Raw genomic sequence first — 102,051 nt, 5'->3', positions numbered from 1 at the left:
TAAGTGGACCTGTACAGTTGACCCTTGAACAACACAGGTTTGAACATCACAGGTCCACTTATACATGGATTTTTTTCAATAGTAAATACTACAGTACTACACAAGCAGTTGGTTGAGTCCTATGATGTGGAACTGCAGATGTAGAGGAACCACGTATACGGAGAGCCAGTTATAAGTTATACCTGGATTTTCAACTGCACTGAGGGTTGGTGCCCTTAACCCCTGCAATGTTCAAGGTCAAGTGTACTTGGTTGATGTGACTTATACATCTCTTCTTTTTTAATTAAAAAAAAATATTTTTTTTGGTTTTTTTTTTGGCTACATTGGGTCTTTGTTACTGCACGTGGGCTTTCTCTAGTTGCGGCAAGCAGGGGCTACTCTTTGTTGTGGTGAGTCGGCTTCTCATTGCGATGGCTTCTCTTGCTGTGCAGCACAGGCTCTAGGCGCACGAGCTTTAGTAGTTGCAGCACATGGGCTCAGTAGTTGAGGCACGTGGGCCCTAGAACACGTGGGCTCAGTAGTTGCGGCTGGGCTGCGGGCTCTGGGGCATGTGGGCTTCAGTAGTTGTGGCACTCGGGCTCAGTAGTTGTGGCTTGGGGGCTCTAGAGTGCAGGCTCAGTAGTTGTCGTGCACGGGCTTAGTTGCTTCACGGCATGTGGGATCTTCCCAGACCAGGGATCGAACCCATGTCCCCTGCATTGGCAGGCAGATTCTTAACCACTGTGCAACCAAGGAAGTCCCCATACATCTCTTTAAATCTATAGTCTTCCACACCTTCTTTCCTCTTGCCTTTTATGGGTTGAAAGAATAGGGTCATTTAAACTGTAGAATTTCCCACTCTCTGGATTTTGCTGATTGCATTCATTTTGTGCCACTTAAGCCCTGTATTTTCTGTAAACTGGTCCTTACATCTAGAAGCTTAATCAAATTAAGGCTCAATTTTTTTGGTATGTATACTTCTTTGTTAATGCTGGGAACCTCCTGTTGAACCTCATCAGGAGGTGCATACTAAGTCTGGATCTTTCTTTGTGATGAAAAGATCAATCCAGAGGTTTAGGTGTTGCCAGCCTGATCTATCCATTATCAAGCACCCTTATCAGCCCTTCACGTCTTGGTTTTAGCAGCCATTAATGATCATTTACTAGATCCTTTATTTTCATTAGGGCTCCAAAATGATGATTATCTAATTCTACCATTCATTCTATGTTTATTAGCAGGAATACTTCTATAAAGAAGACCTTTTTCTCATCTATATATTGGTTACCCCAAGATACAGTTTAGAAAGGTAAGGTAAATTATAGATTCTTTCCCTACCAGTTTTCAGAATAATGAGTTGGTTACCTATCCTCCAAAGTGACTGATGAGGGTTTTTAAAAATATAATTATAAATTTAACAGAGAAAGCCCCTTTAAGTTAGCTCTCTTGTAGTCTTTGGCCCTAGTAATCTTTGATAACTTCATTGTTGTCTGGTACAACGCAATGTCTCAGACTCATCTTGCACATTTCCTGCCCCAGACCTGGTTCCTTTTAGTGAGGAATGGTATTTCAAGACCCGAATCTGGGTAATAAGGTTGGTCATTATTTCATGGCATTTTCAGTGGATGGAGCTATGAAACATATTTTTAAAGAGAATAATACATCAAGAGTTAATGATTTTTCAATTTATTTGAAACAGGATTATAGGGTTTTTGTTTAACTTTGTCATTGATTTTATATTTGTATCTCTTTTATCATACACTGAAAATTTTGATTCCCAATGACATTAATATAATTATTTATTTGCAATATATATATATATGAAAACAGATACACAGATTCCTGTGTTGCTCATTTTTTCCTTAGGATACGCTCCACCAGGGATGTGGAGTCACATCACCATATTTAGAGGCATAAGAAATAAACTCTCTCTGTGGGGGTCAATCACCACCTTGCTTGCTTCACTTTGCTTCTTTGCTGGGATTACTTTTTCCCCCATTTTGATTTAATTTTAATTGTGTGACTGCATGTAATGATACTTACATAATTCTAAAGTTGAAACTGAAAACTGCTACATTTGGAGAGGTCTAGCTTAGCTTCCATCTCTAGCCTCTTCACCTTATTGCCACCCTCCCCCTAAAGATAAACATTTTTATTGGTTTTCAGTTTATCTATCTTCTCTATATGTCCCTCCCTCACTCACTCCCTTCTTTCCTCCCTTTTTAAGAAAAATATAAGCACATTTTTGTGTGTGTATGTATTTATATTCATATTACCCTGCCTTTTCTTGGATGAAATAACTGCATACCACACACACTGTTCTTCACCTTGCTTTTTTTAACTTAGCAATATATCCTGGAGGTCACTGCCAGAGTATATAGAAGCAATCTTCCTTACTCCTTTTAACAGCTCCATAAAACTCCATTGTGTGAGTGTACCCTAGTTTGTTCAACTATTCCCCAGTTGATGGACACTGGGTTGTTTCTGGTCTTGCTATAATAAGATAGTGTTGCACTGAAAAGTCGTGTGTACATACAATTTTGTGTTTTTGCCATAGTATTATTGGGATAGATCCCTAGAAGTAGGATTGCTGGATTAAACGCTAAATACATATATATGTCCTAGATAATGCCAAATTCTCCTCCACAGAGAAATACCATTTGCCCTTCCCACCAGAGGTACATGACAGTGCTTCTTTCCTCACAGCCTCAGTAACAGAATACATCGTCATACTTGGATTTCTACCAATTTCATAGGAAAGAAAATAGTCTCAGTATGATTTAATTTGTATCTCTTTTAATGTGAGTGAGATTGCCCATATTTTCACATATATATAAAGGCCTTTGTGTGTTGTTTTGTTTTGTTTGTTTCTTTGTTTGGCTGTGCCACTCAGCTGCAGGGTCTTAGTTCCCCAACCAGGGATTGAGCCCGCACCCGCAGCAGTGAAAGCAAGGAGTTCTATCCACTGGACCACCAGGGAATTCCCATATAAGGGCCTTTGTGTTTCTTTTACTGTGAATTGTTGGCTCATATGTCCTGACCATTTTCTATAACTTTTATGTGATACAAAATTTCTTTTTAAAATTTTTATGTAGTTAAATTTGTCAGTGATTTTTTTGTTCTGGACTCTGAGTCAAAGTTTTCCCCACTTCCAGGCTATAGAGGAATTTATCAGTTCCCCCACCCCAGTGCTTTTATGGTTTCATTATTATTTTATCTTTGATCCATTTGGAATATTTTGTAGTATGTGGTGAAAGGACTAGATCCGATTTTTTTTCATATAGCCATTCAGTTGTCCCAACTCTACTTTTTAAAATGTTTATCTCTCCCCAATATATTTGAGATACTCCTTTATCATATGCATACTGCATTCCCATTTTCAAATAGATCTATTGCTATATTATAATAGACTGTTACATTTTCAAATAGATCTATTGCTGTTCTACTGGTTTGTCTAACTGATCATGTGCCAATATGATGTGTTGAGAGGTGAGGAGACATCCTTGCCTTGCCCTGTTCCTGATCCTAGTGGGAAAGCTTTTAGTTTCTCACCATTAAGTATGATGTTAACACAACATTGTAAATTAACTATACTCCAATGAAAATGAAAAAAAAAGTATGATGTTAGCTTTGGGTTTTGAGATAGATGTTTTCTATCAAGTTGAGGAAGTTCTCCTCTATTTTTTACTTTGTTGAGAGTTTTTATCATGAATGGATGTTGGATTTTATCAAACACTTTTTTTTGTATTTATTGATATGGTTATATGATTTTTCTTCTTTAGCCTGTTGATGTGATGGATTATATTAATTGATTTTTCAAATGTTGAACTAGCCTTGCATGACTTGGTTGTTGTGTATAATTCTTTCTATACATTGTTGGATTCAATTTGCTAATAATTTGTTGAGGACTTTGCATCTATGTTTACGAGACATACTGGTCTGTAGTTTTTTTGTAATGTCTTTGTCTGGTTATATTATTAGGGTAATGTTGGGCTCATAGAATGAGCTAGAAAGTGTTCCCTCTGCTTCTATCTCTTGGATGAGATTATAGAGAATTAGTATAATTTCTTCCATAAATGTTTGGTAAAATTTACCGGTGAACCAAGCTGGACAATATTGCCAGTTTTTTTTCTCTTATTGCCAGTTTTTTTTTAAATAAATAAATTTATTTATTTTTGGCTGTGTTGGGTCTTTGTTGCAGGGCACGGGCTTTTTATTGTGGTGGCATCTCTCGTTGTGGAGCACGGGCTGTAGGCGTGTGGGTTTCAGTAGTTGTGGCACACGGGCTTAGTTGCTCTGCAACATGTGGGATCTTCCCGGACCAGGGATCAAAGCCGTATCCCCTGCATTGGCAGGCGGATTCTCAACCACTGCACCACCAGGGAAGCCCTATTGGTCTTTTTCTAAAAGCAGGTTATTAGTAGGGTGGCAGAACAAGAAACAAGAGAGCAAAGGATAGAAGGCAAATTTACTGTTTCACAGGTGGCTGGGCTCTCTCTGGTATTAAGGAGGGGAATTTGTATGCAATTTAACTGCAAAAAAAACCCAAAACAAACAAACCACAAAACCTATTTCTGGCACATAGGTAATGGGAATTTTCACCAGTTGGATGCAAATATAACTGCTGAGATGTCCTCGTCTACATATAATAGTCACCAGTAAAGTAATCTTCGGAAAAAATTATAGTATATTAACCTTTTAAATTAATGTTCCTCTCTTCTTTTTAAAAGGAATAATTATAAGACATGAATTTTAATGTCTGGAATATCAAAGAGATGCTCAGTATTCCCTCAGGCTCTGGGTAAGTTTTCTGGTTATATACTCTGATACTTAAAAGGATCTTATAGTTGCACTGATTTCATAGAAACAGGCTCCCCTTCCTATTAGTTTATAGTAATAGGGTTACCCGATATAGCTTCTTCCCTTTCTCTTCCCCTCTCTTGTCACCACTGCACCCTCCCATATTTGTCTTTTTCCTTTTGCCTATTTTCTGATTATAAAAGCAGTATCAATGGCTATGTGTGTTAATTGAGTAATGACTCTGTCCAGCACTGGACCTAGAGGGACTATAAGAGTTAGACATGGTCCAACATCTGGAAACTCTCACCTCATTTGGAGCAATTGCTATTGAAACAGCAAGGATCAAACTCAAGACAATGTTCAGATAAGTGTTCAATTGTGTAGTACAACTTGTAGGCACCATGAAATCAAGAACCACTCCAACTGTTGACAGGGCTCATTGAGATACTGCCCCCACTACTACTCCACTGAGGTACTTAGATGGGTGTCCACTAGCCATGCAGTAGGCCTGCCATTGCTAACTTGGTGGGCGTACCCCAGAAGTAGTATATATTAAGGGATTTCCAATTGTTTTGGTATGCTTTTATCATTGGATAGTTTATTTTCTTCCTAACACCTTCCTAAAGACAGCAGAAAACCTAAAACGTTGTTGTTGTTGTTTTTCTTAAAAAGAAAAAAAGAGCTTACAGTTGATACAGAATAGGGGGAAAAAAATCTATGCTTAATTCCAGATCGTAGCTTTAAGATGTAAATCCTACAGGACTTCTGTAGGCTTACAGAGCTGTTTCTTTTCCAGCCCAGCTAATTATTCTCTTTGACCTAAGAGGGGAGACACAGAGAGCTATTTAGCTATTTTGAGCAGTGATTATGCAAACCGTATTATATGTGTGCAGCCTATTACCTTAGCTAAACTTAGAAAATGATTCTATGAGTCAAAATAATTTCTCTGTTCTGAGCAAGTAGGGTTTCTTTTTGTCTTGTATTAATAAATAATGATTCGTTTAGCTTAGAATATGTACTTATAGGCTATCTATTTTAAATCTAATATTTGGAAAAGGAATGATCTGCATGTGCATGTTTTAATGAAAAGCATGTTTTCTTGGGTTACACAACAGCATTAAGTAACACAAATTGTTACTGAGGTGTCTTTCAAGTAAAAACTTGAAGACTATATGTTTTATTTGTCTGTGCACTTATGTGCTGTCTCTGTAGTAGGCTTAGTACACTGTGTTCAAGTGTGATTGTATCATTATCAATATCATTATCCCCTTCATATGTGAGATTTAGACTGGCATAGGTATCCATGGGAAGCAAGTTGGAAGTCCACAGCTGGAAGTATTTAGAACAAGCAAGGATACGACACTAAAAGTGTGAAAGGGAATAACACAATGTTTAATGGATCTTTCTGTATGCAAACCTGAGTTGATCATATTCTTCAGTCTGGATGAGGCCTATTTTAGTCTGCTTGGGCTGCCATAACAGAGTACAATAAACTGGATGGCTTAAACAACAGAAATTTATTTTCTCACAGTTCTAGAGATTTAAAGTCCTAGAACCCTATGCCAGCATGATGGGTTTTGGGTGAGGACTCCCTTCTTGGCTTACAGACAGCTGCCTTTTTCTGTGTCCTCACATGGTGAGAGAGAAAGAATGAGGGCAAGCTCTTTGGTGTCTTTTCTTAAAACGACACTAATCCTCTCATGAGGGTCCCACTCTCCTCACCTCATCGAACCCTAATTACCTTCTAAAGGCCCCACTTCCAAAAACTGTCAAAATAGAGCTTAGGGCTTCAACACATGAATTTTTGGGAGGACACAAACATTCAGTCCATATCTAGGTCTATCTTGTGTTTGTTGTATTATAGCTCCTTCTCTCCCTCCAGTCCTGCTCCTTTCCTTCCCTATAGACACACAATCTAGGAGAGTTAATATGTATCCTTCCAATTAACCTTCTACATACTCAGTTACATACTTGTTTGGTGTGTATGATATAGCCTTATAAATTACATTAATGTATGAGAGAGTTTATTAAATTTTTACTTTTTCTGCACTCAAAAATTATATTTTTGAGACTTATCCATATGGTTTATGTAAATCTAGCTTATTGCTTCTGACTACTGCATCAGTTATACACATAAGCCATATTTTATTTTTAATCTATTCCCTTAGTGATGAACCAATTCAACCTTTTATTTTTGTGTGTGTTTTTTTTTTTTTTTTTTGCGGTACTCGGGCCTCTCACCGTTGCGGCCTCTCCCGCCGCGGAGCACAGGCTCCGGACGCGCAGGCCCAGCGGCCATGGCTCACGGGCCCAGCCGCTCCGCGGCACGTGGGCTCTTCCCGGACCGGGGCACAACCCGTGTCCCCTGCATCGGCAGGCGGACTCTCAACCACTGCGCCACCAGGGAAGCCCTCAACCTTTTAAAAGATAATGTTCTCTTAATCCCTAAAGGTTTTGTGAACTTTGATATCCAAAATGGTGTTATAGTCCATAATGTTACAGTACAAGGAATAATCATGTTAGTCCTTAATGTTTGAAATTCCATCTGATTGTTCCCAGGTTGTTGTAATCGAAATGTCTGGCATTCAAAATTTCCTTGTTTCTTTACAGGTAGTACTGGCAGTGTGCAGGGGACTAGGAGGTCAAAAAAACCTAGCATTCTGCCCAGAATATTCTAAAATAGTTTTGAATTATGGTTTCATTTGCCCAATTGATGTACTTGTATTTTCTTGCTTAATTTCAGGGCTACTAAGTCATCTAACTGGAATAATAATCAGACTGATTACTCTAGTCTCAGTGATTCCCAGTTCCTTTTTGGATCCCAGTTCTGTCCAGAAAGTTCAGAGACCCCGTCAACACCCTTGGACTTTGGTGTCCACTTGAGACATCCAAAAGAGTCGCAACAGAATTCTCTGGATGTAAGTCTGAATCCCAGAATTTCTCTGCACATGTTTCACAGTCATTATGGACATAAACTGTAAAGAAGACTTATTCTGCTGAGTTCTATTTTAGAGTTGTACATCTCTAAGAATTACTGTCCTAAATAGATTTGTGCTTGATTGGTGACTCATTTGACTTGGTATTGTTAAATGGAAAACATATTTATATTTGCATTTTCTTCCATTACTAAAACAATATATTAGAATAGTGCAAGTACTTTGACTACTCCTAGGGAGTGCCAAATATTGCATGACACTTAACTCCTTGAAGAAGGAGATGAGGATATTGAGGCCTAAGCTGATGAATAAGGGCCAGAATGAGGAACAGAATCTCTTGATTTTTTGAGACTAGCCTACCTTATTTTGTGAGTCAGAAATATTTTTATATATTTACTTATTTTGATGTAGAACCAGATTTAACTTTATACACAGACTTAACTGCATCATATAGGGACTTAATTAATAAGATTAGGTCGATACTTTAAGTTAGTAAGGTATGAGCTGAGATAAATATTTTAGTACAAAAATTGGTACCCAGTGATATGAAGGAGTAAATGTACTGCCTGAATGTTCCAGAGTAAGTTTTGCCTCAGAATGCAGGAAATGGCTCACCATATGCCTGCATCACATGTCAAATTTATCAACAAGTCTAGTTCATCAGCAACTAAGCAACAGCAATTTGAGTTAAACTTATTAATATAAAAACTTTAACATATCATCTCAAGACAGCATAATTTTCTGTTGCTGCCTTTAAATTTATGCAATTGATTTTAAGCCATTTTAGCTGACATTTTAAATACCTCTGGTCTGATAAGGCAGAAATTATATTAGTAAAAAGAGTTGCTTTGTTTTAATATAATTTTCTGGTACATATGAAATTAAAAGGAAATACTACATGCTATATTGTATTTTATGGTTTGCACTTAAGTGTGACTCTGCTTTGTATAGAAAATAGTGCATGCTATAAATATTTTTGTGTGAAATGCTATAATTTTTTTTTCCATTGAACAGAGTGAACCTAGTATTTTCATAAAGTACCAAACAAAACCCCAGCTGTTTGGAAGAGATACAAAAGATGGAGGCTTATTTCCTCTTCCTTTGCCAGTTGGAAAATCAAAAGGCCTCTTGGAACAGTTTGAGGAGAAAAAGAAAAGTGCAAAAGACAAATGTGACAGGTACACAAACCTTTCAAGTGGATGAGACAGCTCCTCTCTTCTGAGCGAAACAGAAAATGGAATGTCAGTAGTCGAAAAATTCAGTTTCAGTATGATAGCATTCTTGCCTTTACAGCTCATCTAATAATTACTCTTTATTTGCTTTCTTGTCACTGTGACTTATGGCTGCCACAGTTTTGGCCTCTCTGAATATTAAGCTAAAGAACTTCTCAGAGAAATGCAATATTCAAGTAATGTTATATTTATCCTGCCTAAAATTCTTCCCTTTAATTTTTTTTTTCAGATCATCAGAATTAGGAAATCAGTTAACATTTGTTTTAGGGTCAAAAATATAGCACATGAATTCTTAAGTCATAGTTCAGGCTGATTTTCTCACTTTGAAATGGTATTTTTAAAGATATACCCTAGGGCTTCCCTGGTGGCGCAGTGGTTGAGAATCTGCCTTCCGATGCAGGGGACACAGGTTCGTGCCCTGGTCCAGGAAGATCCCGCATGCCGCGAAGCGGCTGGGCCTGTGAGCCATGGCCACTGAGCCTGCGCGTCCAAAGCCTGTGCTCCGCAACGGGAGAGGCCACAAGAGTGAGAGGCCTGCATACTGCCAAAAAAAAAAAAAAAGATATACCCTAAATTTTATACATATTCTTATTTGCTACATATATATGTGTGTGTATATATATAAGCAAATATTAGGGCTACTATATTAATTTGTAAATGAATAAGTGGCAGTCACTGAGGAAATTAACTTGTTCATTTCTTGGTAGTGAGTTATTAACAGGACATCTTTAGGTATCATAGAAATCATAACACCCAAGCAGAAATATACTTTATTATTTCTGTAACAGTAAAGATGTATCACTTAGCATCACCACTAGTACTTTCATGTTGAAAGAGCCAGAATTTCTTTTAAAATTCTAGATTAGGAATTCTTTAAAATTAGGAATTCTTTAAAAGATTAGGTATCTTTTCCACTGTATACTTACATTCCTTTAGTGAGAAAAGCAAAATGCTCTATACGAAGTGTTTGATTCTGCTGATAAATAAACATTTCCCAGCTGCTGACAGACTTCTTTCCCCTAGGAATCTAAGGTCTGGGACTCATAACAATGGTAGTGTACTGAAGATGATCAGGCTCCTCTCATCTTACTGCTTCAGATAAATTAGTCTTAATTTTTTTGTTCTCTGGGCTTTTGGATTACATTTTGTTTGATCAAGATTTCTGTAGCTAAGGCACTTCCCTGGTGGTCCAGTGGCTAAGACACCATGCTCCCAATGCAGGGGGCCCAGGTTTGATCCCTGGTAGGGGAACTAGATCCCACATGCCACAACTAAAAAAAAAAAGATCCAGCATACCACAACTAAGACCCAGTGCAGCCAAACAAATAAACAAAAAAATAGGATTTCTGTAGCTAAAAAAACCCTTTTTTTGAAACATTGTCCTTCTTCATATTTCCTTCCTCCCTCCCTCTCTCCCTCCCTTCCTTTCTTTATTTCATTTTTCATTTCCTTCTTTTTTTTGTAGTGAAATGAGTTTCTTTTTTTTTTTTGGCCGTGTGGCTTGTGGGATCTTTTTTTTGTGTGTGTGTGGTACGCGGGCCTCTCACTGTTGTGGCCTCTCCCGTTGCGGAGCACAGGCTCCGGACGCGCAGGCTCAGCGGCCATGGCTCACGGGCCTAGCTGCTCCGCGGCATGTGGGATCTTCCCAGACCGGGGCACGAACCTGTGTCCCCTGCATCGGCAGGCGGACTCTCAACCACTGCGCCACCAGGGAAGCCCGGCTTGTGGGATCTTACTTCCCAGACCAGGGATTGAACCCAGGCCCTCGGCAGTGAGAGCATGGAGTCCTAACCACTGGACCACCAGGGAATTCCCAGAAATGAGTTTCTGTTAATGATTATTTACAAGATGGCTGGCAAAAAAAAATAGTATTTATATAGAGAGAACAGATGATAAGGACACTGAAGAATCTCTTCTCTATTTAAAAAATTTCAAGCTTACAATATTGATTTAAATGCTAAGCAGAAAATCATAATTTTAATAAATTCTGGCAAAAACAAACCCCAAGGGCTTCCCTGGTGGCGCAGTGGTTGAGAGTCCGCCTGCCGATGCAGGGGACACGCGTTCGTGCCCCGGTCCAGGAAGATCCCACATGCCGCGAAGCGGCTGGGCCCGTGAGCCATGGCCGCTGAGCCTGCGCGTCCGGAGCCTGTGCTCCGCAACGGGAGAGGCCACAGCAGTGAGAGGCCCGCGTACCGCAAAAAAAAACCAAAAAAAACACAAGATTTTAGATTCCTTGTTTTCTGTCAATAAGTGCTTATCAGAAATGTGGTGCGGAATAAGAAATTTTTAAATGAGAAAGAGAAAGCATACCGCTGTAAATTTGGAAGCAAGAAAATGATAAGGCATGGTACAGAGTTCAAACATAAAGAGATGCTACAAATCAATAAGACATGGATTTACATATTGTGTTTTGAAAGTACATGTTTTCCCAAATGTATAGAAAGGGCATATGAGGTTAACATATCTCAAAAGAAGCCTTAATCATTCAGATTGCATTTGTTATGACTCAAATAAAAACCCACCTCAAACTAGCCTAGACAAAAAGGAGGATATATTAGCTCTCTTAACCAATCTGGGAAGGACAGGGAATGAAATGAAATCAGAATCTGTCTCTTTTCTGTGCTTCTCTCTCCATCTATACTTCATTCTCTCCTACTAGAGACCAGCTTTCTATTAACGCAGAAAAAGAGACTCTCATCCCTTAGTTACAATTTGAAAATCCTAGTGAAAGCTTCTGATGGGCTTGTTTATTAGGTTGTGGGGGGGGTGAGGGGAGGGGGCTGTGACTGGAAGTCCTCACCAGAATCACTTTGTGGATGCAGAAAGAAGCAATTCCCCATTAGAGCTGGGTGCTGGGCACACCAGACAATGGATATATCCATTACACAGATTCTTATTTTTTAATCAGTCATATTTGAGAAAACAGATCAGTTTCATAACCAATGAATAACCTAAGGACCACAAGTAGATTATAAAATGAACCATGGGGACTTCTCTGGTGACGCAGTGGTTAAGAATCCGCCTGCCAATGCAGGGGACACGGGTTCGAGCCCTGGTCCGGGAAGATCCCACATGCCATGGAGCAACTAAGCCCATGCACTGCAACTACTGAGCCTGCACTCTAGAGCCCGTGAGTCACAACTACTGAGCCTGCATGCCACAACTACTGAAGCCCACATGCCTAGAGTCCGTGCTCCTCAACAAGAGAAGCCACTGCAATGAGAAACCCGCCTACCACAAGGAAGAGCAGCCCCCACTCGCTGCAACTAGAGAAAGCCCACATGCAGCAACAAACACCCAAAGCAGCCAAAAATAAATAAATATTTTTTTAAAAAAGAAAACATATGGATGGCAAATAAATACGTGAAAAGTTTCTCAACACCATTAGCCATTTTGGAAATAAAACTTGAAATCATAATGAGATATTACTGCTTATCTGTTAGCGTGGCTAAAATTAAAACAAACAAAAACTGACAATACCAAGTGCCAAGCAAGGATATAGACCAAATGGAAATCTTGCTGGTGGAAATGCAAAATGATACAGCCCCTTTGGAAAAGTTTGACAGTTTCTTATAAAATTAAACATAATTCACTATATGGCTCTCAGTTCTACTCCTAGGTATTTATCCTGGATAAATGAAAATTTATGTTTACACAGAAGCCTATGCAATAACATTTATAGTAGCCTTGTTCATAATCACCAAAAACTGGGCACAACCCAAATGTCCTTCTATGTATGAATGGATAAACAAACAATGGTATGTCCATATGATGGAATACTACTCAGCAATGAAAAGGAATAAACTATTGCTATACAACAACGTGGCTGAATCTCAAAAGCACTATGCTAAGCGAAAGAAATCACAAAGGTTACATACTCTATGATTCCATTTAAATGACATTCTGAGAAAAGCAAAACTATAGGGATGGGTATCAGATCAGTGATTACCAAGGGTTATGGGTGTGGGCTGGACTTTACCACAAAGAGACAGCATGAAGGATTTTTTTTGGATACTGTCTTATATCCTGGTTGTGATGGTGGTTACATGAATCCTAATTTTGTGTTAAAACTCATAGAACTGTGTATACACACACACACATACAAATTAATTTCATATGTTAATTTAAATTTTTTAAAGTGTTAAAAATTATTAAAAGATATTGGGTGGTTCATTTTATTAGTTAGGATTATGTTCAGCTGCATTGACATATATACACTCACTCTCATTATAATAATAGAAGTTTTTAAAAGATGTTTATTTTTCTTTAATGCAAAAATCATCCTGAAGTGTGTGGTCCAGGGCTAGAATGATGGCTCCATGGACCTCAAGGATCTGGCTCCTTCCAGCAGTGTGGCCTGCCATCCCTAAAATATGACCACCCCTGTCCCTGCCATCCTCACAGTGCTTGGAGGCTGCTGCAATTCCAGCTGTTACATCAGAGTTCCAGACAGCTGATGGATGAGCAAAGGAAGAAGGGTATCTTCCCATCCCTTTAGGATTCTTTATTTTTTATTTATTTTTTAATATTTTATTTTATTTTATATTTATTTTAATTCTTTATTTTATATTTATTTTTTATTTTATTTTTATTTTATATTTATTTATTTTATATTTATTATATATAATTCTTTATTTTATATTTATTTTTTATTCTTTATTCTTTATTTTTCCTTGGCCACACCATGTAGCTTGCAGGATCTCAGTTCCCCGACCAGGGATTGAACCCAGGCCCACGGCAGTGAAAGCACAGAGTCCTAACTGGACTGCCAGGGAATTCCCTAGGATTCTTCTTGGAAGTTGCATGCAACCCTTTTGCTTATATCTCACAGTGGCTAAAATTTACTCACATGCCCACACCTAGATGCAAGGGAGTCTGGGAATGTCATCTATCTGAGTGGCAGTGCATGGAGGGTGAGGATCAGGAATCTAATTTCCAAGGAAGAAAATGAGGCCAATTTAAGTTTCTGCCACAGTCGTACAATTGCCAACAACTACCTGCCATGGACAACTTCCCAAACAAAGTCTCAAAATTAGTCCAGGGCAGATTCTGCTGCCCACTACCCCCTGCCCAGAGTGCACTAGATCCTTCCCTGCATTGTAGTCAGTGTAGTCCTGGACACTTTTCTTTTTTTTTTTTTTTTTTTGATGTGGTCCCTTTTTAAGATCTTTATTGAATTTGTCACAGAATTGTTTCTGTTTTATGTTTTTTGGTGATTGTTTTATTGCTTTTTGGCTGCGAGGCATGTGGGATCTTAGCTCCCCGACCAGGGATCGAACCTGCACCCACTGCACTGGAAGGCGAAGTCTTAACCACTGGACCACCAGGGAAGTCCCGAGTCCTGGACAATTTTATCAGTCCCATGGCGCTCCATCTTTCTACTACTATTGCCACAACGACCAGAAAAGAGAGCTCACAGTCTTTTTCTCCTGACTCCCAATCTGGCAAGGCATGTGTGAGGAGAGAGCTCAGGGTTCAGGAAAAGCTCAGAAAGCAAGCCTCTGGCACCCTCAGCCTCAAGAGGAGGAAAGAGACTCTGCTCCTCCCCGAGATCCCTAACCTGAGGAACTCCTCAAACAGGAAAGAGGGTCAGATGCAGAACAAACTAAAATAAAGACTCTAGACTTTTCACTCTCAGTATAAATTTGTAGATTCTGTAGTAGAGGTTTCATCCAATGCTTTGGGAGCCCTGAGGACAGGCTTCCAGCTCTGACTGGGGGCGTCAGGAAAGACTCCATCCAAGGGAGCACATCTAAACTGAGTGGGAGTTTTGGGCAGAGATCTTGGGTCTGTCAGATTTTCAAGTCTGCCTCTGAATCAACTTACTCTGTGAGCCACCACTAACACTGTTTTATGTAACTCTGCTCTATTTTTGAGTATTTTTTTCTTTCTTTTTAAATTTATTTATTTAATTTATTTATTATTTTTGGCTGTGTTGGGTCTTTGTTGCTGCGCGTGGGCTTTCTCTAGTTGCGGCGAGCAGGGGCTACTCTTTGTTGCGATGCACAGGCTTCTCATTGCAGTGGCTTCTCTTGTTGTGGAGCATGGGCTCTAGGCGCACAGGCTTCAGTAGTTGTGGCTTGTGGGCTCTAGAGTGCAGGCTCAGTAGTTGTGGTGCACGAGCTTAGTTGCTCTGCTGCATGTGGGATCTTCCCGGACCAGGGCTCGAACCCATGTCCCCTGCATTGGCATGCGGATTCTTAAACATTGCACCACCAGGGAAGCCCTATTTTTGTGTATTTTCAAAAATAAAAATGGGATTGTTTCCTATGGACTATTTTTCAATCTGTTTTTTAAATTTAATAATATTTAATGATTATATTTGTTTCATCTACAAAATCATTTCTGTGGTTGCATTGTACTCCATTATACAGACCATTTAGGGGGTTATGTGTTTTTGTTTGTTTGTTTGTTTTGTGTGTGTGTGTGGTACGCGGGCCTCTCACTGTTGTGGCCTCTCCCATTGCAGAGCACAGACTCCGGACGCGCAGGCTCCGGACACACAGGCCCAGCGACTGTGGCTCACGGGCCTAGCCGCTCCGTGGCATGTGGGATCTTACCAGACCAGGGCATGAACCCATGTCCCCTGCATCGGCAGGCGGACTCTCAAGCACTGCGCCACCAGGGAAGCCCGGGGGTTATGTTTTAAATGTTTAATACAGCATGAGACATGCCAAGAATACACAATGAGATAATGATAATCTTTTCAACAAATGATACTGGGAAAACTGGGTCCTTATGCAAAAGAATGGAAAAGGACCCTTATCTTATACCATACACAAAAGTCAACTCAAAATGGATTAAAGACTTAAACATGAGACTTGAAACCGTAGAACACCTAGAAGAAAACATAGGGAAAAAGCTTCTTGACGTTGGTCCTGGCAATGATGTCTTGGATATGACACCAAAAGCACAGGCAACAAAAGGAAAAATAGACAAGTGGGATTACATCAAACTACAGGCGTCCCTCAGTATCCAAAGGAGATTGGTTCCAGGAGACGCTACATATACCAAAATCCACTGATGCTCAAGTCCCATAGTCAGCCCTCTATATCTTCAAGTTTTGAATCCACAAACTCAACCAACTGCAGATGGAAATTTCTGTCCATGGTTGGATGAATCTGCACATGCAAAACCCTCGAACACAAAGGGCGAACTATATTTATTGAAAAAAATCTGCATATAAGTGGACCCGTGAATATCAAACCTATGTTGTTTAAGGGTCAACTGTAAAAAGTTTCTGCACAGCAAACGAAACAAAATGAAAAGGCAGACTTGCCTGGTGGCGCAGTGATTAAGAATCTGCCTGCCAATGCAGGGGACACAGGTTTGATCCCTGGTCTGGGAAGATCCCACATGCTGTGGAGCAACTAAGCCCGTGTGCCACAACTACTGAGCCTGTGCTCTAGAGCGCACGAGCCACAACTACTGAGCCCACGTGCCACAACTACTGAAGCCCACACACCTAGAGCCCGTGCTCTGCAACAAGAGAAGCCACCACAGTGAGAAGCCTATGCACCTCAATGAACAGTAGCCCTGGCTCACCGCAACTAGAGAAAGCCCACATGCAGCAATGAAGACCCAATGCAGCCAAAAGAAAAAAAGAAAAAAAAGAAAATGAAAAGGCAACCCATGGGATAGAAAATACTTGCAAACCATATATCTGATAAAGGGTTAATATAAAACATATAAGGAACACCTACAACCCAATAGCAAAAACAAACAAACAAAAACAAAAACACAAAATATCCAGATTAAAAGACATGCAAAGGAATTGAATAGACAGTTCTCCAAAGAAGACATACTAATGGCCATCAGGTATATGAAAAGTGCTCAACTTTGCTAATTATCAGGGAAATGCTTATCAAAACCATAATTAGATATCATCTCACACCTGTCAGAATGGCTATCATTAAAAAAATTAATAACAGGGGCTTCACTGGTGGCGCAGTGGTTGAGAGTCTGCCTGCCGATGCAGGGGACACGGGTTCGTGCCCTGGTCTGGGAAGATCCCACATGCCGCGGAGCGGCTGGGCCCGTGAGCCATGGCCGCTGAGCCTGCGCGTCTGGAGCCTGTGCTCCACAACGGGAGAGGCCACAACAGTGAGAGGCCCATGTACTGCAAAAAAAAAAAAAATTAATAACAAATGCTGGCAAGTATATGGAGAAAAGGGAACTCTTGTACACTGTTGGTGTGAGTGGAAATTGGTGCAACCATTTTATTTTTTCTAATTTAAAAGAAAAAAAATTTTTTTGGCCATACTGTGTGGCTTACAGGACCTCAGTTCCCCGACCAGGGATCAAACCTGCATCCTTGGCAGTGAAAGCGCGGAGTCCTAACCACTGGACTGCCAGGGAATTCCTTGGTGCTGCCACTTTAGAAAACAGTATGGAGGTTCCACAAAAAATTATAAATAGAACTACCATATGATCCAGTAATTCCACTTCTAAGTATATACTCAAAGGAATTGAAATCAGGATCTTGAAGAGATATCTGCACTCTCATGTCCATCGCAGCATTATTTACAATAGCCAAGACATGGAAATAACCTAAATATCTATCAGTGGATGAATGGAAAAGAAAATGTGGTATGTACATACAATGAAATATTCTTCAGCCTTAAAAAGGAAGGAAATCCTTCCAGTTGTGACAACATGAATGAACCTGGAGGACATTATGCTAAATGAAATAAGCCAGACATAGAAGGACAAATACTAACTATATGATACCACTTATATGAGGAGTGTAAAATAATCAAACTCACAGGAGCAGAGAGTAGAATGGTGGTTGTTGGTGGGGCAGTTGTGGGGGAAACAGGCAGAATTAGTCAAAGGGTACAAAGTTTCAGTTTATACAAGATGAATAAATCCTAGAGACCTGTACAGCATAGTGCCTATACTTGACAATGCTCTGTTGTATACTTTAAAATTTGGTAAGAGGGTAGATCTTTTTTAAGTGTTCTTATCCCTACTACTAATAAATAAAGAGGGTGGAAGGAAACTTTTGGAGGTGATGGATATATTTATGGCATAGATTGTGGAGATGGTTTCACAGTTGTATACTTATCTCCAAACTTGTATACATTAAATATCTACAGCTTTTTGTGTGTTAATCATACCTCAATAAAGTAATTAAAAAAAACCCCAACTTGAGTACTGACCACTCAGAACAGATGATGACTACAAGCAATTGGCACAGCTATGTCCTTGTACAAGACTGGAAGTTCTTTTTGTTCAAAATTTCTAAAGCATTGCTCCACTGTCTTATAGCTCTCTGTGTGCTTTTAAGAGGTCTGCTGCCATTCTGATTCCTGATCCTGTGTATGTCACTTGCTTTTTTATTTCTGGAAATTTTTAGGATCTTCTAATTATCCTTAGAGTTTGGAAATTTTACAGCAATGTGGTTTGATGTGGCTTGTCATAGCCCTGGGCATTGGGGAATTACTTTTGACCTACAACTTGTGTCTTTCGGTTTTGGGAATTTTTCTTTATTATATCATTGAAAACCTCCTTTTCACTCTTCTTTTTTCATGGATCTGCAATTTTGGGCATGCACTGAATCTCCTGCATTGATCCTCTAATTTTTTTTTTTACTACCTACTTATTTTTCATCTCTTTGTCTTTTGCTCTATTTTCCATCATATTTCCATACTGTATCTTCTAGTTATTCTATTTGTTTAATTTCTGCTATTTTTAATTTTTAAGTTCCCTTTCTTAGTCTCTGCTTTTATACTTTAATAGCATTCTGTTCTCATCCTTAATTTTTTCATTTTAATATTTTTATTGTTTTCAGGTAATGTCTTAATCTTATTCATAAAACCATAAGGTTTGTAGATTTCCAAATGGTTCTATCAAATTCTTCTTTTAAAGTCAGTCTTTTGGACAATCCTGCAGCCTGTGGAATGAAAACCACATTCACAGAAAGATAGACAAAATGAAAAGGCAGAGGACTATGTACCAGATGAAGGAACAAGATAAAACTCCAGAAAAACAACTAAATGAAGTGGAGATAGGCAACCTTCCAGAAAAAGAATTCAGAATAACGATGAAGTGAAGGTGATCCAGGACCTCAGGAAAAGAATGGAGGCAAGGACCGAGAAGATGGAAGAAACGTTTAACAAAGACCTAGAAGAATTAAAGAACAAACACCTAGAAGAATTAAAGAACAAACAAACAGAGATGAACAATACAATAACTGAAATGAAAAATACACTAGAAGGAATCAATAGCAGAATAACTGAGGCAGAAGAATGGATAAGTGACCTGGAAGACAGAATGGGTGGAATTCACTGCCATGAAACAGGATAAAGAAAAAAGAATGAAAAGAAAGAAAACAGCCTAAAAGACCTCTGGGACAACATTAAGTGCACCAACATTCACATTATAGGGGTCCCAGGAGAAGAAGAGAGAGAGAAAGGACCCGAGAAAATATTTGAAGAGATTATGGTCGAAAACTTCCCTAACATGGGAAAGGAAATAGCCACCCAAGTCCAGGAAGTGCAGAGAGTCCCAGGCAAGATAAACCCAAGGAGAAACATGCTAAGGCACATAGTAATCAAATTGACAAAAATTAAAGACAAAGAAAAATTATTAAAAGCAACAGGGAAAAAAAGACAAATAACATACAAGGGAACTCCCATAAGGTTAACAGCTGATTTCTCAGCAGAAACTCTACAAGCCAGAAGGGAGTGGCATGATATATTTAAAATGATGAAAGGGAAGAACCTACAACCAAGATTACTCTACCTGGCAAGGATCTCATTCACATTTGATGGAGAAATCAAAAGCTTTACAGACAAGCAAAAGCTAAGAGAATTCAGCACTACCAAACCAGATCTACAACAAATGCTAAAGGAACTTCTCTAAGTGGGAAACACAAGAGAATAAAAGGACCTACAAAAACAAACACAAAACAATTAAGAAAATGGTAATAGGAACATACATATCGATAACTACCCTAAACGTGAATGGATTAAATGCTCCAACCAAAAGACACAGGCTTGCTGAATGGATACAAAAACAAGACCCACATATATGCTGTCTACAAGAGACCCACTTCAGACCTAGGGACACATACAGACTGGAAGCGAGGGGATGGAAAAAGATATTCCATGCAAATGGAAATCAAAAGAAAGCTGGAGTAGCAATACTCATATCAGATAAAATAGACTTTAAAATAAAGAATGTTACAAGAGACAAGGAAGGATACTACATAATGATGAGGGAATCGATCCAAGAAAAAGATATAACAATTATAAATATATATGCACCCAACATAGGAGCACCTCAATACACAAGGCAACTGCTAACAGCTATAAAAGAGGAAATTGACAGTAACACAATAATAGTGGGGCACTTTAACACCTCACTTACACCAATGGACAGGTCATCCAGACAGAAAATTAATAAGGAAACACAAGCTTTAAATGACACAATACCAGATAAATTTAATTGATATTTATAGGACATTCCATCCAAAAACAGCAGATTACACTTTCTTCTCAAGTGCACGTGGAACATTCTCCAGAATAGATCACATCTTGGGTCACAAATCAAGCCTCGGTAAATTTAAGAAAATTGAAATCATATCAAGCATCTTTTCTGACCACAACGCTATGAGCTTAGAAATAAATTACAGGGAAAAAAACGTAAAAAACACAAACACATGGAGGCTGAACAATACATTATTAAATAACCAAGAGATCACTGAAAAAATCAAAGAGGAAATCAAAAAATACCTAGAGACAAATGACAATGAAAACACAATGATCCAAAACCTATGGGATGCAGCAAAATCAGTTCTAAGAAGGAAGTTTATAGCAATACAATCCTACCTCAAGAAACAAGAGGGACTTCCCTGGTAGCGCAGTGGTTAAGAATCCACCTGCCAATGCAGGGGACATGGGTTCCAGCCCTGGTCCAGGAAGATCCCACATGCTGCGGAGCAACTAAGTCCGTGTGCCACAATTACTGAGCCTGAGCTCTAGAGCCTGCAAGCCACAACTACTGAGCCCACGTGCCACAGCTACTGAAGCCTGTGCACCTAGAGCCCGTGCTCCACAACAAGAAAAGCCACTGCAATGAGAAGCCCGTGTACCACAACGAAGAGTAGCCCCCATCTGCCACAACTAGAGAAAGCCCATGTACAGCAATGAAGACCCAAAGCAGCCAAAAATAAATAAATAAATAAATTTTAAAAAAGAAACAAGAAAAATCTCAAATAAACAATCTAACCTTACACCTAAAGGAGCTAGAGAAAGAAGAACAAACAAAACCCAAAGTTAGTAGAAGGAAAGCAATCATAAAGATCAGAGCAGAAATAAATGAAATAGAAACAAAGAAAACAATAACAAAGACTCAATAAAACTAAAAGCTGGTTCTTTGAGAAGATAAACAAAATTGGTAAACGTTTAGCCAGACTCATCAAAAAAAAAAGAGGGAGAGGACTCAAATCAATAAAATCAGAAATAAAAAAGAAGTTACGATGGACACTACAGAAATACAAAGCATCATAAGAGACTACTACAAGCAACTCTACGCCAATAAAATGGACAACCTGGAAGAAATGGACAAATTCTTAGAAAGGTATAACCTTCCAAGACTGAACCAGGAAGAAATAGAAAATATGAACAGACCAATCACAAGTAATGAAATTGAAACTGTGATTAAAAATCTTCCAACAAACAAAAGTTCAGGACCAGATGGCTTCACAGGTGAATTCTATCAAACATTTAAAGAAGAGCTAACACCCATCCTCCTCAAACTCCTCCAAAAAATTGCAGAGGAAGGAACACTCCCAAACTCATTCTACAAGGCCACCATCACCCTGATACCAAAGCCAAAGATACTACAAAAAAAGGAAATTATTGACAAATATCACTGATGAATATAGATGCAAAAATCCTCAACAAAATACTAGCAAACAGAATCCAACAACACATTAAAAGGATCAGGGGCTTCCCTGGTGGCGCAGTGGTTGAGAGTCCGCCTGCCGATGCAGGGGACATGGGTTCGTGCCCCGGTCTGGGAAGATCCCACGTGCCGTGGAGCGGCAGGGCCCGTGAGCCATGGCCACTGAGCCTGTGCGTCCGGAGCCTGTGCTCCGCAACGGGAGAGGCCACAACAGTGAGAGGCCCCCGTACCGCAAAAAAAAAAAAAAAAAAAAAAAAAAATCAGTTTGGGCTTCCCTGGTGGTGCAGTGGTTGAGAGTCCGCTTGCCGATGCAGGGGACACGGGTTCGTGCCCCGGTCCGGGAAGATCCCACATGCCGCGGAGAGACTAGACTAGGCCCGTGAGCCATGGCCACTGAGCCTGCGCGTCCGGAGCCTGTGCTCTGCAACGGGAGAGGCCACAACAGTGAGAGGCCTGCGTACCGCAAAAAAAAAAAAAAAAAAAAAAAAAAAAGTAAAAAGGATCATACACCATGATCAAGTAGGATTTATCCCAGGGATGCAAGGATTCTTTAGTATACGCAAATCAATCAATGTAATATACCATATTAACAAATTGAAGAATAAAAACCATATGATCATCTCAATAGATGCAGAAAAAGCTTTTGACAAAATTCAACACCCATTTATGAGAAGAACTCTCCAGAAAGTGGGCACAGAGGGTACCTACCTCAACATAATAAAGGCCATATACGACAAACCCACAGCAAACATCATTCTGAATGGTGAAAAACTGAAAGCATTTCCTCTAAGATCAGGAACAAGACAAGGATGTCCACTCTCGCCACTATTATTCAACATAGTTTTGGAAGTCCTAGCCACGGCAATCAGAGAAGAAAAAGAAATAACAAGAATACAAATTGGAAAAGAAGTAAAACTGTCACTCTTTGCATATGACATGATACTATACATAGATTTAAAAAATTAAAAAATAAAGTCAGTCATTTGGAGCATCCATAAGACTTTGGTATGAAGAGTTGTCCTATTGGGGTTCAAAAATTGATATTTGCATTTGTATAGATTAAAGAAACAAAAATCTGTAAAAATTTTTAATGACGACCCTTGTCTGATTTTTTTCAAAAGAGGGATATTTGGGCTTCCCTGGTGGCGCAGTGGTTGAGAGTCCGCCTGCCGATGCAGGGGACACGGGTTCGTGCCCCGGTCCAGGAAGATCCCACATGCCGCGGAGCGGCTGGGCCCGTGAGCCATGACCGCTGAGCCTGTGCGTCCGGAGCCTGTGCTCCGCAACAGGAAAGGCCACAGCAGTGAGAGGCCCGCGTAGTGTACCGCAAAAAAAAAAAAAAAAAAAAAAAAAGAGGGATATTTATTTGAGGAATAATTGTGAAAATTTCTTTTTCATTAGAAATTAATATTGTTCCCAGAACTGTCTCTATATTATCTCATTCTTACTGTCAAAATAATAGTCATTATATTAAGATGTATCCAGGAATTTGGGGCTATCAGAAAGAAGTCACTATCCTCTGAAGCCATGTTTGCCATAAAAATGAAAGCTGGTCTGTTCTACTGTAGTAACCACTTGAATTGCTAAAATGCAACCTCATTTAAGATCCATGTAGAGTAAATTTTAAAAAACAAAAAAGTGTTTTGCTTTGGAAATGATCAGGAAAAGTCAGTGTTCTCCTTTTTTCCATCTGGGCACTAAGGTTTCTCAGAGTTGAGTCTTCAACTCTGATCAAGCACCATTTTGATGCTGCACTAGGTAGAGTCCAGCCATGTTCATGGAATCAATTCTGTTACATAATGTTTCAATATTTCGCAAAGATTTACTTTCTTTTTTCTCTCCTATTTTAGTGAGACTCTATACAATTTCATTTCCCATATCCAAGAAAGCATTAACAGGGTAAGTATGCCACATTTCAAGGCATTAGAACATCTTGCATTTTAAGAAGTTTAATAATTATATTGTATTGACTTCTGTTCGTGTAGAATAGCAATATTTTAACTACCCTTTTTTATCATTAAATGACAGTTCACCAAGTTAATAAAATAAGGCAACAGTCTGTGAATTATTTCCTAATTTTTGATTTCTTAAGTTACAGACATCTGTGGAAAAATTTGAGGAACATCTCAGTTCCAGAAGCCAATCTATTTTGGATTCTTTGGAAACTGTGGCCAAGACATGTGAGTGTCTAGAGTTTGAGGTTATCAGCAGGGGGCACTGGTGAGCAGTGAATGTGAACTTTCTGACCCTAGCCAGATTTCTGCCAGTGGTGAGGTTCCATACAGTGTTTCAGATGAGAGAATGGGTACATAAGATTAGCCCTGAAGAGATGTGGAGCTGAACTAGGTAGTGGGCTCCACCTCTATATGGGATTGCCCTGGTCCCTCTATGCCTTTTCGGAAGCATCAATCCTCCACCCAGTAACCCTGCTGCCTCAGGACAGATAGTTCTACCAGGTTTCTCATCTCACTGCCTGAAGTGAATCAAGGGCATCCCTGGTTCTCAAATGAATTGCTGGCTGTGTTGTCTATAAAGGCTCCCTTGCTCCCTTAGGACTTAGAAATAAAGACAGTGCTCCTTTAGGTGTTAGAAATACTCTAGTCACCTACTGTTCTTCTTGCGTCCTTCATTTCAATGAGAGCTGTTTTGTAGTGAATCACAGCATCTTTCTCAATTTCAGTTACAGTCTGTGGTTTGTAAAGTCCTCTGCTCTGCCAATTAGTGATTTACATTTAGGTGAAACCATGGTTCAGGCCCTTATTTAACCATTACACAGGTCTCCTTAGGTGAACACTTCCCTGGAACCAACAGCTTCTCAGCTAAACAGCAAGATGATGACTGCATCTGCACTTGTTTGCATTTGTCTGTGTGTTTATTTTTTATTTTAAACAAATTGAAGTCAACTTATTCAAATGCCATGGGATGGATTGCTCATGATTTACAAAAATTAATGCCTTTGTGTAACTTAGAAATTAATCCCCATCTGTCTACAAAGAAGCACTGTACTGTCTGCTGGCTTCCAACCTGAATATCCCACACACAGGGCAACTGCGCATCTGCTTGGAAACCAGTTCTGGAAGCCTAGGACTGTTACCCTCACAAGAAGAAGCAAGACAAAGAGCAGAAGGAAAAGGGATGCTTTCTTTGTTTCACATGATAAAATAACTCATTTTAAGTGTGCAAGGAAAGCACTCTCTTTACTTGTTATGTTTAAAACTGGGTGAAGTACAAAAAGGAGAACTGCAGCAAATGTGTGGCATTTAAGGCCCAGAATAGGGAATGGAAGTGCTCAAGGCCCCAACACAGGATGAAGACAGAGAGAGGAGTAGAACTGAGTCTGGCTTATAGTAGGCATGGGGATCCTGATCCTTCACCCCTGACGGTTTCTTAACTTTCAGAGCTTAAGACTCAAGAGAGCCACATTGATAAGGCAAACAGTAACAAACACTGTGGCACTACATTAATTAAAAGCCAGGTTGTTCTTAAAAATAGGCACGAGGAGCCTGTCCAGAATCATTCCCTTTCTTGGTAGGTAGTGATCAGGAGCAGGAAGTTAGTCATTGAGAGAGGAACCAGGCAAATCCCCTGTCATATAGCTAGGCCCAGTCCAGCTAGCCTAGAGCACTGAACTTGCCAGTCAGTGCATTCTGCAGGCTTTCAGTATGCACTCACTGTGCTTGTAAGGGAAGGGGGAAGATACTATGTGAAAGCACTGTCTTGGGTTATTATGTCATTCATACCTTCACAGAATGAGGTCATGAAATCTTTCCCCAGTCACATTCTGCCTGTACAACGAGAAGGATCACTCAGGGCCATCTAATCTAACTCTTCTTCTTCAGCTGAGGACACCAAGGACCAGAGTAATAGAATAAATTACCAAGGCCATCCACATCTCACTTTATCTTGGGTTTAGGTGGGGTAATTAGTAGAAAGCAGTACTTTCACCTAATACATATAAGTTCTATTGAAAAATATGGTCATTAGGAGAATAAAAAGGAGGGGCCACTATCAAAATCAGAGAATGAGTCTTTTGGAAAATAGATAACTCCATACGTCAAAATTAATTCCATATGAATCAATATATTGTGTGGTGATTAAATCATTAAAAGAACTGTAAGAAGCATGAGCAACATTTTTATAATTTTAGAATGAGAAATGCCTTTCTGAGCAAGGCACATATAATTGTTGAGCAGAATGAGGTCCATTTATATGAACCATGTTGGAATGGAAATATTTATTGTTAAATGAAAACAGCAAGGTGCTGCTTATGTGCACATAGTTTGCTCCAGGACACATCTTGTGGAGGAGTGAGATCAGTCAGTGAAAATTGGGAAGGGTATCCTGAGAAAAAGGGGGACTAAGCAAACTCCTCTTGTACATGGAGGCTTCCAGACCCTTTCTCAGGCAGCTTTCATTAGCACATCAGGGAGAGCAAAACTAGAGTTAAAGGAAAATCACTGGCCATCAGTGGAAAAGCATCAGAATATGACCTCATCTCAATGGAGCCCTTGTCAAATCACTAAAATAGAAATAAACAAAATCATCTTCGAGGACAGAGACAAAGTGGCGGCGAGCAGGAGGACCTTGAGCTCACCTCCTCTCAAGAGCACACCAGAATCACAACTACTGAACAACCATCGATAAAAAAAGACTGGAATCTACCAAAAAAAGACATAAAGAAGAAACCACGAGATGGTAGGAGTGGCGCACTCACAATATAATCAAATCCCATACCACCCGGGTGGGTGACCCACAAACTGGAGGGTAATTATATCACAGAAGTTCTCTCACAGGAGTGAGAGCTCCAAGCCCTGCACCAGGCTCCCCAGCCTAGGGGTCTGGTATGGGGAGGAAGAGCCCCCAGAGCATTTGGCTTTGAAGGACAGCAGGACTTGATTGCAGGAGCGCCACAGGACTGGGGAAAACAGAGACTCCACGCTTCAAGGGTGTGCACAAGGTCCTGCACGCACTGGGGTCCCAGGGCAAAAGCAGTGACTCCACAGAAGTCGGGGCCAGACCTGCTGGTCTTGGAGGGTCTCCTGGGGAGGCAGAGGGCGGGGGTGGCTATGGCTCTCTCTGGGGTCATAAAAGCTGGTGGTGGACATAGCAGGGATGTGAACTCTGTTTGGAGGCAGACATTTTGCGGCCATGGCACCAAGACCTGGCCCCACTCAACAGCCTGTAAGCTCCAGTGCTGGGACGCCTCAGGCAAAACAAAATCATCTTTTTTCTAAAAAATACTAATTAATGAATTTATTTTGGCTGCCCCGGGTCTTAGTTGTGGCAGGCCTGATCTTTAATTGTGGCACGCAGGCTCTTAGTTGCGGCATGCATGCAGGAACTAGTTCCCTGACCAGGGATCGAAACTGGGTCCCCTGCATTGGGAGTGCGGAGTCCTACCCACTGGACCACCAGGGAAGTCCCTAAACAAAATCATCTTCACAAGAAAATAGAGATATTGGCAGTGCGCTCGGCAGTCCCTCAGATCTGTCTCTTACTTCAACAGTGTTTGGATGGAACAGACGCAGGGATGCCCCTTGCTCCAAACTCTGACCAACCCCCATCCTTTTTTCCAGTCACACCCTTCGCAATCAGCCACTCAGCTATCCTCGGCCACCGAGACCAGCCAACACCATTTTTTGAGCTTAACTCCTTATTACCCATCAACCATGAGCTTCCGGATTCGTCAGAATTATTCCACCAAGGTGGAGGCTACCGTCAACTGCCTGGTCAACATGCATCTACAGGCCTCTTACACCTACCTCTCTCTGGTAGTGATGATGTGGCTCTGGAGGGCATGGGCCACTTTTTCTGTGAATTGGCTGAGGAGAATCGTGAGGGCGCCGAGTGTCTCTTGAAAATGCAAAACCAGCACAGCGGCCGAAGCTATCTCAAGATGAGTGGGGTAAAACCCAGGACGCTATGGAAGCCGCCATGCTCAGGGAGAAGAACCTGAACCAGGTCCTTGTGGACCTGCACACCCTGGGTTCTGCCCGCACAGACCCTCACCTCTGTGACTTCCGGGAGAGCGGCTTTCTGGAGGAGCAGGTGAAACTCATCATCAAGATGGCGACCACCTGACTAATCGCCCCACGCTGGCTGGTCCCCAGGCTGGGCTAGGCCAGTATCTCTTCGAAAGGCTCACCTTCAAGCATGACTAAGAGCCCCCAGAGCCCAGCGGCCTCTGAGGGCCCCTCTGGTGTCAGAGCTTCTGCCTGAAGCCCCTCTCTGCAGCCACTAGGCAGCTTTTTTTTTTTTTTTTTTTTTTTTGCGGAACGCGGGCCTCTCACTGTTGTGGCCTCTCCCGTTCCGGACGCGCAGGCTCAGCAGCCATGGCTCCCGGACCAGGGCACGAACCCGTGTCCCTTGCATCAGCAGGCGGACTCTCAACCACTGCGCCACCAGGGAAGCCCACTAGGCAGCTTTTTAACCACCCTGGACCCCTCTCCCAAGCCTTGGACTAAATAGAAACAATAAAGCTTTTTGCAGAAAAAAAAAAAAAAGAAAGGAAGGAAGGGAGGGAGAAAGAAACTAGAGATATTGTTCAGAATATGGAAGTGGATTTTAAATGGCATTTTTTTTTTTTTTTTTTTTTTTTGCGGTACGCGGGCCTCTCACTGTTGTGGCCTCTCCCGTTGCAGAGCACAGGCTCCGGACGCGCAGGCTCAGCGGCCATGGCTCACGGGGCCTAGCTGCTCCGCGGCATGTGGGATCTTCCCGGACCGGGGCACGAACCCGTGTCCCCTGCATCGGCAGGCGGACTCTCAACCACTGCGCCACCAGGGAAGCCCCTAAATGGCATTTTTATTAAAAAGCTAAATATCTGTTTATAGACAAAGCAGAAATGAAATGAGTCTCCTTCTAGAGAAGACACACACGCACACACACACACGCACGCTTGCACGTGCACACACACACAGGATCTATAACCTAAACGTGGATATGCACACGTATTGATACAAAATTCCAGAAACTGCTCATAACGTTAAATCTAGGAAGCGGGACCAAAGTCTTCATGGGAGAGATTCGATCATTTTTCATTGTATGCCTGTTTATACTGTTATAGTTTTGTTTTGTTTTTGGCTGCGCCATGCAGCATGCAGGATCTTAGATTCCCCACCAGGAATCGAATCTGTGCCCCCTGCATTGAGAGCGCAGAGTCTTAACCACTGGACCGCCAGGGAAGTCCCTATACTGTTATAGTTTTTAAAAGAAAAAAATTCAGTAGACTTTGGAAGTAATACCTCAATACAAAAGCTCTTTAAAGGAGAAGACCCTGAACATATGTTTCCCAAGGACAAAGAAAAAAATATGTGGGACCACAGACTGATGCTTACTGAGTACTGAATCTAGAATTGAACACTTTGCTTGCCTTCCTCATTTTCTGTTCCTAAGAAACATTGATATTTAGGAACTCAACTAGGGTAGGATAATTACATTTGCTTTCTACTACAAATATCAACATGGATGTCTGGAAAAATATTTCACTAATTGAGTTTAGGGGCAGGAATCCAGTACTTGAAATATAAGTAAACAGTCTTTTTCTAATTGGTTGACACATGGAATTTAACTTGTGTTGAGTAATAGAAAATTTGCTTTCTAAAAAAATTCTTACATTTTTTATTGTGGTAAAATACACATAACATAAAATTTATCACATTTTACTTTTTTTCCCCCAAGACCACACTGGCTTGTCTATTCCTAGTCATCACAGGCTCTTATTTGCCTCAGAATTTTTGCACTTGCTGTTTCCTCTAGCTGAATAACCTCTCCCTAATCTTTGCAGGGCTAGCTGCTCCTTATCTTTCTGGTTTCACCTTACATGACTCTTATCTCTGATGACCTTATCTAAAGTAGGTGCCCTCACCCTCTTATTTTTATTATATTTCCTATCAGAGCACTTATCACAATTTTCATTTATTAATGTGCACATTTGTTTACTTGTTATTTTTTTCTTCTTCAAGACTGCAAAGTTCATGTAAGTAGTTTTGTTCAAGATTGTTTCCATGCACCTAGCACAGTGTCTGATAATAAACTTTCAGATAAAACTGTAAATCTCCAATTAATATGTTCAAACACATTGGGGAGTCTTTCTGTTTCACTTTTTCATTAGAGATGTCCTGCCTGGAGCTCAGCCTCCAGCTCCAGATTGGGCAGGCTATGCTTTATGTCCTCTTCTTAGGACTTCACCATCATTCTGAGGATCCTTTTTTTTTTTTTCTCCCATTCCTGAGGAATGGAAGCAGGAGTATTGTAAACCAAGGGAACGGCATGTTCAAAGCCAGTGGTGGGGCTTCCCTGGTAGCGCAGTGGTTGAGAGTCCGCCTGCCGATGCAGGGGACACGGGTTCGTGCCCGGTCCGGGAAGATCCCACATGCCGCGGAGCGGCTGGGCCCGTGAGCCATGGCCGCTGAGCCTGCGCGTCCGGAGCCTGTGCTCCGCAACGGGAGAGGCCACAACAGTGAGAGGCCCGCGTACTGCAAAAAAAAAAAAAAAAAAGCCAGTGGTGGAAGAGAGATTGCCTAGGCAGAGCTCAGAGATGCAGAGGATAGTGAGTTAAAGGGAAGTGAGCCTGGGTCTTGTTAGCCAATTTATTGAAAGATCTGGACTTCATCCAGTGGCCTGTGGGGTACCATTGAAAGTTCCAGTGACCGTTTCAGAGGAGGCACGATCATATCTACATTCTAGAAAGATCACTCTGATGACAGGGCCAAGAAGGCTGGCCAAAGAGGACGTTGGTGCCATCATCTGGGCAGCAGGTTTCAGAGTCCCCAGCAGGTGCTAAGGTTGAGTCTGCTTTGGCCAGGATGTTCTCAGGGAGGGAGGGAAGAAGAGACAGTGGAGGAACCACCCTGTTCTTGCTTTCTTTCCTCACCAGGGCTGATCTGGATGGTTAGAGTTCTGGGTGTTGGCAGAGCAGGCTCTGGTAGCCCGTGCCGGGTTCCAGCTTCTCCCTCTCCACGACTGTGGCCTGGGCAGGGTGGGGCATACCATAGTCTTCATGTGGTGAATTGTCATTGTTTTGTATTTAGTGCAAGAGACCACGAAGGCCCAGAGTGATCTGGTGTTGGAAACAGTGTGGGACAAATGCAACATGGAACAGGCCATCCTTGAGCTGCAAAAGAGATTTGAAGGTGTAAGTGTAGACCCTGACCCCTTTCCTCAAGTGTGTTTATGGCTTTGTTACTAAGACCTAGAGAGACACCTTTAAAATTGCAAATTTCAGCCAAGAACAGAGGCCACCACAGGCCCCTTGGTAATAGGCCAGGGTAGGGGCCAGCTTCCTTTCCCAAGGTTCTCTGGCATGATGTGGACCCTAGGGACCCTGCTCCAGAGTGTAGCCATGTATCCCCTGTAGAGTACCCAGCAAGGGACAAGGTTTTGATCTGCTGGCCCATCCTTTGTTTTGTTCACACATTATATTGTGCATTCTGAGTTGCACTGTCCGTAACTCCCTTCTTTCTCACTGCCTTTCTTTAGAGACAAGCAGAGTTTATAGAAATGAAGTCCGACCTGAAGCACCTTGAAGTTTTAGTTGCTCGGCAGAGTAAGGACTTCCAGCAGCTGTGTGAGCAGCTAGGCCAGCTGAATATGCCCAGTGTCCTAGCAGAGCTAAATCAATTGATCTCTGTCCCTCGGATACCCAGACATGTGAAGGACAGTGCTTCTCAGACTTCACCACCTCTGGCCCAGAGCCTCAGTTTCACCAGGCAGGAGAAATATGCCTCTGAGGAACCAGTTATGTGGCAGGCCCAGGCCCTCCCTGCTGCATGCAATCTTAGTGTGGGCTCCTTGAGGCCTGGGGAGTCTGGTGTCTGGGGTGAGGGAGCAAAGAGTAGTGCTCTCCAAGAAGAGGCTGTGCCACTGGCAGTTGGAACTGGCAAAAGAAACAGGCAAATCAAGGACAAGGCAGTGCAGGGTAACTGCCAGAATTGTGCTATTACTAAAACAGGCTCTGAGAACCATGGCTCTGGCATCCTGGGCCACAAGATTCCTGAAGACAGGGAGCTGGTTTCCCAAGGAGCTTCGCGGCTTATATCCCTGGATTTAAACAACTTTGCAACCAGCATTAAGAACACCTTCCAAAAATGTCAAGCCAAAGGCATGTTTTCATGTAACCCTTGTGAACAAAGGTTGGTGACTGAACAGAAAGGCAGAACTGTAGAAAGAGGGGGGAAAGGCAAGAAGCAGCATCCCAGGAAAGCCCTCAGAAGCAGGCTCCTAGCCAGGAAGCAAGAACAAACCCCAAGCAAACCCTGTGCTTCCAAGTCTAAGTATCCTCACTCTCCAGTTTCCATCCCACAAAGGCCCCCCCAGGGGCGGCAGGAACCCCTCGCTCAGCCCCTGCATCTTCAGGGCCCCAGGAGCCCCACAAAACCAGTCTGCTCTGCTCTGAGAGGAACAGTCATGCCCAGTAAGACAGCAAGGGCAGTGCAAGGGAATCTCTTGCAGTACAGTGGGCATGCTTCCCAAGACAACAACCTGCTTTCTCACAGTTCCCAGGGGGACCAACAGATGAGCTGGTTCAGTGACCTCAACGTCAGAAAAGAGACCCCTCAGTGCAAGGAGCCAGAGAAGAGTATACTCTATGACCTGGGTTTTGATAGCAGTGATGAAGGCTTCTGACCAGCCCATAGTGAATTCAGCTGATGGTTTATTGGTCTCAGCTGGAAAGACAAATCACAGAACACTTTGGGCTGGCTAACAGCAGAAAGTTCCCAAAGGCCTGCCTGGAACCCTCAGGGTCAGAGGCTATGCTTTGGAAGGGGTGGTGGTGGCTAGGGAGCAGATCCGGCATTCTGGGTACCAGGTGCTGCCCATGACAGAGCATAGGGATAAATACACCCTTATTTAGGGGAATGAAATGTGTGCAGAGGTGGTGATGAGAGCTGGGGCAGCAGCCTGGGTGTGGGGCATAAGGAGGAGGGTGTTGTGTTTGGTAGAAGGAGGGCTGCCTTCCATATGGAATATCCAGTAGCAGAAGGGCTCTCACAAAACTGTTGGTGTGGCAGCATGTCTCCCAAACACAACATTTTTGGTCTTCAAACATTTCCTTCACATGACCAACATCTTTCTGGGCCTCAGGATTTTTTTTTTAATTATTATTTTTATCCAGTTTTGCTGCGCGAGCATCTGCATTTTTTGGTCAGTGGAAATATTATAGGGCACACACAAAGTCAGACTTCCTGTGAACAGAGAAATATAAAGCCACCAAGGAAAGAGAGGTGACATGCGCCGAACAAATGCCGGGAACCACACTCTTCACAGGCACACGGTTCCATTTTTCTTTCTAGCCGTTTTCCCCTGTCCTGTTTTCAACCACTCTTTTAAAGCTAATGAGAGCGGCTGTGGGCCCTGTATCATTTCTGGAGAGCAGTGCGCTTATATGAGACTTTGGCTTTCCAATTATATCTTGTTGAAGTTTTTGAATTTTTGCAATATATATGTACTTCTTTTGTAATACAAAAAAATCAAAAAATAAAGATAAAACTTTTAAGGTGCGTACCATCTTTTTATTCCTTACGCTTCTCATAAGATGATTTTGAATAAACCACACCCTACTCAAACTGATTTTTCTTTTCTTTTTTTAAAATTTTATTTATTTACTTTTGGCTGCGTTGGGTCTTCGTTGCAGTGCACGGGCTTCTCATTGCGGTGGCTTATCTAGGCACGCGGGCTTCAGTAGTTGTGGCTCGTGGGCTCAGTAGTTGTGGCTTGTGGGCTCTAGAGCACAGGCTCAGTAGTTGTGGCTCACGGGCTGAGTTGCTCCATGGCATGTGGGATCTTCCCGGACCAGGGCTCGAACCCGTGTCCCCTGCATTGGCAGGCAGATTCTTAACTACTGCGTCACCAGGGAAGCCCTGATTTTTCTTTTTTTTATGAAAGTAAAAATCCTCGTGGATGGACAGCTTCCAGAATCTGCCTATTATCAAGCCAGTACAGGGTTGAAAATGGAGCTTTTTTTATTTGGCCGTGCCACACAGCTTGCAGGGGATCTTAGTTCCCTGGCCAGGGATTGAAACTGGGCCATGGCAGTGAAAGTGCTGAGTCCTACCCACTGGACTGCCAGGGAATTCCTGAAAATGGGGCTTCTGAGTGGGCCGTTATAGAAAGTAATGGTTCCTGATTTCTCATTTTTTTATTCTTTATTTTCAGGGTTATGTATCCCACAAAAATCTGGGAGAGTTTAATTTGCCTGTGACACCTTTGGCAGGGCTACCAGGAACCAGCCTAAGGTGCTTTCACTCTCATTTCCAGACCAAGGGCGTCCTGCTATCTACAGCCACAGGCAATGGCAGCAGCCTTCTCTCTTCAAGGCCTAGGAAGTACAGACTTGGGCTCTGCCTTAGGGTGCCCTGGCCTCTACTCTCCCTGTGGGTCTCACTGGATATCTGTTCACCCTGCCCTCTGCCAGCCTCCACTGCCTTCCCTGCTGGTTTTCTCTGCCTGTGCAAGGATGGCACGGGAGGAAGCAGCCCAGCCCTTCCCAAACTGACTACAGGTGGCTGTGGAGCAGTTAGCATGAGGCTTGTAGATCAGAGGGGTCTGTATTTGGAAATGTTTTATTACTCTAAGTTGAAAGGTTTAGTCATTTTACTTCACAGTTGAGACCCTGTTGAGAGAACTCCACCAGTATTTATGACTGTGGCCTTCTCATTGAAGGGTCTTGTCCAACTTTGAAATGCCAAAGCAGGACCCTCTGTTCTTTGATTCTGCTGTGAGTTATGAAATCCTGTATTTCTTCAAAAGTATTTCATTTTGCTTAAAGTCAAAGATCAGAGTGACTCAGAGCTGGGTGTTTTTGTAGAATGAGCAGTAAATTTTTTGCCTAACAAGGCTGGGTTAATTAAAATTATGCTGCCTGTCTCTGGCAATCATCGGAAAGGATATTCTGTTTCTTATTTTATTCCTAAGGCTTTTTTTTTTTTTTTTAACTATTGTGTTCCTGCCAAATTTGGTGAGCATGACACAGCCCAGGCACGTCCCTGGGGCACGCAACATTTTTGGCTCTTCGGATGCTGATAGAGATGTATGTAGCCACACGGGTGAATGTGGTGGGAGGTCTACCGGCCTAGGGCCCACCTAGGGGTTCCTCCCTCTATACAACTCCAGCTACAGTCCGAGGATGGAAGTGAAGTCACTTGCAGCACCTAATTGTCTTGACATTCAAGTATCAATTTAAATGTCACCTACAGAGAGGCCTTTTCCTGACCTCTCCTCTTCTGAAGGGGCTCACCCTACTCACTGCACATTCCCTTACCCTGTTTTAATTTCTCTCATACAGTTCCATCTGAAATGATATATTAAATCAGTATTTTTGTGTTTGCCCACATTGCACAGTAGAATATAAACTCCAGAAGCAAGAGCAGCATCTGCCTTGTCCCTCCTGCATCCTCAGCATCCAGGAGAGTGTCTGGCACTAGTAGACAATTGATAAATACTTACTGAGAGCAGGTATTTCTTGCTTATCTTTCAAACAGCTCCTGGCAGCCTGTCCTGAAAGTTGGGTCTCTCTGGTATTCCTTTGCAACTTCCCTTCTTTGTCTCAGACGTTTCAAAGGGGTCCTGATGACGGATCTCCTATAAGATGCCCATTCCTCTCTCCCAGGCCAGCTCCCACCCAAAGTGCCCAGAAAACAAGACTTTTTGCCCTCAAAAAAGATAGTGGTTTCCTACAAGAGCTGAACGTAGTTCTGCGATTGTTTTTCATGCCAGGCCTTAGGCCAAAACTCTTCATCAAATCAGGCATTTTCCAGCTGACCTAGCACGGAAAGTCCTCCCCACTAGGGCTGGAATCCACTGTCAAACAGATTTCCTGAGTAAAACTTTGTTCCCTCTAAATATTTAGCTGGAATCTAAAATATTAATGTTCTCCCACATACTCCAGGGAGAAAGCAAATTACCAGAGCCTCAGATTGTCTCTAGATGACAGCCTTTCCAAAAGCTACCCATAACCAGGTGCAGTGGCCTCCCTGGCTTGCCTAGTTCACTGGCCTTCACTGCCATGTTAAACGTCTTGTGCCTCAGTTAGAGGGAGGAGGGAGATTGGCCTCTTTTGCAAATCCTTTTCATCAATTTCTTTGATCATTAATAGCTCACAACTCCTCCAGTGGCAGGATGGTGTTGCTGCCCTATCAGCACATTCCTGAGTGCAAAGGTGAGGGGCAAAGGTCCCCCAGGTTATCTGTCTCCCTCCTCCTTGTCTCCTGACCCCCTTGGAGTCTTCCCTGGGATTGGAAGTGCAGGGTCCAGGAGAATGCAAAGGAGCCAGGGCAGGTGGGCCAGGAGGTGCCTCCCCCATTCCCCTGGTGAGGGGAGCAGGAGGTAGGGGGAGGGAACCCTAAGACTCAGAGATGAGAAGGTAGGCTTTCATGCCTGATTGTGCTGGCTGGAGCTACACAGAGGCAGGCACTTACTGACCACAAGTGCCCCCAGAGCTTACCTGGCAAGAATCCAGACTCCAGTCTAGACCTGTGTTGCTAGACAGGAATGTGGGGAACATTGCAATCCAGATGGGGCTGAGAATAGGGTCACTGTTTCCAGCCCTTGGCCACCCTTGAATTGTCTTTTTTTTTTTTTTTGCCACACTGCATGGCATGTGGGATGTTAGTTCCCTGACCAGGGATCAAACCTGCGCCCTCTGCAGTAGAAGCTTGGAGTCCCAACCACTGGACCACTGGGGAAGTCCCTTGAATTGTCCTCTTGAAAGAACTGTTGCTGTACTCTCAGGCCTCAGCTGTGGTCTCTGCTCCTTGCTGGAACTTCACTCGGCATTCACTCATCTCTCCTTTTTCCTGTCCCTTCTCCCCACCCACCCCACCTTTCCCTCCAGACCCCCAGCCTCTCCTAGCTTTACAGACCAGCTCCTACCTTAAGTATTGTTACAAGTCTACCAGTATGCAGACAGAGCTGGTTTCTAGTGACTTTGGCATTGACCCGGCAGCACGTAGCCAGGGGACCTGGAAACCCCTCCTTATAGAACTGGATGGGCCCAGCTTCTCACATGCCTTGTGCTGTAGCTTGAACTGGCAGTTGGTGACTAGCAGGTTCCAAAGCTCCTATTTATTCTTGAAGCTGCCTTGTTTCTATTTTGATTCTGCTAATCCAAATTGCAGTTTGGTGTTTCCACGGAAACAATTCAGGGATTGTTTGGCTTTCCAAGATGAACTGTGGGGGAGAGAACCGAATGACGTAAAACATTTTTAGTTTCTCAAATATCAATGTCTCCCCAATAACTCTTTGGTCCCAAGTTTATTAAAATGTTCTAGGCAAAAAATGTTCCAGGCTCCTTTTATTCCTCCAGCTAAATCCCTAGAGACTAACTCCCCAAACCCCTGCTCCGTGCAGAGGAGCACACATCTGCCCACCACCCTGAAGCAGGTGACAAAGGCAGGAAAGTGTCCTTTGGGCACCTTGGGGAGCCAGGGATGCAGAGACAAGAGTAGGTGTCACCAGGGAAATGGCCACATGGCCACCCCAGCTACTCTGGGACTGGCATGCCAGAGGCTCAGGGCTCACCTGCTTTACTAAATAGCTGTGCTTCTACAGTGAGGAAAAGCTCCTCATTTAAGGATTCCAGGATGAATTAGCCCTTTTGGTAAATCTAAATTTTCACATAAAGGCTTTGCTAAAACAGAGGTATATTTGTCTATCCAGCCAGGGAAAACCTGACCCCTCCCTCCTACCCCACCCCTACCCCAGGCTCTGCCCTCATTCCCAAGGGCCACAGTCTCTGCTGCAGGCAGAAGAAAAATCCTCTCATTTCAGTCTTGCAGGGTTAGGGCTAGATGCGCATTCCCAGCACTGAGTGCTGAGAAACAGCTCTGTGAGACCCAGAGTTTCTGGCCCTGAGGGTCCAGCACCCTCAGGGAAAGGCGAGCCCCTTGTCAGGGTCCTGCTGAGCACCCCCTTGCAAGCCCTGGACCTGCACCAGTTCCTGCAAACTGTGAAGGTCACCTCTGGGCAGGTTTCTGGTGAGGGATGCCCATGGTTGGTTGGTGAAGATGAGGGTTTTAAAAAACAACTATAATTTCTTTTTTCTACAGAAGTGATACATGTCCACTGCAGATAAATTTTAAAATACAGACAAGAAAAAGACCTAAACCCTCCTTGTTCCTCCATAACAGTTCTCTGCATGTGTGCTCATACACACATTTCACAAACTTGGGATCAACTGCATTTAAAAAAAAATAAATACATCTTAAATTTTGCAATAAATTCAGATTTACGGGAAAGTTGCAAAGACAGTAAGTTCAAATATATCCTTCACCCAGCTTCTCTTAAAGTTAACATCTTGCATAACTGTGGCGTACTTGTCAAAACTAAGAAACTAATAACCATATTAGTAACTAAACTTGAGCCTGTATTTAGATTTGATCCGTTTTTCCATTAATGTTCTCTCTCTGTTCCAGGACACAATCCAGGACAACGCACTGCATTTAGTCTTTGTGTCTCCTCAGTGTCCGCTGCTCTGTGACAGATTTTGAGTCTTTCCTTGCTTTTAATGACCTTGACAGTCTTGAGTCCTGGCCAGGTATCCTGTAGAATATGCCCCAAACTGGGTTCATCTGATGTTTGTCTCATGATTAGATTGGGGCTGGGAGGTTTTGGTAGGAATACCATGGAAATGAAGCACCCTTCTCATCGTATCCTGTCAGGGGTGGGTGACGTGCACAGGACAGCATGGGTGGTGCTCATCTTCATCACTTGGTTAAGTGGTGTCTGCCAGGCTTCTCCATGTAATCTACTATCTTTCCCTTTCCCAGCCCTATTCCTTGGAAGTGAGTCACTAAGTTCAGCTCACCCTCAAGGGGTGGTGACAGGCAGGGGTTGGGGGAGATGAGGATTTAGCCCCACATCCTCTGTGGGAGAGTATCCACATCAAGGCATATTATTTGGAACTCACTGTTGGGAGACCTGGTTTTCTGAATATCAAGTAGCCTAACAACTCTCCCTCCAGATGGCCCCATTCCCCGTGGAGTGGGGCAGGCAAGAAGCTGTGAGCATTTCTTCTTATTTGCTCCTGTCTCTCCTATTCAGGGAATAGAAAGTGAACCCCAATTCCATAATCTGTGATGTTTATTATCTGCTGCAGGGCATGAGTGTACGGTGGCTTGGAAGGAGCCTCTGGTTAGCCCGTCCTGCCCTCTATCCCCCAGCGGAGGCCTGTCCCATGAAGTGGCTGGAGGCTAGTTCTCAGGGTCAGGCAAGTGCCCAGTCTCACACAGCTACGGAGTAGATGCAAGGTCTCTACCTAGGGGCCCAGAGGAATCTCCAGGCCTGTAGTAAAGGGGTGATGCCAGCTCTGCAGCCTGCCCTATGCTGGGTCACTAGCCTAAAATATGGACTGGTGTGGGGGGGGTCCTCGGCCCCTGGGACTTCCTCCCAGCTCCTTGGTTTGAGTTTTGGGTCTTACAACAGCTTTGCACCAGACTCCTTACCCCCATACTCCCCTATGCCTAGGAGGCGGGCACTTCCCTGAGACTCAGCTTCTGGGAGGCATGATATCTTGCCCAACAGCTTATTGGGTTTCCTGAAAGAACATCATGGTTTTGAGAGATCTGTCCAAATAATTTCTGATGATGTCCTTTCTCTCAAGCCGTGGTGGAGGGTTGGCTCCAGCCCAGGAAACCTAATAAGGGATGCTACCAGCCCCGCCGACACAAGTAGGAGGCCTTTGCAGAGGGCTTTGAGCTGGGCAGGGGAAAGGATGGAGGGATTGAGGGTCTGGACATGAAGAGGGCATGAGGCCCGTGCGGGGGACAGGCAGCCTTGTGTGCAAAGTGCGCAAATGTGGCAGAGGGCCTGGGGCCAAGGTCCATCTTGATGCCAGTTCCTCCATACAGGCTGAGCTGGCCTGGGATGGGCTGGTCCCAGGGGTACAGAAAGCCCATGCTGGTTGTGGCCCCCGTACTTTTTCAGGGATCCATGGAAAAGAACATGAAGACACAGAGCAGAGGCCCAAGACCTGCACCTGCCTTGGGTTCTGGGTATATTGAACATCAATCAAAAAAACAGTCAAGATGTTAAATAAAAAAGGTGAAAAAAAAAGAAACACTTCAAAGCAACAGAATTAAACAAACAAACAAACAAACTGGGCTCTCAGCTCAAAAAGGGACACAACTGGAAGTTAAAAAGGTTGGGGTAATTCAGATTCTTCCAAGCCTCTGAAGAATGTGGGCCCTGATAACAACTGTGACTGCCCTGCACAGACGCCCTAACATCAGACTCCTGCTGTAAAGAATCAAAGCTGAAGTCAACTGTCCTTACTCAATTTGGTATTTAAAAGGTCAGTAAATTGTAGTCCTCTTCCAAGTCCAGAACAGTCTCCACGATACTGTGATCATAGAAAGCCTGCCTGAGGCCACCAGGGTCTGCATCCGAGGCTTCCTGAGGGCTCTCGTCCACCAGCAGGGCCCAGGCTTCCTCCTTGAAGGGCAAATCTTCACAGCAACCACACACACGGTTCAACTCGCTTTCAAATTCTAGTTTTCCAGTCACTTCTTCAATAGTTTGGATGCCTGTATGGTCTTAAAAATAAAAACATTCAGCATTACAATTCCAGTGAGAGATTTCTTAAGACACTTCAGGCACAAGTTAAAAACCACAAACGGGCGGCCATCTCCAGGGACTCTGCAAAGCCGGTGTTCCTACCCCCGGGGCTGGCAGGCTGCCACATTCTAACATGGGCTTGGTGCCCCCCTTCCTAGCTCAGGTATTTATTGAGCCCCAACCATCTCCTTGGTTTCCAAGGAGGGTTTAAGTGGGAGGATACAGAGATGCATGTGTTTGTTCCGGCTCTCAAGAAACTACTCCCTGACCTGCGGGCAGAAGACACAGTGTGAGAAAAATGGGATCTTTTGGGTAACCAAAATGCTGCCTGCTGGGACTTCCCTGGCGGTCCAGTGGTTAAGACTCTGAGCTTCCAGTTCAGGGAGCATGGGTTTGATCCCTGATCGCGGAACTAAGATCCCACATGCTGTGCGGCGTGGCCAAAAAATGAGGGAAAAAAAGCTAAAAATAAAAGTTAAAAAAAAAAATAGTCCACACACAGAATACACAGATGTGTGTGTAGAAAAAGTATCTGACAGGATATACAGCACTGTATTAACAGTGGCTGCCTTTGTGGTGGATGGTGGAATTATAGGGGAGTTTTTGGCTTCTAAATTTTCTTCTCATCTTGTATTAATGCCCCCCCAGCTGGGCTACTCTCCTCTACCCCTACCCCCATCTCTGCCTATGTCCTGTTTCCTTCACATCTAAGCTCATCCACCAACAGGGGCTGCTGTCCCTGGCCTCCAAAGATTCACTCTAACTGTACATTTATGAAATGACTTGACTGATGTGTAACTCTCCCAGGTTATCAGCTCCATGAAGGCTCTCTGCTGTGAGCAAAACAAATCTAACAAGCCAATGGAAAAGAGAGAAGAATTTTTTTTTTTTATAAGATGCTTGCTGATTCAGGGGCCTGTGTGAAGAACCTATCCTTCTAGGGAAAGGATGGACCAGCTCTCTGTACTCACCGATCATGTCAGGCAAATCCTTTGTGATCTCTTGGCTAGAACTGCTGAGTGGCATGTTTGACTCAACCTTCAAATCTTTCTCCATATCTTTCCTGCAGCCCCCAGGTAAAAAGAAAAAGGTGGGGGATTAGATCCTCTTTCAAGAAAATATTGGAGGGGAATTCAGTGTTAGATAATCTTAAAGACAAACACTGGTACTTTAAATTGTCATTTATGCTGTGATTAGAGGATGACTGGGAACCACTGAATCAGTGAAGTTGACTAAAAGCATCATAATGCCCATTAATGTTTGTGAATACGAGCACAAATATTTGTAGAACTGAAATGATTAAATGGCTTCTTCAGTCTCTGACTACAGAGCAACCAAGATGGCAGGACCTTGAAGTTTCAGCCCATATGGTCCTCCTTGCTTCAAATCAAGGTGCCTAGGATGAGGCAGTTTGCAGCTACCTGGGAGAAGAAAAGGTCTAGGGAAGACCTTATCCCAGGGAAAGCCTAAAAAGCTCTGGGGTGAGGAAGGGGAGCAGAAGCAAGGATGGAGTCAGGGCCCAGCCATCGATCCGCCTCCCCCCAGCGTGGGGAAAAAAACACTGGAATTAAGATGTGTGTTTCTGCAGTACAAAAAATAAGATTACTTGTAAAATTAGGTTCTTTAACATTCACTACCCCTTTTGGTACTGCAGAGTGGTTTCCATGACTGGTTATACATCCAAGACCCCTCACCCCCTCAAAACACACACACACACACACACACACACACACACACACACACACACACACACACACACACACACACACACTGGTTTCCATGACTGGTTATACATCCAAGACCCCTCACCCCCTCAAAACACACACACACACACACACACACACACACACACACACACACACTGGTTTCCATGACTGGTTATACATCCAAGACCCCTCACCCCCTCAAAAAACACACACACACACACACACACACACACACACACACACACACACACACACACACACACACACACACACACACTGGTTTCCATGACTGGTTATACATCCAAGACCCCTCACCCCCTCAAAACACACACACACACACACACACACACACACACACACACACACTGGTTTCCATGACTGGTTATACATCCAAGACCCCTCACCCCCTCAAAACACACACACACACACACACACACACACACACACTGGTTTCCATGACTGGTTAGACATCCAAGACCCCTCATGCCCTCAAACCACACACACACACACACACACTGGTTTCCATGACTGGTTAGACATCCAAGACCCCTCACCCCCTCAAAACACACACACACACACACACACACACACACACACTGGTTTCCATGACTGGTTAGACATCCAAGACCCCTCATCCCCTCAAACCACACACACACACACACACACACACACACACACACACTGGTTTCCATGACTGGTTAGACATCCAAGACCCCTCACCCCCTCAAACCACACACACACACACACACATACACACACACACACTGGTTTCCATGACTGGTTAGACATCCAAGACCCCTCACCCCCTCAAACCACACACACACACACACACACACACACACACTGGCTTCCATGACTGGTTAGACATCCAAGACCCCTCACCCCCTCAAACCACACACACACACACACACACACACACACACACACACTGGCTTCCATGACTGGTTAGACATCCAAGACCCCTCACCCCCTCAAACCACACATACACACACATTCTGAAGAATGTTTACAAACTTCCCAAATAAAGTCTTAGAGCTCCAGAGGGGAGGCAAGAGTAGTGTTATGGACTCAATTTAGGATTTTCAACAATTTTTTCAGATATGAGATACCCCTAATTATAGCTATTAAACTATTCAGATTGGAATCACCTTAGACTGTCTTCTCTCCAGTTCTCCCCATCTCCTGCCGCTCTCCAAAACTGTCTTTCAGGTGCCAAAATGGAGGAATGCATCGATATGTTTTCCTTGCTGGTCAGAGGTTTTCTTTTGGGGCATAGAGCGCGTGTCTTTGCACTCACGGGTTCGTAGTTTGGTGCAATGGCAGGGCTCTCATTCCCAGGAGCAAACGGGACAGGAGAGAAAAGAGCCGCAGAGGAGCAGGCTGCCAGCGGGTGCCTCCTGCAGAGGAGCCTGTGCATGGGGAAGGGGAAGGAAAGCGGCGCAGCGTCCAGCTCCAGACTCTGCATGCCTGAGCACTCCCGGGAATGACTGACTCCTTCAAAGGCCCGGTCAATGGCTGCAGTCAGCTCCTTTCTGCATCTTCTCAGTTTTTCAGACATCTCCCCTAAAAGCGACCATGTCTTTATTATACAATACACTGGAAATGCACACAGCAACGTGAAAATAATGTTACAGATGAGGTTGTAAACCACCCCCAAATGGAGTATTTGCCACAATTTCCTTAAGTTTGATCCACGCCATGGGTCGGAGAGCAGGGAAACCCACACTCCCGGCGCTTTTTTCTCTGTGGGGTCAGGTGAGGCCCGCGGTTCTCCGGGAGGGAGGAACCGGCGATGGAGACGGAACCATCCCCCCCCCTCCGGCTCCGGGCCCCTCATCCCAGCCCGCAGCCCCTTCGGTCGCAGGCTCCGGCCCGGCCCCACCCAGTGGCCAGCCCCCGAGCGGAGACCCACAGCCGGGTCCTCACCGAGCAGCCGGCGCTCCCGCACTACCGCCCCTACCAACGGTCGTCCCGCACGCCCTCATCGATCCGTCGCGTATGCCCGCGACTGACAGGCCCAACCCCCACGGCTCAGGTTAAAGGTCAGACAAGAAAAGCCCGGATGACCTTGTTCTTTGAACCAACGCAAAGGGAAACAAGGGCCCCACCCACGGAGGGGAAAGAGGTCTCAGGCCTCCCCGCGACAAAGACAACGGCCCTGGGAGTGCGGCCCGGGCAGGCCTAAGGAGGCCAGACCGCCGAAAGAAAATCGGCTGGAGGGGCGGGGATCTCACTTCTAACCGAAATCAGCGAGAACAGGAGCTCTTTCCAAGCCCAGGAAGGTTCCCATTCTTGAGCCAACAGGGAGAGAAACTACTAGACGTGACCCAGTACCCAGTGGTTTAGTGTACCAACTTCCAAGTGATATCTAATAAAAGTGCCAGAGGGGTATCCAACTGTCTCAGTTCATCAAGGATGCTGGGGGACATAACAGAACTGCTAGGTTCCACAGGAGACGGAGGGGCAGGAAACCCCAACACCAAGCATCTTCATTTCATTAGGGAGGAGAAAGCTGGATATTCCAAGATGACACAAAGGGAAACAGAAATGGGCTTTGGTGGCTAATTTTTAGGGTATTATAAACCCATCTCACTGCACAGCAAGGGAGAAGGGGATGACATCATTTACTCGAGGCTTCATTTACTGTGGGCAGACTACTGGGGGGAACAGTAATCATCACCAGAATCAAAAATCCAGGAATTCAGGGCAGCCTGTGGCAGGTCTTCATGGCCACACCAAACTCAATGAACAGTGTGTTCCTCTCCGTTCTCTGGAATCCATCAGACATACTGCATTATGTGCCCCCATCCCAACCCCTACTTTGCAGCTCCACAGGTTTTACAGAAATTTCTCACCACCTGTATAAAAAGAAAACTAATTCAGCCTCCTAACATAACCTTTTTTTTTTTTTTCTCATAAAAGAATTTCCTCATCCGGTTTTTAGACGGAACACTAGCAAGTCTTCAGTGTCAAAGGTGTTCTCCTGAGGGATTGCACCGGTGCTGGGGTGCAGGGTCACTGAGGCACCATCAGTTGGTGTCCATGCTGCAAGTCTCATCATCCCCCATGCCTTGCTGTAAGCTGCCTGGTCTCGTCCCTCCATCAGAGGATCCAGGAAAACTGAGTGAAGTCGTCTTATACAACTCATCATCTCGCCGCTGGTAAAACAGCACATAAGCTGCTTTCGTCTAAAACACAAGAGGGGCAACATCCATTCACGGGTTGGAAAAATCACCCATTTCCCCCCCAGCTTTTCTCTGTTCAGAACACACTACTCTCAGGGATCCGCCGTCTTGCCCTGTGCAGCCACACACTGAAGTGACTGTGAAAACCCTTCTACCTGAGGCTGGCTCATGCTGACCCTCCCCAGGGAGTGGGGAAAGGCAGGGGCCTTGTGACAGACCCCGAGGAGAGTTGAGCATCTCATTTAGGAAGGGTCCCAGAAGGAATAGCAGCCAACTCTTTCTCCACCACACCTTGCTTCCACTGTCCCAGCAGGATGACTAAATAACCAACTAGCCCAGAAGACTCTTCCCAGCTCTAATCCCTAAAGGTAAGAGTAGGAACCAGGCATTAGGGCCTACTCACCACTATTTGATCCTCGGAGGCCAGGGACACACTGCTATCATCAAAGTAATACCACTTCCCGTTCAGTTTGTTCTTTGCGTACGCAGTGTCTGCCAAAGCAAGAGAATACTCTAGCCGGTCACCAAGAGAGCTAATCTGGCTAGCTCATTACAGTGGCACTCAACAGCAACACAATTCCAAAACATGAAACAAACAGAGTCTGAAATTAAAAGTAATTTATAGCTTGTGTCCTACCAACCAAAAGATAACTCATCCTTTTAAAAAAGACCTGTTCCTAGGGAGGGTGGGAGGGAAGAGATATGGGGATATATATGTATATGTATAGCCGATTCACTTTGTTATAAAGCAGAAACTAACACAACACCATTGTAAAGCAATTATACTCCAATAAAGATGTTAAAAAAAAAATCTGTTCCTTCTCAAAAAGGCACTAAAAGAGTAAAAATGGAGCGACCAAGGCTTTAAACTGTAATTTTGGAAAACTAATCCAAAAAATAGAGGAATCCAGTGTCAATCTTCAGGATGGCTAAAAGCAATAACCCAGAGTCAGGGGACCATTAAAAGGAGCTGATACTTTAAGATTTAAACAAAACAACAGTTCTCAGAAACATGCCAAGTCCAACTCCCCCACTTCATCCAGGCGGATGGTTGGCTACTACTGCCTCTCACCGCCTCTGGAGCCTGTGGGGTAACCCCAAAGAGGGACACACTGGGTGTTTGGGTTTGCAAAGCTGGGATGGGAACAAGAAAACTTAAATATATCTGCCTTTGAAATTGTGAGTCAAGAATCTGTGGCTGGATAACAATTCCTCACACCGGGCCAAGCATTTCCCCACACTGGGCAAGCATTTCCCACAGCCAACACTTCCGGTTTTGATATTACACTATTTCGAAGCAGGATGTGTTTACAACAGGAATCCCAGCAGCAATACCCAATTCCTGCTCCACCCAGACTCTCAGAAACAACAGAATCTGATGGAGATCTGGTTTCCAGTCTCAACCTGCTGTGTGGCTTTGGCAAGCTGTTTTTTTTTTTTTTTTTTCTTAAGCTGTTTAACCATTACTCACTGAAGTGCCTACTGCACCAAGTGGTGGTGAAGGACATGGGACAGTGACAGAGAAGGTGCCAAGGGCGTGTCCCCGCTGTCCATGCTTGGCATAACAACAGCAATGGTGGTTCTCAATCTTGGCATTCCAACTGTGGACCCAATGTGGACCTGCACATAACCAGCCTAACCTGGATGAGGAAACTGAAGCCTAACCTGGATGAGGAAACTGAAGCATAAAGAGGCTAAGTAACCTGCCCCTAGCAGTGTTTATATGCTAGAATGGAAGTTAAAAATGAATACGTGTGTCCAGTATGCATGAATATAGATAGTGAAATTACTTTGGGGAGAAAAAAGTTAGAGAAGAGTAAGTGCTGCAGGATACGATATGATCAGAGATTGCTAATAGCCACTCCAGTAGAGCCCCAATTTTCAAACAGGCACAATTTTTATCTCCCATCCTCTCCTACAGCTAGATGGTAGCCCTGTGACCAAGTGATAGCCAATGAGATGTATGTAGAGGAGTTGAGGGGGACTTCTGGGAGATCTGCTTAAAAGGGAAGGTCATGCCCTTTTTTCCTCTTCTTCTAATGGCCTGAAATGTAGACCTGAGGGCTGGAGACTGAGCAGCCATCTAAAGGCAAGAGGTGATATGGTAAGAGCAGAGAGGCAGGAGAACAGACTGTTGGGCCAACAGAAAAAGCTTACCAGTATAGAAGAGAAGACTGGGGTTTAGGGCAGTTCCATAATCCACTGTAAGTGTAAATGGAACTGACACCTCCCATGGTGTCATCTCTTGGGGTCCTGACACTGGGTGCAGTGGCAGTTATCATGGTGCAGATGCAATAGAAGAGAGATGAGGAAACCCAGCTCCTCACTTCAACATCACTAACACCTTTCCATAAACAAGTAACAAAATAAACTAGTACAAGTATAAAAGTGAAGGTAAACCTACACATTATAGAAATTTTGGAAAATAAAGTAGAACAAAGAAAAAATAGTAAAATTAACATTTTGGTCTCTCTCCTCCTAGGCTTTCCCCCCTCCTATCATAGCTTCTCTGTCTTTTGTTTCAATGTAGTTGTGATACTACTTTCTGTAATGATGCAATTTTGTGTAGCTGTTTTCCCTTAACATACCATGGGTATTTCCCCATGTTATTATTAATTTTATTTTGCAATGACTGCGTACTCTTCCATGAAATCGATGGACAGAAGTGCCAACGGTTGATCACCAATGCTAATATTAATTTTCCACTCTTATAAATAATACTAATTTTTCACTATTATAAGTAGGTGAATATCTTTGCACATGAAGCTTTTCCCCAAAGTCAAGTAATTTCCTTAGGTTTCCCAGAGGTGGATTATTGCATTAAAGAATATGAACCACCATCCTACCACAAAAATTGAAGGGCAGCAATATGGAAAAAGCCCGCAACCTGAGGCCCGTGGAGCTGTGTAAGTTAAGTGCTTAGGGCAATGCCTGGCACACAGGGAGAGGCTGGTGAAAGGTGACTGGCCATGGGCATGTCAACATCTCAGAAGGAAGCAGATACCAGTACTTACAGTGGCCAACCCCCATGGCTCCATAATGATTGGACACGGCAATGAGGTCGTACACATAAGGCCTTGCTGACAGGTCACAGACAAACTCAGACATGTTCAGAGCTCTGAGCACAGAAAACAAAAATAACCCTTCAATACATTAAACTCAGAGAAAGAAGTCAGAGCAACCCAGCAACCCCTTTCATGCAACAGGCTATAACACAGGGAGGCCCTCAGAAACTAAGTGCAGAAGGAACGAATGAACAGTCCAGACAGAAGGGGTCCTGGGGTCTTGTTCTGACCACTGACGTGTTCAGACTGGAAAAGAGAAGCCTTACCCGAGACCAAATGTCAAAGAAGGGCTCTGGGCACAGACACAAGGGCTGCAGCAACTTTGTAAAAATGGCTTTTACTATCAGATTTACAACTAGTGCCATAAAAATTTAAGCTAAATACCAAAATAGGCCCCCAAAAGCTTTTTTCCCTAATGTTTTATTTTGAAAATTTCAAACATACAGAAAAAAGAATTTTACAACAAACATGTATATACCCGCCACCTAGGTCCTCCTGTTGACATGTCTATCTTCATGTAACTATCTACCCATCCCCCATCCCCCAAAAAGCATTTTTAAATCTGCACATTGTCGGGGGACTCCTACCTTGTTGACTGACTTGCCTGTGTCACTTATACTCTGTACCCTGGGACCTAAGAGGACACTAGTAGACAGCCAGTCCCAGTCCCTGCCCCAGGGACAGGACTGTGGTGGATCTGCACCCCCAAAAATCCAACTCTCCCCAGCAGATTACTCTCTGGTTCCTTGTGCCCCTGCATTAATGAGGTACAGCATGTCCCTGTGCTGCCCTACTGAGCCTGGGCTCCCAGAGACCAATGACAGATGGGAAGACCAGTTCAGTTAGGCTGCGTAAGGGACTCGAGAGAGGAAGTGCTTCTACTGGAGAGTCCTTTCCCTACAGACACGGAGGGGAAGTGAGCCAAAGTCTAACTTCTCAGAGCCTAGCAACACACACACCTTAACGCAGAAAAGTCTTTGGCAGCAAAACACTCTGCCAATCAGTGCCCAGATTGTCTGCCTGTTTTTTAATTTTCCCAAAAATAACACTGCAGCCCAGGGACCCACCTGACTGGGAATTCCACAACTGTATCAAGCTTGTCCCTCCAGTATCTATTGTAGGAGAAACGTTTGAGGTGGACCACCAGAATCTTCGGCAAGGACCACAGGTCAAATTTCTTTGTGGCCTGTTGATGCTTCTTACAGTTGGGACAGTACCTGAAAAGAGAAACCTCCACTTAGTGGGGAGGCAGGGGGCCAGTGCCACCTGGGCTCTCAAGCATGGAGGCAATCCCATAACATCCTTTCTTGTACTCAGCATGACTGCTTCAGGGCAGGGAGGTCTCTAAGCCACCTTCCAAAAGAGGGTGATGGCTTTCCTAGTCTGAAAAACACAATTCACACAGAAAAACCTGTGTTGTAGGGTCAGCCATGTAAAAAAGTGACAAGTCCAAATACAAAGGGTTTTTGTGTACACAGATGGACCCAGCAGATCTCAGAGTCCCAGGGTACCTGGGTGCCCCTGCCCAGAGGTGGGAGCTGCATACCAGGGGTCATGCTCCCCAAGGGTCTCCATGGTAGTGAAGAGCTCGATGCAGTCTCTCAGGGCCACTGCTGTCTTCTTTTTCTTCTGAGGCTGCAACATGCTGACGTGCTTCTCGTAGGTCTGTGAGGAACAAAGTGCTGAGGTCTGCTGAGGAAACAAAATCTTACCAGGCTCAGCGACAGCCTCACGAGCTCTCACGCCTGGAATATAATGTACTTTCTGGAGCCTCTGAACATGTAATGACAAAATCTTTAAGTGCTTTTCATTCTCGGTCTAAAACATACCTTGCTAAACTCCTGGGGAACTGGTGAGAGAGACCCACCCGAAGAAGAAACCAGCACATACCCCTGACCAAGAATGCCGAGTGACCTACCTCAGATTCCTGCTCATCGTAATAACGGCTCCGGGTCTCACTATCCCAATCGATGGCTAGTGTGGATCGAGCTGTGGAGGAGGACCAAAGTGTCACTCACTACTGAATGGCCAGCAACAGTAGAGGCTCCTCAGGTGACAAGAGTGAGAAGGACCACACTCAGGCTATGCCATCAACACCCGCTCACCCATCAACAGCCACTGCCAAGAGTAATGCTCTGCCTTGAGCCAGCCAACTCTGAATCCCTGGGCCCCCAAATCCTTTGGCAAAGATTTCCTCAATGCTACAGACACACTTTAAAGGCACTAACTACATAGAATTCTGAAAGGGCACAGGTCAAGATGGAGTAACAGTGGCCAGATTTCTCCTCTTGCCTTAAACGACAAGAAAAACTGACAAAATAGAGGAAATAACTGTTTTCAGACACTGAATATTAGGCAGAGCAAGAGTGAGATCCCTGAGAGAAGGCAAAAAATAAGGTGATGCCTACATGGCCCCAGCTTATCGCCTGGAGGCATTTTCCAGGCCATAGCGTGAGGGGGCAGGGGAGGAGAACAAAAGACTGAGTTGAGGAGTCAAAGACCGGTGTCCAAAATGGGGCTAGGGACTTCCCCTGGTGTCGCAGTGGTTAAGAATCTGCCTGCCAATGCAGGGGACACGGGTTCAAGCCCTGGTCCGGGAAGATCCCACATGCTGTGGAGCTACTAAGCCTGTGTGCCACAACTACTGAGCCTGCGCTCTAGGGCCTGTGAGCCACAACTACTGGAGGCCATGCTCCGCAACAAGAGAAGCCACCGCAATGAGAAGCCCACACACCACAACGAAGAGTAGCCCCTGTTCGCTGCAACTAGAGAAAGCCCGCGCACAGCAATGAAGACCCAAAGCAGCCAAAAATAAATAAATTCAAATAAATAAAGTAAAAAAAAAAGAAGGGGGCTAGAATTTGCAAGGCATTACACTAAAGACAAGAAGCCGCACAGAGGGAATGGAGCTGCAAAAAGACAAGAAAGATCCAAAACCATCTCAATAAAGCTGTTTAAAAAACTATTTTTAGGTAATTATTTAAAAAGGGAAGCAAGCTAGCAAACTAGAGGACATCTAGCAAATCTCTTCTCCAATGAAGGAAGCAAAAAGACACAAGAGATGCTTTTGCAGCTCCCCTCCCGACCCAGGGTAGGCATCTTCACTATCCACATGTTGCTTTTCACGCACAACACACATCCCGTGTGGATGCCCCTTCCCATCCGTACAGCAGTCTCCATTACAGGCTCCAGGTAACAGCCTGTGAAATCCGTAACCATTCTCTAGATGGGTCACACTTCATGAGTATTCTCATGGAACAAAAGAAATATGCATTTATTCTCATAAGTTTGGGGAAATGCTGCCACCTAGGAGGGCTACAAGAAGTGTTATCAACCCGAACAGAAGTCCTGAAGGATGGTGGGAGTGGAGGGAGAGCTCGTCTCCTTCTGAAGTCATCAAGGACGGAAGAGAAAAGCCTGACAAGAAGGCCAAGGGAAAGTGCGGAGGGGTGTCATGTCTCTGAAACAGTCTTTAGGGAGCTTTAAGCCAAGAATCACACAAGTGTCTGTTCCTGGAGCCATACTATGAGATGATGAAAGCTCAGTGCAGTCAGTGAGTGCTAAGTGCAAGGATTTTCCAGTAGATCCTAAGTCCCCAAAAGCCCAGTCTGAAAGGTCAGAGAAAGTGCTTACAGTTGAGTTTAAGCAGTTTCCCATCAGCTGCAAGTGAATTTAGGTCGGCTGTACCATAGGAGTTCACAAGGCAGAAGGTAAAAAGCTTTTTTGGGCAGGGCCGGCCTTTGAGCTTTTTTTGGGTGGTCTCGCCATGGTCACTTCCCAGCTCATCCTCCCCACTGTCCTCTGTTTCTGAAAGCTGCTCTCTGACTTCTTCCTGATGCTCCATTTCTTCTTCGTCTTCTCCTAGCATACAAATGAAAAATAACATGTATGTAATTTGCCACCATTTCAATGCTGCAATTTTTATTTCATACCTAACTGTGGTGCTTCCTTCCAGATTCAGTCCTGTGTGTGTGAAACTACATCTACCCCTTTGCATCTACAAGGCACTTAAATTCACATGCGACACCCCCACAACCTGGTAAGCAGGCAAGTGGGCACAGCTATTCCACGATGAGGACGCAGAGGCCCAGAGAGGTTCAAGGAGTCACCAGAAGGTAAAAGTGAGTCAGCAGTCCTGCCAGCCCTAAATCTGGGGCCCTCACCACTTGGTACTTTACTGGGCTTCATCCCACATAGTCTGACTCTTTCAACTTGATCATTAGGCACAGAGAGTAAAGGACCAAAATTAAACCCATAATCAATACTCAAGAAGACCGGCTGGTAAGAAACAATTTAAAAGTAAAACTTTAAATATGATAATGAACACAAATACTAAGTAAAGGTCTTCAGTTCCTCCACAAGAAACATGATGACTGTCCCTTCAACAAGTATTTACTGCATGTCTCTCAGGTGCAGGCACCATGATGGGCCCCAAGGAACACAGCACACAGGATCCTCCCCTCCTTTTTTCTCTTTATTCATCTGAGATTGCCGGGTTTCAAGAGTTTGAAGGGGGGGAGTTCCCTGGCGGTCCAGTGGTTAGGACTCAGCGCTTTCACTGCCATGGACGTGGCTTCAATCCCTGGTTGGGGAACTAAGATCCTGCAAGCCGCGCAGCCAGGGGGAAAAAAAAAAGTTTTAAGAGGCATTCTAGGGACTTCCCTGGTGGCACAGTGGTTAAGAATCCGCCTGCCAATGCAGGGGACACGGGTTTGATCCCTGGTCTGGGAAGATCCCACATGCCATGGAGCAACTAAGCCTGTGCGCCACAGCTACCGAGCCTGTGTGCCACAACTACTGAAGCCCGTGTGCCTAGAGCCCATGCTCCTCAACAAGAGAAGCCACTGCAATGAGAAGCCTGTGCACCACAACAAAGAGTAGCCCCCGGGCTTCCCTGGTGGCGCAGTGGTTGAGAGTCCACCTGCCGATGCAGGAGACACGGGTTCGTGCCCCGGTCCGGGAAGATCCCACATGCCGCGGAGCGGCTGGGCCCGTGAGCCATGGCCGCTGAGCCTGCGCGTCCAGGGCCTGTGCTCCGCAGCGGGAGAAGCCACAACAGTGAGAGGCCCGCGTACCACAAAAAAAAAAAAAAAAAAAAAAGAGTAGCCCCTGCTCGCCGCAACTAGAGAAAACCTGCGTGCAGCAGCAAAGACCCAATGCAGCCAAAAATAAAAAAATAAATAAATAAAATTTATATTAAAAAAAGAAATTTAAAGAGGCATTCTAGAGACATATGGTGATGAGTAAATTTCCCAGGTGTTTCAAGAGAACTGGTTGGTATATGTGGCTGCAATAAAAAAATCCATGATCATGCTCATCATAATTTTTGTTGTTGGGCAGTCAAAGGGGAAAGTTAAGGTATCAAATAAGTAATTTCAACAAAGATGGGGGCAACTCCAAAAGGTGATGTAAAAGTAACAGGGGAAGAGAATTCCCTGGCAGTCCAGTGGTGAGGACTTGGTGCTTCCACTGCCGGGGCCCCAGGTTCAATATCTGGTCAGGGAACTAAGATCCCACAAGGTGCATGGCGCAGTCAAAAAAAAAAAAAGTAACGGGGGAAGAAAAGATTCAAAATATGAAGTTTATATGTTTGGGGAAATAGCAATAGAAATGGAAACTGAGGAAAGGAAGACGTATATTCTACATAAGAATCCTCTTTCAGGGACTTCACTGGTGGCATAGTGGTTAAGAATCCACCTGCCAATGCAAGGGACACAGGTTTGATCCCTGGTCCGGGAAGACCCCACGTCACGGAGCAACTAAGCTCATGCGCCACAACTACTAATCCTGCGCTCTAGAGCCTGTGCTCCACAATAAGAGAAGCCACCGCGATGAAAAGCATGCATATTGCAACGAAGAGTAGCACCCGCTCGCTGCAACTAGAGAAAGCCCATGCACAGCAACGAAGACCCAATGCAGCCAAAAAATAAGTTAAAAAAAAAATCCTCTTTCAAAGACTGCGTCTCAGGAGTTCTCATGAGGAAGGACAAGCTGGGCCCAGGACAATGCAACACGGTTTCCTGTCAGGCCACAGGATCATCACAGCCATGGATGACAGTGTGACATGAGTCCCCATGAGCAGGACTCTGAAACAGCCAGTGTGCATGAGACTGCCAGCCTCAGCTCTCACAGAGGTTCCTTTCTCAAATAGCTCACTTCACTCCTGAAGCAGTGGCACAGCCCCTTTTACGCCCAGGTAAGCCTGCTCTGCTCTCAGACTGGCAAGTGAAACATTGTCCTGCCCAAGACACTCAGAGAATCAGCAGGAGACAGCCACCACAGGCCTAACAAGGAGCCATGGCAGTAAAGAGGTTAGAATTATCTTAACATTAAACACGATTTGAAGTCTACGCACCAAGGCTCACTTATGGAATTCAAAAGAAGGCAGTGAGAACAAGAGACTGAACAAGAGACTGACAGATGGAATGTCTAAGAAACTAGGCTAATTGTAACAAGAGCAAATACTGACTTGATGCTGTTATTAACTGAGCATCTATTATGTGCCAGATACTCTAACCACACTATCTCATTAAACAGTAACCTCAACTCTGTGAAGCCGTTATCATCATCCCATTTTGCAGATGGGTAAACCAAGGTTAAGAGAGATGAAGTGACTTTTTGAGGTCTGCCCTACACCTCAAGCTGGGAATCACCGTGCCTCAACTTCCAGAGCACTAAGAACCCATGGGTCACCCAAGGTCTGCTCAGAGACTACCACTATAGCTCCAACATGTCTGCTTGTGGGACCTGTGCACAAAATACACTCCTGCTCATCCCTTGTGGGAGGAGAACATGATATTCTGGGCAAGAACAGGAGTACGACTATAATAAATACTCAACCTAAAATACCAACAATTTGGAATATCCCTTCAGGACAGAGCCTTCTGGTCATTATTATTATTATTTTTTTGCAGTACGCGGGCCTCTCACTGTTGTGGCCTCTCCCGTTGCGGAGCACAGGCTCTGGACGTGCAGGCTCAGCGGCCATGGCTCACGGGCCTAGCCGCTCCGTGGCATGTGGGATCTTCCCGGACCGGGGCACGAACCTGTGTCCCCTGCATCGGCAGGCGGACTCTCAACCACTGCGCCACCAGGGAAGCCCCTGGTCATTATTTTTAATGTCAATTCTCACTTTCCAGGACCAGGCATGTCTTGCAGAAATCTGGGCATTTGAATTTTCAACTGAGAATATATATTCAGCTATTCACAAAGCATAGGAACTGGAGGACATTGGTTTTATAGGAATAAAGCCACCTAGTCAGTCACGCAGGCCCCCAAAAGAAGGACGACAGCCACAGTGCAGGTCAGACACAGCTCCACGGTCACAAATGAGCTTGTGAGCACTAGGGCACAGAAGGATGGTGAGGGCTCTGGGTTTCTTGCAACAAGTCTATCCTACTGCTTTTCCAACTGTGGCTCGTCACTCCCACATCAGGAGCTGCCCAGAGCCAGCTACCACCTGTGGCTTCCTGGGTAGAAAGAAAGGCCCAAGAGAACCTGTCTCTGCCTTCTGACTGGCTGGGCAGGACATCTGTCCTCCCCAGGGGCGGCTGCTGACCATGGTGATGGGTAAGGGCCAAGACAAAAGCTCTACAGACACAAGCCAGCTTGTGAAGGCAGCCAAGTGTACTCAGCAATCCCAACAGGTCAGAATCAAATCCTGACTCTGCTACATGACCCTGGGCAAGTCACTCAGTCCTATTATGCTTAGTCTCCCTGAGGTGAAACCCAGCCTCCACGCCTAAGATTACACGAGGTGTCAAAGTTGGACAATGGGCTCTGGCAGAGTGAAGTGGTGCAGACAGGGCTTCCAGGTCTGCTCTCTAGGCAGAGCCCCCAACCCCGCCTCAGAGCCTCCCTCACCCATGTATACAACACCTTTGGAAGAAGAGGGAAGTCGGGAGGGATTTGGTCAGTCACAGCCCCACAGCGTGGCGTACGCTCACCTTCACAGCTGCCCCTGGAGCCATTGCAGGCCCCCAGCTCCAAGGGCGAGCTGCCAGACTCATCAGGCAAAGGTTGTTTTATATAGCGGCTTGAAAAGAAGAAAGAAAGAAATTGTTTGTTAGTTGTAGCCTTTACCTGTTTTGCTCCACTACTCAGCGTGAAGTAGTTCTTAATTTATATATTCAGCTATTCACAAAGCAATTTATGTAAATAAGAGGGCCTTAAAATTCATGTGATGGCTTAACACTTCAAGAAATTGAGAGGAACCTATGAGATAAGAAGTTTAACTACCAGGGCACTGAAAACTCTGAGAAAGTCTGTTTCAAATCTTTGATAAACATTGCGTGGCACCATCATTTAAAAAAATATTTCCCAGTAATGTTAATTATCAGGTTCAGAATGATAGTGGAGTAGTTCAGAAATTACATTCAAATACAAAATGCCATCAAAGCACTATACTCCCTCAAGCAGGTGACTGACAGGTGTGAAGACATGATTCCAGGGACTCGAAGAGGCTTAGGTGTTCACTGTCATGGTGCTTCAGATGTGCCAGATGTTCTGTCCCAATAGAACCTGCCCTGGCCCTCCCAGGGGCCAACACAACTACATTTCTAACAGAAGTGAGCACACGGGGTCAACACTGGCACTCTGCAGGGGGCAGTCACTCTTACTGGGCCTATCTTATTTTAGATAACAAGCAAATCACATTCCTACCACCAACCTGATACGCTCACAAACGGCCTGGTACAAAGACTCGAGGGTGAGCTTGTGCTTGGGGACAGAAACCAGCAGTGGCTGCCCATATAGCACTGCCCCAGTGGAAGTGCTCGACGGCCTGGATTTCCTTTCCCTGAAGTACACTGGAAGCGTGACACATTCAGAGCCGTCTGTGGAGGTGCTGCAGACCTCATACCTGTGTCAATCACACAAGAAAGCATCTTCAGCGGCAGGTCTCTGTGAGAGATGGAGATCTGAGCTGCAGCTACATGGTGGCCAGGACTACAGTTACTAGGACAGAGCACACTTCAGTACAAAAGGTGGATAAACCATTTCCAAGACGATGCTAGAGGATGGGTCAGGAATCCCAAAGAGGGTCAACTGTTAACACAAGGTGAACCTACACAACCCAGGACCTGGGGCTAATGTGATCCTCCTTCCCCCAACCATGGCCTCAGACTCTGTGGTCCTTCAACTGGGACTCAACACAGATGACACCTGTCATCCAGACCATCACTTCAGACACAAAGGCACACAGGGGGACCCAGCCACCAAGTTCACCTTTTGTCACCCATCAAGGAGCTTAACTTTTAGAAAAAGGCATTCTCAATGCCCTGCCCTTTAGTAAAACCAAATACTGTACAGCGACGTATACCTAGAATATAAGCCAAAGACTTTATTTCAAATGAGGAAGCAAATTTATAAAACTGTTTGCCATCTTTCTTCAAAAACACTGAAGTAAAAGAATCATATTTAATTTTTTTTTAAATCAGAGATAACCAAAGAAACTGCTAAATACAAATCAATGATTTTGAAAAATGTGTCTTACTTAGTGAATACATGGGATTGAGGAGATTTATAGATGTTTTATCCTGGAATAGATGTTACCAAAATTGCTGGCAACCAACTGTAGTCTTTCCCTCTTCCTACAGGGGGAGACACAAACTTACTGATTCAATTTTTGAAAACTATAAACACAAACACACACACATACACACACACACCTCTCCCCACATGCCTGGCAAACAGTCCTGACTATAGTATATGCAGGAGGAGTTCAAAGAAAAACTCACAAAAACATCCAAGGTATGCTCTAGCGTAAGGACCCTGGTGTCCAGCATAATGGTCAAGAACCAAGCCTTGGAGTGAGGTTGGCCCAGGTTCCAGATCCATCATTGCCACTTTCTGGCTGCTGTAACCAGGCCAAGTGCCTTAATTTCTAAGTCTGTTTATCCAGCGGACAATGGGATCACTCACCTTCCAGTGTAGTGGTGAGGATTAAGTAACTCAGTAGCACAGTACATCACATGCTCAAAAAGTATTAGATGCTACAACTGTGTTTTCATAAGACAATTATCAATTCATCATAAAACAATTTGCTTTCCAACTGGCTGGCCCTCCAGCCCTCTGAAGAATCATCCGTTGGTGGTTTGCCAACCTCCCGACAAGGTGATGTCCCAGGTCTTCTCAGCGCAGGTATGTGCAAACACTAGTTTCCAGAACTGAGGGAGACTGTGTTAAGGTCTTGGGGTAAGAAGTGGACAGTCCCAGTCCTGTGCCCCAGCATGAGCCTTGGCACCCTCCATTAGTAAAGTAAGGGAACATGGCTGCGAGTGGGGAGGCAGCCTATGCAAGTGTGAACAGAACTAGGATCTTGGGTGTGGTTAAGAATTCTTCCTTTTAGAGTGACCTAGAAGTCAAGGGCCACAAAAATGTAAAGGGAAGGAAATGCCTCCTTTGTGTACTACATTCCTCAGCCAAAACCAAAAACCAAAACAAAATCCTAAAAAACTTTCTCGGCAGAGGCAAGTTTCTGGCTGAGAGGGAATGAGGGAGGGACAACATGGTTGTGCTCCACACGCAAGCCTCCCTGAGCAAGTGGCTGCTGGGGGCTCAGGCAAGCTCACACTCCACCCCCCCACCCCACCCCCACTTGGAAGAGGGACACACACACAATCACACAATCACACAAAGCAGCCTTGAAGCAAGAGGATTTGGGAGGAGCTGAGGAGACGAGCTGCAGTTGGAGTGTACTGTCCCCACAGGGATGAGAAAACCGAGTCTCAGAGCTTGCAGATGTTAGTGCCGGAAAAGGCTGCTTAAATCAACCTTCCCTGTCATCTGGGATGGCACCTGCCTGAGAAGCCACTACCTGTGGCTGGGAGAAAGGACGAGACCCTCCGTGTACTGCGTCCCTTCTCCTGTCTTCCCATGGCCCCTCACAAAGCTGTGACTCTTCTTGAGAAAAGCATTTCTGACAGCAGGACCATCTGCAGAACCACTGAACAGGCCTTCTTAACAGGTAGCAACTGTTGACAAAAGCCTTGTTCATGCGGAGGAGAGCTATCTGGAATGTCTAGCTCTGAAGTGCCAGTAGGCGCTTAGCACTGATGGCTACCCCAAATTCCCTGAGCATCCATCTCTTGCACCCAGGGGTTGGGGCAAATCCACATGAGCACCAACTGCCAGATCTTCTGCTCTGCAGACACTGACAGACACTGGCAAAGCCTCTAGAATGTTTCCTTTGACCCTGCAGCAGAAACCACTGAGTACTCACACGAAAATGTCATCCCGAGGCATGATGTGGTTTAAACCTTCATCCATTTGGAAAATTTTGTGGAACCGGTGATTATACACATCTGTGACCACCATCTAAGAATCAATAGTAAGAGAAAGATTACAGGATGGATAAGAGTACACCCACCACATGCCGCAACTAAAGATCCCACATGCCGCAACTAAAAAGATGCTGCATGCCGCAACGAAGATCCCACGTGCTGCAATTAAGACCCGGCACAGCCAAATAAATAAATAAATATTTTTTAAAAAAGAGTACACCTACTTTAACCCAGGCACAAATGAAAAAATATGTGCTGCCCCCTGTGAGATCACGATGCAACCAGCCCCAGAGCTCAGGGGCCAAGGGCCAAAAGAGAGCAGCATGGCTGTCACCACCAGAAAACATGCTATATCTGTCCCAAGGTTTACGACAGGATTTGCCCTCCAGTGGCAGGAATGGTGGGGAGTGAGTGCTGACCAGAGACCAGCAGTCATCCAGAATCCTCTGGGGTGTTCCCTGGGGCCGGAATTCCCCAAGCCATCCTCAGCACATAGCAGAAAAGACCAAACCCCAACCACCAAGACCTATCACCTGAAACCAGCAGGGGTGCAAGGAGAGTGGGGAGGAGAAGGGCACTGACCAGGACTGGGACAAGGGAGGGGCTGCGGGCATCCAGGAGGATGGATCCTCGTGCAGCAAGAGGTCTTCACTTTCCCCACCTTCACACAGGGCCAGGCTCAGCAGAAAGGCCAGCGTGAGCAATTGTTTTTATTTTTCTATTTTATTTTTATTTTTTAATATATATATTTATTTATTTATTGGCTGCGTTGGGTCTTCCTTGCTGCGTGTGGGCTTTCTCTAGTTACGGCGAGCGGGGGCTACTCTTCGTTGTGCTGCGCGTGCTTCTCTTGTTACGGAGCACCGGCTCTAGGTGTGGGCTTCAGTAGTGGCACGTGGACTCTGTAGTTGTGGCTCGCCAGCTCTGGAGCGCAGGCTCAAGTAGTTGTGGCACACAGGCTTAGTTGCTCCACGGCATGTGGGCTCTTCCTGGACCAGGGATTGAATCCGTGTCCCCTGCATTGGCAGGTGGGTTCTTTTTTTTTTTTTGCGGTACGCGGGCCTCTCACTGTTGTGGCCTCTCCCGTTGCGGAGCACAGGCTCCGGACACGCAGGCTCAGCAGCCATGGCTCACGGGCCCAGCCGCTCCGCGGCATGTGGGATCTTCCTGGACTGGGGCACGAACCCGCATCCCCTGCATCGGCAGGCGGACTCTCAATCACTGCGCCACCAGGGAAGCCCTGGCAGGTGTATTCTTAACCACTGTGCCACCAGGGAAGTCCCAGCAATTGTTTTTGTTGTTTGTTTGTTTTGTTGTTGTTGTTGTTTTTTGCGGTACGCGGGCCTCTCACCGCTGCGGCCTCTCCCGTTGCGGAGCACAGGCCCCAGACGCGCAGACTCAGCGGCCATGGCTCAAGGGCCCAGCCGTTCCGTGGCATGTGGGATCCCCCCGGACCGGGGCACGAACCCGCGTCCCCTGCATCGGCAGGCGGACTCCCAACCACTGTGCCACCAGGGAAGCCGCCAGCAATTGTTTTTAAATAAAGATTTCTATCAAGTCACTCCACAGACTTACAGAGTTTGGGACAGGAAAGAACTTCCCACTTCTCGCATTACAGATGAAGTCAGGTAGGAAGGGGAGGCAAAGCGAGAGCAAATCCCCAGTCCTGGCCCTCTGACCATAGCTAGTGTATCCTCAATGGAGGAAAGACAGTGCTCCCAGGGCTGGAAGGGACAGTTTCAGGCACAGTGTGCAAAATGAACAAGGGCCAGGAGGTCTGAGGCATCCAGATATAATCACGTGTGTGCTGGCCGATAAGACCTACCCCACAAAAGTGGCTACAAGGTTGAAACTTAACTCCAAAGGACTATGAACTGCCCCCAATAGGCTTAGTGCCACTGAACACCTCGCCTTACGTTTTCCGCAGCAATGCCAGACAGCCTGGAGAGAGCCTCACACAGGTCAGACACGGCCCCCATCAGCGGCACAGTCACACGGTACTGCAAAGGAGAGATGGGAGGCGTGACAAGGGTGCTCTGGAAAGGGCGGGAGATGAGTTGGGAGGAGCAGGCATCATGGAGGGCAGAGGTGTCCCACCAGAAACAGTGTGTGGTGAGGTCAGGGCCCAGATGAGTGGCCAGCAGAGCAAATAGGCAAGGCTTCTGCATCAACACCTGCCTCTCTATTCAGGTAGCACCACAGAAGCTGGACCACCTCTTTCCCTCCTACATATTGCTTTATTTTTTTCTTAACTTTTTAGAGTCATTCACTACTTCCTTTAAAGAAATGTTACAATTATACAAACTGCCAACAGTCCTTGTCATAAAGCCAGAAGCAGCATGCAGTGAGCCATCAGCAGGGCTGGACACTAAGACCGGCCTGTCACACCTTTCATTTGGCCTTTTGTTCTGGCCAGGCTCTCCTAGCTGATTTAGGGGTGAACATAACCAAGGGAAGTACTGTTTCTAGTCCCCTAACATTCAGATTCAAGGATCTCTTAGCAGATCAGCCAGGTTCCTTTAGTCAAATGAATGGAGCATAGGGGAAAAGGTGACAGAGAAGCCCAGAGAACCTTCACAATATGCCTGAATGACATGGGATTACACAAAGGTCTGAGGGAGGACAAGGGCACACACTCAAGGCAAGTGCCAAGGGGTTTCAGAGGCAGCTGATGGAGCTGCTGCTGCAACAGATGGAAGCAGCCCCACTCTGGGTCTGGAGGCCACTCACAACAAGGGGGACCATGAGGGTGCCGAGTTCTCTTACCTGGGTAGGTCTGCAGCGAGGGTCAGCGGGAACCAGGAAGATCTCCATAACTCGATCTTTCTTCAAGGGCAGTGGGAGAGTTAGATAGCAAAATGGGTCAAAGGTCACAGAAACCTTAGCACATTCTGGGCAAACCAAGGTAGATTTGAAGAGGCCATGGAACGTGTCCACAATCACAGAGTCATTCCTCAACCTATGATTCTCCCAGGCTTCCTTTGCCACCACCTGGAAGAAAGCAAAGGATATAAGACATTCTCAACATCCCCCAGTTCTTAGCCTCTGCATCCAGAATGATTCACAGCAAAATCTGAAATAGACTGTGAGGCCGTCTGTGCAGCCAAGAACTTGGTCCAGGCCAGTGAGGGCCAGGACCGCTCTTAGCATACCAAACTCATTCCACATGCCAGCTCCATGCCCAATCCTACACTTAACCAAGTGCTGATGCAGGATCTACGGGACAGAGACGAACTGAGAGCACTGTGGACACATGGACCTGACCGGAGAAGGACTCCTCCTATAGGGCTTCCAATGATCCAAAGTCCCTTCAGTGAGCTTTTAATTTATGCTATAGTTCAGCTAGCTCATGGTTTTTCCTTTAAGATGTGAATGCTACTTTGAAGTATTCATATTGCTCATCCCAATGTGATAGGTAGCTTAAATACTAAATTCCCTCTTCATAGATCTAAAAATCAAGGCAAAAAAATGTAAGTACCCTAATAACATTAATAACAAACTATTTCAATCATCATAGATGGATTTTAATAATCCCAAGGGCCCACACTACAGGCACTTTACAGTTTTCAGGGTGCCCTAGTCTCTGGTTCACCAATGTAATTATATTAAACAAACTGACTCTAACTTGAAGAAGCCCAAGAGGGAGCATCAGGGGTAACTAGAGTTAGCCCCTTTGTAACGTGCAGTACATTTCCATATTAGACCTCACGTCCACATCACAAACAACAGTGAGAGGCAACCAGAGCCCTGGCACCAATATTCCAAGACCAGAAGAATGCCCTTGCACCTCCCAGTAGGAGGCAGCTTCTCTGGAATACTTTTCTTCAAAAGTCTTCAATATCATACCGCATCTGGCCGCCCATTGGCATCCTTCAGCTCCAGGTACGGTTTTTTCTTCACTCGGTTCAGATCTTCGTGCAATCCGTCTAGAAGAAAGGCTAACAGCTCCTGAGAGTCTTGCTGTTGGTAGCCAGAAAACTGAGGGGCAAAACGTCCCACCTGAGTCTACAACAAAAGCAACCACATCAGAAGGCAGAAGTTATAAAGAACCAGTGAAGTCAGATAGGAAATTGTCATCAAAAATAACTTTGGGCTTCCCTGGTGGCACAGTGGTTAAGAATCCGCCTGCCAATGCAGAAGACAGGGGTTTGAGCCCTGGTCCGGGAAGATCCCACATGCCGCTGAGCAACTAAGCCCGTGCGCCACAACTCCTGAGCCTGTGCTCTAGAGCCTGAGAGCCACAACTACTGAGCCCATGTGCCACAACTACTGAAGCCCGTGCGCCTAGAGCCCATGCTCTGCAACAAGAGAAGCCACAGCAATAAGCCCGCACACCACAACGAAGAGTAGCCCCCGCTCACCACTAGAGAAAGCCCACGTGCAGCAACGAAGACTCGACACAGCCAAAAATAAATTAAATAAATAAATAAATTTATTTTATAAATAAATAAATAAATAAATTTGCAGTCTGCTGGTACCGTAAGGGAGAACACCCTTGCTCCAGTAGCCTGATTAACTCCTCAAGGGCCTAAAGGTCAGCAGTTCCTACCAGAGAGAAGAGGGCTAAGATCTGAAATCCAGGACAACTACAGACTTGGAACCTGGGCCACTCCCCTAAGAGAGGAGTAAAGAGTGACTCCCTCAGTAGCCACATCTCCTAAGTACAGACACGAATCCCTCTCCAACCACCTTCTTTGGTTCAGAGTCTCCCTAAGAAGTTTACAAATGGTACCTGCATCAGCCAGAGGAATCCTCCTAGCCCTAAATAAGAGCACTGTACATAAGAGCCCTCCTAGCCCTATATAAGTGTCTGCCTTGTATTGCTCTACACTACTGATCCTCAGAGTGCAGTGCCCAACTTGTGGCATTAGCATCATCTGAGAGCTTGACAGAAATGCACCTTCTCAGGCCCCACCCTAGACCTTCAGAAACAGAAACTCTGGGAATAGTAATTTGCATATACTTCCCAGGGATTAATGTGACCATGGGAATGAAAAGAATTTGTTTTCAATTTCAATAAACAATTTAAGATTTTAATTTTCTCATTGAGCTTAGGTGCTATATTTTTTTTCCTCTGTGAATCAGATGCTTCATGAAGGCTCCTTGAACCAAACAGGATTTCCAGATTTCAACACATGGAGGCAAGGCACTTCCCCCTCAGCAGCGAAAAACATTCAGGGCAATGGAAGGTTGAGGTGCTTCAAGTGCCCAGTGCAGTTCACCCATCTTCCCATCTTCTTAGCTGAGGGACCCAAGTGAGAACTGCCCCTCACACCAACATCCGACAATGTCAGCCCAATTCCTAACTTCAGGGACCCAACTCAAACCACAGTTGCTATACGTTCCAGTCTCAGAGAACCTGGGAGCACTTTTCAGATGATACTGGAAATTAGACTGAATTTTTATGGTCTGGCTTAGAGTGTCAACCATTTAAAGAATGCCACTGTAGGGACTTCCCTGATGGTCCAGTGGTTAAGACTTCACCTTCCAACGTAGGGGGTGTGGGTTCAATCCTGGTCAGGGAGCTAAGATCCCACATGCCTCACAGCCAAAAAACCAAAACATAAAACAGAATATTGTAACAAATTCAGTAGACTTTAAACATGGTCCACATCAAAAAAACTTAGAAAGAAAAAAAAAGAATGCCGCTGTAGAATACAGCATTCTGAACAAGCAGCTTACAATACAAATGATTATCTGAAGTATCCTCGGCCCAGAGGTGGGGGCTGAGTCACTTAAGTGTGTGCTAAATGACTGAACAGAAAAGAAGGACCTGATCACGTAGTGCTTTTAGTCTCGGAGCCCATCTTAATCCCAAAATGCAGTAAAGGAATGCTTCATTACAACACGAAACCACTCTCCCCAAAATAGGAAAAAGGAAGTATATATGTCAACCTACTTTGAACATGCGAGGTGCCACATGAGCATCCCTTCCAGACCACATCTGCTTAATGAGCTCTGCATAGGCCTCTGCAATTTCCCCTTTCATTCCCAGAGGGTTGTCCCTGTTGATTTCAGCCTCATACTCATCTTTGAGAAAGTAGTCGGTCAGTGGTGCAGTGTTGCTTAAGCACTGAAAGAGAATACGATCACAGCTTACAAAACTTCTGGAAAGCACACAGAGACACAAGATAAACCCAGTTCTAAACGACCAGTGAGGGTCACGCCAACAAAATGAAGTGCTCAGCAGATTCTCTGAAGGGCTCATAACAGTAAGGCACAGCCTCCTAGAGGCTGATGGCCACATTGTGACTAGCCTCCCAGGGACACTGTTTTGGAGGGAGCTCAGCCTAAGAACTGTTTCTGAGACAAGCTCTCTGAAGGCAAAGGCTGTATATCCCAAATGCCTGACACACAGCAATTTTCAATTCAGTGGAAGAAAATAATTTTAAGATGATATTTTTTTTTTATTGGAAGTGACTGCGACATTCCACTATTTCATGAGAAGACAAAATATAAGTAAGCCGAAGGCAAAATGTTTTACTAGAGCCAAAACACTATGGGAGGGGAAAATCAGGATAATTAGAGAAAACAATAAATAATATTGTACCTGTGTATATTAATTTTAACTCCTTAAATTAAAAAATGAAGGTGGGTATTGGATTTTATCAAATGAGTTTCCCTACATCTATAGAGATGATCACATGGTTTTCTCCTTCATTCTGTTACTATGTTAAAAGACTGATTAATTTTTCAGGTGTTAAACCAACTTGGTTTTCCTAGCACAAACCACACCTACTTGTTATGTGTTACCACTTTTATTTAGATATCATTGATTTTGATTTGCTAAAATTTTATCTACATTATTTGTGTCTACAGTTATGAGATACGATAGTCTAAAATTTTTGTTTTTAGAAATTCCTTGTCATATTTTGGTATCAGAGCATCCTGCCTTGTAAAATGATTTGGGGTGCTGAAAGAAGATAGGCATGATTGGTATGTCTGCCTTAAATCTTTGAATACATTCACCAATTCACAAGAATTTTCTCTTTAACCACTGGACAACCAATCAGTCATGCCATATAATAAAGCCCCAATAAAAATTCTGGACACCAAAACTCAGGTGAGTTTTCATACCTGGCAATGCTCCATGCCTACTGTTACACATCAATGCCAGGAAAGTAAAGCATCCTGACTCCACTGGAAGAGGGCAACAGAAGCTCTGCACTGAGAACCCTCCTAGACTCTGCCCTACTCCCTTCTTAACCTTGCCTAATTTTAAATCTGTATCCTTTCCCTGTAACATACCATAACTGTGAGTATAATTTCTTTTAAGTGAGTCTACAAGTCTTTCTAGCAAATTAACAAAACTGAGGGTGGTCTTAGGGAGCCCCAAACTTGCAGCTGGTGTCAGAAGTGAAGGCAGTACTAAGGACTGTGCCCTCCTAACTTTGCAGTTGGACCCAAACTCCAGCCCATGCCCAAAACAGTACCATCACATAGTATGTGCCCCCAAAATATTTGATGGATGAATAAATGAGGTTTCAAAGGGAGGATTTTAGGATTTTCTCCAAGCAGGGGCATGAGGTGAGACAGCTCAATGGTGAAAAGATGGTCAACTTCAAGCAGGAATAATTTGCCTTAGTACCAGCTGCTGTGAGTTCTCATCCTATTAGAGATCAACCAGGCAAGTATTCCAGTACTCTCTGAGATCATTCCCTAATGGTCAACAAAATTCAACATACTTTCACTGTAAAACCAAACCTATAACTGATTAAGAAGACATTTTGAGGCCAGGAACCCTGATGAGGCCATTCTGTACTACCCAGTGGGACGTGCCTTGGCAGGGATCCCTGAAGTACTAACAAAGGGTCGTTAGGGACCCCTGGGAGAGGATCCTCCCAACACCTTAGAGGCCACACCTACTTGAGCCTCAAGGAGTGTGAAGACACAGTGTTACTGAGATGGCAGCTCTGCCCTCTACCTGCAAGGCCGAGTTCATGAAGCAGGTGTTTCCCAGGTTTCCAAGTCCACAGAGCCCAGGTTGTACATGAGTTGATGGAGACTCCTGACAATTATACGAAGCAGAGAAGCCAGATCCACTGGAAAACATAACCCACATCAGCAATAAAAGTGAGTGCTGCTCACATGCCCTCAGGATGCCTTTTGGGGCTCCGCTGGGGCCTCTAGAATTCTCACTTGATAATAACCCCGTGAGACAAGGTCTCTTTACTCCCCTCCCCAGCCCTCCAGCACCCCCAACTCCCTGCCTTGATTTGACATGATAATGGGTGGTGAGCACATCCTTAAGGGAAGAAATGCTGTTTGAATCCTCTGCTCTCAGGCTTTGGCAAATGCTAATTTTGTATCCCTCCAGAAGGCTAACTGCCAGGTGACTTCGGGGAAGAACACTGGTTACCAAGATCAAAGCTTGCACCTGCCACCACCCACCAGGCCACACTCAGTCTTGACTGTGCCTGAGTGTGCATGCACTCTCTCTCTCGCCTGACCTTCCTCTTCCACCCTTTCCGTGCTATATGGCAGGTGCTCCTGAAACACTCGGAGAAAGGATCACAGCCATGCAGAGGGGAAACAGGCAGGATCTTCCCACAGCCAACAATCATCCCCGCATAGCTATTCTGCCAGACAACCAGCCCATTCCTTCACAGACAAATGCATTGACCCCCATGACCACCAACTGACAGGCTGTGAGGAAAACACCAGCTCGCAGGAAGAAAAGCAATGTACATCAGAACTAGGAGGCACAATTTACTGTGGGTATGAAATGGAGCAAGACACCACATGCAGCATGTTCCCATGGGGAGCCCTAATCCCACTATGCTTAGTGTAGCAGCAGAGGAGCTGTCCAGGTACGGCCTGGGAAAGGACTCAGAGGGAAGGGAAGCAAAGTGAAAGGACCTGCTCTTACCCCCTGCTGACACCGGAACTGTGCATCCCAGAGGTGTTAGTGCTATCACCATTTGAAATGGGAGAGGCAGATACTGAGGAATAGGGACTTGCTGATGATGTTGGAGAGGTAGTAAAATTTCTGCTAGGCGCAGTGCTTGATCTGGGAGAGAGAAGCAGAAACAATGCTACTGACATTTTGCAAAAAGCAAGCCCTATTTAATGCCTTAAGTCTCTTCTCAAGAAATAAATGTTCTCCATATTCAGTTATTTAACATTAATTGCAAAAAGCCCATTTTCATGCTAATTTTATTTAAGTGAGAGTAAAGAAATTAACTGAGCTTTCTGTCTCATTCATCCACATGGTCATGTATATGAATCTTTCAGTAGGATAAAACACAAGGTTGATCTTCAGGGCATCCTGGTTTGATTTACAAATGATAAGCTTCCCTAAATTTTAAGAGGTACCAGTGAAAAGACAAAGAAAAATGGTAATAAGAGATGAATTTCCCCCAAAGTACTTGACCCAGATTAAACAGGTGGCTATAACAGAATAGGAAAATGGCAATTTAGTTTCACTGTGCTATTTGACGAAATTCCTTTTGTTTCCTTAAATTTACCAAATGTGAATAACCTCTGTTTCAAACTCATGTTTCAATATTTTTCATAGCACCTCATTTTAGATTTATTCCTACTTTCAGACTAATTAATTCAAGGGCTAATTGCCCCAAATCTTAAATTGATATCAAATGGGACTTCCCTGTCGGTCCAGTGGTTAAGACCCCGCGCTTCCACTGCAGGGGGCACGGGTTCGATCCCTGGTTGGAGAACTAGGATCCCACATGCCGCATGGTGCGGCTCACCCCCCAAAAAAACTGACATCAATTTTATCAAATTTTCTACTAAAATTCATATAGGCCCATGCAGAAGAAAGTGAGTTGTCTGCATTGTTTCAAATATGTACAACTGTGATTTTCCTTCTAGATTTGGGGTTATTTTTATTTGTTTTTGTTTTTGTTTTTTTGCGGTATGCGGGCCTCTCACTGTTGTGGCCTCTCCCGTTGCGGAGTACAGGCTCCGGATGCGCAGGCTCAGCGGCCATGGCTCACGGGCCCAGCCGCTCCGCGGCATATGGGATCCTCCCGGACCGGGGCACGAACCCGTATCCCCTGCATCGGCAGGCGGACTCTCAACCACTGCGCCACCAGGGAGGCCCTGGGGTTATTTTTAGAATAGAGAAAATAAATAAGATGCATTGTCCCTGCAGAGTGCCCAACCTCATGTGATCTGATGTCAACCAGGGTTCCCCTTGAGAAGACAGTGGGACGTGGCAACAAAGATGAGTGATCCTGTACCCACACTGTAGGCAGATGTCAGGGAACTATCCAGGGGCCTAAATGGGTGTCAGGAACTGAGTTCTGCTTCACATTCTGTGGTCACAGCAAGGGAGGGGGAAAGAGGGCTCCCCAGCCTCTCACCCACCCATAAGGAAACGCACCTTCTCCAATCCTGAAGAGCATCTGCTTCACTGAGCCTCATCTTAGCTGCAAAGGAGTCCAAGAACTCAGGCAGCTCCTTAAGTGAGGCTTGTCAGAGCCAAGGGCACTCTCTTCTGCCACACAGGTGACTTAAACATACACTTGAGGCCTGTCCACTGTGATGCCGGTATGCCCAGCCTCCTATGCAGGCAGGAAAGTCACTACCCAAGACTGGTATGATATGGCAGACTCAGTTATCTCAGGTCTGGAGATACTACAAGATAGCGAAATTAAATTTCTGACATAAAGAACCTCAAGGCACATGGCTTAACACTCCCCTTTTTAGTAACTGTTCACTGGTAACTTATTTATTATTATTTTTTTGTGTGTGGTACGCGGGCCTCTCACTGTTGTGGCCTCTCCCGTTGCGGAGCACAGGCTCCGGATGCGCAGGCTCAGCGGCCATGGCTCACGGGCCCAGCCGCTCCGCGGCATGTGGGATCCTCCCAGACCGGGGCACGAACCCGTGTCCCCTGCATCGGCAGGCGGACTCTCAACCACTGCGCCACCAGGGAAGCCCTGGTAACTTATTTTATTCCCTGAACTTAAAAGGGCAAAAATCCATATAAAGCCACTACAAATATCCAAGACGTATCAACTTCTTGAACAGACAACATTCTGGTTGAAATGAAAGAAAACAGGGAATTCCCTGTGGTCCAGTGGTTAGGACTCTGCACCTTCACTGCCAAGGGCGTGGGTTTGATCCCTGGTCAGCAAATTGGGATCCTGCAGGCCGCATGGAGTAGCCAAAAAAATAATTTAAAAAAACAAAAAAAAGAAAAAAAAAATTTTTTTTGACATTCGTTTAAAATGTTCTAGAAAATACTGCCAGTAGTTTACAGAGTAAATTCGGTCAAAAATCCAACAGTGATTACATAAGGATATTTTTTATATGCTTGAAAACTTATATAATACAAAGTTTTTGTTTGTTTTTTTACTCTACCTTTGACAGACAAATCAAAAAGCAAGACCTCTGTGCAGAAGTGACTTGTATCTGAGAAACGCTTGGGCATTGGTCACTTGTCACCAGACAACTTCAGAGCACACCCTAGGGCACTGCAAGCCAGGAAGTAGGCAACGGTAGGAAACACCTGACATGAAGCAAGACCTCATTCTCAAACATGACCAAGTCTCATGCAACAAACTTTCTGAAGACAGAGGCTACATCTCCAAATAAGGATCCCTCTGCTCCTAAAAGATACTCTGGTTAAGCCTCTGGTCTCCTGGCACCTTTCTACTGAGATATTTCCTGATCCTAGGCATGTCCGGTCATTATCATCACAACAAAAAAGATGTATGGCTGAGGCTCTGTAACATATTCATGCCTGCCCTCCTTGCTCCATTGCTCTCTGTTTGCCTCTCAGATGTTCTCCAGGCCAAATGCCACTCTGAGGATGAGTCTACTCTTTAAGCCCACCCTCTGACCTCAGGTATTCAGAGGCCAGCATCTGGCATTATCATTAAGACAACAATCAACTCTTAGGCAGAATCCTCACTGCCTTCACAACATCCTAAGCTGTGATCTCTCCCTCCACCAACAGTGTTAACCCTCATATGCATGCAACTCATATCTCTATTTCAGAAACACTGGCTTCTTCCAGCTCTGGGCAAGCAGCCTTTAAAGGGGACCGCGGTGTAGAGCTAACCAGGCCTTATAGACATCAGGCAAGTAAAGTTAGAGAGAATTAAAGAGTTAGAGAGGGGCTTCCCTGGTGGCTCAGTGGTTGAAAATCCGCCTGCCAATGCAGGGGACGCAGGTTCCAGCCCTGGTCCAGGAAGATCTCACATGCCATGGAGCAACTAAACCCGTGCGCCACAACTACTGAGCCTGAGCTCTAGAGCTCGCGTGCCACAACTACTGAAGCCTGCGTGCCTAGAGCCCGTGCTCCACAACAAGAGAAGCCACCGCAATGCGAAGCCGGTGCACCACAACAAAGAGTAGCCCCTGCACCGCAACAAAGAGTAGCCCCCACTCACCACAACTAGAGAAAGCCTGTCTGCAACAACGAAGACCCAACGAAGCCAAAATTAAATAAATAAAGTTATTTTTAAAAAAAATAAAGAGTTCGACAAACAGAAAAAATGAGGTCAGATCTATAGAGAACCTTGGAAGCACTAATACAGAGGTTGGAGCAATCCACAGGAAGGAAAAAACCATCTGAAAATGCTCAGAGTTTACCAGGTGGCTCTCACTAGTGAATAAAGGAGCTGAATGAAAACAATTTCATTATGCTGTTCTCCTGTCAGGATATATGTAAAATTGATTCTGCAAGTGGGTTAAAAAATAAAAAAGGATTAAGCCAATCATTGTCTTTCCCTGGATGACATACTCACTTGATGTACTTTCCCATTCCCTCAATTTTATCCTGTGTCATCTCTGACAGACAACATACTACTGAACAGGGCTAGTTTAAAAAAAAAAAAAGGCTGATTTGAGAGCTTCTCCTTTTAATGAGTTGAACCCATCTACAGTTATTCTAATTACTGTTATAGCTGGACTTAATTCAATCTCCCTTGTTTTCTAATAATCATACTTTTCAGTTTTTTCCCTTCTTTCTTGCCTTCCACCTGAGTTTCCCTTATTTTATTTTATTCATTTATTTTATTTTTAATTTTTTTATTTATTTGCTTTTATTTTTGGCTGTGTTGGGTCTTTGTTGCAGCACGGAAGGAAAACCACATTCACAGACAGACAAAATGAAAAGCCAGAGAACTTTGTACCAGATGAAGGAACAAGATAAAACCGTAGAAAAACAACTAAATGAAGTGGAGCTAGGCAACCTTCCAGAAAAAGAATTCAGAATAATGATAGTGAAGATGATCCAGGACCTTGGAAAAAGAACGGAGGCAAAGATCGAGAAGATGCAAGAAATATTTAAGAAAGACCTAGAAGGATTAAAGAATGAACAAAGATGAACATTACAATAACTGAAATGAAAAATACACTAGAAGGAATCAACAGCAGAATAACTAAGGCAGAAGAACGGATAAGTGACCTGGAAGACAGAATGGTGGAATTCACTGCCACGGAACAGAATAAAGAAAAAAGAATGAAAAGAAATGAAGACAGCCTAAGAGACCTCTAGGACAACATTAAATGCAACAACATTCGCATTATAGGGGTCCAGGAAGGAGAAGAGAGAGAGAGAAAGAACCAGAGAAAATATTTGAAGAGATTATAGTCTAAACCTTCCCTAACATGGGAAAGGAAATAGCCACCCAAGTCCAGGAAGTGCAGAGAGTCCCAGGCAGGATAAACCCAAGGAGAAACACACCAAGACACATAGTAATCAAATTGACAAAAATTAAAGACAAAGAAAAATTACTGAAAGCAACAAGGGAAAAATGACAAATAACATACAAGGGAACTCCCATAAGGTTAACAGCTGATTTCTCAGCAGAAACTCTACAAGCCAGAAGGGAATGGCATGATATATTTAAAGCAATGAAAAGGAAGAACCTACAACCAAGATTACTCTACCCGGCAAGGATCTCATTCAGATTCAATGGAGAAATCAAAAGCTTTACAGACAAGCAAAAGCTAAGAGAATTCAGCACCACCAAACCAGCTCTACAACAAATGCTAAAGGAACTTCCCTAAGTGGGAAACACAAGAGAAGAAAAGGACCTACAAAAAGAAGCCCGTAACAATTAAGAAAATGGTAAGGGGCTTTCCTGGTGGCACAGTGGTTAAGAATCCGCCTGCCAATGCAGGGGACATAGGTTCGAGCCCTGGTCCGGGAAGATCCCACATCCTGTGGAGCACCTGGGCCTGTGTGCCACAACTACTGAGCCTGTGCTCTAGAGCCCGCAAGTCACAACTACTGAGCCAATGAGCCACAACTACTGAGCCCGTGAGCCACAACTACTGAGCCCACAAACCACAACTACTGAGCCCACACACCTAGAGCCCATGCTTCGCAACGAAGAGTAGTCCCTGCTTGCCGCAACTAGAGAAAGCCCGTGTGCCGCAACGAAGACCCAAAGTAGCCAAAAATAAATAAATTAAATAAATAAAATATCATTTAAAAAAAAAAGAAAGAAAATGGTAATAGGAACATACATATCAATAATTACCTTAAATGTGAATGGATTAAATGCTCCAACCAAAAGACACAGGCTTGCTGAATGGATATAAAAACAAGACCCATATATATGCTGTCTGCAAGAGACCCACTTCAGACCTAGGGACACATACAGACTGAAAGCGAGGGGATGGAAAAAGATATTCCATGCAAATGTAAATCAAAAGAGAGCTGGAGTAGCAATACTCATATCAGATAAAATCGACTTTAAAATAAAGAATGTTACAAGAGACAAGGAAGGACACTACATAATTATCAAGGGATCAATCCAAGAAGAAGATATAACAATTATAAATATATATGCACCCAACATAGGAGCAATTCAATACATAAGGCAACTGCTAACAGCTATGAAAGACGAAATCGACAGTAACACAGTAATAGTGGGGGACTTTAACACCTCACTTACACCAATGGACAGATCACTGAGACATAAAATTAATAAGGAAACACAAGCTTTAAATGACACAATAGACCAGATAGATTTAATTGATATTTATAGGACATTCCATCCAAAAACAGCAGATTACACTTCTTTTTTTTAAATTTCTTTAAGGCTAAGTTTTGTGTTTTTTTAAAATAAATTTATTTATTTATTTATTTTTAGCTGTGTTGGGTTCTTCATTGCTCTGCATGTGCGTTCTCTAGTTGCAGTGAGTGGGGGCTTCTCATTGCGGGGGCTTCTTCTCTTGTTGCGGAGCATGGGCTCCAGGCACGCATGCTTCAGTAGTTGTGGCACACGGGCTCAGTAGCTGTGACTCTCAAGCTCTAGAGCACAGGCTCAATAGCTGTGGTACACTGGTTTACTTGCTCCGCGGCATGTGGGATTTTCCCGGACCAGAGCTCAAACCAGTGTCCCCTGCATTGGCAGGTGGATTCTTAACCACTGCGCCACCAGGGAAGTCCTACACTTTCTTCTCAAGTGTGCACAGAACATTCTCCAGGATAGATCATATATTGGGTCACAAAGCAAGCCTCAGTGAATTTAAGAAAATTGAAATCATATCAAGCATCTTTTCCGACCACACCACTATGAGCTTAGAAACAAATTACAGGGAAAAAAACATAAAAAACACGAAGACATGGAGGCTAAACAATACATTACTAAATAACCAAGAGATCACTGAAGAAATCAAAGAGGAAATCAAAAAATACCTAGAGACAAATGACAATGAAAACACGACGATCCAAAACCTATGGGATGCAGCAAAAGCAGTTCTAAGAGGGAAGTTTATAGCAATACAAGCCCACCTCAAGAAACAAGAAAAATCTCAAATAAACAATCTAAACTTACACCTAAAGGAACTAGAGAAAGAAGAACAAACAAAACCCAAAGTTAGCAGAACGAAAGAAATCATAAAGATCAGAGCAGAAATAAATGAAATAGGAACAAAGAAAACAAGAGCAAAGATCAATAAAACTAAAAGCTGGTTCTTTGAAAAGATAAACAAAACTGAAAAACCTTTAGCCAGACTCATTAAGAAAAAGAGGGAGAGCACTCAAATCAATAAAATTAAAAATGAAAAAGGAGGGCTTCCCTGGTGGCGCAGTGGTTGGGGGTCCGCCTGCCGATGCAGGGGACGCGGGTTCGTGCCCCGGTCTGGGAAGATCCCGCATGCCGCGGAGCGGCTGGGCCCGTGAGCCATGGCTGTTGAGCCTGTGCGTCCGGAGCCTGTGCTCCGCAACGGGAGAGGCCACAACAGTGAGAGGCCCATGTAACGCAAAAAAAAAAAAAAAAAAAAAAAAAAAAAAAAAATGAAAAAGGAGAAGTTACAACGGACACCGCAGAAATACAAAGCATCCTAACAGACTACTACAAGCAACTCCATGCCAATAAAATGGACAACCTGAAAGAAATGGACAAATTCTTAGAAAGGTATAACCTTCCAAGACAGGACCAGGAAGAAATAGAAAATATGGACAGACCAATCACAAGTAATGAAATTATAACTGTGATTAACTATCTTCCAGCAAACAAAAGTTCAGGACCAGATGGTTTCACAGGTGAATTCTATCAAACATTTAAAGAAGAGCTAACACCCATCCTTCTCAAACTTCCAAAAAATTGCAGAGGAAGGAACACTCTCAAACCCATTCTATGAGGTCACCATCACCCTGATACCAAAACCAGACAAAGATACTACAAAAAAAGAAAATTACAGACCAGTATCACTGATGAATATAGATGCAAAAATCCTCAACAACACATTAGCAAACAGAATCCAACAACACATTAGCAAACAGAATCCAACAACACATTAAAAGGATCATATAGCATGATCAAGTAGGATTTATCCCAGGGATGCAAGGATTCTTCAGTATACGCAAATCAATTAATGTGATACACCATATTAACAAATTGAAGAATAAAAACCATATAATCATCTCAACAGATGCAGAAAAAGCTTTTGACAAAATTCAGCAACGATTTATGATAAAAACTCTCCAGAGGGACTTCCCTGGTGGGGCAGTGGTTAAGAGTCCGCCTGCTGATGCAGGGGACACGGGTTCGTGCCCCGATCCGGGAGGATCCCACATGCCGCAGAGCGGCTGGGCCCATGAGCCATGGCCGCTGAGCCTGCGCATCCGGAGCCTGTGCTCCGCAACGGGAGGGGCCACAACAGTGAAAGGCCCACGTACCACGAAAAAAAAAAAAAAAAAAAAAAAACTCTCCAGAAAGTGGGCACAGAGGGAACCTACCTCAACATCATAAAGGCCATATACAACAAACCCACAGCAAACATCATTCTCAATGGTGAAAAAACTGAAAGCATTTCCTCTAAGATCAGGAAAAAAACAAGGATGTCCACTCTCGCCACTATTATTCAACACAGTTTTGGAAGTCCTAGCCACAGCGATCAGAGAAGAAAAAGAAATAAAAGGAATACAAACTGGAAAAGAAGAAGTAAAACTGTCACTGTTTGCAGATGACATGATACTATACATAGAGAATCCTAAAGATGCCACCAGAGAAATACTAGAGCTAACCAATGAATTTGGTAAAGTTGCAGGATACAAAATTAATGCACAGAAATCTCTTGCATTCCTATACACTAACAACAAAAGATCAGAAAGAGAAATTAAGGAAACAATCCCATTCACATTGCAACAAAAAGAATAAAATACCTAGGAATAAACCTACCTAAGGAGGTAAAAGACCTGTACTCAGAAAACAAGAAGACACTCATGAAAGAAGTCAAAGATGACACAAACAGATGGAGAGATATACCATGTTCTTGGACTGGAAGAATCAATATTGTGAAAATGACTATACTACCCAAAGCAATCTACAGATTCAATGTGATCCCTATCAAATTACCAGTGGCATTTTTTTACAGAACTAGAACAAAAAATATTAAAATTTGTATGGAGACACAAAAGACCCCGAATAGCCAAAGCAGTCTTGAGGGAAAAAAACGGAGCTGAAGGATCAGACTTCCTGACTTCAGACGATACTACAAAGCTACAGTAATCAAGACAATATGGTACTGGCACAAAAATGGAAATATACATCAATGGGACAGCATAGAAAGCCCAGAGATAAACCCACGCACCTATGGTCAACTAATCTATGACAAAGTAGGCAAGGATATACAATGGAGAAAAGACAGTCTCTTCAATAAGTGGTGCTGGGAAAACTGGACAGCTACATGTAAAAGAATGAAATTGAACACTCCCTAACACCATACACAAAAATAAACTCAAAATGGATTAGAGACCTAAATGTAAGACCGGACACTATAAAACCCTCAGAGGAAAACATAGGAAGAATACCCTTTGACATAAATCACAGCAAGATCTTTTCTGATCCACCTCCTAGAGTAATGGAAATAAAAACAAAAATAAACAAATGGGACCTAATGAAACTTAAAAGCTTTTGCACAGCAAAGGAAACTACAAACATGACGAAAAGACAACCCTCAGAATGGGAGAAAATATTTACAAATGAATCAACCGACAAAGGATTAATCTCCAAAATATATAACAGTTCATGCAGCTCAACATTAAAAAAGCAAACAACCCAATCCAAAAATGGTCAGAAGACCTAAATAGACATTTCTCCAAAGAAGACTTATAGATGGCCAAGAAGCACATGAAAAGCTGTTCAACATCACTAATTATTAGAGAAATGCAAGTCAAAACTACAATGAGGTATCGCCTCACACAAGTCAGAATGGGCATCATCAGAAAACCTACAAACAACAAATGCTGGAGAGGGTGTGGAGAAAAGGGAACCCTCTTGCTCTGTTGGTGGGAAAGTAAATTGATACAGCCACTATGGAGAACAGTACGGAGGTTCTTTAAAAAACTAAAAATAGAATTACCATATGACCCAGCAATCCCACTACTGGGCAAATACCCAGAGAAAGCCATAATTTAAAAAGACACACGCATGGGCTTCCCTGGTGGCGCAGTGGTTAAGAATCCACCTGCCAATGCAGGGAACACAGGTTCAAGCCCTGTTCCGCGAAGATTCCACATGCCACGGAGCAACTAAGCCCATGCGCCACAGCTACTGAGCCTGCGTTCTAGAGCCCTCAAGCCACAACTATGGAGCCCGAGTACCACAACTACTGAAGCCCGCACGCCTAGAGCCTGTGCTCTGCAACAAGAGAAGCCACCCAATGAGAAGCCTGCGCACCGCAAGGAAGGGTAGCTCCTGCTCACCACAACTAGAGAAAAGCCCGCACGCAGCAACAAACACCCAATGCAGCCAAAAATAAAAATAAAAATGAATAAATAAATAAGTAAGACACATGCACCCCAATGTTCACTGCAGCACTATTTACAATACCCAGGTCATGGAAGCAACCTAAATGCCCATCGACAGACGAATGGATAAAGAAGATGTGGTACATATATACAATGGAATATTACCCAGCCATAAAAAGGAACGAAATTGGGTCATTTGTAGAGACGTGCATGGATCTAGAGACTGTCATAAAGAGTGAAGTAAATCAGAAAGAGAAAAACAAGTATCATATATTAACGCATATATGTGGAAACTTGAAAAATGATATAAATGAACTGGTATGCAGGGCAGAAATAGACACACAGATGTAGAGAACAAACGTAAGAACACCAAGGGGGGAAAGTGGTGGGGGTGGTGGTGGTGGGGTGGGATGAACTGGGAGATTGGGATTGACATGTATACGCTAATATGTATAAAATGGATAACTAATAAGAACCTGCTATATAAAAAAATAAATTAAAAAAATTTTTTTTAAAAAGGTTTGGTTTTTTTTCCCTTTCACCTCCCCATGGCTATTCTTCTGTTCTTCTTTAGTTTACAAATCCCAAGTTTTAGTTAGAGCCCTTCCAACTGCTAAAAGGCACTTCCCAGCCTCCTTTGAAGCCAGGTGTGGTCATATAATCGGCCAGAGATGTAAAGGCAGATCTTGTATGTGATTTCTGGGAAATTTCTTTAAAAGGAAGGGGCATGTCCTTCTTCCCGATTCCTCCTCAGCTACTTGAATGCAGGTATGATTGGTTCAGCTCCAGCGGTCATCATGGACCGAGTCGACCACCTTTAAAGTTGAAGCCACGCACAGTAGAGCAACATGACAAAACAGCTGGATTTCTAATAACAGCAGCATTGAACTGCCCACCTCAGAAATTCTTTTTGGAAAGATATAACCATCTACATTACTCGACATGCTAATTTTCAGGTCTTTCTTCATTGCCACCAGGGCTTTCCTAATCAATACACCATGTTATATAAAAGATGTAAATTCTACTTTTGTATTTCTGGTAGTTACTCCACTAACTTACTAGGATCTATAACTGTTTTTATTTTTCCCCATCAATTACTTCAACTTATTAACTACATTTCCCTGCAAAAGTAGTTCAGGACATTCTCATCTCTCTTTACTGCTTCCTGTCTCCTCACCTGTCTTCCATGTTGGGATTACCCAGTATTTACTTCTGGATTGTTATTGATAAAGGCTGCTTTCTTTTTCTTTTAATTTATTTATTTATTTATTTATTTTTGGCTGTGTTGGGTCTTTGTTGCTGTGCACAAGCTTTCTTTTTAGTTGTGGTGAGTGGGGGCTACTCTTCGTTGCAGTGTGCGGGCCTCTCACTGTCGTGGCTTCTCGTTGTGAAGCACAGGCTCTAGGCACGCAGGCTTCAGTAGCTGTGGCATGTGGGCTCAGTAGTTGTGGCTTGCGGGCTCTAGAGCTCAGGCTCATTAGTTGTAGCGCACGGGCTTAGTTGCTCCATGGCATGTGGGATCTTCCCAGGCCAGGGCTCGAACCCATGTCCCTTGCATTGGCAGGCAGATTCTTAACCACTGCGCCACCAGGGAAGCCCCTAAAGGCTGCTTTCTTAAACTTTTCTTCTTACTATTACTAAACATTTTTTTAAACTTTTTATTGAAGTATATTACATAGAGAAATATATACATTATGAGAGTACAAAAATCAAGACATTCCTGGGAATTCCCTGGTGGTCCAGTGGTTAGGACTTGGCAATTTCATAGCCATGGCCTGGGTTCAATCCCTGGTTGGGGAACTAAAATCCCAAGAGGCATGGCACAGCCAAAAAAAAAATCAAGACATTCTCACCAAGCGAATATCCCTATATAACCAGTACCCTCAGACCAAAAAACAGGACAGCACCACCCCCCAGGTGTCTTCCTCATGCTCCCTGCAGTCATGATTCTTCCCTAAGCTAACCTCCATCAAGACCTGGACACCCATAGATCAGTTTTGCCAATTCTTAAGCTTTATATCAAGGGACTCAAACAGTATGCCACGTTTTGTGTCTGGCTTCTCATTCACATGGTTTATGAGATTCAATGTTGCTGTGGCTGGAGAGAATTCTATTGTGTGCATACACCACAATTTATCTATCCATTCTATTTTTGGTGGACATTTGGGTTAGCTCCAGTTTGTGACTATGACAAGCTGTGCTGTCGTGAACATCTTTGAATGTATCTTTAAGTGAATGTGAGATGTATTTCTGTATGCCTAAGAGTGGATTGCTGGGTTGTAGAATATGCACACAATTCGTCATTTAGTACTTGTTGTTAAACCTTCTAAAGTCACTATACCAGTTTATATGCCCCATCAGCAGGGTCCAACACATCTACAACACTTGACACTATCTGTCTTTTTCATGTAACCATTCTGGGGGATGTGCAGAAGCACTGCATTATGGTTTTAATTTGCCATTTCTGGATGACTGCTGAAGTTGAGCACCTCTCCATATGCTCGCTAGCCACAAGGTAGCCTCTTTTTTTTTTTTTTTAATTTTATTTATTTTTGGCTGTGTTGGGTCTTTGTTGCTGCGCGTGGGCTTTCTCTGGTTGTGGAGAGTGGGGGCTACCCTTTGTTGCAGTGTGCAGCCTTCTCATTGCGATGGCTTCTCTTTTTGCAGAGCATGGGCTCTAGGTACACGGGCTTCAGTAGTTATGGCATGAGGGCTCAGTAGTTGTGGCTTGCTGGCTCTAGAGTGCAGGCTCAGTAGTTGTGGCGCACAGGCTCAGCTGCTCCGCGGCATGTGGGATCTTCCCGGACCAGGGCTCAAACCCATGTCCCCTGCACTGGCTGGCAGATTCTTAACCACTGTGCCACCAGGGAAGTCTGGTAGCCTCTTTCTTAAAGTGACTGTTATAGGTTTTCTTGCCCTTTTTTCTAGAAGGGGTGTCTGACTTTTTCTTACTGACATTAAGGGGTTTCTTTGAAATTCTGGATATAAACAATCTGTCAGACATACGTATTGCAAATACCTTTCTCACTCTGTGGCTTGCCTTTTCACTCTTTTAGAACAGTCCTGAATTTAAAAGTCATCCACTCGGGCTTCCCTGGTAGCACAGTGGTTGAGAATCCACCTGCCAATGCAGGGGACACGGGTTGGAGCCCTTGTCCAGGAAGATCCCACATGCCGCAGAGCAACTAAGCCCATGAGCCACAACTACTGCAGCCCGCGCACCTAGAGCCCTTGCTCCGCAACAAGAGAAGCCACTGCAATGAGAAGCCTGTGCACCACAATGAAGAGTAGCCCCTGCTCACCACTAGAGAGAAGCCCGCACACTGCAACGAAGACCCAATGCATCCAAAAATAAAAATAAATAAATTTATTTTTTTAAAAAAAACCTTAAGAAAAAAAAAGTTATCCACTCTATCCACGTCCCCCTCTATGGTTTGTGGTGCTGTGTCTTGTGTAAAAAATCTTTGCTTACTCCAAAGTCATAAAGTCCTTGCTTTTCTGGTCAACAGAACACTTCACTAGTTGTATACTCTCTCTTGCACCTTCTGGATTTTACTGGCTGCTCCTGGACGCTAACACTACTTCCCCCAAGAGGTTTTCAAAGAGGAGCTCTGTGTAGAAAACTTTCTAAAGTCATCTATGCCAGAGAAAATTATCTTTACATTCAGATAACAGTTTAGTAGGTTTTAAAATTCTAGTTTTAAAGTTATCTGCCTTTGGGACTTCCTTGGTGGTCCAGTGAGTAAGACTCCGCACTCCCAATGCAGGGGGCCCGGGTCTGATCCCTGGTTGGGGAACTAGATCCCGCACGCATGCCACAACTAAGAGCCTGCGTGCCGCAACTAAGAGCCTGTGTGCTGCAACTAAAGATCCTGTGTGTTTGGGCTTCCCTGGTGGCACAGTGGTTAAGAATCCACCTGCCAATGCAGGAGACATGTGTTTGAGCCCTGGTCCGGGAAGATCCCACATGCCGCAGAGCAACTGAGCCCGTGCGCCACAACTACTGAACCCAGCGCACCCTAGAGCCCGTGCTCTGCAACAAGAGGCCACTGCAGTGAGAAGCCCGCATGCCGCAAAGAAGAGTAGCCTCCACTCGCTGCAACTAGTGTGCTGCAACGAAGACCCAACACAGCCAAAAATAAATAAATAAATTTAAATAAATAAATAATAAAGATCCCATGTGTCACAGCTAAGACCTGGCACAGCCTAAATAAATATTTAAAGTTTTCTTACTTTGATACTGAAAAAGTATCTCCTAGGTCCATTGTGGCTGTTGGGAAGTTTGATATTAGCTGCTTCTCACCGTGACTTTCTCTTTCAAACAGATTTGACATTTTCCCTACATCTTTGTTGTTAAATTTCAATCTAACGTGTCTTGGTGTGGGCTTTGTTTTTTCTGTCGTGTTTAGCATTCTTTACATTTAAGATGTATCCTCTTTTATGATTTCTGAGAAACTCTTGGTCATTATTTCTTCTAACATTTTCTTCCCCTTGTCCCTCATTTCTTCTCTGCTTCTGAGATTCCTATTATCTGGACAGTGACATTTCTACTCCCACCCTCCACAGCACTTTTCTTCTATTATCTTCCACCTCCTTATCCCCTAGCATTCTTCAACCTGACCTTCCGACTTCTACACTCAAGTCTTGAGCTACACCCATTCTGCTACTCAACCCAGCCCCCGAATTCTCTGTTCCCACATAGGTATCTCCTTGTTCCTGTTTCATGTACCCATTTCCTCTTTTTCCATTATGCTTCTTCCGTCCTCCTAAGCAGCTGGGAATATGGATTCTGCTCCAACTAGCACAACCTGTCAATTTGTCACTTTCCTTTCATTCTCACTATACTTGTCAGCTTCCCGTTGTGGCTCCCTGTGAGCCGTTCACCAGGTGAGATCACCCCGCTCCTCACTCACCACACCCCTCAAATGAGCTCCCCACCTCGCAGCAAGGCAAAGACGGAAGCTAGAGTCTCACAAGGATCACAGGCCGACCGCCGCAGCATCTCTTGGGCCTCATCCCCTCAGCCCTCCTGTCATCCCTCCAAGCACCAGCTGTAACAAACTCCTGCTGGCCTTCAACCGGACCTGCTCTGCCTCAGGATTTCTCCATCTGCTGTCCCCTCTGCCTCACAAAGCTGTTCTCCACACCACACTCACTACTGATTCCCTCGCCTTCTTCATGACCATGTTCAAATGGTACCTCAGCGGGGCCTCCCCATCGGCCTGTTTAAATATGCCCAAAGCCTTAGCACTTGCTTATTTTCTTCCCTGATTTTTTCCCACAGTACTTGTAAATCTTCAGACGTGTATTTTTTAAATTTATCTATTTTCTGCTCCTTGAGGATAGAAACTTTGTTTATTGCTGTATCCTTGGCAACTAGAACAGCGTCCGGCACTACTGAGGGAGTAGGGAGGCGAATGTGCCTTAGGACTTCTGCTCTGAGCTCATTCACCATTGGACACCCTCTACCAGGAGACTCAAACCTTCGGGGCATCTCAATGAGGCACTCCTCTTTTCCAAAAGCTGTTTCCCTTCGCTGGAATCTCTTAGGCCTGAGGGTGTGGAAGGGATGGGGAAAAGCAACAGTAGGAAGAGAAAAAGGCACAACTGAAAACAGTCTCCCTTGGCCAGTACACACAGGCTCTTCCACTCCAAGCTGTCAACCCGACCTCACAGACTAGAATCCAAGCACCTTCTCCCAAGGGGGTTGTCGCAGTTTTTATGTTATTTTCTCTTGGTTCTGTGGCATTTCCATTCCAAGAAGGGAGTCAGCAGGCTGGGCTATAGGACATTTGTTTCCTATGGCTGCTGTCAGGAATTACCGCAAACTTAGTGGCTTAAACAACACAAAGTTATCATCTTACGGTTTTGAGGTCCAAAGTCCAAAATTCTTCTCACTGAGCTAAATCAAGGTGTGGGCAGAGCTGTGTTCCTTGGTGGGGGCTCTAGGGACTTCTAGAGGCTGCCCACCTGCCCTGGCTCATGGCCAGTCGAGTCTTTCTCACACTTCACTGCTCTGACTCTGCTTCTGCCCTCACATCTGACTCTCCTGTCTCCCTCTTTCATTTATAAGGACCCTCATGATTATACTGGGCCTACCCAGATAATCAAGGATAATCTCCCCATCTGAAGATCCTTAATCACATCGGCGAAGTCCCTTTTGCCATGTAACCTAACATATTTACAGGTTCTGGGGATTAGGACATGGACTCCGGGGAGGGACATGATTATTATTCTGCCTACCATAGCTATTTTGTCATCTTCTCAGGCACTGGTGACCAGAGTTTCTTAAACTGAAGTCCATGGCTAGGCTTCAGGGTGTCTGTAAAACCCTTGAGATTATTGTCAAAATGCTGCGTCTTCCTGCATGTTTCTTGAGAGAGAGCTCAGAGCTTTCATAATTTTCAAAAGAGCTAAGAGCCCATTACTACAAAACAGTCACTGTCCAGGGCCTGACTGAAGGAAGAAAGCAAAGACCAACACTGTCCCCATTAACTACTGGAACACAGACATGATTCCCTCATCTTATACCATAAGAAATATTCAACACTTCTGTCCCCTTCTCAGAACATGCATTAACTTCACAGCACACATGAACATCTCCTGAGACAGAGGTGCCTGGAGCCCCAGTTAAGGAGCAGAGTAAGTCCCCCAGCGAATGACGAGAACAACGAGAAACAGGTTCCTGGGTAAAGAGTGGGATGGGATCAAACTATTATCTTTAAGTCATTCAAGACCCCATGCCTGAGCCCTCTTCTCTTCCATCAAAGCCTCTAACTATAGGTGGAGAAAATAAATGCCCTTGACAGAGACAAAGCCACCTCTTGGCAGAGCAGATCCTGGCCCAGATCCTGGCCTCTTCTCTTCTCCTTTCATTCTCAACAAGCAGAGGCTCACTGCCTTGTTCACACACCTGACAGCTTCCCCTGAGATGGCTGCCCAGCATGCTGCTTACCAAAAGCCAGGATTATAGACTCTGGATACATAATCGAATATGTTTTCATCTGATTTAGAATTTTATTTTCTTAGCACAAGTAACTGCCTTAGGAAATAGTGTCTCTCTTACACCTGTGTGCCCAGCTGCAGGGAGAAAAAGTCCACTTACTTTGACTGCAGGGTCTGCCTTGGCCACGTGCCATCTTCATTTTGGGGCTCAATTACTAGCACCTGAGTGAAAGGGGAAACCATATTAGGAATGTGCAAACCATCTCACTGTTGACATGCTCAGAACCAAAAGATACCTGTCCACACACCCTGGGCAGAGCTGTCTGCTGGGGCATGGCTTGGGCCCTCCTACCTGACCCTGGTACAGCCCAGCATCCTGCACAGTGTTGTCTAGCTTGCTCAACTGCTCGTAGGTGTTGCTCACGTATTTGTTCCACAGCCGTGTCTCACGGTCCGCAGGGATGTTGAACAGCTTCCGCATTTCCTTCTCAATGGTTGCTGGGGACAGGCAGAAACATCACTCAGGGCTTTCTCCAGAAGCAAGGCCAGCAACAGCCATGGCAAGCTAATGCTCATCCTCCGTCCTTTTCAGATGGTCACTGGATGCTCTGGATCAAAACTTCTGACCGACCTTAGCCCCTTGGTGACTCCCAAGGCAAACATCTTCCATGGGCATCCTCTTGCACTCATACAACCAAAAATTGTCCCTATGCTTCCCATTCTTTAATGATGTGGGTCCCCATTTTTAGCACAGAAGCAACATGGAAAAGTCAGAAAACTTATCTTTGGAGTTAAGATAGATTTGGTTTCAAATGCTAGCTCTGCCGTTTTCTCACTGAGATTTCTGAATAAGTGACATTAATCTCTCTGAATCTGCATTTCTTCCCCCTTATTACCATACGTTAAGTGGGCAGAGACCATGCCCAGTGTTTTATACAATATGATTCCCAGGCTTAGCTGTCCACAAGAATGCTCCCAGGTCAGGACTGGTAACCACAACCCGAGATTATCTGGGTAACAAGTCTGAAGAGGGTGCCCCAGCTTCCCTCTCATTAGCCACAATGCCCTGCACTCTCACTGGATACCTGGAACTCCAGCCCAGCTACTCACCGATGGTATCTGACTTGCTGAAATGGCAACTCAGGACATTGGTGGGGTCACTGTTCTCACAAAGCTTCAATTCCAGCAAATACACCTCCACCTTGCAGTGCTTGACAAATAAGCCATGCTCTACAACCTGTGAACAAGAGGCACGGGTAAAGGAGCAGTGGTTCCACACCAGGGCAGTCTTGGAAGCAACATGTCTCATCAGTGGCAAAAAGCAGAATCCACATGATAATCAGTTTCCTTAAGTGATCGGGGGATCAGAAGTACAGATTTTTTTTTTTTGCGGTACGCGGGCCCCTCACTGCTGTGGCCTCTCCCGCTGCGGAGCACAGGCTCCGGACACACAGGCTCCGCGGCCATGGCTCGCGGGCCCAGCCGCTCCGCGGCATGTGGGATCTTCCGGGATCGGGGCACGAACCCGTGTCCCCTGCATCGGCAGGCGGACTCTCAACCACTGCGCCACCAGGGAAGCCCAGAAGTACAGATTTTTAAAGCCACTGGTATCTGTCCTAGTTTAAAAACCTTACTTCCACTCATTAGGACCAACCAAGTGCATCTGGATGGAACCAGAGCTGGCAACAACAGTGCACAACAGGAAGGTCATTGTTCATCTCTTAGTGGGGATCATGATGCCTCCCTTGCAGGGTCTGTGCTGCCCTTGGCAGCACGCTTGCCACACGGCAGGACTGTGGGCAGGAGCGGACATCTGTGGGAGGCTGGCATGCCCCTAACCATTTGATACCTAACCCCTCTTGGAGTCCCAGGTTTCAAGCTGGAGAAAGAAGGTAGTTCTGGCCCTGAAGAGCGACTCTTAGAAGCTTGGCCTCAGGACTGCAGCCTTTTCCTACTCTGCTAAGAAAGGAAACTAAACACCAGGCAGAGTAAGAAATTTACCCAATGCCTACGTATCAGCAGTCATGTGGACTCCTGTGATGTCCTCCTCCAGTGGGATATGCGAACAACTGTGGGAATCAGGCTGGTGGTATTCTCACCAGTCCTGTCTACCAGAGGGGCTAACAATCTGGGTTTCTCTCCCAGGGCCTGCCTTCCCTCAAGAGACTGTTCTCTCGGATATAAACAGCTGTTTTCCGGGTTCTCAACAGTGTGACCAGAGATTCTTAAGCACAGGGGGAGGGACTTCGCGGGTGGGGCAGTGGTTAAGAATCTGCCTACTAATGCAGGGGACACGGGTTTGATCCCTGGTCTGGAAAGATCCCACATGCCGCGGAGCAACTAAGCCTACACACCACAACTACTGAGCCCACGAGCCACAACTACTGAAGCCCACACGCCTAGAGCCTGTGTTCCACAACCAGAGAAGCCACCACAATGAGAAGCCCGCGCTCCTCAACAAAGAGTAGCCCCTGCTCACCGCAACTAGAGAAAAGCCCACGCACAGCAATGAAGACCCAACACAGCCAAAAATAAACAAAAACAAACAAACAAACAAAAAAGCACAGGGGGAAAAGCAATATCAGAAAGGTTAAGTTAACAAGAAGCAGTACATTACTGTATATCCATATGACCCCAAGTGAACTTTCTCCCACAGAACCTTCCAGAATGTGCTCTCACTGCACCGCTGGACATATCCCAAGCCACTGGGCAGCTGTGATGTCTGGAGGCCTCCATTCAACTTCTTAGGTATGGCCAGTACCCCAGGAAACCAATACCAGTCAGCGTCAGGGAGCACTCACAGACACTGACCAGCAGGTGTAACAATTCATGTACTCACTTTTCTGACAATGGGCTGCTGGCCTTCTACACAGCCATACCAGTTTAGCAACTTATTCCAGGCCTCGGCTGGGACCAATACATAGTCCAATTCATCAATTAAATGTTCTTTCAAGGTCTGACTCTCAGGATCTGAAAAAGGAAAACAGCACATAGCTCACTGCTCTTCTCCCCAGAAATGTTTGTTTTACATGATTCTTATGTACTTTTCAGAAACACGAAAAGCATTTATAGGAACAAGCACAAAATTCCAAAATTCTGTCACTGGCCATAACACAGAGCAGACCTGGAGTCTTTAGCCATGCTTTCTGAACATTTTATGAGGAACTTGCATTTCTTCCATAGTTGGAGGGAGAAGGAAAGAGAAAAGAGAAAAACTTCAATTTACACTTTCAAAGTGCTTCCAGATTCCACAATTAAAATTGTTTACTATGAATATTTAACGTAATATTCTGCTTAGTGAAACTGCATTAAGGTCAGATATCATCTTCCTTGGAAAGATTTACTAAGAAAGCAAACAAACAAATCATTGAAGTTAAATTTATTTTACCAAGAGTCATTTAGCATTCTTAGTTTTCAACACTCCAAGTGAAAATTCAGCTGGACATCGGCCATGTGGAGGGAGAACACCTTTAACATGTTAAGCATCCATCTTATACCCCACACGGAGGCAACATGACTGTGAGTCAGAAAAGGACATCCATGGTCTGAAACATACTCTCTCAATGGAGGACCAAGGGACTGGATCAAGGGAAGACTAATCATCTCCCATCAAGGAAGCCTCCCGGCTAAGCCTGTGCCCATCTACACCCACTCCCGCAGTAGTGGAAGCCACTATTCTCTAGACAAATGAAGCCATGAAGCCAGGGAAGCAAAAAGTACCCACAATGGTGCAACTCATCTGTAATTCAAGGCAGACAATGTTAAAAACAAAAACCAAAAAAAACCCCCCAAAAAAACAAAACAAAAAACAAAGAATGGCATGCACAAGGTGACCAGGGCTTCCTATCACCTCTCCCACCAGTTTACACCCTACCCCATGAGGTCTTCTGCCCTTCCTCAAGGCGAGCTTCAGATCTGATCCACCTCTGCCTTTTTAATTTCCAAGGAAAAAGGAAAGGAACTAAACAGCCTTGGAGAACAGGAATACCAAGGTGAGAAGGATGAATGGAAAAACAAAATGTGGTATATACACACAGTGGGATATCATTCAGCCTTTAAAAAAAAGAAATTCTGACATGCCGTTAACATGGATAAACCTTGAGGACATTATGCTAAATGAAATAAGCCAGTCACAGAAAAACAAATACTGTATGATTCCACTTACATTAGGTACCTAGAATAGTCACACTCAGACTCAGAGACAGAAAGTAGAATGGTGGTTGCCAGGGGCTTGGGGGGAAAGGAGATTGGAGATACTGTTTAACGAGTATGGAGTTTCAGTTTTGTGAGATAAAAAAGTTCTAGAGATGGGTTGTGCAACAATGTGAATATACTTTACACTACTGAACACTTAAAAATATACAGATGGTAAATTTTATGTGTATTTTACCATAATTTAAAAGAAAAAAAAAAGTGGCTCCTTCTCACTGATGAGCCAACCACATTCCACAGCAGCTCTGGCATGATTAATACTGACCAACCACCCCTTTTCTATTCAGCAATAGAAGGATGGCACAGGGGTAGTACTTATCAGTCTACTTGAAACAAGAGCTTCTGAAAAAAACTGACACCTAAACTCCAAGGTTTTCTCTGATTTGCAAATTAAAACTCATAAAGGTTATTCACTTGTCTTACTTGGAGACATACACCTTCACTTCTAACACTAAGCACTATGCAGATCTGGCCACGCATACTGTGCCAAACAGCAGCCAGAAACCTTTAAATGTGGGAAAGGAACCGAGAGCTTTTAGCATCATCAACCCCAAGTACATCAATTCTTACAAGGCTTTCTCCTCTGGGGCTCAGTGACAATCTTCTCAAAATGTCATTCTTATGACACTATAGGGCAAACACAGGAACTTAACTGGAATTTTCAATGCAGTTCACTATTTTCACTTAAAACTGGATCAGTCCAAGGGCAGCATGCTAAAAATCACACATGAGTTTTACAAAAAGGATTTAGGCTCTGCAAATTTCTCCAACAGAGGCAAATCAAGGCAAAAAAAGGAGAGTACAGTTTGGTCTAAGCATTGGGATTCCAGATATATAGCAGGGGCACAGGTGGAAATAAGAGAGGGGTGCTCTGCAGACAACATTAGCAAGTTGCCCTACCCCCTCCTTCCTACGTTTAAGAGCCCCTTCTAGGTCATTCCCATGACCCTAGGCAGAAGGCAGCCAGACTGGGACTGGCAGGTGACTGGAGAGCCCAAGATCTAAGAGGGTAGCCCTCACTGGCCAGAGATAGACCATTCCCACACTGTCAATGTTCCAGGGTCTGAACGGAATGTACTTCTCACTTCCCAAGCACACAACAAATGTTTTGAGCCTCAGCCAGGTGACATCAAATTGGAAGACCGCAGAAGGAATGCTTGTCCTTAGCTGAAGGTCAGGCAAAATTACTTCAGAGGGTCGCTCCAGCTCTAGCATTCTCATCACCAATACTATTAAAAGCCTTAAGAATTCTCCTTTTCAAAAAAAAAAAAAAAAAGAGGGAAAAGGACAAAGTGCAAACACAATGCAATTATCCTTTGGGGTAACTTCATGGTATACTGCCACCATCTGACTTACATCAGTAAACAAAGCCTATGACATTATTGTCATTCAGACCTCCCCTAAAACAAGGTATATGCTGAAGCACTGCTCACTTTTAAAAACACTCAGGTAGTGTTATGTACTTGAATCAAGCCTCAAAAGCCTCATGCACTGTCTGCCTTCCTGCTGCCCTGATTGTGGGCCCAGGCAACAGATCACCTCTGTCGTGGTTGCAAGGGAGTCTAATGCCAGGCAGAACAAAGCCTAGGAAAGGCCAATTGCCATTTCTGTGCATCTAAAGGTGCAAGCCAAGCTCAGGTGTGTCATACATCACTTTTTCAGTCACTTCTTCTATTGGGAGCTGACAGTGATCATAACTCTACTAACCTTCCACCTCCCCTTACACTACTTCTATGGCAAACACGGCCATCACAGGAATGCTTGATGAATGTTGACAGGTCTACAATTTACTTTACTGCAAAGGTAACACAGAAAATTCTGGTTCCCAAATTTCAGATTCCAGATGCCATTTCAAAATGATATCCTAGGGCTTCCCTGGTGGCGCAGTGGTTGAGAGTCCGCCTGCCGATGCAGGGGACACAGGTTCGTGCCCCGGTCCGGGAAGATCCCACATGCTGCGGAGCGGCTGGGCCCGTGAGCCATGGCCACTGAGCCTGCGCGTCCGGAGCCTGTACTCCGCAACGGGAGAGGCCACAACAGTGAGAGGCTCGCGTACCGAAAAAAAAAAAAATGATATCCTATTTCTTTCCATTCAATACACTAATCTAAAATCTGAAATCTCTAGCAGAACTAATTTGAAGAAAAAAGAGAAGAAGAGACAGGCAGACAGAAATTGAAAATGCTAGAAGCACGCTCTTACCAAGAGCAGTTAATTTAGGGAAAAAAAAGCAGCTTAACTTCTCCATGAGGGTCTGCATAGACTTCTGCTATAGACACAAGTCAAGGACACTTGTTTCTATCCCCTCACGGTAGGAAAGTCAGGTTCACGATATCTATGTTACAGATACACATGACCTCAGGCCACTACCCAGGTGGACATTTCAGTTAGATAAGCAACAGGATACTGCACCTGAAAAGAGTCCGGAGTTATCTATCGGGCCAGGAAACAGATTATGTTCACCCACACTGTACATATCCCAGCTGTCGAAGCCCACATACTTCTTCCACTGCTTGAACCACCGGCTGTCAATAAGATACCTAGAGACAGACAAAAATTTACTGTACCAGACAAGCAGAGCTTGTAAGTTTCTGCAGCTGCTCCCTCAATTTTTTTATGGTCCTTCCACGTGGGGAGCAAGCAACCCCCACTAAAAAACACACTTTCAAGAGCAGGAGCAGGACCAGGCCCTGCATGGCACAGTGAGCCTGGCCCAAGGCAGGCATCCATTAAGTGAAATGATTGTTGGAAGAATCCATAAATGAAAGGAAGGAAATGACTGGCTTCAAAATGCTTGTTTAAAGAAATTCTTTCTATGGGGAAAACCTTGTTTGCTAATGACCATGTCATTAATTTCATAATGATCTTTGTAGAGGTCCTTGTCCAGGCAGACAGTTTGGTTACAGTGCTTTGCTTGATATGAACAGCAGTAAAACAATTTTCTTTCTAAAAATGAGATAATAACATCACACACTTCAGTTTTCCTCTGAGGACCAAACAAGATATCAAAAAATGTGTTTGTGTGTGTATATATATATATGTGTGTGTGTATACACACACACATACATGTACATATGTATACATATATACACACACATATATACATATAATATTGTCTTGGTGTGTTTATCTTGTCAAAAAAGCATTAAGTTGATCTGGTTATATTTTAGAAGTATCACCATGCTGTTTTACAATTAAGACAGAAGGAGGGGAAAACCTCTGTAGGGGGAACAAAGCACAACAATTATACTGGTGAGTCCTTCAAATTTTACAACCAACACACTTCAGTGGAGATCAGGCAGCTTCCCCAAGGCCACAAGGATCCATAAATATATCCAAATCTCTAAAATGCTCTTTCCCCTCCAAACACTTTTAGTGTGTGATTTTAGTCTATGTGCAACTTCCTCTGCTTCTGCTGAGTATTTTTCATGTGCCACCACTACTCAGGATATCATCTAAAAGTACTCCTGCCTGCCCTGCCTTTCATAGCCTGGCTAGCTCAAGAACACTGTAGAGACTGAATTCTTCCTAACCTCAATGCTTCTCTTCCCTGCTCAATTCCTCTGTCACTATACGGGGCATTATCACCACTACCACAGTTTCCTAAAGAGGGTTGATCAATCATATTCAATGCAAAGACAAGCCCCAGTTTTCTGCTCCCACACAATAATACCACCCAGGAATCTCTTCACTAGTGGAAGTCCTGTCCCTTCTACTAGACAATTTATTAAGAAAAACTTCCTGACTCAGACTTGCTCTTCTAAATCCTGGTCTTTTAATCCTCTTTTTAGTTAGGCTCTAGGCTACCCGCCTCTCCCACTCCGAAATGCTGCCGCCACAATTATTTTTGACATCTGCTACCAAAATAACCTGGGGCTCTCAGACATTTGTTCAGCCTCTGACCTTGACGTCTGTTCGGCAGTTTACAAGTATCTACTTCGGATCTACGCCTCAACCAACTGAAGGCAGGGGCGCCAAATATCGCTACCCTGGTTTTAACAGTAAGGAATCAGGGTCTGTGAGGTGTGGACGCCTTCGCCCAAAGTCACAAAGCGAGTCCTCAAAGATAAAGAACTCTCCTCAGCCTTAAGGTCCCCGTGAGCGTTCCGCTTCTGTCCATCCCGTAGCCCTAGCCTCCGCCGGATCCGCCCCCCGGGGCTCCGAATGGACCGGGACGACCCTCAGCTCCACCCACGCTTTCCCAGAGGTAATCTAGGGCTCCCTCCCCTAAGGGGCGGGGGTCAAGCCACTCTCTCAGGGTCACTAACATCGCCCCCGCCTGGCCCCTGCCCAAGCCGGGAAAGAGGGGCCGGACCTGAGCGTCCGAGCGCCGGCCCCTGGCCCTGTAGGGCGGAAAGGCGAGCCCAGCGCTCACCACTGCGCCCCTCGTTGGAGCGTGGTCCTCATCAAGGCCCCGAGCTCGGACTTCTGGGTCTCCGCATCCGGTCGCTCACGGCAGCCCCCGCCTTCCGCCATCTCGTCGGTGTCTCCGGCCCTACCGGCCCGGACATCCGCCTCGCGCACAGCGTGCTGTGGTCCCCGCCCACGTAGACACGCACGCACGCACACACGCATGTACGTGCGCCCAAGCCCCTCCCTTCGCCGCGGCCTGCAGCGCCTGCCAGCCTCTGCCTTTCCAACAGGCGGGACGCGTCCCCCCTCTCCCGCCAGTGCGCGGTGGAGCCGGGAGGGGGGCCAAAGGGGAGGCGGCGCGGAGATGAAGCCGGCGCTTCCTCCGCCCGGCAGGTCTCGCCGCCTGGTGGCCGTCCGGCACCTCTTTCCCTGTCCAGCCCGACGATCTCAAGGAGTCAGACCGCAGGCCCCACGACCCTTCCGGCACCCCCTTCCGGCCAGCGGTGTTATCCTGGTCTTAAATAAACGCAGCGCCAGATGCGAGGAGGCCTGGAACTAGATTTTCTTGTTTTCACTCCGGCCAGTCCACTTCCAGCAGAGACCTTAGGCAAGTCTTTAGCTGCCCAAACGTGGGCTCCAGGTCCCTGTACGGGAGACCCTACAGGGATTTTGGAGAGTGCCAGGTGCACCAGCGCTTTGGGACCGGGACTCGACGGTGTGGCCTAGTCATTAGCAATCGTGTCCGTCTGGACGCCAGAATCACCTGGCCCAGGCTGAATTCCACAAGCCCTCCACTGAGCTAGCTGCTTACTTTGTCAGGGGGGCAGGCAGCCACAGAGAGGCGATAGCAACGGGGTGGGAGGAGAGGACTAGGTGTATTCTCCACATTAGATGTCCAGGCTGCTGGTTTGTTGCTGCAGCAAGATACAGTGTCCTCAACACCGTATGTTTCCCACTCGACCTTGCATACAAAAAACACAGCCCTCCTCCTGGAGGAGGAAGTACGCCCAGAGCAACGAGGAGACCAGGCAGCTGGCTTATGTGAGTCTAGCAGTTCCCGCCCTCAGAGAAAAATAAATAAGACCCAGTACCTGCCCTTATACGATCTAATAGAGGAGAGGGGGTCTTCCACAAATAGCCCCAGCGCCAAGAAGTGCGTGATAAGCACCGTTACAGGGTATGAACCAAAGACTAGACCCCGAGCTGTGAAAGGGAGCCTTTGACTTAAGTACCTTTTGAGTGTAATTTTTTTTTTTTTGGTCTGCGTTGGGTCTTCATTGCTCTGTGCAGGCGTTCTCTAGTTGCGGAGAGCAGGAGCTACTCTTCGTTGAGGTGCACGGGCTTCTCATTGCGGTGGCTTCTCTTGTTGCAGAGCACAGGCTCTAGCCATGTGAGCTTCGGTAGTTGTGGCATGCAGGCTCAGTAGTTGTGGCCCACGGACTTAGTTGCTCTGCAGCATGTGGGATGTTCCCGGACCAGGGCTCAAACCCATGTCCCCTGCATTGGCAGGCTGATTCTTTTTTTTTTTTTTTTTTTTTTGCGGTACGTGGGCCTCTCACTGTTGTGGCCTCTCCCGTTGCGGAGCACAGGCTCCGGACGCGCAGGCTCAGCGGCCATGGCTCACGGGCCCAGCCGCTCCGCGGCATGTGGGATCTTCCCAGACCGGGGCACGAACCCGTGTCCCCTGCATCGGCAGGCGGATTCTCAACCACTGCGACAGGCTGATTCTTAACCACTGCGCCACCAGGGAAGTCCCGAGTGTGGTCTTGAAGAAAGCATAGAAATGATGGTGCATGTTAAAGGAGAGGAGACTAGAGGGGTTAAAGAGAATTTCTGGAGCAAGCAAGGAAGGATCAAAGAGTGAAGATTAGGCCAGTTGAGCTGGGCACAGACTGAAAGGACCTGAGAGCTAAAGCTAGAAGGGAGGCCAGAGGGACCATATGTCCTGCCTTAAATGGCCCACAGATATTGTAGGAGGTTGAAGAGCAGAGAGAAATAGCTAGGGTGCTTTATGCCTACAGTGGTGCAGCCCAGAGACCTACTAGGAACCTTTGGAAAGGTGCCTATGAGGGAGGAGAGGAGAAACAGATGAGCCATGTTCAGTGTTGGGGGTGGAAGAGAGAGCTGGCCTGGTGAAGCTGTGGTAGGTCATCTGAACAGATTTACTATTTTTATGTTGCGTTTTGGCTAATTGAAATTAATTTGCACTCCTGGGACATCTATCACACACCATCTGGTAACAAAGGCCTTTTGGCAGTTGGGTAGATAGCAGGGGAAAGTAATTTGGAATTAAAACTGCCTTGAGGGGCTTCCCTGGTGGCGCAGTGGTTGAGAGTCCGCCTGCCGATGCAGGGGACACAGGTTCGTGCCCCGGTCTGGGAAGATCCTACATGCCACGGAGCAGCTGGGCCCGTGAGCCATGGCTGCTGAGCCTGCACGTCCGGAGCCTGTGCTCCGCAACGGGAGAGGCCACAACAGTGAGAGGCCCGCATATCGCAAAACAAAAACAAAAACAAAAAACTGCCTTGAATAACCACATAGCAGTTAATCCCCTGCAGATAAGAGTTACCATCATGTGATAATTCTACATCTGGGGAGCCAACCCTGACACCCCAAGTGCCCTTCTGTGAAAGTTCTTTGAAATTGTTAAAAATGTTATCAAATGAGAAACACTGCCTTTAGTCCTATTTATGGAAGAAGAAAGTTGGGTTACTGACATGACTTCAGAACCTACATTACAATGTCTTCTTCACTCTTCTTTTTTTAGCAGTTTCTCCTATACCATTTATGGCATGGGTCAGAGTCTTAAGCAAGTAGGACAAGTCGTCAGCACCACTAGAAAGGGGGACAAAACCTAATTATAAAAATGAAAACTTTGGAAAATCTTTTTAAGCCTGGATCTCTTCAGTGCTATTAAATAGCTGTAAAAATAGTACACTAATTATGGGTAGTCCCTAAAAATTTATATTAAAATTATCAAGTGCCAGTAGTTAAAATGCAAGGAATAAAGTGAAACTTCATAATCAGAAGATCACCATTATTTCCAGTTTTAAAACTTTCTTAGTGAGTTTGATTATATGTTAAAAACTGAGAACTAGAAACAATGAACATCTGCCTGTGTGTTCCTGATGTTGTGAGAGTGACCCGCGGATTTGGGAGGAAAGGAGTTGAGTGATTCAACTCAGGAGACACCCTGGCCCCAGGACTGTGTTCTCTATTGGGCCATTTCCCCTAGGGAGAGGTATGGGCCTAGTAGGCCCCTCTCTTGGCCCCACAACCAAATCCCAGAACTGAACAACTCACCCGTTGCCAAGGGAGCTTGGAGCACAACAACAGGAAGGAAAGCAGGAAGAGAGCTGGAGGCAACAGGTCTGGCTGATTGGTTACATACTACAATCTTGGACTGTGATGATCTATCTAATTGTGGGTTTGTAATGTCTGGGTGTGTGAACTTTAAGTTTTATTTTGTTCCAAATCATAAAGTTCTTGCCTTGGCTGGTACTATGGCTTGCTCTAAACCTACCTGGAGTTGGCCCTCCCCAGTCACCCTTGGTCCACACTTGGCCGGCAATCACAGAGCACATGTGGCTGTATTCACAAATACTGGGCACCTCTTTTTTTTTTTTGGCTGCATTGGGTCTTCATTGCTGCGTGTGGGCTTTCTCTAGTTGCGGTGAGCAGGGGCTACTTTTCGTTGCGGGGCGTGGGTTTCTCACTGCAGTGGCTTCTCTTGTTGCAGAGCATGGGCACTAGGTGCATGGGCTTCAGTAGTTGCAGCACGTGGACTCAGTAGTTGTGGCACGCGGACCCTAGCGAGTGCGGGCTTCAGTAGTTGTGGCACACAGACTCAGTAGTTGTGGCGCACGGTCTTAGTTGCCCTGCGGCATGTGGGATCTTCCCGGACCAGGGATCGAACCCATGTCCCCTGCATTGGCAGGTGGATTCTTAACCACTGCACCACCAGGGAAGTCCCTTGGGCACCTTTTGATTAGAGGTGGCATCAGGAGAGAAATACTTTTTTTCCCTTCTTGCCTGTGCTTCCTTACCTTGCCCAGGGGACTGTGAAAAAGTGAAAGGCTCTAGAGGTACATTTTAGAAGAATTAAATGTCTTACCAGTGACACTTTCACCTCTGTTACATAAGGGTTGGGTTACTGGGGAAGGTGACAGAGGCAAAAAACTGAATGAATCTCACAGAAAGGATGTGGGATCATTTTTCCCATGTTGGAGATTCCATTCTGGTTATGCCACTGTGGTAGCTAGCCCTGATTGGGTGGGGAAGGTGTTGTGTCCTGGGCCCATGTGTGGTCATGTCTCCTCTTCCTGCTCTAATTTTGTTACCATCAATGTCTTAACCTTAAATAAGCATTTAGATATTAATTGTATGTGTCATTTTCCCTTTGCACAGAGCAAATTCTCCATAAGCATTTCTTGGGTGAATGAATGAAAGAATTATCCAGATAGTAGTCATTTTTTTCATTTGACTGATAATCTTTTATGTCCTCACAGTCCCTACCGTCCAGGGGTTCCCAGCCAGTGAGGTTGGGGAAGATGTTTTCACATGTAATTATAGTGTGTTGTGTGATAAAAGTGCTAGAGGAACATGGAGGGTGATGCTGTAGACACTTTGCTAGGAAGGAAACATAAGCAACTGGTGTAGGAAGCAGAGGTATGCTTAACATTAAAGATGAAAAAAAATTAAAGATAAAAAAAAGGGAGGGACTTCCCTGGTGGTCCAGTAGTTAAGACTCCACACTTCCAGTGCAGGGGTTGAGGGTTCGATCCCTAGTCGGGGAACTAAGATCCCACATGCTGTGCAGCGGTGAGGCCCCCCCCAAAAAAAACAGTATGCTTAACATCCCCCCTGACCTTTGAGGATGCATGATGAGTCTGCCAAGGAATCCTGACGGGACCAGGGCTTCTTTAGATTCACACACATGTATACAGGTATAGCCATGTGCTGGTGACAGAGGAGGCTGGGGTAATAGGTGCTTCTTCTGCAGGGAGGCTCAGATTTCCTCCACTCGCCTCCCTGTGGAGTCAGGTAGCCTGCAGGACTGTAGGACACCACCCAAGGTGGGCTGCACCTGCCCCTGGATACTGCCCCTACTCTGGGCATTTGGATTAAGTGAGCCTGTTCTGTGGTCTTCTACCTTGGCCTTGCTGGCCACGGCTACACTGGACCTGGGAGGGGTGCTGGGAGTGGGGTTTCTGTCTGCAGGATGAATGATAGAAGGACTACTGGGCCTCTGCCCAGCACATCACTGTCATGTCCTGTCAGTTTCAATGCTTCTGATCCAGAAGCAACTAACAGAATACCCACCAGCAAGTGGCCCACCTAGTTAGTGATTTTATTTTTGTTTTTTCATGTGACACGTCTGGATTTGAGTTCTTGGGTAGGTCAAAGCTGAAGGATGTCAGATCTCAAGTTGGCTTCTCTGTTACCCCCAGGGCCAGTGCCCATGAGCCCTCACTCCTTGGGTAAGAACTTCTCTCATCTGAGCTCCTGCTTCCCAATCCAGCAGTGCCTGATGCCTGGTAACTTATTGACCAGCTCCAGCTGGGCTTTATTTTAGTGCCAGCCCAGGTGTGTCACACCTCTATGAAAGCATGCTTATCTAGCCTATTTGGTGATTGTAATAACAAAAACCTGCCAAATTCAGAGTACTCTGACAGGGATCCCTGCCCATTCTTTAAAAATCTATGCTGTGGGGCTTCCCTGGTGGCGCAGTGGTTGAGAGTCCGCCCCCTGATGCAGGGGACGCAGGTTCGTGCCCCGGTCCGGGAAGATCCCACATGCCGCGGAGCAGCTGGGCCCGTGAGCCATGGCCGCTGAGCCTGCGCGTCCGGAGCCTGTGCTCCGCAACGGGAGAGGCCACAACACTGAGAGGCCCGTGTACCGCAAAAAAAAAAAAAAAAAATCCATGCTGTGGGTGGATTTATTTCTCTTGTGGAAAGCTTTAGCAAGTATTTTTTACTCAGTATTACCCCAAAGTTAAAACTTATGAGAAAAGGCTTATCAGGCCAGGAATGCCTCTCTGAAAATTAGCTTATTTTAAATGTTGTTTGTGGAACTACATCGAGACAGAATGAGGAAGTCATCTGATAAAAGAACTAATTGTGCAAGAAATGCCTGACCAAATGAATTTTATCAGATTTTTTTTCAGCTTTGTTGAGGTAATAGTTGACAAATAAATTTTAGTGTGTACATTGTGATTTAATATACATATACATATTTTATCAGATTTAATGTTTAAAAAAACTGTAAAACCAGCATTTCTGGAAGAACTGCTAACATGGAGGCTTCTGAACCTACTGCGTAACAGCACAGCCCATCCCCTTCTCAGAAGACCTGTGGCCTAAATGCTGCCGCCTGCTCCCAGATCAGGCAGTGTCCCAGAGGCACTGCTACCAAAGGCCAGGACCTCAGGCAGGTTCACTGGGATTCCTTCACTTTTACTTGTTAATTTGAGCTGCTGATTCACAATGGGGTGGAGTGGGTGCAGGTCAGAGCCAGTAGCAGTTGCATGGTTGAATGAGAAAGAATGTGTGTGTGTTTTGGGGGAAGATGTCCAGTTTCTTGGGGAGGAAGATAAATTGTTAACCGGCTTTAGTCTGAGTGTTCCCAGAAAAAGAGAGAGTTGAAAAGGACAGTTAAAGGAGGCATGCAGCTTCAAGTCTGAGGAGGAGTATTCACCAGCCAGTGTCAGCCACATGGGGATCTCAGAATTTCCTTTCTCTTGCAGCCCAAGGCATAAACTGAAGAAAAAAAAAAAAAAAAAAAAAAAGTGGGCAAGGAGGGGTGAGTCACCAGGTACTCAGAGGGGAAGAAGTTGGAGTCAGTTTGGAGAGCCCTGGATTCCCATCCCAGAGCCTAACCAGAGAGTATGGCCCGGGCCGCGCTGACCCTTCACAGGAAAGGGGAGAGTTGGAGCAGGAAGTCTCTCCTCATGGGTTCAGCTGTAGGATATTGAATGGGACCCTAAATCCCCAGGCTATCCACATCAGCATCTCTGGAAGGGGGCCGTGGACATAGCTTTTAACAAGCACCCAGGTGATTTTTGGGCACTGTGTATTAGCTCCCAGTATAGGACCTGGTAGATCTCGGGCACTTGCTGTCTGGTTACAGCTCTAGCTCTCCCCAACACTGCACTTGCTGAGGAACCCTCAGTTCACAAGCACTCATCCCAGCTAACTATTCTTTTTATTTTTTTTATTTTGGCCACGCCATGAGGAATGTGGGATCTTAGTTCCCTGACCAGGGATTGAACATGTGCCCTCTGCAATGGAAGTGCAGAATCCTAACCACTGGACCACCAGGGAAGTCCCCCCAGCTAATAATTCTTTATGAAATGTCCCTTCCCTCGGCTCTTTGATTCCATCCATCACTGTTCCAGCTGTGCCTCTCTGCCATCTGATCCAGAAGCACTGTGACTTCATAAGCCTCAAGTTTAGGCCACCTGATCTTCTTCTTGCCACTCTCCCCAGGTGAGATCGTATCCTCTCTGATGGCTACTTACTGGCCCCTTGACTAGACCTTTGTCTCCAACCCAGATTCCTTTTCTGAGCCTCTTGTAAGCACGTGCTCCAGATATCTCCATCTGGATGTCTCATGCGCCAAATCTGAATCTAAACACTTTTCTTCTCCCCATACTTGCTCCTCCTTGTGTTACCTGATTGTCAGTGATGCCACCTTTCCACCTCAGACCTTC

At 44.9% G+C, this 102,051-nt stretch overlaps 3 protein-coding genes and 1 pseudogene across 9 annotated transcripts; 2 read left to right on the top strand and 2 right to left on the bottom strand.

Moving 5' to 3' along the window:
• Nucleotides 1–4,721: 4,721 nt before the first annotated feature.
• Nucleotides 4,722–32,485, top strand: IHO1 (interactor of HORMAD1 1; the record flags this gene model as incomplete). Its single annotated transcript, XM_081247638.1, has 7 exons — nt 4,722–4,777; nt 7,520–7,694; nt 8,727–8,890; nt 23,710–23,758; nt 23,952–24,039; nt 30,892–30,995; nt 31,340–32,485. The coding sequence occupies 7 exons, from the start codon at nt 4,722–4,724 to the stop codon at nt 32,483–32,485; spliced, it is 1,782 nt and encodes a 593-aa protein (XP_081103764.1).
• LOC308624434 (ferritin light chain-like) lies at nt 27,378–28,020 on the top strand (annotated as a pseudogene). Its single transcript has one exon. The product of its transcript is annotated as a ferritin light chain-like (transcript).
• A 4,376-nt stretch (nt 32,486–36,861) lies between the features above and the next one.
• LOC308623348 (uncharacterized protein C3orf62) lies at nt 36,862–43,971 on the bottom strand. 2 transcript variants are annotated; one of them, XM_081245601.1, is made up of 4 exons: nt 43,266–43,971; nt 41,383–41,474; nt 40,130–40,389; nt 36,862–37,027 (listed from the first exon to the last, which is right to left on the bottom strand). In XM_081245601.1, the coding sequence occupies exons 1-3, from the start codon at nt 43,952–43,954 to the stop codon at nt 40,142–40,144; spliced, it is 1,029 nt and encodes a 342-aa protein (XP_081101727.1). In that variant the 5' UTR covers nt 43,955–43,971; the 3' UTR covers nt 36,862–37,027; nt 40,130–40,141. The 2 variants fall into 2 exon arrangements, with proteins under 2 accessions (XP_081101727.1, XP_081101726.1); XM_081245600.1 differs by lacking the exon at nt 36,862–37,027 and having other exon boundaries at nt 39,814–40,389.
• A 97-nt stretch (nt 43,972–44,068) lies between these two features.
• On the bottom strand, nt 44,069–94,516 carry USP4 (ubiquitin specific peptidase 4). Of its 5 annotated transcripts, XM_081245594.1 has the most exons (22): nt 94,363–94,515; nt 92,400–92,527; nt 88,617–88,747; nt 86,888–87,014; nt 86,130–86,275; nt 85,938–85,999; nt 68,519–68,659; nt 67,574–67,691; nt 65,549–65,722; nt 63,496–63,654; nt 62,416–62,640; nt 61,566–61,649; nt 59,589–59,683; nt 57,036–57,227; nt 56,314–56,402; nt 52,001–52,228; nt 50,286–50,356; nt 49,914–50,032; nt 49,435–49,584; nt 48,317–48,420; nt 45,706–45,794; nt 44,072–45,305 (listed from the first exon to the last, which is right to left on the bottom strand). In XM_081245594.1, exons 1-22 carry the CDS (start codon nt 94,461–94,463, stop codon nt 45,147–45,149), a joined length of 2,892 nt encoding a protein of 963 aa, XP_081101720.1. In that variant the 5' UTR covers nt 94,464–94,515; the 3' UTR covers nt 44,072–45,146. The 5 variants fall into 5 exon arrangements, with proteins under 5 accessions (XP_081101724.1, XP_081101722.1, XP_081101720.1 ...); XM_081245596.1 differs by lacking the exon at nt 52,001–52,228 and having other exon boundaries at nt 44,070–45,305; XM_081245595.1 differs by lacking the exon at nt 68,519–68,659.
• Nucleotides 94,517–102,051: the final 7,535 nt, after the last annotated feature.

This window comes from Mesoplodon bidens (genome assembly GCF_964165515.1).
Source record: "Mesoplodon bidens genome assembly, chromosome: 10".
Lineage (NCBI taxonomy): Eukaryota > Metazoa > Chordata > Mammalia > Artiodactyla > Ziphiidae > Mesoplodon > Mesoplodon bidens.
Note: the sequence above shows the minus strand (reverse complement) of the source record. Positions and strands in the feature narration are given on the sequence as shown.

Coding starts and splice junctions, on each gene's coding strand:
- LOC308623348 (XM_081245601.1), bottom strand. CDS start 43,954: ATGAGGGGCCCGGAGCCGGAGGGGGGGGGATGGTTCCGTCTCCATCGC. Junction 41,475..43,265: donor TGGAGAGAAGACAGTCTAAG/GTGATTCCAATC, acceptor TGGGGGCTGCAG/GAAAGATATGGAGAAAGATT. Junction 40,390..41,382: donor GGATTTGCCTGACATGATCG/GTGAGTACAGAG, acceptor TTTATTTTTAAG/ACCATACAGGCATCCAAACT.
- USP4 (XM_081245594.1), bottom strand. CDS start 94,463: ATGGCGGAAGGCGGGGGCTGCCGTGAGCGACCGGATGCGGAGACCCAG. Junction 61,650..62,415: donor CTCGCTGCAGACCTACCCAG/GTAAGAGAACTC, acceptor TCTCCTTTGCAG/TACCGTGTGACTGTGCCGCT. Junction 45,795..48,316: donor AGCCATGGGGGTTGGCCACT/GTAAGTACTGGT, acceptor TTGCTTTGGCAG/ACACTGCGTACGCAAAGAAC.